The 144179-nt window shown below is 31.2% G+C and overlaps 12 protein-coding genes across 30 annotated transcripts; 6 read left to right on the top strand and 6 right to left on the bottom strand.

Annotated features, from left to right (window-relative positions):
• The first annotated feature begins 3893 nt into the window (after window positions 1–3893).
• LOC107928564 (vacuole membrane protein KMS1) lies at window positions 3894–9061 on the top strand. The gene is made up of 8 exons (XM_016859822.2): window positions 3894–4356; window positions 5749–5960; window positions 6150–6228; window positions 6786–7085; window positions 7590–7747; window positions 7944–8060; window positions 8330–8509; window positions 8611–9061. Exons 1-8 carry the CDS (start codon window positions 4302–4304, stop codon window positions 8773–8775), a joined length of 1266 nt encoding a protein of 421 aa, XP_016715311.1. The 5' UTR covers window positions 3894–4301; the 3' UTR covers window positions 8776–9061.
• A 9433-nt stretch (window positions 9062–18494) lies between these two features.
• On the bottom strand, window positions 18495–25384 carry LOC121203125 (protein TIME FOR COFFEE). 15 transcript variants are annotated; one of them, XM_041077235.1, is made up of 12 exons: window positions 25014–25384; window positions 24417–24914; window positions 24200–24294; window positions 23698–24013; window positions 23130–23598; window positions 22981–23041; window positions 22797–22889; window positions 22442–22715; window positions 22268–22334; window positions 22077–22146; window positions 21614–21985; window positions 18495–21485 (listed from the first exon to the last, which is right to left on the bottom strand). In XM_041077235.1, exons 1-12 carry the CDS (start codon window positions 25117–25119, stop codon window positions 19125–19127), a joined length of 4782 nt encoding a protein of 1593 aa, XP_040933169.1. In that variant the 5' UTR covers window positions 25120–25384; the 3' UTR covers window positions 18495–19124. The 15 variants fall into 15 exon arrangements, with proteins under 15 accessions (XP_040933169.1, XP_040933171.1, XP_040933160.1 ...); XM_041077237.1 differs by having other exon boundaries at window positions 22077–22143; XM_041077226.1 differs by having other exon boundaries at window positions 23698–24010; window positions 24110–24294; window positions 24411–24914; window positions 25014–25377.
• A 15811-nt stretch (window positions 25385–41195) lies between these two features.
• LOC107928434 (probable membrane-associated kinase regulator 1) lies at window positions 41196–42949 on the bottom strand. Its single transcript, XM_016859672.2, has one exon. The coding sequence runs from the start codon at window positions 42679–42681 to the stop codon at window positions 41659–41661; it is 1023 nt and encodes a 340-aa protein (XP_016715161.2). The 5' UTR covers window positions 42682–42949; the 3' UTR covers window positions 41196–41658.
• A 4899-nt stretch (window positions 42950–47848) lies between these two features.
• LOC107928466 (mavicyanin) lies at window positions 47849–49836 on the bottom strand. The gene is made up of 2 exons (XM_016859708.2): window positions 49523–49836; window positions 47849–48371 (listed from the first exon to the last, which is right to left on the bottom strand). Exons 1-2 carry the CDS (start codon window positions 49704–49706, stop codon window positions 47986–47988), a joined length of 570 nt encoding a protein of 189 aa, XP_016715197.1. The 5' UTR covers window positions 49707–49836; the 3' UTR covers window positions 47849–47985.
• Window positions 49837–50737: 901 nt separating this feature from the next.
• Window positions 50738–55216, bottom strand: LOC107928606 (sugar transport protein 13). Its single transcript, XM_016859862.2, has 5 exons — window positions 54964–55216; window positions 54003–54325; window positions 52254–52378; window positions 51679–51970; window positions 50738–51576 (listed from the first exon to the last, which is right to left on the bottom strand). The coding sequence occupies exons 1-5, from the start codon at window positions 55097–55099 to the stop codon at window positions 50866–50868; spliced, it is 1587 nt and encodes a 528-aa protein (XP_016715351.1). The 5' UTR covers window positions 55100–55216; the 3' UTR covers window positions 50738–50865.
• A 19515-nt stretch (window positions 55217–74731) lies between these two features.
• On the top strand, window positions 74732–75867 carry LOC121206335 (histone-lysine N-methyltransferase SETD1A). Its single transcript, XM_041077223.1, has one exon. The coding sequence runs from the start codon at window positions 74901–74903 to the stop codon at window positions 75651–75653; it is 753 nt and encodes a 250-aa protein (XP_040933157.1). The 5' UTR covers window positions 74732–74900; the 3' UTR covers window positions 75654–75867.
• A 624-nt stretch (window positions 75868–76491) lies between these two features.
• On the bottom strand, window positions 76492–81704 carry LOC107928545 (leucine-rich repeat receptor-like serine/threonine-protein kinase At2g14510). 2 transcript variants are annotated; one of them, XM_016859798.2, is made up of 9 exons: window positions 81327–81704; window positions 80699–81251; window positions 79946–80409; window positions 79590–79725; window positions 79434–79505; window positions 79285–79353; window positions 79096–79167; window positions 76953–77024; window positions 76492–76843 (listed from the first exon to the last, which is right to left on the bottom strand). In XM_016859798.2, exons 1-9 carry the CDS (start codon window positions 81418–81420, stop codon window positions 76804–76806), a joined length of 1572 nt encoding a protein of 523 aa, XP_016715287.2. In that variant the 5' UTR covers window positions 81421–81704; the 3' UTR covers window positions 76492–76803. The 2 variants fall into 2 exon arrangements, 1 of the variants encoding a protein (XP_016715287.2); XR_001692629.2 differs by having other exon boundaries at window positions 76782–76843; window positions 79116–79167.
• Window positions 81705–85244: 3540 nt separating this feature from the next.
• On the top strand, window positions 85245–91873 carry LOC121206334 (ARM REPEAT PROTEIN INTERACTING WITH ABF2). Of its 3 annotated transcripts, XM_041077220.1 has the most exons (19): window positions 85245–85665; window positions 85816–85973; window positions 86509–86681; window positions 86766–86886; window positions 86969–87043; window positions 87339–87433; window positions 87573–87648; window positions 87925–88032; window positions 88596–88724; window positions 88825–88893; window positions 89062–89121; window positions 89262–89385; window positions 89517–89656; window positions 90135–90198; window positions 90309–90388; window positions 90792–90856; window positions 90940–91057; window positions 91150–91274; window positions 91521–91873. In XM_041077220.1, the coding sequence occupies exons 1-19, from the start codon at window positions 85425–85427 to the stop codon at window positions 91612–91614; spliced, it is 2115 nt and encodes a 704-aa protein (XP_040933154.1). In that variant the 5' UTR covers window positions 85245–85424; the 3' UTR covers window positions 91615–91873. The 3 variants fall into 3 exon arrangements, with proteins under 3 accessions (XP_040933154.1, XP_040933156.1, XP_040933155.1); XM_041077222.1 differs by lacking the exon at window positions 91150–91274; XM_041077221.1 differs by lacking the exon at window positions 88825–88893 and having other exon boundaries at window positions 85268–85665.
• Window positions 91874–94068: 2195 nt separating this feature from the next.
• Window positions 94069–95283, top strand: LOC107928433 (2-hydroxyisoflavanone dehydratase). Its single transcript, XM_016859671.2, has one exon. The coding sequence runs from the start codon at window positions 94221–94223 to the stop codon at window positions 95190–95192; it is 972 nt and encodes a 323-aa protein (XP_016715160.1). The 5' UTR covers window positions 94069–94220; the 3' UTR covers window positions 95193–95283.
• A 1586-nt stretch (window positions 95284–96869) lies between these two features.
• Window positions 96870–100375, bottom strand: LOC107928586 (kynurenine--oxoglutarate transaminase). Its single transcript, XM_016859839.2, has 9 exons — window positions 100145–100375; window positions 99922–100052; window positions 99750–99835; window positions 99575–99669; window positions 98840–98936; window positions 98631–98745; window positions 98353–98507; window positions 98119–98244; window positions 96870–97334 (listed from the first exon to the last, which is right to left on the bottom strand). Exons 1-9 carry the CDS (start codon window positions 100324–100326, stop codon window positions 97131–97133), a joined length of 1191 nt encoding a protein of 396 aa, XP_016715328.1. The 5' UTR covers window positions 100327–100375; the 3' UTR covers window positions 96870–97130.
• A 22465-nt stretch (window positions 100376–122840) lies between these two features.
• Window positions 122841–124049, top strand: LOC107928464 (protein FANTASTIC FOUR 3). The gene has a single exon (XM_041077219.1). It carries the CDS (start codon window positions 122982–122984, stop codon window positions 123702–123704), a length of 723 nt encoding a protein of 240 aa, XP_040933153.1. The 5' UTR covers window positions 122841–122981; the 3' UTR covers window positions 123705–124049.
• A 7281-nt stretch (window positions 124050–131330) lies between these two features.
• Window positions 131331–135444, top strand: LOC107928448 (glucose-1-phosphate adenylyltransferase large subunit 1, chloroplastic). Of its 2 annotated transcripts, none has more exons than XM_016859688.2 (14): window positions 131331–131850; window positions 131924–132037; window positions 132105–132278; window positions 132363–132455; window positions 132559–132642; window positions 133636–133691; window positions 133764–133857; window positions 133939–134051; window positions 134124–134196; window positions 134264–134344; window positions 134431–134622; window positions 134692–134798; window positions 134883–134943; window positions 135201–135444. In XM_016859688.2, exons 1-14 carry the CDS (start codon window positions 131626–131628, stop codon window positions 135300–135302), a joined length of 1569 nt encoding a protein of 522 aa, XP_016715177.1. In that variant the 5' UTR covers window positions 131331–131625; the 3' UTR covers window positions 135303–135444. The 2 variants fall into 2 exon arrangements, with proteins under 2 accessions (XP_016715177.1, XP_016715179.1); XM_016859690.2 differs by having other exon boundaries at window positions 131833–131850; window positions 131907–132037.
• The last annotated feature ends 8735 nt before the right edge of the window (window positions 135445–144179 follow it).

Below are 144179 nucleotides of genomic sequence, written 5' to 3'. Positions count from 1 at the left end.
CCTCTTCTTTTACACAAAAACTGGATATTTTCCTCGTGTACTATTACTAACCATCAAATGAGTACATATCACCGAGTATGATGGTAATATACATCATATTTTTTAAAGGAAGGATTTAAATTTAAATTTTAAAGATAATATTACTAAGAAAAATAGTCATAAATCTCAAAAGGATATTCATAGATCATAAAATAAATGTAAAAAATAGGCTTAATATATAATTTGTTATATGAGTTTGACACTTTTTTCTAATGTGATACTTGTGTTATCTTTTATTTAATGTGATATTTGTATTTGATAAAAAGTTATACGTCTTGGTACTTAAATATAACAATATTAATTTTTTGTGTTTAATTCAGGTTTTAGAGTTGATTTAATGAAAATTCTTAATTACTTAAGAATATTAGTAATTAACTTTTATTAAATTAATCTTAAAACCCAAATTAAATCATATCTATTAGATTATATTTAACAAATTAAACAAAAAATTAAATAAATTTACAATTAACACTAAATTTATTCTATTAACAAAAATCATAAAAAAATTAAACCTAATAATATTAACAATTAACTATCGTTACATTTAGGTACAAAAAAATAAAACTTTTTGTCAAATACAAGTACTGAATTAGATACAAAAACAAAAAGTACCGTATTAAAAAAATTATCAAACCTGAATACCCAATAATATATTAAACCTAACGTATACCTTAATTATATAAAAAGTTTAGTAAAATTTATACCTTAATACAATGACACAAACTTGTAGGCTTTGTACGTGAAAAGGGATTTTACGACCTGAGAAGGAAAATATGCTTAAAAGTTTCTCTCAAACTTTTTAAGTATTTTTTTTTAAATTTATCGTATGTTCTTTTTTATAAAATAGTTAAAATTATTCGTATATTTTTAAATATTTAAATAAGAGAATAACGCGTTTTAACACATTCAAACTCACAGTCGTCTTACACTAATAATAACATTTATACCAATTAAAATAAAACTCAATTTATAAAAATACATATAATTAATATGACAATACTCAAATCTAAACATTAAAAAAATTTAAAACAAAAAAGCAAAAAAGAAACATTCTTTATTATTCCTTGCTTAATAAATTTTCCATCATAAATATTTATATATAAAAATTAAAAAATTCAGAAAAAAAATGGTTTTGTTGTGTTTCATCATGGCCACTTTCTCAACCCCACATTAGGAAATTATAAAATATAATATTAAAATATTATATCATATATTATATTTAATATTATATTGTCTCATTGTCAATCAAACATCACTTTCTAAATAATTGAAAAACAAAGCAAAGCAACAAGGTGTGGATGCCTTATCTAATCGCCTTTATAACATGGGCTACACATGTGACGTACACCAAAATCTGATTAGATTAGTTAAAAAATAATTGGTTTATATAATTATTGCTTATAAAGTAATATTCAACAGGATTATTAAATTAATATAAAAATAGGATTATTAAATTAAAAGGAAAACAATAATGATGAAGAAAGTAGCAAATGTCACATTTGATTGGTTTGGTGGTTTGATTATCGTTCAAGGGAAGGGAACCATTAAAGTTCAACAAATAAAGCATTTGCCTAATTTGGATTTGGTTCAATAAAAAATAAAAAAATATTAATATTATTCATTCTATTCAAATTAAAACATCAAATTTTGACTTTTCTTTTAATCAGATCATCATTTTATTTATTTAAAACATATGTTTCAATAATAATTTATTTAAAAGAAAAATATACCACAAGAATTAAATATTATTTTGTCTTTAATTGTTTTAATAAGTTCTTTTTTAAATCTTATTATTATAAATATAGATAATAATAATAATCTGTTTGACGTTTCAATTTTATAAAAAAATAATTTTAGTCTTTTTTTTCCTCTTTTAACATTTAAACTTGTATTGTTTATCAAATCACCTCAAAATGGATGAAAAAGTTAAACAAGGGCATACATTTGGACTGTCATATGAATGTCACGTTAACAATTAATTAATTTAAAAATATTTTTATACTTTTTAAATAATTTTTAATTTTTTAAAAATTTTTAAATTTTTAAAAATTAAATATTTACTAACACGGCATTCATGTGTATGGGACGTTAGTGAAATTAACAAACTTCAATTTTTCTATTCATTTTGAGTGATTTTACAAACAACACAAATTTAAAGGGTAAAAAAGATAACAAATTAAATGGATGACTAAAATATTTTTTTGGTAAAGTTAAAGAATTTAAATAAACCATTATGGTTAAATATAATACCCTCGAAAGTATAATACAAATAGAAATATATGCCCAATCAATTATAATGTAAAATCAAATTGACAAAGCACAATGAATAAAAAATAAAAAATAATCTACCGAAACAGGAGAAACAAATAAAACCCATAAATGACATAGGCACGTGATGTGACTAAAACCCAAAAATTACACTTCTAAATGATAAGATTTAAATATGGTATTCAAAATTAATAAATATTTGATGTAATAATAAGATACATTATATTTTTAAAGAAAAATACATATTTAGACTTTAAAAATAATATTATTGAAATAAATAACCGTAAACAATAAACTCTAATTATAAACAATAAAATAAACATAATACCGAAATAAACCAGAAAGCTTCTCATTTTATATAAAAAACGATAAATTATAGAATATTGAATATTAATTGCTTGTCATTATATTTATAGACATGAGGATATTAACTACCATTAATTGTTACCTTACAAATGCCAACCACAACACATTATTCCAAGTTGCCTTTGCCCCAAAACATGGGGCAATTTGATTTTTCAAAACATTTTATTTCATTAATCATATTAAATTTACATTCAACTTAAATTAAATCTCTAAATAAAAAACAAAAATGTCCAAACATTATTTTTTTCTGTCCAAAAAATTCAATTTTGAAATTTTATTTGAAAGATATTAAGCAAATTTCCTCTCAATTATATTTTACAATCAGTTTTTAATTCAATAAAAAAAAAGAAAACATTTATTTCACTTATTATTATTATTATTTTGCGTACATATTGGTTTTGGATAATAATAAAAAACACGTAATTCATGCTGACTGCTACATTGTTTTAAATTCCAAAACATTATTCTATAAAAAAACAATAAATTATTTAATCTTTTAGGCATTTGGATCAAAAGGCACAGATTTCATGCTGACAGCCACATTGTCTCTTTCTCTTTTTTTAAATTTGTTTTTTAAGGAAACCACATTGTGTCTCTTAATTTGTAATATTTTAATTATTCTTTTTAAAAAAAATTATTTTTAGACCAAATTTTCATCGGACGGTGTTAAAGAGTTGATGAACATTGTACCCAAAGAAAATAATAAAAGAGAATAATTATAAATCGTATATTATAGATTACAAAATGGATAAATAAAGTATTATTTAATTATGCATTGAATTTGATATATTATTTAATATTAAGTATGGAAAATATTAGGTTATCTGATAAACGAAAATTTTAAATTACTAACTCTCTTTTTTCTTATCTTTTAAAACATGTCAAGTTATTTTAATTTAAAAAAAATTAAAATTTGAAGGTTAAAAATAATGTAAGAAAATAAAATAAATAAAAATATTATCTAATAAGTAGTTCCATATATTCTATCAAACTTTTGATAAATATTAATATTATATTAATCTTTTTATCAATTTAATCTTCAAATTAAGTATTAAATATTAAATATCAATTTAAATTATATCTTAAATCTAACTTTTATAAATAATCATGTTAAAAAATAAATATAATTATTTAAATATATTTTATACCAGATTTAAGCGAATATTTAACGTTGAAGTTAATTATTTTGATTAATATAATATTATTATACATTGAGGACTAAATTGAAGTGTTTTAAATTTTAGAAATTAATTTAAAAGTTAATAATTACGGTGAAGTTAACTTATAAGAAAATCAGACACAGAGGGCAGGGAAGAGAGAGAGAGGAAGGCGAGAAGAGATCTCCACGCAAAAAATTTACTTTTAATTTCTTCTTGTTCTTCTTCTCTAGATCTACTGTTTTATTTCTAAAAACTTAATTTTTCTTGTTATTATTATTAATATTATTTATTCATGATTGAGAAGTAAAAAACGCTGATTCCTTTACAAGTAATTCGATTATAGCCGTCTGATTCTTTTCCCCCAGAATCAGAAGCCATTTATCTGAGAAAAAAAGGACGGAAATTCCGTATTTATTTTAGGAATTTGAAGAAAAAGGGGAAAATTCATTGTAGTATGCGAGTTTGGTAATGGATTCAGGCAAAGGAGCAACTACTTCTCAACAAATGGGATCGTCGACCGAAGGCTAGTTTTCTTTTTTTGTAACTGTTTCCCTATTGAAAGTTTGGTATTTTGCTACTCTTTAATTTTCCTTTATTGTCATTGGGGGTTTTCCCCTCATTTTAGGAATTTGATTCAAGTTGCTTTCTTTCTAGATATCTTATCGTATATAAATTTTTTTAAGTTTTGTTTAATTAGGCTAATTATGATTTAGTTTTAAAATCAATAGCTAAGTTAACCGAGCTCCACCAAAAATGGGTTGCTTATTATTAAACTTAGCTGAATGTAGAAAAAGGTTTAAAAATAAAAATGGATTCTGAATATTTTTGGATGTGAAAGTTATACAAAGGTGCTTTTCTACATTCCGGTAAGGCTGCTTAAATTTATAGAAGAAAAAGAAAACTTTGCAGCTTGTTTACTTGGTTTTTTTTTTTACTATTAGAGTGTGACATTCAGTGGTAGATTCACTCTTTCTTCAAACTATGTTTAGTGTGGAAGTATTGGTTTATCTTATAGCAGCTGTTGGTGAAGTGTGATATTGGTTCTGGTGGTGCAAATTGTGTGCTTTTTGGGAGTTTTTACTTTATACGGACTTGGGTTTTTCCAGGAAAAAGAAGTAGGGGAAAATGAAAATAGAAGAAAATTGTGGGTTGATGATATATTGCTTGGCGATTGTGGTGCCTAGCATTAGTTCTGCTGTGTCCAAAATACGATGGAAATAAGTGTAGAGTTGTATGCATTTTCTTTTAAAGTGATTCTCTATCAATGTGTCATAATCCAGGTCGAGACTCAAGAGAAATCGTCTTGACTTATTTATGCTGCATCTTACCCTTTCCACTTTTTTACGAGATATTTTGACCTCCCACTTTGAGACTGGTTCAAAATTGTCATTCCCTCTTGCTGAAAGCAGTCATAGCTCAATTCTATATTCTTTTTTCTAGTTCGGCAGGCACACTGTCAATATAGTATGTGTGAGTGAATACGTATCAATTGGTTGGTTATTATTGTTGAAATTTTAGATTTTACAGAGAAAAAAGGGGGAATGGCTTTATTAATCAAGTCAGCATAGGGTTATGTACAGACCATGTTGTCAATATTGTATAGAGTTGAATAGCTTATTTCATAACATTGGCAAGTGGAATGGTGTGTCTTTTAATTGGCTTAGTTGCTTATATGAGCTTCTTTTCTCAGAATGCTTAAGAACTTCTATACCTAGTGGCTAGTGCTAGAATGTTTGCTGCTTTTGTCATATAATTACCATTTTATCTCTATAAATGAATTATAGGTGAATATGGAAGCTTCTTTATGTAATCATGATGAATAATATTAGTTCTATTTATTGTTCATTTAAAGAGAAAAAAGTTGAGTTGAGGATTTATGTTAACCCATAACTGATAGGCTTGTTAAATGTTGCAGATCTTCGTGAGAGACATCAACAAGAATTAGAAAACTTGACATTAACAACACAGCCCTTCAAAACATTAAGGCTATTTCTTCTGGCTATCTTTCAATATTATAAGCGATTAGCATTATATCTTTTGGCAAAGGGTGGTTGGCTTGCGCTTTCAAGCACTCTAATAGCAGCTCTTGGAATTTTGCTTGTAACAATTGAGGGTCCTCATGAAAAGGTAATATTTCATTTGTCTTTATCTTATTTTTCTGTTGAAGCAAAGCATACACCTGCAAATTTTTATGTAGTTCAGAAGGGTCTTACTTTTCTAGAATTAGTAAATGTTGCATACTATCTGCTCTAGATTGTGACCCGATCAGTGGAAATAATAATTAACTGTTGATTTCTTCATTACATTTTTCATCAGCATGTTGATGAACTTTCTCAGTATATTCGGTTTGGACTATGGTGGATCGCACTCGGTGTTGCATCTTCAATTGGGCTTGGTAAGAACACATATTTCCTGATCTTTTATGATGGTCTGGAGGAGTATGCTTGATGAATATTGCATGAGTAGAATTATTTTGCAATTTTCTCATGCCATTATACCAGTGTATGATTTATAGGCTAAAAACTGGCTGACCAAGCAGATGTCAATTAGTATTTGTGGAATCGAAACATAGGTATAACCTTTTAAAAGGATGTCTATGTAATTATTGCTGCTATTTAGATTCTAAAGTGGCTTAGGTCATCTTGATCTAGTTTCATCAAATGTAGTCCAAAAGCTAGCAGACCGAAATTAGCAGTAGCACTTTAATGATTGTTCTCAAGATTGTTAGGTATGATGTACCTATGTGGTTGAAATGCTTTACCGGTATGAAAGGTTGGAAATCAGTTTTCTAGGTTCTGCTATGCAGACTTTCATGGGACTGAAAATTTCTGGAATCTGATTGAATCATATGTGCGTTTATATTCTTTTGTTGTTTTGCTGTTCTTTGGGATACCTGAAGCAACTTGCCTTGATATGACTTGTCACTTGTCTACTTCCAATTTCTTATTCCAGGATCTGGTCTGCATACTTTTGTCCTTTATTTGGGTCCGCATATTGCCTTGTTTACCATAAAAGCAATGCAATGTGGACGAGTAGACCTGAAGAGTGCTCCATATGATACAATACAGTTGAAGAGAGGCCCTTCATGGCTGGATAAATCCTGTGAAGAGTTTGGGCCCCCATTGTTTTCATCAACACATGGTTCAAGGGTTCCTCTTAGCAGCATACTGCAGCAGGTGCAGCTGGAGGCTATCTTATGGGGTATCGGGACTGCACTAGGAGAGCTTCCTCCTTACTTCATCTCAAGGGCTGGTATGTGCACCAGCTTTTATACTTGATTTATTTTTATTACAATATTTACCAGAAGAATTGGTGAGGGCATTTATTCAAGAGGCCCCACTCTGATTTGCATCGGCATTGGTACCTGCTATAACGCTTTAGGAATTTTTATTATCTTCCATTGGTTGCATAATTTTACTAATTTTCAAGCTTTAAGTTCGTATTTTACTTTCGAGTCTCTGGAATAGGGGATTAAAACTGTTGAGTTTAACTTTTTTAGAGGATTTCTACCATTTTGCATCTGCATAATCTTATGGATTTGTTAAACTTCAAACTGTAGAAATTTAAAATGTTGTACTGTTGTTTCTTGATCAAATTGCCTCGAGTTTGCAGTTTAGTTGCCTTTTCCAACTTTTGATGCTGGTTTGGTTGGTAATTAATTTTTTGTATGAAGTTCAAAACCTTAGCTGTTCTGTGTCTGAAAATTGTTATATACTGTGAAATATGTACCTTACGTTGATCTTTTGCTTTTTGCAGCTAGTGAGTCAGGTCGCGAATTTAATGCCATGGAAGAATTGGATGGTTCCTCAAGTGAGGATCCTGGAGTCATAGCTGCACAGCTGGAAAAGATCAAACGCTGGCTGTTGTCCCACTCCCAACATTTGAACTTCTTTACCATTTTAATTCTTGCCTCGGTGAGCACTTTTCTTTTCGGTGCACATTTGTTGCTCCATGACTATGTTTTCCCTGTTCTTTTGTCTGCACGACACCTAAGGGCTAAGACACACTTTGCCTGAAAATCTTAATGTTTTTTATTCCAAAGTAAAAGTTTATTCCACTGTTGATTGATGTTGGTACGTAGACCTGCTGACAAACTGAATCGTGTTTCAGGTCCCCAATCCGTTATTTGACCTTGCTGGCATCATGTGTGGACAATTTGGCATTCCATTCTGGGAGTTCTTTCTCTCAACATTGATTGGGAAGGCAATTATTAAAACTTACATACAGGTTTGTGACGTCTTCTCTGTGTTTTAATGCGAGCAGAGCCCTAGTTGATTCAGTATTTTCCGTCTTTTAACTGAACAATTTCTTTCAAGTCCGTGAATTTTAAGCTCTTATTATGCTCAGTTTTTGGTTCTTTGTACTGGCATTTGCCAAAAATGTCTGAATTTACCACACTATCCGACGAAGACAAAATTTTGTCTACTGTCTTAACAAAGCATGATCCCAATCCGTCCAAGTATCTAATAAGTACCTATTTCATTCCTTTTCTGCAGATGGTTTTTATTATCTCTATCTGTAACAATCAACTCCTTGATTGGATAGAGAATGAGTTGATTTGGGTGCTCGGCTTCGTACCTGGATTTGATACATTCTTGCCCACACTTACAGCAAAACTTCATGCAGCCAAAGACAAGTACTTGTCCACCTCACAACCGCTGCCTTCAAATATCAAGGTACTCCACTCTCTTAAACAATAAATCTATCTTAGCCTGAGTTGTTACCAACTCAAATCTAACAAATTTTGTACATTCGTTGTGCAAAAATGATGCTGTAGGGGAAGTGGGATTTATCATTTGCTTCGATCTGGAACACTGTTGTGTGGCTTATGCTAATGAACTTCTTTGTCAAGATTGTCAATGCAACTGCTCAGAGATATTATAAAAAACAGATGGATGAGCAGGTAGATGACAACGTGTCTGCTTCAACTCATTCCGATTAAGAAGAGTCTGACTGCATTTATCTCGATAAAACAGTTGTATTAGTGAACTTCAAGGTAACCTGTCTTTCCATAAGTTATTACCCATTGGAACTACTTCAAAAGAAACCCCTGCACTAAGCTAGTCCCCTGTTAGAAAGTTGTATAGACAGAACAAAAATTAGGAACACCGACAACAGAAAGTAGAGGTTTAATTTTATTATATCCTATGTAATGCTTGGCCTGGGGTTTTAATCATTGTTTTTGGACTGTATTTCCTTCCCATTGTTAAAGCACTGTTTGATATTGATATTTGATGTTGGGAAAGTTGGAATCTGGTAATTGTTTGGCAATGCAAGAAAAATCATCTGTTCCTCTAAGTTTGCTCATCATTACCTTTCGTACAATGAAGGATTAGCTCCAATTGGGCACCTTTATACTGCTTTTTAAAGGTTAAATTATGCTAAGTAACTTGTGGATTAAGGTATTATATTTTAATTTGGTTTTTTGTATTTTCCAATCTTTAGAGTTTTTGGCACGATGAAATGGTATTCGTTAAATTAAATTTTGATTTTCCTAAAATCTAATCTAACATATTGTTATATGTAATGTCATTTTTTTTTCATATGTTAAAAAAAAATCTATTAGATTGTTGTTTGTATTAAAATTGAAATTTTAAATTTTGAAAAAGTATGAGACATAAGTATGATCCAATTGGATAAGATAAATTAAATCTATAACTTTATAAATTTATGCATAGTACAACATTAATAGAATAATGGGTAAACTACACTATTTGTCATCATGGATAAGTTTTTAACTAAAAAAGTTACAATTTGGTCATTTAACTATTCAAAAATTTTCATTTAAATTATTGTATTGTTAAAATCAATGCTATATCACTTTTTTTGTTCATATTGTTTGCACTAATTAAAAGTTTTATTTCATTTTCTCTTTTACAATTCAATTTTTTTTTATGAAACAACTTTGGACGTTACAATTTGCAAACTAAAATTCAAATAATTTTTTCTTTGATATCCAACGCTAATTGCCAAATCAACTTGGATCTAAGGTTTGTTCTACTCATCGATGGGTAATAATCCATTGTAGTGATTGTTAAATTGTCGCTTAGAGTTCTTTAGCAGAATTTAAAAAAAAAAAACTTAATAGTCTAGAGACCAAATTGTAACTTTTTTAGTTAAGTGACTAAAATGAAAACTTACCCATAATTTAGTGATTAATAGTATAGTTTACCCTAGAATAATTTAATTATATGGTCTCGATTAAATTTTAAAATTCGAAAAAATATAAAAACTAAAATTGATGAATTTAAAAATACATAAATTAAAAAAATGAATAAATTAAAACATTATTGATAAAGAAGATGGTTCTACCATCGAGTACAAATAATATATATATATATGTTTTTATTTTGGCTTTTAGTTATTAAAATGAGAGTTAGAAATTAATTTCTATGTACAAACATGTAAAAATAAGCCATTGATCAGCATCCAAATTTCTACCTTGCGGAAAAAAAACAAGGAAGATTGAACAGAATCAACGCATAAATGATTTATTTTTGTGTGTATTTCAATATCCTTCTTTTGGGTAAAGCAATTGAATTAGTGAAAATTTAAACACAAATCATTTGTGATTCGATCGACTATGTATTTCAAGATTTTATTAACTTGTTCTGTTTATTTAAATGTCCAATTTTATATCAACTCTCCATCTCCATTATTATAAACAAAACAACATATGCATGTTATATAAAATAAAGACTTTTAAACATTATTTTCATTATACTTTTATTGCATAAGCAACTTCTACATCGAATAGAAATACTCGACATTTAATAATTAAATGAGTGGTTAAAGTCCATTGAAGACTTTTAGGTAGCATCCAGAAATTCAAACTTTTTGAAATTGACAAAGATGTTGATGTCAACGGTGGTGGAGGTGGAGGTGAATCCGATGTACGCCTACTAGGTCCTGACGGTGGAATAGGCACACCTTTAGGCAGCATTTCGAATTTTATACTTTTCGAAAGCGACAAAGATGTCAATATCATTGGTGGAAAAGGTGGGTACGTACTAGGTGCAGATGGAGGAATAGGCACACCTTTAGGCAACATCCCGAATCGAAGGGTTGCACTGGTCAAATGCCCTAAACCTAAAGCAACCATAAAGATTATAGATAACCAAAACCTATGTTGCATCACCGTCATCACTCAATTCTTTATCAATTTTTTAGGGTTTTTTTTTACTTTGAAAGGATACAAATAAACCATTTATTCTTGAGGTTTATATAGGAGTTTTACAATTAATTAATTTATTGAGTAATAAATATAAATATTTTGTTTTATTACTAAATGTTTGATTTCCTTAAATTACATGTAATATATATTACATTCAATGGTGTTTAATTCTCAATAATCATCCATTTCTTGTTTCATTCTACTTATGACCAAATTTACCCTATTTTGCCTTATTTTTATTATTATATTGCTCTTTTTTTTACAATATTAATTGAATTACTTAATATAGGTAAATATTATTTCTTTGGATTTCTTTGGATTTACTACTTAGATAGCCATCCAATTATTAACAATTTTCCTTTTAGGCACAAAAAATAAAAAGTTTACAATTTAACCATTCACGTTATATAGATCACTCATTTTTGTCACTCTCGTTGACGTCACAAACGGTAGCTGTCGTAGTAATTAAAAAATCGGTATAATAACAAATTTAGCCACCAACTTTTACATATTATATCGATGTAATCATAATTTTAAAAATTTAATCCTCAAAATTTACAAATGTTCTCAATCTGTTCCTAATTCTAAAAATTCAAAGAAATATATAAAAATATATATATTTTTTCTAAAATTATGACTAAATCAATATAATATGTAAAAGTTGAGGATTAAATTTGTTATTATAAAAATTATGTGTGTATGTGTATGCGTGTGCGTGTGCGTAAAAAAAAATGAACGCTGACCATAAGCACATATATATTATGCTTTTATTGTACAAACAAGTTCTACATCAAATAGAAATACCTGACATTTAATATTTAAATGAGTAGTTAAAGTTCATTACATTTTTGTTGGTGGAGGAGGTGGATCCAATGTATGTCCACTAGGTCCTGACGGAGGACTTTTAGGCAGCATCCCGAAGTTCAAACTTTTTGAAATTGATAAAGATGTTGATATTAACAATGGAGGAGGTGGATATGATGTACTTTCACTAGGTCTTGACGGAGGAATAGGCACACCAGTAGGTAGAATCTTGAAATTTGAACTCTTTAAAAGTGATGTCAATATTAACGGTGGAGGAGGTGGATCTGATGTACTTCCACTAGGTCCTGACGGAGGAATAGGCACACCTGTAGGTAGAATCCTAAAATTTGAACTCTTCAAAAGTGATGAAGATGTCGATACTGACGGTGGAGGAGGTGGATCTAATGTACTTCCACTAGGTCCCGGCGGAGGAATAGGCACACCTGTAGGTAGAATCCTGAAATTTGAACTCTTCAAAAGTGATGAAGATGTCGATACTGACGGTGGAGGAGGTGGATCTGATGTACTTCCACTAGGTCCCGACGGAGGAATAGGCACACTTGTAGGTATAATCCTAAAATTTGAACTCTTCAAAAGTGATGAAGATGTCGATATTGACGGTGGAGGTGGCGGATCTGATGTACTTCCACTAGGTCTCGACAGAGGAATAGCCACACCTGTAGGTAGAATCTTGAAATTTAAACTCTTCACAAGTGATGAAGATGTCGTTATTGACGATGGAGGTGGCAGATCTGATGTACTTTCATTAGGTCCTGACGGAGGAATATGCACACCTGTAGGTAGAATCTTGAAATTTGAACTCTTCAAAAGTGATGAAAATTTCGATATTGACGATGGAGGTGGCGGATCTGATGTACTTCCACTAGGTCCCGACGGAGGAATAGGAACACCTATAGGTAGAATCTTGAAATTTGAACTTTTCAAAAGTGATGAAGATGTCAATATTGACGATGGAGGAGGTGGATCTGATGTGCTTCTACTAGGTCCTGACGGAGGAATAGGCACACCTGTAGGTAGAATCCTAGAATTTGAACTCTTTGAAAGTAATGAAGATATCGATGTCATTAGTGAAACAGTTGAATGTGTACTAGATCCAAATGAAGGAATAAGCACGCCTTTAGGCAGCATCCCAAATCGAAGGGTTGAATCTGCTGAATGTGCTACACCTAATGCAACCATAAACATTATGGATAACCAAAAGCTATGCTCCATCACCATCATCACTTAATTCTTTAACAATTTTTTAGGGTTTTATTTTACTTTTGAGGGGGTGCAAGTAAACCATTTCTTCTTTGAAGTTTATATAGGAGTTTTACAATTATTGAAATTATTGATTAATGAATATCAATATTTTATTTTATAATTAAATGTTTAATTCCCTTAAATGTAATATATTACATTGAATGGTGTTTAATTCTCAATAATCATCCATTTCTTGTTTGTTTCCATTTATGACAAAATTTACCTTATTTGCCTATTGTTTTCATTTATTGTCTTGCTCTTTTTGCACTATATTAATTGAGAACTTTAAAATTACTTAATATAGGTAAAGATTAAAACTTTTAATTGGTAAAACTATAATTATTAACTATAATTATAATTAAGTTTTAAAATTACTTAATATGGGTAGAGTTTTTCATGGGTCGAGTTCAGACCAAGTCCCAAAAATTTAGGACCAAGCTTGACTTGGCCCAAAAAAACGAGCTTAACTTTTTTCCCAAGCTCGACTCAGATTATACATGCTAAACCTAAGCCTAACTTGACCTAACTCGTATTAATTTTTTTAAAAATTATTTTATTATATAAAACAAATTTAAAAAATATAATATATTAAATTCACTACAAAAATTGAAACAAATGTTTCCCAACAAATTTAAAAAAGACATGAAATTATAAATTATTTTTCTTTAATATTAGTTATTTATACACCTTGTTGAGTAATCTATACATATAATCATTTAACTATTAAAATTTATCAGCTTTCAAAATAAAAAAGTTTATAATTTAGACACTCACATTATATCGTTCGTTTATTTTGACCACTTAAGTTAAAAATTCTAACAAAACTCTGACAAGACTTTTTTTTAACACGTGTCCTCTCGGTTGACCCAGCAGCATCTTCACCACTCTGCTTATCCATTGGTCATCTCAAGAACCTTAAAAAACTTTATCTTTATGGAAACAAGATGAGAGAGTCAAGCCCGTTCTTGATATTTTTGGACCTTAGACGAAACAAAAATTGGTTCCATTTTAAAAAAGTTATAAAATGTAATACAATAAAAATTAAAAATTTTGGGGGCCTAGGAGATGAAACATTTATGATGAAAAATCTAAAAAAAAAATTTCCGACATTAAAAGCTGAAAAAAATAGTTTTTTTGGGCCCTTCCAGCCTTGGGCCCTCGGCAGCTGTACTCTGAAACAACCCCAAGGCCGGGCCTAGAGAGGGTCAGTGCCGGAAAGCATTGGCGAGCTTTTAAAACTTGAAGAACTTCAGTTGCATGAGAAAAGATTATCTGGGTTTCTTCCTCCTACCCTTGGTTGTCTTAAAATGTCAATGCTTTACTTTTTCATTCAAATAGATTCACTGGTAGTATTCCTGCTTCACCTCATGCATTTACCTTCGTGCCAATTCCCTCATTGGTCATATTAACTTGACAAACCTTACGCATTTACCTTCATGCCAATTCTTTCAAAGAATCTTTTGTGTGGGGAAATTCCAGCTTCAATAAACAATCTAACATTCATTTTAGTCATGTATTTGGATGCTAATCATCAAGAGGGAGAGATACCTTTTTCGATCAAATTTTGGTCACATGCCTATACTTGGATTTTTAAGGCTGCAAAACAACCAACTAGGTGGGGAGATACCACCCAATATGGAATATCTGGTCTCCCTCTAAAGGACTTGAAAACAACAAGCTTGAAGGAGCAATTCCTTCTAGTTTAGGTAATCTAGAAGCTTTGACAGAGTTGTATCTCGAAAACAACAAGTCACTTGAAAATACCGGAATTGGATAACTGAGCAGAGCGGGGAAGCAGCGGTTGAGTCGATTGGGAGGAGACAACTTAGGACGGGGCTAGGTCAGCGACTGCTGGGATGGTTCGGAACCCAAACCGAGAAAATAACAAGATGGTTTATTTTGGTTAATAATTATTATTGTGTAGATTATATTTTAATCCGCTTAAGTAGTATGCAAAGGTAAATTGTATAGTATGATATTTAATGATTGATTCTCGTGTCAAAAAAAATGTTATGTCATATTTTTATTAAAGTTTTTAATGGAAACGGTCAAAATGAATGTGAATATTTAAATTATAATTTTTTTATTTTAAATATCTAAAATAATTTTTTTTATAATTGAATAAATATATATAATTTGCCGTATATTTTCGCACATTGATTTTAGTTCTATTAAGAACTTTTGTTTTGTCCTTTGACTATGAAATAACTTTCCCCATCTGTCTCAAAAATAAATTTAATTTTACAAAATTAAATTAAATAAATATTATAAAATTTTCTGTAAAGCTAAAAGAATTATAAAGAAATACATAAAATTAAAAAAAAACATGTTATAAATCATTATAAAATTTAAAATTTAAAATACATAAAAAAAAATAGTTATAGCAGTAAAAAGGAGGTTGCTTTCTTAAAGATACGGAGGCAAGCAAGACAATTTTTACATAAAGAATCGACTCTGAAAATTCTAATTGAAAAATCAATCCGAAACCCAATTTTTTTAATAAAATAATTGTCCCAATAGCTCAAGGCAATTCAAAACTATCGGTTTCAAAGATTTGTGCCACCCCTAAATCAACATATTATCTAGCCATCATCGATATAGGGACAAAACAATATTCTTTTACTTAAATATTATAAAATTTTAAATAATATGCCTTAAAATTATTTACCAATATAATATGAAATGAACAGTTTTTTTTAAAGTAAATTTAACATTAAATTATCTCTACCGATAGTGGTTTGAGAATATTAAACCTGACGATTTGGGTTCTTGGCAGGTTAGATATCAATCTGATAAAGATAAAAAATCTCTATCACCTTGGAATCCAATTTCGCAATCAATAATGACCATTTGGATATTAAAATATAAAAATTCAAAGTACTATTCAAAACATATTATTTTTGAGAAAATATTTGTTACATTATCTGTGTAGTCTTTAAACTCTACAAGAATGATCAGGAGTTTGACAAATATTCTATAAGGATATAATAAATTATCAATATAATTATTTCTAAAAAATGACATATGTCACGGTTAATATTTGGTACACTAGCTGTATCTTTTTTATTTCACAAACAATTCTAAAAAATTGTCATATGTCTTCCTGTTTTAAATATTTTATTATATTTTTATAAGACACTTGTCAACATTCTAATCATATTTATAGAGTCTAAAAGTATACTAAATATTTTACCCTTATTTTAATAAAATATTATTATTTTCGTAATATTTTAGTAAAAAAAGCCGACCAAAAAAAAAACTTGATTTAATTTCAAATTCTGATTTATAATTGACCAAAAATAAATTAAAATAAAACCGGATGTTTTAGCTATTCTACAACAGACACGTGTCACGAATGTGAAAGAGGCTTTGATTAAAAATAATAATTTGGGGGGCACTCGTTTACTTGTTTCTTTTTTTCGCCCAATCACTCTTTTCCGTTTAATGATTCCTTTTTGTAGGACCCTTTTCCAAAAACAACAAATATTTTCTTCCTCTAGTTTTGAGTTCATCCTGCATATTAATATTATTTATTTTTATTTTAATAGGTTTATTTTTGTCCCCGGTATGTGTACTTTTCATTTTTTTTAATTTAGTATCTCTACTTTTGATTTTAAAAAATTAACTATTATACTTGTTTGATTTAAAAAATAAAATCAAATTAGTAACATTGGTAATTAATTTATGTTAAATTTGAATACTTATTATCAATTAAAATAAAAAATTTAATGAAAATTTAAGAAAAATCCATTAATGATGTTAAGACAAATAAATGGGCTATCCTAAAAAATAAAAATAGAGGGATTAAATTTTAAAAATTCAAAGAGTATAAAAAAATAGAGGGATTAAACCATTTTAATATGTTAATTATAATTTGATATATATATATATGATGTTTTTATATATTTTTAAACATTTTAATATGGTTTGTTTTATCAATTACATTATTTGAATCAAATCATCTAAGTGTCTGATAAAAGTTTTTACCACTTCTTGAAATAAACGTCAATTGTTAACCATTTTAATATAAAAAAATATTTGGTATGCTGTGAGTGAAATTTTTAAACCCTACAAATAGGGTCAAAAGATTGACAAGTGTTGTTTTATTAGAGTATAGTAAAATTTTTAAACAAAAAAGAGACATGACTATTTTTTAAAACTATTTATCAAATAAAAAATACACTGTCAGTGTATCAAATATTAAGATTTTTAACATATCAATTATTTATATATTTAAATTATATTATGTTTTATATTATAATTTAATTTTTTTCACTACATGTATTATATTAATATTAATTTAAATAAAAGAATTAATTTAATAAAATTCCTATAATAAAGCGACCTGTGAATACATTCACCTAGTTGCAACTGTCCACATAAATATAGTGAAATGATGGATTAAGTTAATGTTATATTAAGAAGCCATTTGATTTATTTGTTCTTTTTGGGAAGTGGCCCCATTCCCACATCATGAAATACCTTGATCACATGTTATATAATTTATTTTATTACATTTGTGATACTAATAATTTTGAATATTAGAAAGTTTAAGATGTTATGTTTAAGTCCAGCAGTATGTAATGATTAATTATAACCATATATTTAACAGCTTTTAAAAAGTAATATTTTTTTTATTGAAACACAATATCATTTAATAAAGATAATAAAAATGGGAAATTAAAAATTGAAATAAAGCCTTTCAGCAGCAGAGGTATTGGAGACAACAAGACCCCATACGGAAGTTAAATGCAAATTAAAAACAGTTGAAATGGTAAAATTAGATTTATATAGAATTATAACTTGGTTAAAAATGGGTTGACAAGTAAAGGAGAAAAAGGAAAGGAATGTGAACACGTGTGAAGAAGAGCATCATGAAAAGTCATCCTTACAGGTAAGGAAGTAGCTACTTGTCTTCTGCTTTGAAGGGAGGCGGAGGGCAATTTTGGGAACATAAAATACCACGTCAATTTTGTAATTATCAAATGATGATTATAGTTAAGTGTGCATTAAGGTGACGTGGAAGTAGTGGAGAGAATGTTGAATATTATAAATCCGGAAATATTTATTAAAATAATTAAGTAAAGAGGTGGGCATCACAAGGCAAACTCAAAACAATCTGATTTTGTTTGTCAATGAAAAAAGAGAAATGGGAATGGGCCCCACACTTCAAAAATAATACAAAGTCGATTTGCTTTTGATGGTGGTAAGTGGCAGGCTTAAGTTTAGCCACCTCATCCCATCCTCCCACAACAAATATCATCCTATCCATAGCTCCTTTTCACCAAATCATCATCTCTCTTTGCTTTCAATTTTATCAATTAAGAGGACAGTAAAAGATCAAACCAAAAGGGATGGAATCAAAGCCAAGGCCTAAGTGGCATGTTTTACATAATAATCAAAAAGGAGACAAAAATATGTGATCTTTAATATGTGTCACACATATACACCATTCAGTTTAGCATCATTATGTTCCAAAGATTTGTTTACTGATTTCTTTTCTGGAAATTTCAAACAATAAAAGAAAGAAAGAAAAAAGAACCCCTACAATATAGCCCCAAAAGATGGAAAAGTTGTCTGCTTTTCCTCATCCCCCCTACCATCTTTTTTTTCTTTGCCCTACAAAATATTTTGGCAACCTTTCCTTTCTTTTTCTTTTTTTTTTTAATCCTCCATCATCTGCCTCATCAAACCAATCAAATTTAATTACAAAATGCATATCAGGGATCAACCATGTCAAAGATTATAAACAAAAGTCTACATGTTTGGTGGATACACATGAGTAAGCACATTCCACAAAGAAAATCTTTCCCCCATCACTTTGCAAAATTGTGGGTTGAGTGAGTTCTAAGCCACATTATATATATATAGCTTCATTCATATCCTCCTGTTTTGGCTGCTGCTGTCCTTTCTGGGCAAGAAACCAGTTTATCTTTCATGATTTGGTCCCCCCCGCCCCCCGATATCATTGATTCGGTTTTCATTCCGTACCTTCTTCTTCTTGTTCACTATACGGGGGAAGCAATATTGAAGCAAAAAAGGGGAGAATTTTACTCACCAGCAGGTTGTTTCTGTTCTGCTGGTTTTACCTGAACAGCCGAAGGGACAGCATGAACACATGGGAAGCCTGGTACCAGCTGATGTGACTTTCCAGTGGATTGTGGAGAAGCAAATTGTGCAGGATTGATAAGTCCCTGGGATGCCAACCCACCTTTCATGTTGCTTGCCACAGCAGCTGCTACAGCTTTTGCAGGGTCGGTGGTGCCGCTGTTGGCAAGAGTAACCGGAGAACACAACGATAACATCGAAGTTGATGAAGTTGTTGATGAACCCAGAGGTAGAGTCTGCTGTTGTCTTTGAACATAATATGCACTTGCTGTTGTTGCAGGTGTTGTCGAACTTGGTGAATGTTGAGCTTGAGCCTGCATGTAAGCATTTGGGAAGAACAGCTGCCCTTGATGAAGTGAATGCTTTTGATGTTGCTGATGCTGTAGTGCCACTTGAGGCTTGGCTCCCATATTTGAAGATGAACTTATGTGAGGGTTTCCCAGGACAGATGGCACATTACTCCCACCAATAGGAGATGACTTCTGACTAGGCACAGTCGGTGAGTTCTTAGCTTGTTGGGATGATAAACCAGATGCTTGGCCACCTTTGTTGCTGGTGGAAGAGGAACCTGTTGTCCTTGGGCTACCACCAGCACTCCTGGAGAGCGAAGTTGTGGGAGAGCCAACCATCATTGGAGAAGGGGAAGGAGTGCTACTAAGAGGCTGTTGACCTTGTGGTGATTTAGGATTAGCAGCAAAAGAAATCTGTGTGGGGCTTTGCTGTGGCCGACCTTGTTGCTGGGAAATATTCTTGAGGGATGAAGTTGATGGTAGAGATTGAGAAGGAACTTGAGAGCTAGTTGTCCTCACAGAATTCTTCCATTGAGGAGACTGAGCAGGACTGCTGCTGCTTTGTATTAGATTTTGAGGATATGCAGACAGCACATTCGAAAACTTGGCAGCTATAGATGAAGAGTGAAAGTGATCAGGGTAAGCACTTCCATTACTTGTTGCTGGTGTCTTACTCCGAGGAGCAGAAGCAGTCCCGAATTGGAGCTGCTGCTGTTGATTCCGCTGAAGTTGCTGCTGCGCATTAGCAACATTAACACTAACGATTGAAGCGGGCATAACAGGCCCTGAAGTTCGAGCAGGAGCAGAGCCAAGCGTACAGATAGAACTATCGATGACATCTTTGCCTGCAAGAGTGGAATCACTTGAATCAGGCATATTTGGCCTGGAGAAGGCAATGGACTGCCCAGCGGTGCCTGAACTTTTTCCTGCCTTCTTTTCTTCTTGCACATTGGATGCATCATGAGTTCCACGCTTCCCTTCTTCATAAGCATGATAATTATCCTTCTTCTGTTGAGCAGCCATAATATGCTGATAGCCTTGCCTTGTACTTCCTGGATGGCTCTGAAGAATTGCATGATTCGGTGCTAGGGAAGAAATACCAAGGCCAGGAGCAGTAGTACCATTAGCAGATGAAAATGACATTGCAAAAGCTTGAGATGCAAGAGGCTCGACTCCAGCCTTTGAGCCTAGCTGTTGTGACTGCTGCTGTGTCTGTTGCTTCTTTTCCCCATAATTACCACCAGAATTCATTGAAGCAGCGGTCATCAAAGCAAAGTTTGAAGGCTGTACAGGCATAGCAAAATTCTGACCATAGATATTCATATTTGAACGAGATACTCTGCTATCAGTAGCAGTTGATGGGCCATCTTTGCCATCTGATTCACCATCAAGTTGCCTAGGTTGATGAGAATCATTCTGACTCGGCTGTTGCTGCTGTTGCCATAGTTGTAAGGGATGAGGTGAATCCTTTTTAGAGGCATGAAACACTTGAGAGTTTCCACTGCCACTACTGACATCACCTCCATGTGACCTCTGCTGCTGGTTCTGCAAATTCTTCTGGGAGGAGGATGAACCACTGGACATGCTAGTGTTCTGATGACCTTGTTGGCTTTGTTGAAACTGTGTGGGTGGCTGTTGCTGCTGCTGTTGTTGAAGCTGTGAAGGGTGAAGCATTTGAGAGGAAGAATAGAAAGATCCATGAATAAAAGGCATAGGTTGAGCATGATTCCCACGATAAGCAGGTGGCGCCCCAACATGTGCAGGAATTGGAAATGGATAGGGATTATTCTGCAGAATTGCCAAGTATTGAGTTTCATTGCCTGTGATATTTGGGTAGTTGAAGCTAAATGCCGGGGCTGCAGTTGCACCAGCTGGGGTGGCACTTAGTAAGGCAGAGTTAGATGTACTCGATGCAGCTGTGCTACAAGCAGCAGGAGGAGATTTCACATACCCAGGTCGGACAGATGCTGCAGCAGCCTGCTGGTTCAATGGGAAAATAAAAGCAGGGCCTTGCTGAAATTGAATAACCAACAAGAAAATTTTCAAAAGGACAGTTGAGATATAATTGTGCAATTATAACGACACTGCATACAAATCAGACAAGAAAAAAGAGGCCTTTTTTTTTCTGGCCAAAAGCCTACCATGATATTATTGGGTGCTCCTGGGGGTAGAGCTTGCTGGAGCATTATTTGCTTTCTCTGTGCGGCATCCACCATGTTGTTAGCAGCCGTAGAACTTTTATCTTTGCACACATGACCAGGAAAAATTGCAAGACCCTGCCCCTTCTCTTGCACAGAATTCACCCCTCTCCCAGGAATGTTTCCATGCAATTCTGAAGGCGGTACAACATTTAGATTACAAGCCTTTGGGCCATACAGTGAAGCTGAACCAGGTGCTGCCGGCCAGAAAGCATTCATCTTCATCATTTGCTGGTGCTTGTGAATATTCCGTGCAATGTAGCAATGGGTTGCACATCTCTTTGGCCTCGGTTGAGAAAAAAGCAAATGTGGAGGCTGAAAAAGTCCAAAATTTCAAGATAAATTAGTAAAATAAATAAAAATAAGAAATCAAGAGCTACGAACATAAAAAAACACAGCGACATGCCTGGATAGCAGCTGAAGACACAGCGCTCCCCTCCATGGATACAACACCTTGTAGAGGAGCCATGTATCTGCTAAGGAAAAAAAGAAAAAAAATTCATGCCCCATCCTCTCCATTATAACATCTAAACCACTTATTTGGATCTATAAATGCCAGAATGGTAGAAAACCAATATCAAATCAACCCAGCTATACCCCATTGGAGGAAGTCCACCAGGCCAGCTAGCAATTGACATCGGCAAAGGTAAAGAACCAGAATGTGCTGGAAAAAAAAAAACCTCTAGATTAGCAACAAAAGGAGAGGGAAATTTTCCCAGAGAGAAAAAGAAGGGAAAATTTCTTCTTTAAAAAAAATAAAGTCAATTTTACCAGTTTTCTCTACACTAGGATGTTGATGATGTAGCTTTTGAACATGGTGGTTGAGCTTGTTCCCACTAACACTACCTGAACCACTATCTCTGTCAGATTTCTCCAAATCAAGCTGGAGATCAAGATTCCTTTCTTTATTTACAACAGGCTTCTGCGAATCAGCTTCTTCAGCACTAGGTTGGGCCTTCTTATTGTTATCCTCAACTTCCACATTCACATCTCCCTTCCCAATTTTCATTCTTTTGTCATCTTCATTCACCAAAGACTTCATCTCCTGCACATGCAAACAAGCGAAAAACCTTCAATTTTTTATGCAACACCATACCAAAAGATAGGTGAAAGCTAGGTGACTCACCAATTCCACATCTGCGGCCACTGGCTTAGGATCTGAAGCCCCAACATCAGTCTCACCTTCCCTTTCTGGAGATGATCTAGATGGAGGAGGTGCCTAAACACCAAAAAAAAAAAAAGGAAATGCATAGTCAATAATTGAAGGGGGAGAAAACGCTTGGATCTTTTAATAAAAACAGGATCCACACCATCAGATCTATCTGGAACTTCTCTTCCCGCTGACTCTCATTCTCACAAACTGTTGAATTCCTGAAACACGAAATTTCCAAATAAGAAATTTTCCGAACCTTCAAAAAGAAAAAAAAAGAAGAAATGGGTAAAAGGGGATAATGCTCACGCTTTTGTCACTGTCGATTTCTCACGCTCGTCATCCAATGGCAGACCAGCGGAAGAAGGATTATCAGCAGGAGATGATAAAGATTCCTTCTTTGGCGATTGAGACTCTTCTTTATTACCGATACCGATATCTCTACTCTCAGATTCTTCAGTCGAAGGCTTAGAATCCAGTGCCAAATTATTCTTCTCTTCTTTCACTGGTTCCGCTTGAACCAACTCTGATGAAACTGGTCCAGCTTTTGAAGAACTCATCAAATCGCAAGCACCGCTATCATTTTCAGCCACGGGTCCTGAATTTTTCTCCAAATTGGGAGAAGTTGCTTCAACTTTAGCTGGTTGATCAATTTCAACCTTAGTTGTAGTAGATGAAATGGAACTATGTCTAGGAGGGAAAATAGGAGGTGGAGGTGTCGTTGTAGTCGTATTCTCATCCTCATACTTCACCGGTCTTGGTCTTTTCCTCTTTGGAGCTGCAAAATGAATATACACCCAAATCAATATCAGTTAGTCAATTGCTCAAAAAGGCAAAAAAAGGCTTGCGTTTCCTTCTAAAGCTGAAGGTTACGAACCAATTGCAGACATAGGAGTAGCAGAGGAGCTAGAATATGAAGGCAAAATAGAGGATGATTGAGGAAGAGTTGATGGGGAGATGGAGATCGGCGAAGAGACGACTGATTTAGAGTCATTATTGGGTTTATTAACTTCTCTTGAATCAAATTTGGCCGAATCGTTCCCGATTATTTCTTGCTTAGATGGGACTTGTGGCTGTCTCATCATACCATATAAAACCTCAGCAATCTCGATCTCAATCTCCTCCTGAGCTGAAGACGAAGATTTCGACGACGACTTCGGTGGCCTTTGCTTTGTTCCGTTAGCATTAGGCTTCTACATCAGAAACAAAACCTTTGTCACTGAATTGAACATAAGCGAAACCCCAGAAAACAAAAGAATTAAGAGGAAGATTTTAATGAGAAAACTGACCATCTTCTTCCTCATAGAAGCACTGGAAGAAGATGGAGAGGCCGGAGCAGGAGATGGTGACGTCAACGCCCCGGTTACACCTGTCCTTACCGGCGAAGTTGAAGCTTGACGGTGAATTTGTTCACCGCCTAAAACACCAACGCCGCCGCCGCCGCTTGATGCCCATTCATGAGACCTTTTAGTAGCTACAAAAGAGAAGATTAAAAAGGGGAGAAAATACAAGAAATCAGTAATTGAAAAGAACAAAAATACAGAACAAAAAATGAGAAAAAAAAACCAGAATTTCGTTAATCTCTTCCACCTCTACCTGACCGAGCTTTTCTAGGCACCGATACACCAATCATTTCATCGGCCGGTTTCCATGTAGACGTACTCGTTGTCATACTGGCAGTCATCCCCGCCGATGGTGTTGTTCTAATAACTTTCACCGGCGGTGGAAAACTCTTTCGATGTTGATGCTGCTGATGTTGCTGCAGCTGGTGGTGATGATGGTTATGGTGATGATGATTAGACATCGACAAAGACCCAGCGATGATGTTCGGCGAAACCGTCCGAACAGAGCCAACACCGCCGGTTCCGCCGCTGTCTTCGTCGTCGTCATCTTCATCATCGTTTACGCTTTCTTCAGAAGTACCATCACCTCCATCTCCTCTATTACTCATCAATCTATCGCCTCTTCTTCTCTTACTGGTTCTACTCAACCGATCTCTTTCCCTTTCTCTATATCTTTCTCGTTCCCTATCTCTGTCCTTCTTTCGATCCCTTAAACGCGCCGTTTCATGCGTCTCCACCGGTCCGTCTTCCTCTGCAATCCAAAAAAAAAAAAACAAAATCAGGAAATCACTAAAACGACATCGTTAGAGAAGAAGAATAAATGAAAAGCCAGATCTGATTTCAAAATAACCTGGGGAGTCTCTGAGAGAGCTAGTCCTATGACGCCGCCGTGAAAGGCCATTGGTCGTGGCGGCGGACGCCATACTGACTCTCCTCGCTTCTCTGGTTCTATCCATCTCTGTAAAATTAACTCGTCTTGCTGATAATAAATTAAATAAACCACTAATTATTAAAGAAACAAGACTGATTGCATGACACTCGTCAGTCAGACGGCAAAATATACCATAATTCACCGGAAAGAAGCTCCGGCGATTATCTCCGGTGAGAAAACCGATTCACTATAGTTATCAAAGATCTTAGCTTTCTCTTATTTCTCCCCTCTCTCTCTCTCTCTCTCTCTCTTTCCACCTTTTTTTTAATGTTCTAATCTCATCATCATCTTTTCGCTATATTTTATTACTCAACGAAACCCACTACTAACCCTAATGGACGGCCACGATCCCTGACTGCAATCATGCTCGAATCCAAACTGTTCATCCTCTCTCGATCCGACGGTTATTATTGACTTAAACCGAGATGGCAAGATCTGAACTGTTGGATTAGTGGTCACTACAAAGTCGTCACCTTTTTCTCTCATTATACTGCCACGTGTCGGTTTTCTTCCTTTCTCGAGCTCCCCGAGTTTCTTGTCACTCACTACCGATTTAGTAACGATAAATAACAAAAAGGATGAATTTAATTCAAAGTCCTTGGATTATGGGTTTTTTTATGGATTAACCATTTTTATTATAATTGATCATTTTTATCTCTGGTTTTTGAAATATATGTTTTTAGTTCTCCAATTAACTTTATCTAGCCATACAAAAATATTAAAATAAATCAGGTCAAATTATTTAACAAACCATATTTCAAGAAAATGATTGACTAAATTCATCAAAAACTCATGTACAGGGATTTTTAAAAATATTTGACCAACAACACGTTTAAAAAATATCACACTAGTATTAAAATTTTATGGAGTATTGAATAAGAATCACGAGTTTTTGGAAAAAAATTTACCACTCAAAACTTCTCTTATCTCATCATTTATTTTTAAAATAATATTTATAGAAAATATAGTTATATTTATGGTTATTATTAATTATTATGAATTTTGTCAACCATATTTTTACTCAAATTCTACGTAAATCTCATTATACTGAGCTTGCCACGGGCTCTCTTCAATTTGTAAATGGGTTACCTAAAATATTTGAATAATAAATTCTCTCGTAATTTTGGATATTCATTCTAAAAATATTCCCTCTTAATTTTTAGTATGTCATCAGAATTTCTGATATATTTTTAAAATAAAATTTTAACTTGAATATTAATTTTTTTGTATAAAATAAATATTTTTTGCATACTAATAAATTTTGTTTGTTATTTATAGTAATAATATTTAAATTTTAACAATAAATAAATAAAGCAAATTTTATAAAACGAAATAGTATTTGGTAGTTCCTTGTAATGTTTTGTACTCACTTTATTTTTTTTTCAGTCTTTCATGTTTCTATTACTCCAAAAATTATGAAAGAATACCAAAAATATATGACAATTACAGAAAAAATATATATTTGAAAGTACCAAAAATTTACGACAGAATATCAAAAAAATAAATGAGGACTACCAATATTGGTTTGTCTTATTAAATTTGTTTCATTTATTTCTTTACCTCCCGTAATTCCATTAAATTTTATTAATATTTAAAATTAATATTTTTTACTCCAAAACTATATCTCGTACCAAATCATTATTTTGAAACCATAAAAAATTTTTGAAGGTATACTAAAAATTATGAAGAAATACTAAATATTTTAAGGAAATAAAAAATTTTATGATATATATTACAAAATAAATATAAGAAAGTACCCAAAAAAAACAGAAGGAACCACCAAAAACTACGATGAAATATAAAAAAAAAATTGAGAAACCACCAAAAATCATGAGGAATTAAAAAAAAAAGGAAATATCAAAAATTATAAAGGGACAATAAGAAAGTATCAAAAAATTATGAGAGGATATCAAATAGCACTAGGGAATACCAAAAACTGTTAGGGTTACCACTTTTTAGCTTGTCTCAGTTTTTTTTTCATTTATTTAATTTTTCGTATTCTTTTAAATTTATGGTGAAATATTAATATTAATTTTTAGCATTAGAAAATTATAATTTAATAGATGCATTTTTTTATGTTACAAAATTTTATTGAAATTACTTAATGTTTAAAAATATTTTTTTTACTTTACAAAGCATTTTTTTTGAAATTATATAAAAAATTATGGTAGAATACTGGGTATTATGATAATGTACCAACAAATATGATGAAGTAGCAAAAATTATGAGAAAGTATCGAAACTTCGATGTATAGAAAATAATGAAGGAATATCAAAAATCATGAAAGAATACCATAAAACTTAAGGAAGTATCAAAAAATATATATATATATACCAAAAATTATGAGGGAATAGCAAAAAAATAAGAGGAAGTGCCAAAAAAAATTATGAAAGAATATCGTAAAACTTGAGGAAATACCAAAATTTATGAGGATTTATTAAAACATATGAGTAAGTACTAAAAATATGAGAAAACACCAAAAATTATGAGAGAAAATAAAAAATTGCGAGGGATACTAATTTTTATAGCTAGTCCATTACATATGAATTAAAAACTGAAATAATGTGTAAAAATCAAATAATTACGACATCAATAGATTATTAATAAGTTTGGGTGTAATAATACGGCACATTACATTTTAAAGAAGAAACGCAAATTTAAATATTAAAAATAATATTATTAAGAGAGATAGCTACAAACCCTATATATATATATAAATTATAAAACAGTTATGAATACTATGAATTACAACAATGCAAACTAAAACTCACACGAGGTGAGAGTAAAATACACATACACATAATTGCAAATGGTGGGTTTTAGATTTCAGATACATAAAAATAAATTATTTTAAAATAAATTAATATATTTATAGTTTTTTTCAATATATTTATAGTGTTTTATTTTTTTTTTCTGGCCTTAACCATTGTTTTCTTATATGATTCATAATGTCTTGGGACAAAATTTAAAATTATTTATGAATTTTGATTCAATTGTAATTTGATATATAAATTTTAATTTTGGTATAATTATACAAATAAAATTTTAATTGTGGTTCAAATATATACATAATACTTTAATTTTAATTCAAGTATACATCTTTAAAGAAATAAATACATCAAATTATTTTTATATTTGATAAATATAATTATTTGTATATGCAATATATAAACATAAAATGATGCTATGACAATAATTATGTTAATGATTTGTGAGAATTAAGTCAAATAAAAATTTCTTATATAAAATTGCACAAAATCAAAATCCATGTATCAAATTGCACACAACACTAAACTAACTAAACAACCCAATATATGTATTATTATTTAAACTCCTAACCAAGTTGGTGTCATGAGTCAATCGGGGACTAAGTTGGTTAAGAAAATCTAAGAATGTCCTTCCCTAATTAAAAATAAGTAATATTATTTTAGGGTATCTTAGTCTTTTCACTTTAAAAAAACTAATAAAAATATTCATATGTTAGGATTTAAACCAATGCCGATTGCATAAATAAAACTTTTAAATTACCACTTAACTAGAACTTTATTTTGATTTTTTTATACATTTTTATTTTATTACGTGCACTTTATTATCTTCATTAGTCGTATATCTATACTTAGTAGTATTTAAACTCCCGTTAGAGTTGGTAATTAATATTGTAAATATTTCATGTGCTATTATGATTAATTAGTTTCAAAATTTAAACAATATATTTTATTATTTATTATATATTATTTTTAAACATATATGTTTTTTAAATCCGTAATTTCCACACGCATATAAGTGTAATAAATTTTATAATAGTTATAATATTTTTTTATATAATACCTAAATGATGAATAATTATTTATCCTTAAAGCTATATCATTAAAATTTTCCACTAATTTAATTATTAAAATAAAACCATCCATATCTATTTTCTCTCCGAAAACTGCTATAATCTTTAAAAATGTTTGATTAATATCAATTCAGTTTTTTTTTCTTATTTATTCTTCACACATAAAGAGTTTGATTAATATCATTTCAGTTTTAAAACATTTATTTAGAAATCAAATTATAATTAAAATAAATTAAATATATTCATTTAATAAAAATATATTTTATTAAACTATCCATAACTTCCTCATCAACTATTAAATATGGAAATAATACACTTCAACGCACTTAATTGATATCAATCAAATTAAATTTTAATTAACGAACTAATATACTTTTAGCACTTCATGTATATAACATAAAAAACATAAAATTAATCTAACAAAATTTTTAATTAAAAAATCATACGTAAAATTTAAGTTAAATCGCAATATTATAAAATGTATTTTTTTTAAAATTTAAATATAGAGTCCATGAAAGCTAAAATTTTATAAAATAAATAAATAATGAGTGGGTAAAAGGGCTGACCACGTTGTGAACTATCTTTACTTTTCTTGCTGGACTCATCATCATATATTAATTTAATGAATAGGATAATCACAACAAAAGCTAAGTTTTATTTTTTAATTTCATTTTAATCTTTTAATATCAATATTTGCAAACACCAAACAACTATGAACCATTATAGAATTAAAAAATGGTAAAATATTAAATAAAAGACAAAAACTGCTTAATTTAGATTGTATTGCCATTTTAAAATGCCACGTAGGATATTATTTAATATTATCTCGTAACAATCAGTAATATGCGGTCCATTTCTTTATTATTTTTATGCGATCCATTATTTAATGATTGGACTGAAGAATAAATATTTTAATTTTTTTATATTTAAAATATTTTTAAAAAATAAATCATTCTTCGTCATCATGAACTTTATTATAAAATCTTTATACTATCTATTAAAAAATCAATATTTTTTTAAAAATTATTTATTTTAAATATTTCAAAAAAATTGACGGTGACAATCTTTAAAATAAAGAAACAAAAAATTGGATGATGAGGAAAAGTCCACAATGTGGGACAAAGCATATAGTATCATACAGTCACTTTTACGCATTTTTTATTTTTATTTTTATTTTTATTTCTTTTCACTTGGAGCATTTGTATAACTAAATACTCGTTATTAATTCATTATTGTAATGGTTTTATTAAAAATATTAGAAAAACATTTATTTTTTATATTTCCTTTATTGGAATTTGGATTGTTTGACCTAATCCTTACAATGAATAAATCATTTTTTAATAAAAAATTAATTACATAATTTAATATTTTGTGCTAGTGGTGGCACACGACAAGTAGCTCATGTTTTTGTTACCTAAAATAGGGCTTTACTAAAATAATAGAAACATAATTAAATTCACATAAGATCCAAACTTCTGCTAGGTGACTCAATTGTGTGTTTTTTTTTTTCCCTTCAAAGGAGTTTGATAAATAACACATACGTGTGAACTTGCCACGTGGATGGGATTCACACGTGTGATGTTAGGTCACAGTGCATGGCAATGATATTTCGAGTGTAATGAATCTAGTCATAAACTAAACTAAAGTGCCTACAAAAGTAGATTTTATAATGTAACATGAACATATATAATAAGCCCTAAAGATATCTGAGATTATGGTTTGGTTTTATTTAGATTTATTTTCGTTTAGATATGATGTGATCCTATTATTAGTTTGGTAATGTATTTGTAATTGTTCTCGATTTTAATTAATTGTAACTATAATTATCATAAGTGGATTAGATCGATTAGTAGATAAAAATTAGTAGTTTAACTTATTTATTTTTAATCGTAAATAAAAAAATCGATTAAATTGGATAAAATCTTGTTTAAACAAATTTAAATATTTGATTTTGGGTTATAATTTATAAAATGAGCTAATTTCATTCGAAATCACCAAACTATGATTTTCATTGTAATTCAGTCCCCAATTTTGAAAATATTCTAATTATACCCTAAACTATTAATGTTGTATCGATTAAAACATTCTATTATTAATCTATTGATTTAATCGTTAAATGTTATGTCAAATCTTATACGATATAATTTAAAATGAAAATTTTAAACAAAAAGTAAAACATTACCGTATCCAAGGGTGAAGCCAAAAAAAAAAAATAGGAGGACTGAAATTAAATTGTAATATTTACGCTATTAAAAATGTAATCTCACCATTTTAATAGCCTATATCTTTATAAATTTTAAAGGTTTAAATTAAATTTTTATCACTTTAAGGGGTCAAAGTGTAATTTTACCTGTATTAATTTAAAATTAAAAAAAATTAAAAGGCCTAAATGAAAAAAAAATTATTTTAGAGGGATCGAGGCCCCTGCTAGCCCCTTACCTACACCCCTGACTGTATAACTTTTAAAAAATAAAACTAAAAATGAATATAAAGATTAAAGGAACAAATTATTGTAAAAATTTTGAAAACTTCAAAATCAATATTTTTTACGATATTCATTTTAAGCTATGCCACATAAAATATGACGGCTCATTTAGTAGCTAAATTAATAATTTTGATAACGTGATGAACTTATTGAATATTTTGAAATTTGGAAACCAATTCAAAATAAAAATTATAATTTGGGGTTGTAGGATGTGATTAACTCTTTAAAAAAACGAACCTTAATGTTTCTCTTATTATTTTATTTATATTTATTATTTTTTTATCTTTTAAATATTTTTTTTATAATTATTTCGAAAATGGATAATGGGATGGATTTAATTACTAATGTAATTCTTATATCTTTATGGAAATGAAAAGTTTTTTAACTATTGATCCATCTTTAATCCTCATTCTTTAATTAAGATTAATCCATCTAAGGATATCAATTGCTGACATGGATTTTTTTTTCTTTTTACATTTTTAAAATTTACAAATTCAGATAATATTTCCATCCATATATATATATATTATAATTTTAATCTATAATAAAATTATAGCATAGGCAGTGAAATTAGTAATAAGAAAAAGTGGTTACAATAATAAAGATGTGACAATATTATATTAATATATTTTTTTTAAAATTGGAATTTAATAATGTACAAAATAAATAAAAAATAATTTTATACTTTCCCTACGTGTCATTCAAAGCTGCCCACCTCAACATTGATGTATGAGACATTTCCATGTGAGCATAAAATGCAACCCTCTTATATTATATGATGTCTTATTTTTAGTTTAAATGTATAATTTATCAAATTGACATTATATTATTTTCCTAAAGGAATATAAATATGGTAATCGATATGTGCACGTAATTATAATGTTTTGTAATATTGTATTATTAAAATTGAAAATTTTCAATTTCGATATCGAGTAAATTGGTTCCTTTAAAAAATGAAACAATTTAATTTGTATCAAATTCGAAAGTGGACAATAAACACTACATTAATATTTTCTGTCAATTGTATATAATTTTTGCGATCAATGTTTATATATTATGCGTGTAAATATTACGGGCTAAATTTGTTATTGTAATACTAAAAAATATGTACAATTAACGAAAAATATTAAAGTTGTGATTTTATAAAGAGAGATCAATATGGTGAATATCGAAATTGAAAAGGACCATAGAGATATTTCTACCGAAAATTTTATTTAACAAATTAAAAATACTTTTGGGCTTTGAATTAGATATTTGCATCATTGTTAGTTTTGGGCTTCAGATTAATAAAATATTGGATTGAGACTCAGAACCCAAATTTTGCAGAAATATTCTGAAAAGAAGAAGAAGAAGAAATTCCATGATATTGACATAAGAATTTTCAACCACTGAAAACCACAAAACGTTAACGTCAATTCTTTTATTGGTCATATTGACAAGAACCCTAACCTTAATTAAAATTTATTAATCAACGAAACAAAATTTAAAAATTGAAATTAGGATTAGGATTAGGTCTTAAGGGTATTGAGAAGAATTATTATATTCATAGAAAGCACCAAGGGTTTAAAAAGTGACAAAAAAATATAATAAAATAATAAACACTTGCGACCCCACTCAAACAAAACATCAAACACCATGGACTTGAAAGAAAGAAGGGGGAAATCTCTGAAAATTAAATTAAGAAAAAAAAAGGAAGCTTGGTGGACCCGTTAAACAGTACACCAAATAATTCAATACAAATTCTCAAATCAATGAACCCTCCTTCCTCACCAAGAAAAGCATTTTGGACACACCCTTGCTTCAAAATTTGACCACTGGGCCGGGCCGGGTTTAGATTAGGATTTTAATATATCAATATCAAGTTAATGAGATTTTGGTTTATTCGAGTCTTATTGGACAATGTCATGTGTGGATTTTAGTTCGAATTAGATAATATTGTACAATTTCTTTTCAGCTCTTAATTTGTCTGTGTTGTAATGATTTGATTTTACTTATTCGAATATTTTTATTTTGGAAGTTATTATTTTCATAACTTCAAAATAATATATATTTACATGATAATAATTTTGTTTATATAAAATTTCTACTTATTTTTAACGCTCGTCATGTTTAATTTATTTTTATTGTGTTTTGTAGATACTATCGTAACCATTCAATTTAGAGAATCATTTACGTGTCCGTGTTATACTATGTTGAAGTTTATTTTGTATTTTGCACAAATTGTAACATTGATTCAATTTTAAAAAAAAAATTACATATTCATTTGAGGTTTTTCTTTTTTCATGTATTTAAAATTTTATCAACTTTTAGGTATTAATAATTATTATATATAAATTTTGACACATTTATATATTGTACTTCTTTCATGTTATATCTTATTTTCAAGTATTACATGTTTTTTTTATGGCTTTTAAGGACCTTTTTGGATGGATGTTCATCTCCAGTGCGATACGTTTAACTTTTTTTTTTGTCACAAGTTACAATATTGTTACAATATTTATTCTCATCGTCACTGTTGTTTTTACAATAACCCCAAATAATTTTTTTTCAACTTTATAAAGAGGGATTAGAATATTGTCACATTTATTTTATTAATTAACTAAACAAAAAATTAATAAAAAAGAAGTATATGAAGAATTGATGAGTTTGGGATTATTGCATAAATTTAAAAAAGTTTTATAACTAACAAAACTGAAAAAATCAAAAAGAAATTAAATTCGTATATAATTGATTCGTTGTGATTAATAAAAAAATATTAATTAAACCGTTTTAGTTTTGATTATGTTGATCGTTAAAATTATTTGACGAATTAATTGGTTGTATACGTGACAATTTCTAATTTAATCTTATATTTTTTAAAAAAATATTAAAATTATAAAAAAAATAATATTATATAAACTTATAAAACTTATAAAAAAAATTATAAAAGCTTACGAAGATTATAAAACTTATAAAAAGTTGTCATTAATTATAAAAAAAATAAAAATATTTGAAATAAAAAAATCAACATAAGTTCTAATAAATTATAAAAATATATAAAAAATCATTTATTTGTTCGTCGTTTTGGAATTAAACCCATAAAATCAAAATGAACCTATGGTATTAGACCAACCATTGGATAATGGGAATAGTCGTCAGAATATTTCATGCTAACATATTCTAATATTTGCAACCGTTGGATAATTAAATTTTGGTTTTATATAGAATCTAACTATACTGAAAAATAGTTTATATCATATGGTACTTAGCAAATAATTCTTAACTTTTCAAGGTCCAAACTATTATATTGTACTTAAAAAATTGGAGATAAAAATTTTAAAAATAAAATAATATTTTATCAATAAAAATGAGAGAATCCCACAAGTATCGTTTTATTTATGAAAGATTGAGAACATTTTGTTTAACATGATGATGACATTAACAATCTAACGACTATTCTTATTATCTAACGGTTGCTCTGATGTCATGTGTTCATTATGATTTTAGGGGCTTAAAGGACTTTTTTTTAATTTCTAATTTTTATATAATTTATTATATTTTTCATTTTTTTATATATGTTTAAATTTTTATAAAATTTTAAATATGTTTTATTAATATATAAATTTTTATATTTTTTATGAGTTTTTAATACATTTAAATAATTTTTATAAGCTTATATAATGTTAATATTTTATGTAAAAAATATTATTTTGATGTCTAAATCGATTTATACCGACTTATATTGGTCATGCATCAATATGTCAATATTCATATTAATTTCATACAAAATTTTGTTGGTATAAACCCTACAAGTCAATTGAGATTTGCTTGTAACTTATTATAGTTTTCTTATAATAACAATGAGATATTTTTTTTATTCATAACTGAAATGTTAGCTATATGTCATTTAGCACATGTAAAGATAAAACTCATGTAATAAACAAGGCATTGCAAGAGAATTGCAACGATAACAATTACGAGATCATATGTATTAAAATTATGATTCTTAAATTATTCTTGGTCATCATATTGTCAAGAAAGAGCATTGATGATGCTCAAAGGTCGGCACATATTAAGCTTCTACGCATTAAATGCATGCAATTGATCTCAAGGTGAAGTAGGATAATTGAACATAATACATGGGTACTTGTTATAAGAACATGTACACTAAATATAACTTGCTATGAGAGTTTCATTTGGTATTTCACTGAAGTGTATATAGATATACTCTTATGTATTAATAGTACAAGTGATCTTTAGATTCGTGTCACTAACTCTCTTTGCATGTTAAATGCCATATACTTTGATTTATCACAGAATCGATCTGCATTAATGGATACTTAAAATAGGATGTTTTGAGAAACACATGATAAGTATAAAAATGATGGAGTTGTTTAAAAAGAATTCACCCCAAATGATACGATGAGACATGCCTTACTTGCTTTTGACTAGCATTGAGCAGTTCTTGGTCAAGACAATTAGTTTGATTTTATACAAGGAGTTGAAAGAGTTACATAAATAAATAAAGGCAAACATCGTGCGATATCCTTTAGCTTATCCGAAATATACATAAGTACTCTACGTTGAAAGGCTATGACAAATTCCAACATAAATTCCAATCTGTGTTCTATACTTTGATCGAATTTTCAGTATGGGAATTTGTGTTCTACCATCCCAACATAAATTCCAATCTTATCATAAGATATCTTCCAATCAAAATAAACATGCAGACAGAAAGCATCATTAGAAGCAATGGCACAATTCAATATGCTAATGAAACTATAGTTGAAGAACTAACAGCACCATTATAACATTTTTAATTGTTTTTTTTAAGAGTTTTAAACATATTTTCATAGCTTTTATAATAATTTTAGAAAGAAATATCACAATAAACGAAACTTGCATCCTACATAATCAAAGGCCAACAAGGTCATACAAGGACATAAATGTAGGAAAGCAATTGAGGATTTCAATCTTATACAAGATAAAGCCTCAAAAAGCTAGTAAACCTATCAGTCTAAGATAGACAAAAACAAATCTCTCAATAGATAAGTATTAGGAGTGACATCAATACAATAAATCAAATCTATCACGAACACAATTTCTAGATTATCAAAAAATAAACGCCTAATTTGGTGAATCTGTAACACCCCCTAACCCCAAACAGTCGTCGGAACGAAATTATGAGGCATTACCGGACATATCAGACAATTTACGAATAATTTACAATTAATATAACTTTCATAGTATAAAATAATAATTAAGTCCCTATATTGGACTCTCGAAGCTCAAAACACGTATTAAAAGTAGAACGAGACTTGTTCCAGTATTTCGGAAAATTTTTTGTATTTATTTATTTATTTATTTTTGTAAAAATTTCGGCAGTATTTCTGGTTATTTTTACCTAAAACCCCCTGCAAATTCAAACCAAAACAACCAACACTAATGTTTCACATTCATATAACTAATATTTATATCATTAACAAAATTTTAACTTAATAACTATCATAGCATCATTCAAAATTGATTAAAAACTTCATTCATTTAACAACTTAATGTTCATGTATCAAAATATCATATACTTTCCTTACCATTTCATTTAACCATCTAAATCTTATAATTCATCCTTCACTATACCCAAAGTAATATACATATTCAAGTGACTAAACAACACCTATGTACATGCCACCTTTACCCAAAAGAAAAATATACATCACCAAATTTGTGTTGGAGTCGGGATTGTTATGGATGCTGAGCCGGGACACTTGACTTTTACTAACCTGCGCACGGAAACAACCGTACACTGAGTATGGATATACTCAGTTGTATTACCATAATTCAAATTATATCAACAATAATAAAACATAAATATTAAATACATAACAATTAATTTCTTATATACTAATTTATACTTTATTATTATTATTATTTTCTATCATCATTTCATAATAACAATTCAATTTAATTATTCATAAATCAATATACTTTTCACAAACTTGAATTTAAATCACTTATGAACATTTAGTTCATACTTTTCTACTTCTATCACAATTCCAATTCATAATTCAATTTCTTTTTCTCATTTTAATACCTCAAATTCACATTTCAATTTTTCACCCTATTAACATAACTCGGACTTTGGCGGATACACAGATCCAACCAAACACACCAAATGGCACCCAGTGCCTCATCGGATAGTTCGAAGCAATAGTTGACACCCAGTCTCTCATCGGCCTAGCCGAAGTAAAGTTGGTACCCAGTACCTCATCGAATCTATCCGAAGAAATATAGTGACACCTAGTGTCTCATCGACTCGAGGTCGAAGTATCCCTGAACACTTCCAATCCTATGGCATGCCAACTATATCCGACTCAGCCCGACTAGTTAATAGGGTATTCAATTCACTTTCATATTCACTTTCAATTCACAATTCAAATCACCATTCATTTTTCAATCAATACACTTTTCAAATAATCACATATTCCATAATTCACTTATTCAATTCAATTTGATTCAATTTGCATCACTTTCATTTTCACTCAATATTCATATCAATTTCACATACTTACCTCAAGTCTTACTTACCATACATAACAATTAAAAATTCAGCAATCAATAATAATTAAAATTCGAATTATAGTAATACACACCGTAATTCTCCCGTTTTAGTCCTCGATGACTTTCTCCTTTCCTTTCGATGCTGATGCTTCAGGTTCTTTGTTGGCTACAAAAATAATAGTAATTTACATTATTATTTACAGCATTAATTATAATAAATAATTAAATTTCTAAACAATTCCTACCTTATTCCCAATTTAATCCTAACTAAACTTAATTACTTTCTTAATCCAATTCACTCTCTTTTTCTATTCAAATTTTGTTTAAACTTATATTTAACTATAAAATTTCCAGCATATTTCCCTAATTTCGAAAATTCTTCAATTTAGTCCCTACAACATAAAAATTATAGCCTAGTTTACAATTTAATCCCTTAATCAATTCTAACTTAGAATTCATTCAATTAAATCCCTAATTCCATAATTTTTTTTCAACATAAACCCTACTTGGAAACATATAAACTCTTGAATTATCAACTTAATTTCATCAAAACTTGTTTTAAGGCTTCTAAAATATCAAAATTAAGAGAAAAGGACTTAATTAAGCTTACCAATTAAACTTGAAGCTTTAAAATCCTAATTTCCCTTTTTTATTTTCTTCCCCTGTTTTCGTTTTGTTCTCTGCTTCGTTTCTGTTTCTTTTGTTTTGTTTCTTTGTTTCTTTAATTCTTTTATGCTTTATTATTTTATTAACATAATATAATATTAATATCATATATTAAAACATCTTTTACTTTAATATTAAGTAAATTAATAATTATATAACAAGTGTACATATTTATATTATTACAAATGTCATTATCTAATTTGCTTATCAAATAAAAATCTCATGATTTAATTAATACAATTAATAATTATAAAATATCTTTATACTTAAATTATAAGTAATTAAATATTTAAATTACAAATGTACCAATACAATTCTTACACATATATATTTTATTACCATATAATTGTCTTCTATTTAATTTATTTATAATATATTATCAATTAAATAATCATAATAATTTAATATAAAACCATTATAATAATCATTATAATATATAAAACCTAAAAAAAATATTTGATTTTATTTCACCAATATGCCGCCTCATTTGTAGTCAATGGCTTAATTTCCATTTTAATCCTTTTTATTTTCTATTCTTTATAATTAAACTTTTACTCTTTATTCAATTTAATCTTTTTTATTACTTACTCTAAATTAAGCTAAATTCACCTAATTAAATCCTAATTAGACACACCACTATGCTCATAAATATTTTTAATAATTATTTTCGAACTTATTTCACTAAGACGGAGGCCCTATAACTCACTTTTCCGATACCCATGAATTTTGAATCATTACAGAATCACTACAAAATTGTTGTTGCAATAACAAAGTCTCTAAACATATCAAAATTTAGTATAAATTTCCCAAGCAAACTCACCTAAAAGCAACAATCAAAGATTAAAAAACAAGGAGAGATGATAAGGCAAATCTAACTCCAACATCAGAAATCTTTAGATGTTGTGGGACCAAACAGCAAAACCCTACTAATCCAAATCCAAATCCAAATCCAGCAATACCACAATGGAAATGGGACCCTTTGGGCCATTTTTGCTACCAAAGAGTACTAAACGTGTACTGCAAATTGTGACCACAAGTTCTTAATTGCTGCCTTTTCTATCAGGTGGTAAAGATACCCTATATCTGGTCCCACTCAAAACATTGGTGGACCCCCACTTTTTTTTTTTTTTGGAAACAGAGTTATTTATAATCAAAGAAGATCTGTGGATCAGAGGGTCATGATTTGGTACTTTGCACTTTGTTTGTTCTAGTTATTGGGACACGACAATAGAAACGAACCATGCATTGAACGTCAAAAAAACAACTCTACCTTGTTTCATTATGTATGTGGATTTTATTTACTTTGAAATTTGTAGTTTAATGGACTTATTTTGAAAATGAAATATCATCAAATTCTTGGAATAATAATATCCATGAGGCAATGCAACAACACTCCAAAAACTAAATGTTTTTCTTTATTAAAACAGCATATTCTTTTAGGGTTAGAATCATAAGGACTGAAATTGCCTATGCTTAACTTTAAAAAGATATTTAGCAAGGATTTGGACTTTCGTTCACACCAATGTGGGAATTTTTTTACTTCAATAACATACCTCACATATCCCACGTCTTCAAGGTCCTACATACGCCACTTGTATAGTGATTCAAGGTCTCATAAAGTTTAAAAATTGTTTCAGGAGAACAAAAATAAATTATAAATTTTTAGAGAGTTAAAATACAAATTTACCATTATGTTATATTGTAATTTTTAAAATTCTGAAGAGATTACAAGATGATTTTACTGTTTTGGGTGAGCCAAGGCTGCCCTTACTTACTTCTAAATGCATTTTCAATTACTTATCAACATTTAAAGATTTTTAATATCAACTAATTGAGTTTTAGCTCGATTGATATGAGTACTGTTGTCAATGCAAAAAGACATATTCAAATATGCTCAAATACATTATCTTTCATTTATAAGTTAGGGCATTATATTTTTCTAAATATCTTCACATCAACAATTAAATAATTTAAAAAAAAACATAAAATAGTCATTGGAAAAATCTAAAAAAAAATAATAGGATTAGAGATTGGGAAAAAAATCTTTTCACCGACCAAAACAATAAATGATACAACTCATAACATGAAATGCCTCAAAATGTGGTTCATTAATAATGATACAGTTGGTACTTACTAGGGGGCAAGCTGTTGAAGTCAAGCATTTCAACCTATAAATTAGTACATTAATTTGACTTATTTAATTTTTAAAATTCACATACTTCATTGCCACTCTATTTCACATGGGTGTGCCTTAAACTTGTTATCACATGCCCCCTCATTCAACGAAACTGTCAACAATTAAATTTTATTTCTTTTAACTTAAAAAATTTACGAGGATTGAATTAAATAATTAATTAATTTATATATAATTCATTAAATAATATATATTTGAATTAATAGCAGTCCACATCAAGTATTACAATTTACAAAGCAAATCACATTAATATTTGAAATATATCCAGAACAAAAAAGATTCAAAAGTTTTTAAGTACAAGTAATACGAATCAATTATAATCAACAAGCATTACAACGAGAATCAAACTAATATCTGGAATATAACTCGAACCAAAGAGAATCCAAAAGTTTACAACTACTACATATCAGAATCAATTAGAGTTAGAATTAAGCATTCCAAAATACAATCTAAACTAATATTCCGAATAACATTAGAGCCAGTCTAGAACAATTCTAGACAATACCCATAGTGAAATACAAACCAAAATAAATATTGAGATGACCCACGCATTTATATAAGATGAAAATTAAACTTAGATGATCAAATTCTTAAAATCTCGACTTTTATCGACCTTCGTAATTTATTAAATCTAAAAATATCAAAATTTTTCGACTTAACCTTACTATTAAACTAAACCTAAGATATAATTCGCTTAATTTATAGCATTTTAGATGGTGAAGATGATGAAAAAAAGAAAATACTAATGAAAATGGAAAAAGAAAAGTACTGATGTCACTTTATTTTTACCTTACGAGATGCAGTAAATATGGGAAAGTTTATGGAAAGAGATTCTTTTTTTCAGTTAAATTTCGTTACTTATTACAGTAGTTTTGTTTTGAGCCAATGAATTTTTGCAATGAGCAATGGCACCTTGAATAGCACTTTGGAGTTCTTCCATTGACGACCGATCCGGGTAGTGCATCATGCCGCCAACGCTACCGACCCGACCCGTATTGATGCTCGGAAACCCATTTCGAGAAAGCACCCCAGAGTGGCTCGGCGATGACCTCATGGATGATGGGCAGCTCGAAATGCAGCTTCTCCTTCTTGGGTACCTCAAGTTTCCCGAGAAAGAGTGAGAAAATCCACCGCCATTGTTGTTTTCTTTGACAGATCTCTCTGGTTTGATCGAGAATGAAGCTGGAAATGATGTTGTTGTTGACAAAGTTGAAACCGATTCAACTCCTCCCATTTTTTCATCTTGCTTAAGTGATAGTTTCTCGTATAATGGCTTCACTTTCTTCAAATATTTGCTTATTACTCGTTTCGCCGTCGTGCTTATTTTTTTAACCGACGAAGGAGTTGCCGCCATGTTTACCTGGTCAAGCTTCTTGTTGTTTTCCTTGTTGAACACCGAAGAGAATCTAGACAAGGAGAAATACTTGTTCTTCTTGATTTGTTGTTGTTGGTTCCCTGTATTGTGAAGTACCCTTTTGAGACCGTCGTCATCGGAGACGGAGCTAGGCCTGGAGGAACCGCAATCGGCGGAGAGCAAAACTAGGTCACTGGAAAAAGAAGAATGGGAGTCATTGGAACTGCTGGCGGTGGAGTCACGAGAGGCAGTGGCTGCGGAAGAGGAGGAAGTGCTGGAGGAAGCTAAGAGGAGGGTACGGACCATGGAGAGACGAGGAGAAAGGTGGAGAGGTAAGAGCTGGCCTTTGTAGAAGAGGTCGTCGGCTGGACATAGGGAGGAAGAGGTGGCGGCGCGTGGGGAAAGGGAGATGGTGAACTCAAAGTCGGAAGAGGAAGATGAAGAGAAAGAGTGGGAAGGAGATGAGGGTAGTGTTTGAGATCTTGAACCTATTTTCTCTCTTTTCTTCCCCATAACCAAGATCTTTCAAAAGCTTATCTTAGCCTAGCTTAGCTACATATATATGTATATGTATATGTACATATATCAATCAATCATTAGTAATATTGGGTTAAGGTCAAGGGATATCCTAAATGAAAGAGAGATGATAGAACTGAGATGGGGTTTTACTTATATTATGAATGATGAGTTGAGGAGATTGGAAGAAGGAAAAGAAAGAGATGCATCATTTTCCTTCTTTGCTTTGTGTTTGACTTCACGCCACTTGCTCCGACATTAGTTTTTACGCGCCTTGTTTTAGTAGATAAAAGGTATAATAATAAATTTAGCCCCTAATATTTATATCACTTGTCAATTTAGTTCTAATTTCTTTTATCAAACTTTCATCATTAACCTTTTAACTATTATCATCATAATCCACATGGCTTCATTTTACATTTATTTTTTTAATTACACAAACAGTTATATTTATTAATATGAAATTAATAAATTATTTTTTATTAAATTAAAATGTATGTAATTCTATCGCGTTAAATTTTATATATTGCTTTAAACATTAGATTAAAATTCAGCTGTGGTTTTGTGATTTATCTCATCCACTAAAAGAACCAGATATTAAGTGTTAAATAATTTTGTCAATTTATATTATATTCATGTATTTTTTATAAGTATAATTGTTTTAAATTATCTTATAATTTTATTATTTATATAAAATCTAGTATATTATTTATAGGCATAATTGGTAATATTATTATTGTGACAACTAAAAAAATGTAGGTTCAAGCACTTTGAACACATTTTTTCTTCCTATTTAAGGGTGTAGAAGTAAGCTTTATATAAAAAAAATATATTTATCCATATTATATTATATTTTAAATCATAATTTTTTGTCAAATAAAGTTTAGATTAAAATATGTCATAAGTTCATAGTTTTAATAAATTTAGAATTTAGTCATTTTACTTTTTAGATTTCTCAATTTAAATCCAATTGTTAACACAATTAATTTTTTTGTCAAATTTATTGGTGTGACATTTTGATCTAAAAAAATATTAGTAACTATTTAACTTGGGTCTAAATTCTTAGAAATAAAAATATAAGGACTAAATTTTAAATTTGTAAAGAATATAAGAATTTATAACCTAAAATTTAATATGGGTGAGATATTTGAGGAGTGGAAAGGGTTGTTTTGGTTAGGGGGGAAGTGGTGTGAGATGGATAGGGTGATGGGATCTTTAAATCAAGGATCACATGGTCATGTCAATAATTTCGGGGTTTAGGTATCAAAGACAATTTAAAACTCTTTTTAATGTTACATAAATATCATTTGTGATTACTTATTATATTTTAACTTCACTTTTTTTGTTCTTTTGTAAGTACTTTGTTTAAGTGGTGGGAAAGCATATTGTATTCTAAAAAAAATAAGGGTAGTTTTTTTTACCACTTTTTTTTTTGGTTTTTACCTCTTAATTCATAACCCAAAATATATTTATAAAAAAAGTTAATTTCTTTTAATTTTGTCAATGTGATATACACGTAGATTGATATAGATATTACGTTAGTAATTAATTAAAATTTTTAAATATAAAAAATATAAAAATTGTGACATATACATGGGTGTTACATTAATAAAGTTAACATATATTATTTTAAGGTGATTTGATAAATAATATAAATTTAAAAGTTAAAAAAATAAAGAATTAAATAAAAGACTAAAATAAATATTTTTATTAAAAATGACTGCCACAAACCTCATTAAAACCCACCATAAAAATTCTTTGGGTTTTTTAAAAATATATGTATATTTAAAAATTAAATTAGTAAAATTTTATTATTAATTGGATTGAGATAAAAGTAATATAGTAAATGCACGTTGATGTTAAAACAGTAATTAACATTGATTTCGTTTTTCTGTGGCAATGTGAGCATAGTGTGGGAGGGGAACAGTCATGTGCTGTGTGCTTGTAAGCAGATAGGTGTCACGTGCCCTAGACGTGAAATATCGGGATCTGCTTGAACTTCAGAGTTTTGATTAAATGTAGTCCATTATTTTTCAAGCCTAATCATTTGCATGTATATGATTTGGGTAAAAGTATGATTGAAGTTTTTTTTTTAATATTATATTATTTTTGGAGTAAATTGATTATCAATATTTTATTGTTGATGTAGCACGATTTTATTTTATATGTTATGTTAATAAATAATAAAAAAATATTTTTAAATATCATAAAAATATAAAAATAAAAAGAGATTATATTTTTCTCAATTTTTCAAAAAAATTATAAAAACTAAATAAACTAGAAAAGAATTTTAATTTTTTTAGAAATTTTAAAAATTTAAAATTTCCAATATAGATTAAAATGTTTTTGAAATTGTTGTATCTGCTGTTTAGGGAGATACCAACTAAAAAAATACATACAATAGAAATTTATGTTCAAACTTGATTCGTATAAGGAAACCATTATCTATGCAAACTCAAATCCATTCGAATTTCTATTTAAAAAAAATTAACATTTTCTAATATAGTTCATTTGATGTGCTTTCATTTCGCAAGTTTAAAGTTCAAACTTCTTGTGATACTAACTATTATCAATCTATTGACCAACTAGTTTGCCAAGTCCTGAACCACATTTTGTATGGGTTTGCACATGCATAGTACTCACACATCCGTAATATAGGTGAACCCAATATAAGGACGTGTTATATGTAATATGAGTTCGCCTACACATGGTGCGAATCTACTTTGAGTATATATGTATTATCTTTAAGGTAGGGTATGTGTCATCATACATAGAGACTTACTTAACATGTCACATTTATGAACAATAATCGTATCATATAAATACACAGGATTAATCCATCTAAAAAGATACACAAAATACCACTCAACAAACATATTATTAAAAGTTTTTGTCCTCTAGATTACATGTTAGTCTATATGTCCTTCAATTCAATTTTGGCAGCAGAGTACCAAGCATGTAAAGCTGGCAGAGTGTTAAGGCATACCATATTTTTTATCAAATACATTTGTACCTTTTTTTTGATGAATCATGAAAATTGTTATCAGCTATTTATTGAAATCAAAATTAATCTAAATTTCCTCAAATAAGAGAATAAATTTTCAACTTGTGACTACTTTAATGGAATTAAGTGATAGTAGATGATTACAATTTAACAAATTATATTAACTCTTACATATGTGTGGTTTGTTTGATTAAATGTATGAATCGAGAGTACATATAGTAAATAAATTAAATTGGGTCAATTGATTTACATTTAAGCTTTTAAGAAGGAAAGTTTTAGACGAAGAGTTTTGTTACCTAGTGAATTAGGAAACTTATATCACAACTTGTACTCATTGAGAATAGTGGATTAACTCTCTCGAAAAAGGTCTTGCAACAAGATTGAGTAAAAAAATTGACCTGAAGCGAATTATTTGGACAATTTATAGAATGAAAGTTCAAAAACCACAATTACCCGAAATCGAATCGAATTATGTTTTTTATTTAATATATAATTAATTTTAAATTTGTATGATATAAGAATAAAAATTTTATATCTAAAACAGCGAAAATAATTTAAAAGATCTTGAAATTTTAATGTTTTTTAAAAGTATTTATGAAAATGACCTTAAAATTTTGTCAAATAATATTCAAAAGTCACAAAATAAAATTTATTTTATTAAAATAAATCTAAAAAATCAAAACAAAAAATTAATATAAAAAAATTAAAACTAAACTAAATTAACGATTTAAAAAATCTAAAAAAAATTAAATCGGATCAAACTGATATCACACTTATTTTGTAAACATACAAATTTTTTAAACTACGCTAACAAACATAAATTTAGAATAATATTTGATAGACAATGATGAACTGACTTCCATATTTAATTATTACTTGGACAAATGCTACAATTTCTTAAATTTCAAGGCAGGTACGCAAGCTCAATAGTCGACTAACATGGCCCTATATTATACCCTAAATTTAATTGTTTAAATGGAGTTAATCATAAGAAAAATATAAATTGTACAAACTTTATTCATCATATTATTAAAAAGATAGTGAGTTAGAAAGAAATCTACTGGAGGTCGAAATTTTTATTATTAAAAAGATAGTGAGTTAGAAAGAAATCTATTGGAGGTCGAAATTTTTATTTTATAATGTTTTATAATTTTTGAATCTTTTATATTATTTGTTTACGTGATATATTACAAAATAATACCATGTTAGTATTGAAAGAACAAGAATTAATTTATTCTAAATAAAGGAGTATGTGTTAAATTGAATAAATATGTAAATGATGAGGACTAAAATTATTATATAAAACTCTAAAATTAGCATTTAATGACGTAATTTTAATAGAAAAATTATTTTGCAACTTAATCTAACATTTGAGGATTAGTTACTCGTTATTTAATAAAGGGACCGGAATGCAATTTGAAGAATAGTATAAAAATTGATATGATGCTATTTTATGAAAACTAAATTCATAAATGATAATTAAGATGGGCAGTAAAAGCTTTTAAAATGAAAACTGATAAGTTAATTTATAAATAGATTATTTAGAAGGATTTAATATGATTTAAGGGTTAAAAATATTTCGGATAAATATTAAAATTATACATTAATTTTGATATAATTTATAATGTTATACACAAATTTTAATTTAGTACATTTGTATATATCAAACTTTAAATTTAGGTTAATTTTCACATTTCATTAATCCCGTTATCAATGTGGCACAGTTTTTTATTAAGTCATTTGTATACAATTTGCAATGTATACACGTGAGTTCAAAAAATTATATTTTGACCCCTAAAATAAAAAAATGTTTAATCCCTTAAAAATGATGAAATAATCACTTGATTATTACAGCCTCACTTGATTTAAGATCTATATAATTTAATTTTTCATTACAAAAAATAAATCTCATACCATTACTGCTAGAGCTGGAAATAAATATATATCCTTTAAGAAGTAATTTCTTTTGGTGAATTATAAGAGAAGAGTAAAACTTTAAGAAGAACGTAATTAGCACGACTCAAACTTAGATCACACCTGGAGTGATGAACACCCTGACCATTACACCGGCACATAATTCTCCTTCAACTAGTAACATACATATTCATATTCATGATTAATAGGAATCATTGAGAAAAAAAATGATAAAAGCCAAATGCCTTAATAAAGGAGCTGCTCAGCAATATAACAAATATTATTCCATGAGAAATACATGTCTCTCTCTGCAGTGTAACAAATGACATTATAGAAGTATATCAACCATTCCACATATAACAAAAATCAATCTAAAATTTTGTTCAATAAAAACCTGATACAAAAACTGCAAAACCAGCCATTGCTAAACAAAGCTTAGTGATTAGACTCCCCTTGGAAGCTCTCAAGGAGATACCGCTGCTTGGCGAAGGTGCAGGACTACCGGCAGATGGAACTGAAGCGGCTGTTGATCCCTCGGGAGCTGTAGTCGGAGCTGTATCGGATGTGCGAAGCACGTTGATGTCGACTTTCTGACCAGCTTGACAATGTCCAGGAGCACCACAGATGAAATAGTGGTGACCTTTAGTGGTAATGTTGATGGTGTCATTGCCAGAAGTGTAGGTAGCCAAAGGGGCCGAGGCATTGCAGGCTTTGTACATAGGATGGGTTACTCGCATCACGTTGTGAAACTGAGCATTGTACTCAAAACCTATATGCATGCGCATTAACATATTGCTATATCATTCAATCAACATATATATCAAGAAGAACTGATTGAAAAATGGATAAATTGTTGCCAAATTCTTTTATACAGAATTGCACCAGAATTATAAAAATAATAATTAAACAGGGTATATTTTTAAAATGGGTTAATATAACTTGCAATATCTGAACTTCACAATTAGGTTCATTTTTGTATCTATACTCTTTTTTCACTTTTATACTTAAACTTTGCAACTAGGTCTAATTTGGCCTTTAAATTTGGTAAAAATAAAAGTTTGATGATGTGGTACTCTGAGATTATGCTACATTATCAAATTTTGATGGAATCTAAATTTAATGACCTAAATGGACCTAATTACCAATTCAGATACCAATGTGGACCTAATTACCAAGTTTAGGGATTAAAAGTTATATTAACCCTTTTTTGATATAATTAAAATATCTATATCTGTTTTAACAGTTCATGATGCCCCTTTGAAGACTCATGACTACCCTGCTAACAATATATCTAAAACCTGAATTCTCTCTTTTGGTGCAATGCGGTAAAAATAACATAGAGGTCTTTGTATTAGAAGTCAAATTACATTTTTTCCCTTCTACTTAAAAAATAGAAAAATTAATCATTGTACATTAAATCAAAGAACAAATTGGTCTTTTTTTTTGTAAAAATTTCATCCATTTATAATGTTAAAAACTATTATTGATGATAGAATATTCAGAAAGTGACACATTGCCACGTGTAATCATGCTGACACATGGGAGTTAGTTTTTAACAATAAAAATGGATGTAATTTTTACAAAAAAACTAATTTACTCATTGATCATGGATGGATTATTTTATCATTTTTTGAGTAAAAAGAGATACAATAAAAATTAACTTTTAATTAAGAAGCATCCATATTGTATTTTTACAGTGCAATGCCTTCCCGTACCAAAAATCCCAAACATTTGAACCAGCTTTAATAAACAGAAAATAAAATAGGTGAGAGCTGCTTTTAAAAGAACAAAGCTAGTGTAAGTAATAAACCCAGTAAATGGAATAAGCCAAAGATGAAAAATGGGGGCAAAAATAAGCTAAATATTCAAAGATCATCTATAACATCAAGGAGAGACTAAGAACTTAAAAGGGAAACTTACGAATAATGTCACCAACTTGGAAGGTTTTAGTAGCAGACCATTGTTTGTAGTCAAGGTTGCCAATGGAGGTCCAACCAGCACTGTCTCCAACCTTGTAAACAGCTGCATGGGAGAACTGCAACAAGGCAACAACAGCCGTCACCGCCAAAACAATCTCAGCCGCACCTCTCTTTGAAAAACCCATGGTTAAACTGGCAATTCAACCCTGAGAAAGGATAAGAGGGATCAATAAGTGTTTTGTTTTTGGCTGGATTTGTGAGGATGGGAATGGATGCTTTCTCTCATGGTGTGTATATATATATATCTTTTGGACCAACTTTAGTTTGGTCGTGGAGGCATCTTAAATTTTATGTTTTTTTTATAGAAAGGTCCCGACTTTCAGGTATTTATGATAATAGTCACCTCTTTTATGCCAAATTGACAAGACTCATCATCTCATCTCTGTTATTAGATTCAGAGATTAATAATGTTAACAGATTCATGAAAATTCACATCACTTTAACGCAACATCAAATATTATTATACATTAAAAAAGAAAAAAAGGATCGAATTTATGTCAAATTAAAATAGAGGAATTAAATCTCTGATTTCAACACAATAAAGGGATTAAAACCGAAATTAGACCCTTTCTTTTGTTGGCATATCATCATTGATGTTCCCTTCTCCCTCAACTGTTTTAACCTCTAGAGGACACAATGCTTGAAACGCTTGAAAGGAAAGAATGTTGGGAGAGGGTGTTGTTGCTATTGCTGTTGGGTGAGTTGTAGAAATATATATATATAGATTTGCAGATACAAGAATTAAACTAATCAATGTTGTTCACATTCAGACAAAGAGTGTTAGATTGTAATGATGTCCCTCATTTGCACTAATCTTTATATTCGTTAGTGGTAGGTGCTATGATAACATAGTGTTCCCAAATTCAAGTATACAATTTCATTTCTCTTTCTGTCTTGTCCCTTTGCATAAAAAAGAAATGGATTCTACTCTCTTATACTGTAGATTTATATATGGCATACATTAGGAATGTTTTAAGTCTTTGAAAGTGTAAAGACCCTTTAGCAATTTGACATTATAGATTTTCTCCCTTTGCTTCAAAATCAACCTTCAATTAAAATGTAATCACAAATTTCTTAATTATGATAAACATTATCGATAAAAAGAATTAGAATCGTAATTATTTCAGAAAGATTGATTTTTAATCGTAATTTTTTCAGAAAGATTGATTTTTTTTTCCTTATAGCAACCATTATACATCAAAGATCCAAAACGACAATAATTACTCAAGCATTTCGATGGTTCATATATGAAATAAATATGTATTTTCTATAGTAACGAGATGTTTACAACTGGGAAGTTGGATCAAAACCATTAGCATGCCCATTTTTCTTTGCAATGTCACCATTGGTAACATCTGCTACCTCATCATCATCCATGAATCTCTTCCAAAACCAGTGTTGCTTCCACACTCTCTCCGTCATCTCTTCAATCGGGATGTTTTTTGTTTCAGGGATAAGGAACAATGTAAAGATGGACATAATCACGACCCAACCGGAGAAGAACAAGAAGATTCCGTACTTGAAATGACAGAGCATTGAGAGGAAAGCCTGAGCTATGACAAAGGTGAAGAGCAGGTTGACACAGACCGTTACACTCTGCCCGGCCGATCGGGTCTCGAGGGGGAATGTTTCACTAGGGATGAGCCACCCAAGAGGTCCCCAAGACCATGCAAAGGCTGACACAAAAGTGCATATCATAACAACTACTAGGATTGCAAAACCTTTGTGGAGATCGTCAGAGTGATCTTTAACCTTGAATGCTAGTATAATTGCTATGATTACTTGAGAAATAAACATTTGGACACCGGCTTCGAGTAACAACACACGACGGCCTACTTTGTCGACCGAGTAAATGGATACGACGGTAGATAACACATTGACAGCGCCGGTTATAACAGCAGAGTAAAGTGCAGCATCATTGCCAAATCCCAATGTGTCAAACAAGACCGGCGCATAAAACATGATAGCATTGATACCTGTACATTGTTGGAAAATCTGTTCCAAGTAACCAACACCATAAAAATACAGACATATCAGTAAGAGTTTTACGACCCGACAAGAAAAATAAGCAACACGAAGCCAAAATTAAGCACTAACCTGCAAGGCAACTGCGATGACAAGTTGGGGTCGGTTCCTACGTTTAAGGAGATTCCTGAAAGGATGTTTCACTTCTTTAGCTATACGACTTGCCTCGACAAGTTCCAGGAATTCAGGCTCAATCTTATCGGTGCCCCGAATCTTTCGGAGAACGGCCTTTCCTTCATCGAGACGACCTCGCTCGATGAGACTGTTAGGACTGTCGACCACCAAGAGAGCCCCCACAGTTAGGAGAAGTGCTGGAATGCCGGCTAATCCTAATGATAGTCTCCAACCCCATCCCCCTGTGATTCTGTCGTTCCAAAGCAAAGCAATGAATGATTGTGATCAGCAGAAAAAGGAAAAAATGAACACATTATTATTAATATTTTCCAAAACGTGGAAATTGGTTAATGATTAAGAGCAATGGGGTCTCCTTCAAAAATGGTGTTAATTATTTCATTCATATATCACAGTTTCAAGGCAATTGACGCAACATATTTGCTCGAATGGCAAAAAAAAAAAAAAATCCCCCAATGATGAAACATTAAATACATAAAATTAAAAGAGTAAATGAGAAGAAAGACGAGGCATACTTAGCAGTCCCGTAGTTGACAAGACTGGCAAAAAGAATTCCAATAGTGACATTAAGTTGGAATAATATGTTTAACCCTCCACGTATTCTTGTAGGTGCAATCTCTGAGAGAAACAGTGGCACAGCCTGTATTTAATAAAAATAAGAACAAAAGTAATTTAATTAAAACAAATATGAGGCCTAATACAAAATTATTTGAAGGTCGGAAGTATTTATGAGTAATCAACATAATAAAAAATTAATCATTGATTATATCGGATTATAAAAATCTTTTTCAAATTTAATATATGAATAGATGTATTTAAATATCATAGGTAGGTAGGGTTAAAAATTATAACCTAATCTAGATATATTAAAATGATATTTTTATTTTACACTGACACAAATTAAAAGTTACTTAAAAGAATATAATTGGGAACCTTATGGACCTCTACTGTTCCCATCAGCTACAAGATAGTTCTAGTTGAATTTTTGAAGTCCCAAGTAAATACAAAAAACTCAAAAAAATAAACAAATCAAAATTGTACACCATATGACAAGTGAAGATGATGACTAGAAAAACCCAAAAAAGTTCAAACAAGCATCACGTAATTCATAAAAGACTTTTCAAAAGGATTTTTTTTAAAAGGGATAAAAAAAAGATTCTAAGAACAAGAAGAAAAAATGTGAATAAACTTGCTTTTGAAGACTTTATTTAAATATTAATATTTTTTAAAGGATAAATCCAAAGATAAAGATCTTTTTCATATGATGCTTTCTTAAATTAAACCAATAGAGAGCAAAAGAGTCCACACAACTCACAATCACATGTGTTATTTTCAAACCTCAGAATATATTAATATTAAATGTTAAAAAGTTAAAAGTAAACAAAACATTTTGGATTGTGACAAATAATTTTACATTTTTTTCAAACCTACTTAGTTAAATTAATTACATCAATCTAACAAAAGTTGGAATTTAGCACTAAACTTTATGGGACAATATTGAGTGACATATGATGGTCCATTCTTGACTATAGTGGGCACGTGTTGAAGAGTGATTGCTGGGGATGTAAGAATTCTTGGAAAACGTAAAGGATTTTGACTATTAAACCAGATAAATAAACTAAGTTGATCAATAAGGATAAAAATTCAAATGGTGTTATTATCATCCACAACTGAAAATAGTAGCTTAGAAAGGGAACTACACGACTGATTACAACTGCTTTGAAAAGGGAAATTAATGTAATCTAATGATGTCTTCAAGGCTTATCTCAGCTGGGGACAACCTCCAAGCTACAAATTTTACTACTTTCTGTAATTAAGTTCTTATAATGCATATATATATTTATGTGCACAAAATTATGCTTTCATTTGTACTTAAGGGATTATTTAGGTATATTTATGTTACGAGTTCCTGTACTCTGGGACGATCGAAATTTAGTCCACATATTTAATTCAAACAATTAAATTTCACTGTTAATTGACAAGTAGATGGACTAAATTTCTAGAATTAAAAGTAGAGACTAAAATTTCAAAAGTTAAAAAGGTATGTGAACTACGGGCGTAATTAAACTGTGTATTTATGTATTAAGTTAAATATCAGGGATTCGTTTGAATAGAAGTTAAAAGTTAGAGACTCATATAGTACGAATAAAAACGTGAAGGTACTTTATAAAAAAATATTAAAACTTATGTTGGATTATATGATACACACTGATACTAAATAAATTGTATTAAATATAAATTTGTGCGATGCTTATTGAAAGTACCTGATTAGCGAAACCGACACCACAACCGAGCAATATCCTGCCAAAAATAAGCATGGCTAGGTCTTGGGCAGCGGCGTTAAGAACAACACCGGCAATGAAAAAGAAACCGGCGATCAACATGGTGAGGCGGCGACCGAGCCTCCTAGTGGTGTAGGATGCGAAGAAAGTGGCAGTTAAACCAGCCAAATAAAGCGATGAAGTGAACAATTGAAGGCCTTGATTGTCATATTTGCAATAATTTCCATCGATTCCAGGGTTTCTGGTTTTCCGGTAAACAACCGGAAAGAATTTTTTCAAGAAGTCGGGCATGGACGTAACACCACCTACATAAAAAAAAATTAATCAATTCATTTTTTTAAGACAGTGACTTGTTTTAATATTTTATTATTTGGTTTATTACTTCAAGAAATTAACTAATAATCAGGATTTAAATATTTAAAACCTTGTGATAAGGTAAATTATCAGTTATTTTACTTTGTAGAGCTTAAAAACTATTAAAAAAAAAGAAAGAAGAAAATAACACATAGATAGACAAAAAGGTAATTTCATCAAAAATGAACATATTGGAGCCGAACGACAACAGGGCTCCACTAACAACCGTTAACCGACTCTTTCGTCAACGATATATGATGGCAGAGAAATTATGAACTTCCCAAGCTGCTCTTTTCAGTTGAAAAATTGATCCAGAGTCGGTGTTTGGCGGGAGAGAAAAAAACTATTTTCTTTTCCAGGATTAAAAAAAAAAAGCTCTTAAAACCCTCCCAAAAAATATTTATTTATTTAAACGTGTTAAATTATATATCCATTTAAAAAAAAAAGAGTAACGAAGAGAAACATTAAAATAAGCCAAAAAAGATATTTTATTTACAAAAGGAAAGAGGTTGAAACTTGGAATCCCTCTTCATTATTATTACTAAATGAATCGTGTAAATTTCCATGCAAGCACGAAAAAATGAATTACCAGAAACGCCGACGTCGTAACCGAACATGAGGCCTCCGGTGGCTGCCATTATACAGGAAATGATGACTATAGGAGTGATCTTTGCTTCGAATTCCACCCCCGCCGGTGTAACCGAAGAGAATCCACCTGCCGGCATGATTTCTATCTGAATATCAACTAAAACACAAATCTATATATCTCTAATTTTTATTTTATTTTCTAAAAGTGAAGAAGAGAGTTTTCTTTTTTTTTGAAATGAAAAGAATCTGCAATGAAAGGAAGAAGCTTAGGGGGGAGTTTATATAGAAGTAGAGAGTAATAGTTAGACTCACCTGCAAATTGGATGACGTAGTGGGTCACCACCATCAGGATCTTTCCACGTGTCTACGGACTTTTCTAAGTTTTTTTTAAACAAACTATTTGCTGGTTTTCTGATTTTCATTTGACGGCTCGTTAGTCAACCACGGCATTTTAGCTAACGTTAATGGTTTTAATTTGGTCAAATGTTATAAAAGGTCCCTATATTATGCTTTTTTTGGTGAATTTAATCTATCTTCTATTAATTTGTTCCTTTCTAGTTTCTCTCTTTTTTCAAAATATATATATCTTTATTTCCATATTGGATTTTTTTGTACAATTAGACAAATTTAAGGTGCAACTTTCCAAAATTGATGGAGAAAAATTAGCGTCGTGATTGAACACTGCACATTTCTATAATCAAATAATAATAGAGGGACTAAATTTAACAAAAACACATAGTATAGGAACCCTTTATTGAGTGGAAAATTATAATTTATTTGCGATCACATTGTAGAACTTAGAAAAAGAGTGATGATTGAAGGATTTATAAAGCAAAATTGAGTTATTTGTTGTTATTGATAATATTAAATTTGATTTTGTAAGTGTGAAAATGAAGAAGAATTTGGCGTGTTGGGTCAACCTGTTTAAATCATGCATGAGAAAATTGGAAACTGATAAGATCAAATCAAAGACAAGGTTGTTGACTCAGCTAAGGGGTTAAAAACAAAGGGAAGTGGAGGAAAATAAGGAGTTTAATGGCCCATGTTTACGTTTTATCCACTGAATTGGGAAAACGCATTTCGCCATTAAGACCACATAATTACTCTGTTTAGTTTCAAAGAAAACTATCATTAATTCATGGATTAATATTTTATCCCAAAAAAAAGGACGTGAAAATACATATAAATTGGATAATGTATTTAACTAAAGGAAACAGCTTGAATTTTGGAAATAATTCCCCATAGGAAGGTTTAATTCATAATCTGGTGCTTGATTTTGACATTATTTTTTTAATGTGGTATATGTATTTTTTTTTAATTTGATATTTGTATTTGATAAAAATTATATATTTTAGTTTCTAAAGGTAACGATGTTAACTTTTTAGTATTTGATTCGGGTTTTAAAGTTGATTTAATAATAATTCATAATTAGCTAATGATATTAGCAATTAACTTTTTATCAAATCAACCCTAAAACCCAAATTAAATTATATCTATCAGATTATATTTGATAAATTAAATACAAAAATAAATAAATTTACAATTAATACTAAACTTAATCTATTAATAAAATCATGAAAAATTCAAGCATGATAATATTAGAAATTAACTTTCAACAAATTTACCCTAAAACACAAATTAAGAACTAAAAAGCTAACATTGTTACCTTTGGGTACCAAATCGGACCAAAAAATAACACAAGTGTCACATTAGGAATAAAAAAGGATTGTTAGGCATTTATGATCAGCGACTCGAAAACCAGATAAGGTCTGGTTTGCCTACCTACGACCTAGATGGAGCCCACCAGACAGATACATGCAAGCCTTACCGTATGAAGCTCGCAAAGGGTATTCACAAGGGAAGCTCGCGAACCCAACTTGCACAGGTCAAGAGGAGTTCGCAAGAGGAGCTCACAAGTCTTGGCTTGCAGGTTCCCAATGAGTGTGCAGCAAGTAGCCCAAAACAGCACACATGTCCATCATGCATAGAGTATGTTAAGAGCGTCAATTCTATGAACAGTAGCTATGTATATAAATATTCGATTGTCCCCTCTAATAGGACATAACAGAAAATTACTCAACAAGTATTAACCTCAAATACTTAAATGATATATTAAATCTTCTTATAAATTGTAAAATAAACATGAATGATACATTCATCGAACCAAAAGCCACTAATTAAAATTATTATCTATAATTCTATATGTATAATCTCAAACAATTATATTAAATCATGGGACTTTAAAAATATAATATATTAGACAAACTTATTTGGTACATCAATATTGATATAGTTGTAACAACATTAGCATTTATATATTTTATTTTGTTGACAAAAATATTCAACAAATAAAACTAAGGTATATTGTGTGAAATGTCACTTTTGACTTTAATCAAAGGAAAAAAACCTAATAATTCATTTTTTTATGATTTCATAAAATATTTTTAAACTTTATTTTACAAATATAGTCTTAATTTACCTTTTTTTTCAAAATATTATATTTTTATAAAATAAAATTTTAGTAATCCTATGAAATAAATTTAATTGGAAAATAGTTTTAAATAAAATTATTTTATATAAAAAAGTTTCAAACAAAACTTGGAAAATATCAAATAACTATCCATAATTTAGTAAGAGTAATATGAGAAAATTTAAAGTTAGAATTATTTAAAAAAAACATTTCATATTTAAAAAAATAAGAAACAATATATATTTGTTGAAAATAATACTAAAAGAAACGGAGAGAAATTGTAATTCTAAATTTTTAGCAAAAATATTATTGAAAAATAATAATTAAAAGGAATAACTCTGGTACTAAAATATCAATAGAGTGATTGTTAATATTAAGCTTTTCTTTTTCTTTTTTTTTATATTATTTATGTCTTTAATTACATTGGTGTCACAAATCAATTAAATGAAAATATTTATTTAAAAGTCTTATATTTAATAAAAAATAAATATTAATATTATAATATATTCATATTATATTATTTTTATATGGAATATTTATATTTATTATCAATGTATATTATTAATATTAATATTATGTATATTTATTATTAATATGCAATGTAATTTATTATCAATTTTTATGTATAACTAAAATCTCAAAGAAAGTCCAATATGGAATAAGCAAAAATGAAATTTTAGTTTCATTTTTTCCAGATTATTTTAAATTTAAATTTAATCATATTCGTGATATATTATTTATGATTTGTACTTAAATCCGGGATTTTACTTACAAATTCCATAAAAGAAAAAAAAATACTGAAAAAGGTATTTGAATGGAAAAGATGCAAAAAGTTGGGATGAAGAAGAATGTTTTAGGGTTCTTGTTATTCTTCATTTACCTAACACTTTTTTAATTTGGTCCAAGGTGTACAATTAGTTGCAAATTTTGCAACCACAAGGAACAAAGCTATACCAAAATTACAATACTAATAAATATAATTTATATAGTTAAGGTAGAGATTAATTTTCAGAACTGCCCAAATAGTCAATTATAATAAAAAAAAATCTACATTTAAAAAAAAGGGTTAAAAGTAATTTGACAAGAATAGCATTATAGTATCAACAAAATATCAATTTCATACCTTATGGTGTTTTTTTTTTCTTTTGTAGTTTAAGAAAAATACAAAATCAATTATTCCCCTAATATGTTAATAACATTTGATCACTATCAGCGTTGATTTTTATTTAAAAATCAAGATTGGTAGACCGCGGACGATGGAGTGGAAAATTGGAACACAAACAAAAAAAACAAGGGCCTGTCTGAAAAGTCTGAAAACTCAAAGTGGAAAACAGTATATGAAGAAGAAAGGCCTTGCTATGTGGTGGTCCATTCTTCGTTGCAATTTGCAAAAAATTACGAGTTAAAACTACGAGCAAGCAAACCAGGACTCCCATCTTTTTGTGTGGTGGGAGGAAAATTGTTTTGGTTTTTTATTTTGGGTTAATACATTATTTGGTACCTAAGTTTGACTTTAATGTTTAATTTGGTAGTTAGACCAAACGGCATAATATGATTCAATTGATATTTGACATGTACGATGTAGTAAAAATACAAAAGTACTTAATTGGGTAAAAAAAGATTAAGTTACTGAATTAAACATTAAAGCCAAATTTAAATACCAATTAGAGACAAAACAAAATAAATAATTAATATGGAATGTTATTATTTTTGTTTTGGCCTGGGAAACAAATTAATAATTGTTCAAGTGTACAATCTTTAACGCCGCAAGAAAAAGAAGAAAATAAAAACAAGGCTTCACAAAGTTGAATCGTGATGTAGTTGACATCATATATGGTAATAAAATTTTGGATTGAAATCTCCAATTTTCTCATAATTTTAATTGGATTGATATAGACATTCACATAATTTTTGTGGCAGGTACTGTTAGTCAACTCTATATAGATGTTTAGCAAAAAAGAAATTAAGAAATTGTTACTTTTAAATTTAAATTTGAACATGTAATTTTTTGTTGATTTATTATATATAACTTGTTGATTTTTATCTCAACGATTTAAAGTAATTTTTTAAATGTGTGATAATCAAATTCTAAAAAATAAAAACCGAAGAATTAAATTCTCGATTTTTAATAAAAAAATGAACTTCACTACAGTTTATATATCGTGCAACTTCACAATCATTGGAGCATAAATTGAGGAAGGAAACCTCAAATGTGGTTGAAATGCAGCCAAGCAAAGAAAAGTTAATGTTTCGCATGAACCACAAAAGTTGGAACAGATCTTACACTCCAAAAATTCAGTCTTATATATGATCATGATTCAGGAATGCTGATCAAGAAACAACCAAAATAAACTTTGACTCAAAACACCATTTCTTTCTTTTCCTCTAAATCATCATGTACTAGGAGAAACCCCCAAAAATACTAGAGTATATTGATTGTCCTAAAGATAGTGGTACTTGTGGCAAAAAAAAAAAACTTTTACAGGGTATTGTAGATTGTATATAGTTCTTATAAATTAAGATAGCATGCTGAAAATAAATCTCTAAAATTACGCATCAATCAAATCACATGATATTATATAGAAAATATAAAGATATTAACTATTAAACCACTCAAAAGCATATCTTGTAAATAAATAAATAAATATAATCACAATTAACTCCTTCCAGTTTCCTTACTTGATAAAGAGTACTCTTCCATTTTTACCATAAAATTATTTGAGATTATGGAATTAATGAAAAGATGTCAATTAAGTATCTACATCTCAATTACTAAAATAAAGTTATAAGGACACCGACTTATAGTAGTTTATGTGCATCTTAAAGATACCTTCATAAGTAGCTAACATTTTTATATTTATAATAATTTTTATGCTAGTCGATTGATTTTTAATTCGATTGGTATGAGCATTACCCTCTTATTTATAGATTTGAAGGAGCTATAAATAGTTTTAGACATTGTATAAAATGAGCAGAATCAAAAATTATAATTAGCTTCTAATAATAATAATAATTCTTATGCTATTGCAATAGTTGATAATGTGATAGTTTCAATTATGGATGAAAACGTGCTCAACTACTAATAAAATTTAAATCTTTTTAAGTTTCACAAAATATAATAATTATATTTTTAGATTATTTAAAACACTAATCATTCAATTTAAATTATTTCAGCACAAAATTTTTAGCTTTGACTTTTAAAATCATTTAACTTTATTTTGTTAACTCGAATTATAAAAAAAATAAATTTTAATTTCATTAATATGTTTGTTAAGAAATAAATTTGAAAATAAAAAATAATTTCTAATTTAATTAAAAGAGAAAAAGAGAACAAGATTTTTACCATAATACTTTTTTTTTAAAATTAATATAATCAGATAAAGTTAACAGAAAAAAAAAAGGGGGATAAATATAAGTAAAGTCTATAAAGCTTATAATGCTTTTGTAAACGTGCAACACGTGAGAAGCTTTAATTATTAAAAAGTAAACAAATTTTTAAGCATTAATACTCTACAAACCTTAAAAAAATATTACCAGTAAAAAGAATTGCAAATTGCCAAATAGATTAATTAGCTACGAATTTATTTGAAATATTTTTTGTCCTTAATTTATTAATCGACATGTGATCCATCACCCAAATATTTGTTCACAAATTTTCTTTAGAATGGATGGAAATGTGAAAGTGACATAATTTTTCGTGGTTAAATTAAATAAAATTATATTTATATTCGGTTAATTAACCGTTTTTTTTAATAAAAAAAATAGAGGAATTTTTTGTGGTCATTTCCATTTTTAACACCTTGGATTGACTAGAAATTGCTTCTTCAAATTTACTTTGAAAAATAATATTAAAAATCAAAGAAGGGATAGAGAGGGCCGGGCACCAAATTTGACCATTTTCTTTCAAGGGTTGTTTCTAAAACAAGGATAGTTGTGTCTCAAGGAATTTTGCTTGGCTATAATGTTGACTGTCTAACTGTTACAACAACTGTTCACAATTCAATTTATTTTAATATTTAGTAAATCCGCTTCACAAAAAATAAAATAATTAACTATAATTAATCACAATATTAATATTTTGGAGTACATATGTTTATTGGTACAATAATAAATTTAGCTTTTAAAGTTTACAAGTTCTGTTAATTTAATTGCAATATTTATAAATTCTATTACTTTGGTCCTAATTTATATATGAATACTGAGAACTGAATTTATTATTATACTAACTAAATTTATACAATTAATGAAAAATATTAATACTATGATTCATTGTCTAAAGTTATATTTATTATTTTAGAGATAAGATAAGAAGTAGGAGGATAATTTCCTTTTGACGCCAAAAGATAAGTAATTCACGAGAAAGTAAAGGTTAAAAATATTGGATTAGGATTGGGGGAAGTGAATCCCAGTGCTAAAAAGCATGCATGCATTAATTATACATTGTATGCGTTTGGTTAGCCTCGTAATTGTTGGTAATATGTAGTAATCTTAATTTGGTGGGTATTGGAAAATCGCCCATTTTCTAAAGGATAGGTACCACACCAACTCCTGACTCAAAATTAAAAGGGCCTTTATTGAAAAATAAAAATCAAAATGCCCCTTTTTGTTTCGTCAACGGCGGCCATTGGCTTCATTCGTGTTTAGATTCATATAATAATCTAAGATTATGAATGCATTACTATAGATTCAACGTTTTAATTAAGATAGGATATAGCCGAAAATCCTGGGTTTAGTGCTAAAAGCACTATATTGTATTCGATCTCAAATAATCTAATTTTCCATCTTCAATTATAAAAAAAATAAAACCAAATCAAAAGTTTGAGGGTCAAATAAATTTTTTTAACAAATTTCGAGGAAGAAATGAAAATTTTCAAAGAACTCTTGACCTTCATTGCCCCCTAATAATGTCCCTAACAAATAAGAGAAGTGACATCAGTCGAGCATTGATTAGCTGATAGATTTGAGTAGCGAACAGATATCTCAAGAATCAACTATAAATATCAAAGATTGACATCACTTCTAGGAGCGGCGACGTTCACTTTAAAATGTATAAAATTATAAATTAATAATAGTAAAATTTACTTTAACCCTTAAAATGATAAAATTTTAATTTAGTCTTTTAAAAATTATAAAGTCATTAACTATTAAAATGATGAAATTACATTTTAACTCTTATCAAAATTTATAACTTAATCTCAATTTCTCCCTACATTTTTCTGACTCCACGCCTATTTCAAGTATATATGAGATCTCAAATGATACATATATTCTCCAATATCAACTTTAACCTCATTAACACCTTATTAAAATATTAACTTAAACATAAAAATTTATACCTCATTTAAGTAATGTTGTTTGAATCAAATTAAATTAACTAGTTAAATCAACTAATTTAGAAATTTATTGATAGATCATTTCAAAAAGTTATTTTGAACGGATTAAACTAGAAATCAATACGAACCGATTAAATCAGAATTTTAAAGAAATTTAAAATTTTAATAATTTTTTAATCGAATTAATTAGACCGAATGAACCAAAAAATTACTATTAATTCGATTTAAAAAGTATTACTTTTAGGCATAATTTTGAATATGTTCTTAAATGACCCATCTTTCGACTTATCAATGTATGTTTTTTCCCCTACAAAGCATGTTGAACCATAAAAATAAATTTAAAAAAAAAGTATGAAAATTTTGTTTTTCTGTTTTTAATTTATTTTCTGGAAGGCTTCGAAGCTATCGTAATTGTGGGGATATGATAATCACAAATCCCAATTGCAAAAGTAGAGAATCTTCTATACGATAAAATTGGATAAATAAAAGCTTTAATATCAAGAAATGTGTTTTTGTTCAACTTATCTGACTCAGAAAATCACAACCACTTACCTCCACCATCCCTTTTTAATGGCCTTTTTCAGTAATTGGGATATATTATAATGATTGAAAATGCTTTATATAATATATATTTAACATGTTCAGATTATATCTGATTTTTTACGCAATATTTAAAAATTTAATTTATAAATAGAAAAATAATGTGTTTCAATATATTCGAACTCACATCTTATTGTATTGATAATGATATTTATACCAATCCAACTAAGACTTAATCGATTTTAATATATATTTAGCTTTACCTTTTATAATTTTTTTAATCAATTTAGTGAAAAAAATATACATGATATTTGGAAATGGTTGCTACCAATACTTTTGGGAGAAAATTATAGTGCACGGTTGTACAAAGAAATTAATCATAAAATATTCTACATGGCATTTCTTTAATTTTCTAATTAGATTATTTAATTTCCCTTAATTACATACTTATTACCACCCTAAGTGTTTTCATGAGGAAATAAATATTAAAAAAAAAGTTAAAATTTACCTAAGTTTATGTATATATATATTTATAATTTTTTTTTATTTTTTACTTTTCAGGGAGAATTTTTTATTTAAATATATTAAATGAATGAATTAAATAGAAGAATTTTTTTATTAGAAATTGGACATAAATTTTTAAAATTAAAAAAATAATTGAACTAAATTTTTTAAAATAAAAATAGGACTAAATTTTAAATGTACAAATAATACAATAACCAGGAACATATTTTAACATGAGCAAAATGAATATAAAAAAAGTAATATAATTAACTTTTTAAATTTAGAAAATATATGTTAAGACTAAAATGCTCTTTGTTCTTGAAATTAATATAAAGTCTATTCGAATAAATGCTCAAATTAGTGTCATATTTTTTAAAGTTTGTTCATATAAGAGTTAAATATTTCAAAATGATCATATAAGAGTCTAATTTTTACAAAAGTACTCAAATAAAAGCTTTTTATACACTTCAGCCTAATTTATACACTTCCGCCTAATTTGTAATAAAATTAAGTGCGAATAAACACATAACAATAAAACCATATATTACTTAAAAACAAAAAAAAAATAAAAGATAATTTGAAACTTAATATACGACATTTGAGAAACATTTATTTTGCTCTTATTTGATCATTTTGAAAAGTTTTGTCTTAACTTTTATAAGGCCGAGGCTGTTATATTATCTTTTTAAAAGGTTTAACCCTTTGACTAATTGTTGAAGATTGGGCCTAATTTACGGATTTAGTTTATTTTATTAAATTAATTCTAATATGTAATGGTTTTGGAAAGTAAATAATTTTTATTCATTTAAAATAGATACATTCCCATTGGAGGTTGAACCCATAGTACTAAGGGATCAAGGGAGAAGTGCTTAGCGAAAGTAGTATTGGTGTTGTGGTGGGCTGAGCCCAGAGGAGAGAAGGGTTAACGGAGCTCTAAGGAACTCATTAAAATGATGGATCTGGGGGAAGAAATTAAGACAAGGACAGTGGGTTTGTTTACCAGGTCCATCGTAGAAGAGACATTCAGCTACCCAATAACAGAAAGGGAGGGCAAGGGAAAGTTAAGTTTTAGAGTTCACATTTTGTTTTTCTTTAGTTTTAATTGAGGAAACGATTGTTTTTATCACCCGCAGAGGGTTTAGGGGCCTGGTATCAAGTTTTAGGAAATGCAAAACCGAGGCACCGTCCACGGTATGCAATGATTGAATTACAAGTAGTAGTGTTAGGGGACTTAGGCTTAGTTTGGATGGGCGGTGTGTTTATTTCCGGTGAGGTTAAAAACAATGGTGGCGGTGAGATTAGTTACTGAAGCGGTGAGATTGGATATTATAGCGGTAAGATTAGAAACAATGGTGGAGTGTCTGTTTAGATTTAAACGCAGCTGTAGCGGTGATGTGAAAATATAAAATGTCTAATAAGGACATTAAATTAGAAATGATATATAATAGATTTTTTTAAAAATTATTTTACTTTTACAAAATTATTGAAAATAGGTAAATTTATAAATTCATTTAATAAATATGTTTATTAAAATGTTTATTTTTAATTAATTAATATTAATTTTATAATGGTAATATATATATAACTACTATTTAAAAAAAATCAGCAATACAAACATATATTAAATAAAAAGTTAAAATTGTAAAAAATTATGTTGATTGGGGTTACTTTTTTTCATTGGAGCTGAAATCTCCAGCTAATTTTCAGCCTTCCAGTATGGTTGAAATGCATTCTCACTAGACTTTCATGTTGAACCAAATAGCAGTGCAGTGAAGTTGGTAGCAGCAACTGCACCTCATTGACAATAACTGCTGAACCAAAGGCAACCTTAGTGATTTTTTAGGATTATGTATTTTTCACTTAATTTTCCCTATTTTAATATAGTGGCGGAATTAATTTTTTTAAAAAAATAGATACATTCTACCTATCTTCTAAAATACTGCAACTCAAGATTCAATAATTGTAATTTTTTTAGAAAAGATAATATATATATATTTTAAATGAAGCTCAACTTATCCGCATTAATCCTAAGGTTAAACAACTTGGGCTCAAGCTATGACTTGTTGTTTAATGATAGTATACCAAAAAAGTAATAACAATACTAAATAACAAGCAAAAGCCCATTAATGAAAATTCACTTGGACCAAAAAAGCCCATTATAAAATTTTTAACACCAAGCCCATATATCCATACTTATTCTCCAACTCATACATAGGGGAATGATGCGTTTCAGCACACTCAAATTCACGTTCTCCTGTATTAATAATAATGTCTATACAAATGGAGCTAAAACTTAATCGACCTAGATAACATTATTTTAGAATTTCATATGAAAATATAAAATATTATCTTACTTAAATCATTAATTTTTTTTTCTTAACTCATTTTAAATATTATCAAATTGTTAGAATTTGTTTGTTTTAGTTTTAAATATTTTTAGATCAGTTCAGTTTGATTTAATTATCAATTTTAAATTCTGTACTTTTAGAAATTATTTTAATCGATAAAGTTTTATTTAAAAAAAAATATGTGTAAAATTCAAGTTGTTTGAAGTAATAAAAAATCAAATTGGGTATTGTAATGTTTTGTTGTTAATTTTTTTTGGAAAAAAGGGTGTATGATTATGGTGCGAAATATTTTATGGTTTCTATAAAATTGCCTACAAAAAGTGCAACTCCCCTATGCCTTGCCACAATTCAAATGCGTAGAATTTAGGTAGCTATAGCTTTCGAATTCTTTTCTTTTCTAAAAAGGGAGAGACAAAATTAGGTCAAGACATGCACTAAATTTGTATGAAAGCAAATAATTTTGTCTGAGCCTTGTGATGGTATTGCAGTAATTATTTATAGTGTAGCTTCAGTCAAAGTTGGGTTTTCTACATTTTACATCAACTATTGATTCTCTGAATTTATTATATGGCAAAGTAAGAAATATTTTATATTTTAATATTGTTCAAAACCGTCGAAAAAATCAAATCATATATCGCTTTATCTATTATCATCTTTGAATGAGATATTCAATTCTTAAGCAAAAAATTCAAGTTCGAACCCCGAAGATGATATTGTTAAGAGGGGTAGTCAGGAACCTCTAAAAAATTAGTTTTTGAAGAGCAAATTGGAACAAGTTTTTAACTTGTAGAAACGGGTGAAATTATTAATAGAAAGGATCAGTTTACTCTTTAATCTGATGTACATTAAGTAATTTGTCATTTTTTTAATAAAAAGAGCAAAACGCAATCTAACTTTTAATATAAGAGGTTATCGTTTGCAAATTTTTATACTCAACCTTGACTTAATAATTAAGGTTAGGGTAAATAATATATATTGAGATAATAGAAATATATGAAAAGCTCGATAAGGTTTGCAAGTCATTCGATTCAAATATTGTTAAGTTTAAATTCAGCTTGATTGATAGCTTTGAAATTTTTTTGAGTCAAACTCATATAACTTACAAGCACCAATATCTCATTTACACTCTAAATGCAATAATTATATAGTATAGTTTGAGTATTGAAGAGGCAATGATGGAATTGGGGTGTACCAGTTGAAGTTGGCTTTAGCTACTCAGCCACTTGATCGGCCTGCTTTGCGTAGTGCCCCATGCCCTTAGCTTTCTTCTTATCCTTTTCAGTAGTGGGTCAAATACTATTTCCTCAACAGCAACAATTTTAGCTTCACTTGCAAACTTGTCAGCCGAATCCCACAAAGTTATGATTCACATCAACACCATCAATTTTAACTAGTGATGGAAAACCTTTTGCCTCTGCTCACCTGTTTGTTTTTATAAGGTTAATTGCACCAAAGTCCCTATACTATTAGCTATTAGCTTGAGCGTTGGACCCAACTCAAACATAACATGGATCATAATTTTAAAGATTGTGTATTTTTATATTGGAAACTTGAATTTCAACGTGTTAATAAAATAAAAAAGAACCCTCCTAAATTTTAATTTCACTGATTTTCTAATTTATCATATTGAAACTGTTAATACTTTTAGTACATGCGAATATGTTCAAAATTTGATCTACATGTTTTAAATATGCTCATTCTCAGATTCAAATTGCCACTTAATGCCCAAATTGAAGATTAGACAAATGAAAGGACTTAACTGATACAATGTTACTACTTTAAGAACTCTTTTAAAACATTTTAAAATTTATGATCAATTTGTTGATGATTAACATAGCTTTCATTTAGGGGGATAAATTGTTATATCTATACCTTAATTCCCTTTACTATAACAATTCATCACCACTAAAACCTAGCCACAATAGCCTCGCCACAACTTCTTAACATTGCCCGGACAACGGAACTCATATAATTAGTAAAAGATAAATTGAGAAAAGCTTCTCTAAACATCTATCAATCCATCATATATGATAAACATTTTGTTCGGTCTAACAAGTTGACTCCAATAATACCCTAATTTGACACATACCACCCTACTACTGCATCTAATGAGAAGGGCAACTCAATGGTTGGGACTCATGTCCAACCCTTATCCCCATGTAAATAACCGAAACAGCAAGTAACCTGACTCTATAGGAAACCCCATCCCAATAAACTCTCCAATATAGCAACTTTATACACAATACATAATGTGAATCGTCCTCATCCTAACAACTCTTTGCACTCTTACAATATGGACTGTCATTACAAGTCACTCGTATTTTTTTGTGTTGTAACATGCATCAAATTTAAATTATTTATATAATAAGTATATACATGTTTTATAACATAATTCACTTGTTTTACATATCAAATTTGAGTTGGTATTTGATAGAATCAACCTAATAAAAAACCTAAATAATAGGATAATCAATATTTTAAAAATTTAATTTTTTAAAAAGAAATTAATGATATTTGGTCAAAGTTAGTTAAACAAGTTGATTGGAGTCAAAACTCATTGTGTGGGGTGGTCCAATTTGCTTTCTGTCTGCCTCTATCAATCAACACAATGAGACTTGTATAATTTAATAATGGCATTGGCATTGGTTTTAGCATATGTTGATACTGTAACAGCTAAGCTTTGCGATGAAACTGAGCTACTATGGTTTAATCATTAAATTTTATAAAAGAAAATTACAATAATTAGTGGTCCCCCATTCCTTGCAGAGTTTTCTTTTTTAGTCACATTGGCATTCATGCTTTAGGCCTTGGATTGTACTCCGGATCAATTGAATTTCCACAAAAAGTCACCCAAAAAAAAGTTTTATGATGGGGTCCCTATCCCTATTATCACCCATAAGCCAGCCTAACCCTAACTCTCTTATCAAATGGGCCTTTGAAGATAGCTACTAAATTCTTGTCTTATGACCTTTTCCTCTTTGTCCCTAACACCAATTATTAACCTGTCATACTTACAAACACTATTCAGTTGAAATACTACATGAATTAATCCATTGAATCAGTAAAAGAAAGTTGTGTTCAAATATTTAACCCAGATTAATTTTTTAGATTCAATCCTCATCTTTATTCTTTATCCTTTATTACGAAAATATATATATATAAAATAAGGCATCGAATCCGAATTTTATAAATGGAAAAAATAATGTTGAGAGAACTTCTATTTGTTTAGAGGTTTTACGTAACTTAGTTCTTATATGATATCAGAAATTTTAACCAAAATAATTATATGAATTATTAACATTTCAAAATTTATATAATCTGTTATTTTTGATACAATATTTATAACTACCCATAATTCTTCCCCAACCAGGATAATGCGCTTCAACACACTTGAACTCATGTCCTTCTACATTGGTAACAATATCAATACCAATCGAACTAAAATTTAATCAAAACATTAATATAAAAATGTAAATACAATGGAAATATCTTGAGTTTTGCCTGTGGATGTTGAATTTTTTATAGTTGGATTGGCGATTTCATGGTTCATCTATTTATTTAAATAAATTTTTATTTATGTTTGTATTAAATTTAAGATTATTCAATTTTTAGATGACATATATCACCTAATATATTAATTGAATAGTTCATTCTTGAGATGTTTCACAAATTTTAGAGATGGGTTTAAATATTTACACTAAATCAAAAGCATAAACAAATTACCCAACTATCAAAAATTTCCTAGTTCCATCATATTAAAAGAGAAAATGAAAGAAAAGAGAAGAGAGAGACTTGGTCAAATTTTGGCTTCAGTCCCTATACTTGATTGAAGTCTAAGATATAATCTTTATAGTTAAAAAGCTAAAAATTAAGTCCTTTTACTTTTTCAATTTAAAAATATAAGTTTGATTCCTAATACCATCAGTATTTTCCATCAAAGTTTCTCGTCAATATATTAATGCAATCATATCAACTTCAAAAGTAATCATTATCTAGTAGGAAGCAAGATTTGACAAAAAATACAAACATTGCCTACAATTGGATCTAGTAGTAAGCAATACGGTTATTTTCTCTATAGACATGTCTTAGAATCCAATGATCTTTATGTACCAAAATCTTATGGATCCGTCTAATCAAAGCAGAATTTGAAACTGTCAATAAACTATTTTGAATAGCTTTAATCAACTGCAAATTGTCAGAATGAATCACTATTTTACTATAACTATGCCGTTGAAGAAGGATCAAACTATCGAAGAAACCCCATAATTCAGCAATAATATAAACTTATTGAGTTTAATTGTATGGAGGAGGGTAAAAATGAAAACATAAAAAAGGGATTGAATTAATCAAGCACAAAAGATGAAGGACTAAGAAAAGGTAGAACAAGAATCAAATAATTAAATCTTAACTTAGATTGTAAATCACATGTTAAGTATAAGTTGTTTGTTTCAAGGTGTGGTAAAGCTTTAAACATTATTGTCTCCCTCTTATTCTATCATAGAAAAAAGAGCACAGAATGTGATTAATAATCAATTAAAAGATTAAGCATTATGATGGTAATTATTAGCTGTCAGGATTTAATTAAGAGATGTGCAAATCTTGGAACAAGCTTTTCCAGCAGCTGGACATGATCATTATATACCAATGGTGAATTATTCTCAATGACGAAAATACCCTTTCATTGATGAAAAATTAACTAGATATGCCCATGTGAGTCAAGGTATTTCAAGGGGTATTTTGGTCAGTGAATGAATCATATATATATATATAATTGATTCAGATTTCACATGGCTAATATTTACTTTCATGTGATCACATGCTTAAGCCTCTCTTTACTTGTTATAATATGTAAGCTCTTAAGATGAGTCAAAGGAAACTAAGCTTTTTTTTTTCCTTTTTAAAATTTCCCTTCATTTATCCAAATAAATTAATCAAAACTCTCACTCTCACTATTGTTTAAAAGATAAGCATATAATAATCTATTTTAAAATTTTTCATGTTTGCTGCTAAAAAGTATTGTAAAAATATGTTTATCAACAACTTGTTTGATAATGTAATTGTTCTGAGTTAAAAGGAAATTAACTTTTTCCACAAATTTTTAAAGTACCGTCTATTTAGAACTGTCAAATTCTTTAACAAATCGATGTTGTTAAGGAATTTATTGGCTCCGAACAGATGAAATTTCAATAATTTCTTTGAAAGAATCGATCTTCAATCAGAGTTGTAAAAAATTGTTGTGAGAAGAAAGTTGAATTATGGGTGCTAAGCTTCAAATTTTAAATCTATTAAATGTCAATTAAAAATAAGGCCATATAAATCAATTAAGCTATGTAATTAAATCCAAACTTTTGGCTTATTAGTTATACATGTTCATCCCATAACCCACATTACAAATTTGAGTCTTTGGGTGTGAAGTTATAAAGAAAAAGTTAAGTAATTGTATATATATATTTATTTATTCATTTTTATCATAATTACATTTAAAGTATTTTATATGTATATAAAGTTTTATATATTAATAGTTAGCATTATATAGATTTCGACCCATTGTGAATACTTATTTTTTTCTTTTTCTTGCCATATATAATATGATAATATTGAAGCTAAATAATGGTTTTTTTTTTAATCTATATACCTATGCATTTTAGAAATATGACCTTCCTTTAAATATGGTTAAATTTTAGTCATTCTAATATGCTTAAATTTGAAATATTTTTATATTTTAATTTTTATCATAATTTAGCCTTAATGTTTTTATAATATTATTAATTAGTCTAAATATTTTATTATTATTTTATAATTAGGATAGAGGTGAGGTTGCTAGAAATTGAACCCAAGCTCTCGTGCCACAACACAAATGCTCTTGTCACTAGGCTAAGAGGTTGTTGGCCACTAATTAATATCAATAACTTTTTCGATTAAATCATTATGTGGCTATATTTAGTTTAAATCATTTTGTAGGTTTGTATCGCTTTTTTGGCATTATAAGATAATGGTTTAATTTCAATTTTGCCCTTTAGATTATGTTAAAACTTAATATTTAATCTATATACTTTAATTGTTGACATAATTGGTCTCTTTACTTTTATAATGTCATTAGTTAGTCTAAATAGTTAATATAGTTAACTATTTCAATCAAAATGTTAATACCAATTTTTCTTAAGAACATTATTAGTAAGTTTCTTTTTTGTCACTCAACTATGAAAAGTTACAAAATGGTCACCCAACTATTTGACTTTTTTTTTTCTTTTTTTGACCACTAGTTGTTAAAGGCTAACGAAAAGATAACATGACAACTTTTAAAATTGACATGATAGTTCTCAATACTCACATATTACCTAATTTAGTCATCCGGTGTGAATATTATAAAACTGGTAAAGAGTGAACCAACGAAGACTGAGTCATCTCAGCCATTAGCTTCTCATCTAATGAGGAAGAGTTGAAGTACTAAGAGAAAAGAATGAGAAAACAAGGAAATTATGATATTGAGTTTTTGGGTGTTTCTAGTTTTGATATTTTTATCAAATTTAGCTGATAATTTTGTCTTTTAAGCTTTTGAAGTGAAACGGTCACAAAGAAAGCAAAACTACAAAAAGAACTAAATTACACAATGTGCAAATGTCTATTGTTAAATTTTTCTGAATCAAAACTAAATTGACACAATGTATAAATTATTTGAGGGTTAAAGTTACTATTATGTCAATTTTAAAATTTATAACGTCATTTTTCCGTCAGCCATTTAATGTCTAGTGACCCAATAGTTGGGCGGCCACCAATGTAGTTTACCCAACATTATTTTATCACGATGGTTGCAAATAGGTTTTGTTAAGAAACAATTCTAATTAGTATTTTCAATATTATTTTTATTATTACATCAAATTTAAAAATTTAATTTGGATCTGAATTTTTAAATAAATAAAAAAAGTAAAGAACTATATTTCTAATAATAAGAGTAGTGAAGTACATATTTTAACCTTCAAAATTTATTCTATAATTTGACACAAACAAGTAATCATGTCAACATAAAATGTGGATTGAAAACCAAACCATACTAGTTTGTAATTAACATGTTAAATTCCAAAATATAAAATTTCAGTTTTATTCTTTTGGTGGTAAATAGAAAATCACTTGACATAAAATATGCTTAAATTGTTGATACACAATATCAACAGAAGTGAAAAAGAAGGAGAAAAGTGTTCCGGTAAAGAAGTAGATTAAAGGTCCCGAATGAAAAGTCATCCCTTTAAAGTGGGTCTTTAGAAATATATATAAAAATAATTTTTGAATTAGATTCCGGCTCGGATTATAATAATTATTATTCAATTTTTTACAATTCATATTCATAAAAGAAAAAAAAGTTACCAGCCGACCCTTTCCAGGAAAACCATATTGAGTGTGTTTAAAGATAAAATTAACAACTTTATAAAAACAAGCAATACATTAATTAATTTGGTTTCTCAATAAATCTCAACTTCATCAATGCTATTAATACCTTATAAAATTTCCGCTATCAAAAGCATTTAAAAAGAAGGAAACGTTAATTAATATAAAACTCCAATAATCATATTTTTCTCAAATACATAGAAATCAACATTTTAACAATAATTTACTAATTTAAAAAATCTGCAAAAATTTAATTGTATCTGACTTAACACATTCTTAAATATTTATTCATCACTTGTTTCGGAGTTTACACGAGAAGCGAGAAAACTTCATAATCTAATTTAATTACTAATTCTTTTTTATTAATGTTATCAAATTTGTTCATTATATTTTGTTTTGAGATCAAACGCAAAAGTTAGAAAAAAAGTTTTAGGGTTAGGAATTAAATTAAATATTTTTATAATAGTAAAAATATAATTTTACTATTTTAATAATTTAGATATTTATAAATTTTAAAAAATTAAATCAAATTGTTATTATATTAAGAGGTTATTAATTTAAAATTTTATAAATTATAATAAAAAAAAAAGAAAAAGAAAAAAAGAGGAGAAATGATGGCTTATAAATTGCATGCAAAATGAAAGCAGAACTCAAAAGGAAAAACCTTTTTGTCCTTTACCAAAATATAAGAGTGTCCGTCCCATGTGATGTTTTCAATATAATTAAACACCACATTAGTAGCTCACTTGTTTCGACCTCCCTACATCACTTTAAATATCTCTGTATTCTATATTTACTTGTGTTAAATTTCTCAAAATTTTAATTTAACCTTTAAACTTCAAAACATTTCAATTAAATCGTATGGTTTCAATTATATCGTTTTCTCTATACATGTTTAACATTTGATGATTAGATTGATAAAAAAGATCTAATTAGAATGAAACTCTAGTTATAAAATGGAAATACTCATGAAATCCTTTTGTTATAAGGACTGGATCAAAATAATCAAAATTAATTTAATTTTATACTCTTAAAAATAATTTAATAATCCAAATTGAAACAAAGTTAAACTTTACTATTTAAAAGCTGACATGAAATTAATTTTGTTCATTTATAAATATTCAAAAAGTTTTGCAGTTTAGGGGCTAATTTAAAATTTAGCATATAGTTTGGGGATATGTGTTGCAATTAACCCTTGCTCCCTTGCAATTAACACTTAAGAAACCATCTGCTTCCCCTTGCTCCCTTTATAAATCACAAATCCCATGCATCTCTACTCAGACACATAACCCAACTTTTTCTTTTTTAAAGTACTGTATATAAACATTTTCTCCTCCTATTGGACCCTGAAACCTAAAGAATGGCCATGGAAGCTGTTCAAGCAAGCTCAAGAAATAGCATGGAGACAAATTCACGCCCTAGGATTTCATTCTCAGCTGATTTTCTTGATGAAACCAACTTCATATCCATCAACCCACATTCTCAAACCGGTGACGCAGACAAGGACAAAGACAAAACGGCAGCAGCAAGGGTTGCTGTTGCAGATTTTGAGTTCCTTTCAAGCAATGTGAGCAGCCATGCCATGCTGACAGCCGATGAGCTTTTCTTTGAAGGGAAATTGCTCCCTTTTTGGCAAATGCATCATTCCGAGAAGCTCAAACAAATCAACCTAAGAAAAGAAAGCGGCGGTGATGGCGAGGGTGATGATGATGACGATGAGCGTGAAGTGGTGGAAAACAAGGAGGAGAGTAGTAGGGTGAGTTGGTTTGTTGATGATGACCCGTCACCGAGACCACCGAAATGTACGGTGTTGTGGAAAGAGTTGCTGAGGTTGAAGAAACAACGGGCGACGTCATCGTTGTCACCGTCGTCGTCTTCGTCTTCGTCATCGTCGTCGTCGAGCTCATTGGCCGATGTAGCCGAAGAAGGGAAACAAGGATCAGGGAATAGAGATAATAAGCATGTGAAGAGGATAAAGAAAGGGTTGGAAAGAACAAGATCAGCAAGTATTAGGATCAGGCCAATGATTAATGTGCCTATTTGCACACAAGTCAAAAGCAGTGCATTGCCTCCTCTGTTTCCACTCAAGAAAGGAAGAATATTAGAAAGGTGAAGGAAACAAAACAACCGAATCCAATCGAGTGGTATCTGAAATTTTTAGGCTCTTTCAACATGTTACATTTGTTTTTAATTTTTCAATTTTTGTTGGTTTTTTATTTATTTATGTTTTTTAGATAAAATCTTGAAATATGTTGGATGGAAGATTCAGATGTATTACAATGTAAATGTTGACTATCAACAAAAAAAAAAAAAAACTCTCTAGTTTAGTCTCTCTTTTTTAAAATTTTATTTTATTTTTGAATTCAAGTTCATCATGGTGTCATGTATTATTATGAATGAAGCAGAGAATCCAAACACATGCACATGCAAAGATGCAGAGTTATATGAATTTATAGGGACCCAGTCTGTAAGATGAGCCAAAGAAAAGGCTGATGACTGGGTCTTTAACAGCAATGAATTATTTTTTGGGAAAGAAGAAGATGTGGGAAAAGTGAAATGGTTCTGATTCTTCAGAAATTAAAAATTTGGTGTATTTTAGTGAGGCATATAGCACCCATGTAAATTAATCCTTTCACAATTTCAATTTCTTTATTTATTTAAATTTGAATTTGTTGTGATGCTGTTTCCAATGGGGGTTCCCAAGTACGAATTTATAAAAGCAAATGAACCTTCGCTATCGATGCTTCTGACAGGTAAATAACATCTAACATTGTAAAACAACTACACAGGCAGGCAGCTGTACTCTTCTTACCGGTAAATGGTGTTGAACTTCGAGGCAGTAATTTTTAGAGATAACAATGGATAGATATTCAATTTGTTCTTTTTCTTGTAATAATATAGATTCAAATAATACTACAAAAGAAAAATAATGCACATATGATACAAATTCATGAATCAATTAAAATTTATATTGTAAAGAATATAATGAAGTATACGGCTATGATTTACAGATATGATTTCGTATTTGAGTAAATAAAGAACAGACTAGCTGAACATGGACAACTATTTCTAGTATAATTAAGACTGAGGATGCTCCAACATGCAGAATAGGAGACGACTTTGCAATCAAACAGACAACAATGGTGGAACTTCCACCAAAATTTCAGACCAAGATGATACTTTTTGATACAGAATTCAGTGAAATCGAGTATTTTGATCATTGCAATCGTGTGATGTTACCTCTGAACGCATGTACAATCTACTTAAGAAGGTGATGGGGATAAAAACTGATTTCCAGAAGTCCTGAAACAAATTAAAATGTAGATTAATCTTGCAGTTTTATAGTTCAGAAGAGTTAAAGCTTGAAGTTTATAAGCTAAGAATGACATGACTAGTGTAAATTTATACTTACCTCAAGTCCAGTCCTGGTTTTCCTACAAGACTATCCGGTATTTGCCCAGTCAGATTATTGTTTTGTAAGAATCTAGAAGACAAAAAAAAAAAAAAAGATTAAGTAAAACAACCTAGATGGAAAGGAATGCTTGTAGGAAACAATATGTGTGTGTAGACATAGATGGCATTTGTCATGATATCTACAAAATTGTATACCTATAGTAAAGCTTTCATATGTTATTACAATGGTAGGTGGATGTAATTAGAAAGCTACTGGAGAACAGAGACATGTTTCAGCTTTTTATTTTGCATGGTTATGTTGCAAATTGAACTCAAATCAGCAAACATCAAATAAGTTTTACGGTTTGCCACAACTAAGAACAAAACCCTTAACTACCTATGTTAAGCAAGGAAGTGAAGGACCACAAACCATATGAAACGATAGCTCTTCCTGCCAATATATAGGACACACTAATTGCCAGTCCTACAGAACTCATGTTTTAGCTAAAAGGAGTTAGGTAAACTAAGAAGGGTGAATTGGTTAATTAGAAGTTTCGAGCTATTTTAAACCAAATGAGTTTCTCCATAAAACTAAAGGGATAGGCAATTCTAAATGAAATTAAAGATCAAACTCAAGATTTACCAACATTTAGTCCTTTTCCAAAGACACCTATGATCTCCACCTTGGCTCTGTCACCAAGAAGTTCAGTCCACTAGTTTTTCAATATTACTTCCTTTTCAAGGTTAAGATATAACCTTCAGAAATTCAACTCAAATACTTGGTTTTACCCAAATCTTAAAAGTGCACTCTAGAGGTTCAGTCCCCTTATATTTACAAACTCAAGATGATATGCATAGATTTTTACCTCACAGAGGTTGGTTTGTGTAAATATTTGGTACAAAGAGATAATATAATAAATTACGGTAAAGTAAAAGAGATGAAGAATTTAAAGCTTTAAGACTGGTTGAAGAATTGAATCTATGACTCCTGCAATTGAAATCTCTTCAAGTGAACAGGGTTGGGAAGGCCCTGTTTATGTTGAAGACTCAACTGTTGGTTTTGCTCCAAATTCAACCCTTGGATTGCTGTCAAGTGATGAAGGAACAATCCCTTCCTTTAAGGTATCAAGTTTTTTTGCTTTCCAGCCAAAAGGTGATTCTATTTGTATAAAGATCGATCCTTCTTAACCGAATATCAATCTTTTTGCTTCTCAAGCAAAAAGAAATATTCTGTTAAATTGATCCCTTATGCTTGTCAAGCCAATTTTAAAATTCAAAATATCTGAGAATCCATCGATTCAATCTCGTTGGGCTTGACAACCAAAGGGACCATTCTGCGTGAAAAAGGATTATCATTTCCACCACGGATTCAATCCTTTTCCTCAAATATAAAATTCTAAACAATTTTATCTTTGAAAAATATTGACTTTTAACTTAGAAAACATTTGAAAAAAGATTAGTTCTTTGAGAACTTTGTGTTTTGAGAAATGAATCAAGTTCAATATATTAAAATATTTTCAGGTGTTCTTCAAAGCAAATAGCACAAATCATATACCTTAAAATAACACTTACAAACTTTTCAATATACTCAATCAAGCTATTTAGCTGAATGTTTTGTCATTTCAAAATAAGGGTCAATCCAAGGGTAACATTATGCAATTTATGCCTCCATTAACAAGGATATTTTTCAGGTCATGTTATTCTCCATTAATATAGGAAAGAAACCATGGTGCAAAAGACCAGGTACATGGGTCCAACAATAATAAGCTCAAGGGTCAGAATCAAGAAAGGATGACAAGACACAATGTTTTAAGTCTAGCACATTCATCTCCCACCATTTTATGATGCAATCTAAAAGAATTACTTGGGGCAATATAGTACGAATCTGATTGACAGATCAAGTGTCAAACATAAAATAACAAAATATCTTTGATCCAAATTTTTCATGCAACTTGAATCTAACAAATTAGCCAATATCCTCAAGAGGAATTTAATTGTTTTAATACTGATTTACCCTAAATATAAACAGAGTTGAATCAGTTTAGTATCTAACCTGATTAAAGATTATAATGCATTAGTCACACTAAAGTGGTTGTTATTATTTAAAACTTTATCAGAAACAAATTCATTAAAACAAACTGTATTGTGTAAGAATGATTTACAGTTCACGCAAGCTTCTCACTTCTCCAAGTGATGAGGGAATATCTCCATTGAACTGATTATCTTCCAAATGCCTTTAACAAAAAAAGGTAGCATATTAATGTAGTCAGACAATTCTAAATGAACCCTTGTACCAACTACTTAGGTAGCCAATTAAGTAAAAGAGAAAAAACATGATAAAAATAACTTACAACACTTCTAGTAGCCTTAAAGAACTGAGATTAGGTATTGTTCCTGATAAACTGTTATTACCGAGCCAACTGTTGAGGGAAAGGGAAATTCAATTAGAATGTTATTACCTCTGAAATTCATCACTTGAAATATAGTTTTAATATCATACATGCCAGTCAGTGCAGTTAAATTAGCAATGCTTGAAGACAATGATCCTGAAAGACCCATACTAGTCAAGTTCCTGAAAACAAACAAAAAGCAAGTTGTCTGAGCAAGAGTAGACGACGCATAGACAACAAAAATAAAAAGCATCTTAACTACTCACAAAGTAACCACACGAATTCGTTCACCCTCAGAACATGTAATTCCAGTCCATGTGTAATAAAGGGGCAGGCAAGGATCACCATTCCAATCAAGTGGAGGGTTCCGCAAACTGCTTTTCATTGCGTTTAAAGTTATAACTGCAACAAGAAATTGGGATCCTTTTCAAACAAACAGTATGAGAAGTGAAGAATCCAAACAGTAGTAGCCACTTGTTAACCCAAAAGTTCATTCTTGACATAAAGAGTGCAGTATAACCAGTAACAGACAATCACCACTAAATCAGTTCGAGCATTTACCAAGGAAAAAATTTTCAATTTGATTTCACACAACAGAAGTTGAAATCAGTAGCAACCATACCATCCCTTGTATGAGTTCTTCCTCCTAGGCGAAGAATATCAAAAATCTCCCCGGCATTGATTAAAGGACTAGCATTCGAATTGGCAGCGGAACTCAAAGTAATCTTTGTTTGACCTTCAAGTGGCCATCTGGTTGCAAAGACCGCAGCTCCTGCTGAAGTCACTTCCAAATTGCTAATATACCTTACTTCATTTATGTGTATGCGAAGCACTCTTGAGCTTGAAAGCATTGAATCACGATTATCCGCAAAATACAAAGCAATGTAGTAAGTTGAGTTCGGAAGTGACAAAGGCGGCCATCTCAACTCCAGGGGTTCCAACTGATCTGTTGAAAGTGCGCTTTCAAATATTTTTGAAGGGGGTATATTCCAGAACCCAGAAACAGATGGAGTGTTATTGCTTGCTATAACAGAAACATTTTCTGCATATGGCTCCCAATATCGATCAAAGAGATCATCAGGGTAACTGGTCAGAGCACAAAACATTTATATTCAGCAATATCAAAGAAAGCGTGCTAGGAAAATGAAACTCCAACTTCAGACTTAACAAGTTTTCAAAGTGACAACAACGATATTGACAGATATTTATTTAATTTTTCCTAGCATATCCTTTTGCTATTTAGTGTGCAAAAACGACGAAATAAAAGGAGCATGCAACAAGTTTGTTTGTTTTTTTTTTTTTTTGCTTAATTAGCATTTTCTTTTTAAAATATCCAATAAATGGCAAAACAAAGAAGCTAAAAACTTGGAATTACCTAATAAGGGATCGATTATGTCCAAAACTGTGCCTCACAACTAAACTCAAAGCATAAGAATCAAAATTTGTAGTATTATAAAGCGAATCCCCCAAAAGAAGCATCTCCAAACTTGAAATAAACGGGTCGGACTCCGTATACGTATTCGAAGCAATACAAACGCTCATGGTAGTCCCTTTAGCTTCAAACACAGCTTCGTAGAACGACGTCGAGCCCTTCCGATAGTCTTCCGTCGTATTTACCACTCTCCAAAACGTGCCGTCCACTATCTGATCGAAAACGGGAGGCGAAGTAAAATTCACGCCGTTGACTCCCCCGTAGTAGTAAGCCGTCCTGATGAGGTATCTCGCACCTTTGAAAACGCGCGCCGTGTAGCAGAACTTACGGCGAAGATTGTTTTGAAGAGGAAACGATCGGACGGTGGAGAAAGTGGGAAAGAGACGGGGAACCGTTAGGTTCTTTGATGAACCGGTGGAGATGAAATCCTCGTCGGGAAGCCATTCTCGGTCGTCGTTGACGGTTTTGGAAGTGGCGCCACAATCAATCAAATATCCTACAAAGACAATTCAAATAAAAAATCGTTAGAAATGGAAATAATTGAAAAGGGAGGGGGAGAGGATATGAATACCTTTGGGTGGTTGTTGGGAGAGAGAAATGGAGAGAAAGGAGAGGAAAAGGAAGGAAAGCGAGAGTAGAAAGGAAGGAGTAGACATGGCGGACATGAAAAGAGGGAGGGAAAAATTAAAGGAATCGGAGGTTAAGGTTTGATTAGTTATGGGTTATCCGAGTGAAGAGTGAGTCTTAAACAGACTCAGACCGGCTGTTGAACGAGTCAAGTGTAGGTCAAGGGTGAGTCGTGCAAGAAAACGGAATAGGGCATAGTTGGAGTTAGAGAAGATGAAATCAAAATTCAGTGGAATGGTAACATAAATGATCTCTTGTAAGTGAAGATTTGGGTTTCATGGATTCGATGCTGTTTTGATTTTGTATTTGATCGTATTCAATGACTATAAATATTTAAAGGTTAAAAAAATACATTTTTAACGTGGGAAGAAAAAACACTAACCCTGGTCATGGGCGGCTTTTCATTTGATTGGCTGTTTAGTGTCCGGTGGTTACGTGCCAGTTAAAACTTATCAACTAAAACTCGGATTATATTCTAGGTTAGCTTTAAAAAATTACCACGTTTTTTGTAATATTTATTTTTTAAATATTATATTATATCTTACGTAAAATATTTGTTTTTAAATTATAAGAAAATATTTGGTAATACTGTTAGTGAATTTTACAAGATTAAGGGTGATAATCGTCGTTTAAAGGTACAATATAATATTAAAAAATAAATATTTAAAAAAATAATAAACCTGTTCATGGGTCGGGCTATTTGGCTCAAAAGTCCATTCGAAAACTGAAAAGGTCTAGATAAAAATATAAGCTTAAAAAATAGGTTTGGACAAAAAGATAAAAATCGTTTAGAAAATAGGTCAGGCCTTGGGTAAGGTTTTTTGGCCCAAGCCTGACTTGGTCCGAATATGCAAAAAAAAGCTAATGTTTTTTTTACTTTTTTCTTGCTATTTTTTTTACTATTATGTTGTTACTATTTTGTTATTATTGGTTAGATATGGTATAACTCCTATTTTATTGTTAATTTTGTTACTACTTAGAGGTATTTGTTTGTTAAGTTGTACTTATTTTAGTATTATTTAAATATATATATTTATTTTATTTTCAATTTGTTGTAAAACATTTATTTTAATGTTTTTAGTATTTTTATATATTATATTTTTTAAAAAATTAATATAAAAATTTAATACCAGCGGCCAGGACTCAAGTTTTAACATTTTTATCTCGGTCAGACTTGAGCAAAATTTTAGACTCATTTTTTAGGCCAAGACTGGGCCTGGCAAATGGACCTAAAATTTTAGTTGGGCATAACTCGGCTCATGGACACCTCTAAAAAGAAGAGACACGTGACAATTTTTTAAGGGTATTTGTGAAATGAAAAAAATTTATATCGTCAGTATACCAAATACTAACCCTTAATTTTTTAGTAAATTTACATTTCTCCTTTAAAAAGTGAGTACATAAATGTACTCAATAACTTAAATGAAAACTTTCAAATAATTGGTTTCAAGTTGTATGAAACATTTAAAGAAAAATAGTAAGAGATGATCGCTTTATAAAATTATAGAATAGTTGGCGATGAAATTCAATCAATAGTTTTAAAAAAATCTTAATTATATTTTTATTTTATAAATTATTTTAATTTTTATTAAATTTTGTAAGAATTTATAAATTTATTTTGTTATTTTTAATATATATGAATATTTTCTAATTATTTAAATTACCACATAACACATTTTTAATTAACTCATATTTCAACCAAATTTTTTTAATAGTGGTCAACAAAATATAACTTCAAATATCAGTCCGGGCCCAAAAAGTTTGTCATACCGAAGTAAAGTAATGTCAATTAATTAGCGTGCGGCGGAGTGGAGCCCGACATTGTTGAGGTGCCCATGGTTTCCACCTACAGACCAAACATCTTCACTCCTTTCCTTATCTCGTCTCTTTTTCGCGCCTTCACCGTCACACAAATTAAGTCATCACTTTATTAGACGTTACTCGGGCAGTAAGCAAACAAAAAAATAGCATTAGTATGGTCAAATCCAGCTATTAGTCCCTACACTCCGTAATACTTTAATTTAATCAATTTTATTTGTTTTATTTTTTAGTTTCTGAAAATTTTCAGTTCTAGCTAAAGCGATAACAGTTAAGTTTATTTTGTTAAAATTTGTTATTAGTGTTGTAATATATAAAGTTGTAGATTCAGTATATATTTTCTAATGGATCATTCTTAGTCTATTTATTTTTCAAATTTCAAATTTTCAATTTTTGACACAAGTAATAACTGTTAAATTCATTAACTAGTTTTTCTGTCAGTAATTTATGAAAATAACAAGTTGACACAATGTTACACATAGATGAATATCTATAAATATATATCGAATCAATTTTTTAAAAAATAACTTAATGAATTTAACAAAAATATTATGACCAATATTAAAATTTTAAAATTAGTAAAATATTAATATTAAAATTATCAAATAAGATTAAATAAATATTTTACACATAATACAATAACCAATAATAGAAATCAAAGACAACCGTGTGGTTGGTTGGCTTCAAACCGGAACATGTCCGGTTGGAAAAATAACAGAATAGATCGTGCATGATTCGATTTATACAAACATTTTCTAAATTCAAAAATAGTATTTGATGGTTTTATTTTTTTAAATCAAATATTTATTTAATAGTTTGATATTTAAAAAAAAAACATAATAGATTGGGCATTATCTGATTTGTGTTCTCCTTTGAGAATAAAGTGTGACTTACCATTACTTAACACTTTTGATTAATTTTTTATGATAATGAGATTGCCTAGAATATTAAAAAAGTCCCTGAAAATTAATTTAAAAATCAATTGAGTCCCATGTTGAAATGTGTAATTAATAGAGCTCTTAATCGAAAGTTAACAATCAATTAAGTCCCTTGAATATGGTTTTTTGTTGAAGCCCTTGATGGATCGTTAAGTGTCAATGACGTAGAGGTTGACATGGCATCAAATAAGAAAAAATTGATGATGTCGTGGTTGATTTAGAAAAATATTGATGTAAAGGGTTTAATTGTTTTTTTTTTACTTATTTTGGGATTGCTTAAATAATTTTTTTAAGGTGTGTGATCTAATGTGAAAAATTAATAACAACTGACATCGAGAAGATGCTGATGTGGAGGGCTTAAATGATTTTTCGAGCTTAATTTAATGACGTGGTGATTAACATGACACTTGACATGTAAAATGCTAATGTTAAGGCCTCATAAAAAAAGTAATTAAGTCCTCCATGTCACTTGTAATGTCAATACTTAACAATTTGTCGAAGACTTCAATGAAAAACATATTCGAAGAGCTTAATTGATTATTAACTTTCAATTAACATCTCAATTAATTACATAATTTAATAAAGAGCTCCATTGATTTTTGAATTATTTTTCAATGACTTTTTTAGTACTTAAGCGAATAAGATTTAGACCTTGAAAACAAGATATATTTGTTTTTCTTTGTTTCATGAAAATAAAGTTAAAGTTAAAGTTTACATGATGTCAAATTTAGCTTCAATGTTTAACAATATTGTAGTCCAAGTATCCTTCATCCTATTGGCATAATATTAATTGTCCCACATGTTATGTAACTAATAATTTAAAAATTATAAAATATTTAAAAACTTAAAATAATTAGAGTTTAAAATAATTTAAAAAGTCATACAAATTTAAAAATAAATAGTACAAAAGACATATAAACTATCATGTTTAAAAGGTTGAGGTGAAATTTAATAAAAAGAATAATAAAAATTAAATTAGTAAAAATATACACATTAAAAATTAAATTAGACATTATACCATAAAAGGTTAACATAAAAACAGAGGCCCTGGTAAGGCCGGTTTAAATCGGCCATTAATCTTTCATTTTCATTTTAGAGAAAAAAGAAAAAGGGAAAAGAAAAAGAAAAGAAAAGGGAAGAAAAAGAATGAAAAAGCTTCCTGTTTTACTAAATATCCAAAATACCCCTGATATAGTCTCTTTGTGTGTGTCAAATCACGCTTCTCATTTCCGATAACACCTTTCTCTCTCTCTTTCTCTCGCAAGTCCATTCTTTAATCCTTCTTGATGGAGCTACAGCGTTCGGAGGACCAGGGCCTCCCTGAACGGAAGGGGCAAAAACGGAAACTGGAAGAAGAAATTCAAGAGGACCGTGAAATCTCTCTCCCTACCGGCGCCGCTCGCCGTGCCCTCTTGGCCGAAGTTACCGCTCAGGTTACCGTACTCGAATCCGCCTTCACTTGGCGCGAATCTGATCGCTCTGCTGCCAAGCGTGCCACTCACGTGCTCGCTGAGCTTGCCAAGAACGGTAAATTTTTTAAATCTTCAAGTTCCGAATTCCGATCTCGTTCTTTTTTCTATCTCTTGGCTTTTTATTTGGGTTGGATTTTTACTGTTTTTGAATTTCAGGATTAACGCTAATGATCTTACTTTTGTGTTTCTTTTTTTTTTTCGGCAGAGGAGGTTGTTAATGTGATCGTTGAAGGTGGTGCTGTTCCGGCTCTAGTGAAACATCTGCAAGCGCCGCCATGCGAGGACCGCGACAGAAGCCCGAAGCCTTTCGAGCACGAGGTTGAAAAAGGAAGTGCTTTTGCATTGGGGCTGCTTGCCGTAAAGGTGATTTTACTGAATATTTCTCTTTTATATATAAAAAAATACTTGTTACCATTATTTTATATACTTCTGTTTCGTAGTTACTGTAATTTATGTTTTGAATTATTTATTGGAAGTTTACTTGCTTCGAGATATGCATGGTTTTTTTCTTTTTTTAATTTTCCTTTCAGTAGCATTAGAAAATATCTGAGGTTCTTTATAAAATTTTTTCTCTATTGAAACTGTGTTAGATGATAGCACAAGTTAAACTTTGAGAAAGTTTGAGTTGGGCTAATATATAGGCTGTTATAGGAAAAAAGGGTGGGGGGGAATGAATGATCTGTCATATAATGGTTTCTATTCATATTATCACTGAGAAGAAAATTCTACGGAGAATTAGGTTGTTGGTTTCATTGCTGAACAACTAATTCTTGTCTATGTATAGAGTCGGGTATATTTCTTGGCTTGCATGATTTATGTTCCTGCTATTAATGGTAATATGTTCACTCTGTTTGATCAATGAATCTGCTAAGTTGTTCATTGCCTTTGTTGATAACAGCCAGAACATCAGCAACTTATAGTCGATTCTGGGGCTTTGTCGCATCTTGTGAATTTGTTGCGGCGATACAAGGATAGTTCTATTTCTCGCGCTGTGATCAGTGTCATTAGAAGAGCAGCTGATGCTCTCACCAACCTTGCTCATGAGAATAGCAGCATTAAAACGCGTGTCAGGTTTGCTAAATTGTGCAGTTTTAACTAAGTTATTTTTTGTAGCTCCTTGTTTGTTCTAGTAATTATCTTTGATTGGTTTGACAGAATGGAAGGTGGGATTCCACCTCTTGTCGAGTTGCTTGAATTTACTGATACTAAGGTGCAAAGAGCAGCTGCTGGTGCATTACGAACCCTAGCATTCAAAAATGATGAAAACAAGAATCAGGTAACAGATCTGCCTTTGGAAGTTGGATTGGATAAAGTCGTCTTCAATGCTGGTTAATGGAGTGAATACTATGGTTTTGCAGATTGTTGAATGCAATGCTCTACCTACTCTCATCTTAATGCTAAGATCAGAGGATGCTGCTATACACTATGAAGCGGTAGGATTCTTATTGTTTATGTTACTTGGACTAAGGAGAGAGGTGGCGGACATGGGTATATGTCCGTCACTAGTATGCTAACTTTTTTTTTTCAAGATTTCCATGTATTTGGAGATTCCTTGAAGGATTTTATCCTCACACCCATGTCTGCATATGTGTCAAACATGGGTACTTTAAGAAAATTCAAGAGTAGGAGCAACATATTTTAGCATAAGATGACCTTTAGGAAAATTCTATTGGGTTTGGCATCATTATACCAGCTGTTGCATCAAAAAGTTTCTCAAATGGCTTGTAGGTTGGTGTGATTGGCAATCTGGTGCATTCGTCACCAAACATAAAAAGAGAAGTTCTTGCTGCGGGGGCTCTGCAACCTGTCATTGGTTTGCTTAAGTATGTTTAATTTGGTTTCTTCTTTCTTTCACTTGTTTTACTTTTAACCTGGTTATTTGATACTTTGGGGCTGCTCTTTTGATCTGCAATTTATCCTGGTTTCTCATTTTTTATTAACTAACCTTTTATTGGAAAACAGCTCCTGCTGCTCGGAGAGCCAAAGGGAGGCAGCTTTATTGCTTGGACAATTTGCTGCAACTGATTCTGATTGCAAGGTGAAGACTGTACTTTCTCTTCATACTTAGCTACTGTTAAGATGCCTCTTCCTGGCTCTATTTGTCAATTAGGGGATGCATGATGAATAAATGATTATTGGCTCTGGATTTACTGTCCTAATATTTGAATGAATTTAGCTTTATATGTGAGTGCCTCTGTCCTTGTGATGATTAGGACAAGCACTGGTCTTTGTGCTGTACATATAATTTCATTCCCTTCACCTTAATTGTTCATCATTTCTCCTTTTTTGACCTAAGCTGCTTTGGATTTTGCAGGTTCATATTGTACAAAGAGGTGCTGTCCGACCCTTGATTGAAATGCTTCACTCTCCTGATGTACAGCTGAAAGAGATGTCGACCTTTGCTTTGGGGAGGTTGGCACAGGTTATTATTCTTATTTTCTCTGCTGTAAAATTTCAAGCTATTATTAGTGCTGTAAAAGATGCTTAACGGCTTTTGTCTGCTAATCTTGTTGATGCTTTCTGAGATAATAATGTGATTTCTTATCTCTACTCAAAATATTTGCATTTTAAATAAAATTAGTTTATGAGTTCCTGCCAGTTTCTAACACAAAATTTGTTGTATAATCTGTAAATCTAACTGCTTGTTCTCTTGGTTTTGCAATTGTTGTACATTGTGTAATTATCATGGCTTTGTGGGAATGTAGCCTATATGCATCCCTTGTTTTCCACTCTTTTAAGTATCCTGCCTCTGACAAGTTTCAGCATGCATGTTTGCATATAAATTTTTTCTGCATGATATCTTAAGAAAACCTTGCTCCTCTGCATTGCACATAAGGGGCTCATTTTATTTGTGTTTCTCTTTGGTTTTTCTTGTTTGTGAGGTCTCTGTTTACTGTTGCTTCTGAGAAACTTTACTAAATTTCCTTTCTTCGTAAGCTGGAACTAGTAGATATCTCTGTCACTAAAATATAGTTTTGATTGCAGGATACACACAACCAAGCTGGTATTGCGCATAGTGGTGGTTTGGTCCCTTTGTTGAAGCTTCTAGATTCGAAGAATGGATCTTTGCAACACAATGCTGCATTTGCTCTTTATGGTCTTGCAGATAATGAGGTATGGTAGTGTGTGATAGTTATCAACCTTAAAAAACTGCTTGGACTTAATTTTTGGGGTTGTGGTACACTGTGTTAATTAATATTCTTCTCTCCCATAGGATAATGTATCCGATTTTATTAGGGTGGGGGGTGTCCAACGGCTGCAAGATGGAGAGTTTATTGTTCAAGTATGTCAATCCTTTTAGATGTTACCTTTTGCTCTCTTAGTTTCCATGCTATTAGTTTCTTAGTTGCTGCTGCATAATATCCATAAGAAAACAAAGCTTCTCTAACTCTTTGCTATGTTTTTATTTTTCCTTAACCGATTTAATATCATTGGTGATGGTACTTTTCAGGCAACAAAAGACTGTGTAGCCAAGACATTGAAAAGACTAGAGGAGAAGATTCATGGGCGAGTAAGCATTTTCGTTGCTTTAACTACCCTTTTCCTTTATTTATTTGGACTAAAGAAATGTCTTGCTTTTCAACGCCCTTTCTGTTTTAGGCCTTGTTAAATTTGTCTTTATAAACTCAGATTTTGGTTTATCTTTTGTAGGTTTTGAACCATTTGCTTTATCTGATGCGCATAGCGGAGAAGCCAGTCCAAAGACGAGTGGCTTTGGCTCTAGCTTATCTTTGTTCCCCTGATGACCAGAGAACCATATTCATTGATAATAATGGTCATATTCTTTTCCCTTTCCTCAGTTACTCATATTCTTTATTATGTGCAATTATAAGTAGCATACTCTATTAATGGAGCATAAAATGTTTTGTTGCTCTGAGAGGCTGATTGTGCTGTGTTTTCTTGCAGGACTTGAACTGCTTCTTGGGCTTCTTGGTTCTACTAGCACTAAACAGCAACTTGATGGTGCTGTAGCTCTGTACAAGTTGTCCAACAAAGCTATGACGCTTTCTCCTATGGATGCAGCTCCCCCTTCTCCAACACCACAGGTTAGTTTGTAAAGTTATTTCGTCTATGTCATGCATTTCCATTGCCTGAATTTATGTCATTCGAAGAAAATGGTGTTTTGTATGGCCATATCCTGTTTCATAATTATTGCAAGGCTAGATCTATGATGGATTGCATTTAATATCATAACCTAAGGTTCATGGGTGGTATAGGACTAACCTTATGAACTTTCTATGTGGATGTACAATGATGAAGTGGTTTTTTGTGGTGCATCTTATTGGATTATGGGTTTTAATTTGAAGACCTTGAGTTACAAACTGAAATGGAAATTAGGAGAACATGGAATTTAAGAGCTTACCCATAGAAATTCTTATTCTTGCTTTTTCCAAATGCCGTTGTATAAGTGATTCAAATTGTAAGGGTAGATCAACAACATTCTTGTAATTGGTATGAGGAGAATAGTTCCTGCTTATGAAAGTTCTATGCAATTTCCTGTTATAACATGCAATTCTCATGCAGGTCTATTTGGGGGAGCAATATGTGAACAACGCTACATTGTCTGATGTTACCTTCCTAGTTGAAGGTTATACGATCTGCTTACCTATGGATCTGATGCTTGCTACGGGGAAATAGTCGGTGACATGTCAAAAATGGTCATTTGTTGTAACTAAGATAATTTATTTTATCTTGCAGGTAGACGGTTCTATGCTCACAGAATCTGTCTGCTTGCTTCTTCAGATGCATTTCGTGCTATGTTTGATGGCGGTTACCGGGTGAGTTCCCTTTTGCATCCTTTTAATGTTCAAGTTGCTTGTTTCTCCTCTTCTCAAGAGGGTTGAAGGCTACCTTCATTTGTGGCTTTGGGGTGAGAACTTTTATTCTAGTACCTTTAACAACTAGGAGACTCCATGTAGTATTGCTTTATCTTGCAGCTGATATGAGATACAGTCCTTTATTTCTGATGATTCTGGGTGTCCTCCAAAATCGTCTTTTTTTTTTTTTGAACTTGGGCTTTTTCAGTTGTAATTAGTGGCATTCTATTTTTCTTTTTTAAGAAATATGAGATTGCTCGTACTCTTATTATCACATTAGCTTTAAACTTTTAGCACTTAATACAGGACAGAAATTATGTTGTCAAGCTACATGATGTTCTTTTTTTAATTCCTCGTGTTGCAGGAAAAAGATGCAAGGGATATTGAAATTCCTAACATCAAATGGGAGGTTTTTGAGTTGATGATGAGGTAGGACAATTCTTTCTTTGGTCCAGATGCATATACATTGGATGTACATCGATTTTATTTACTCGATTTTTTTCTTTGTACAGATTTATATATACTGGATCAGTAGATGTTACTTTGGATATTGCACAAGATCTGCTCAGAGCAGCTGATCAATATCTTTTGGAGGGACTTAAGCGACTTTGCGAATATACCATTGCACAGGTGAGCTGAAAAGGTTGTGTTTAGATATTTCAAATCCTTTTTTGGCCTTTAAATTGCGAATTGGAATCTGATTATTTATGTTTACATTGAAGGATATATCGCTTGAAAATGTTTCAAGCATGTATGAGCTGTCTGAAGCTTTTCATGCAATATCCTTGAGGCACACTTGCATTTTATTTATCTTGGAGCATTTTGATAAATTGAGTGCAAGACCCGGGTATGTACTTAAATCAACTTGCCATGTCCCTGCCCTTCATTAGTAATTGAATTGTATGTCAAAAGATCACATAGTATTGAGCATTGCGTTTTTATTGTTTTGTCTACTCCTTATTTCGTCAGTTGATGGAAATTTCAGAAGGCCCTTGTTTGTGGCATTTTTTTTTTTGCTTCATGAATATTTGCTGTAGGAGTAAAACGCTTATGCAACTGCTGAAAATTCCAACACGTGCTGAATAAATTGCAGGCACTTGCATCTAATCCAGCGAATAGTTCCCGAGATTCGCAATTACTTTGCTAAAGCACTTACAAAACCTAACCCACATAAACTGCGGCTATAGAAGGCTGGGTCATTTTAACTCCTGATCTCTTGCTAGGTTTGTTGTACAGAAAGTAGTCAGATCCGATCTCTTCGATGTTGTGGAGCCGATTGAAGGTTCTAATTGGTTATTTGTAGCATGGTTCATAATCATTTGCCTGTAGAGCAAAAAGCATTAGTTTCTTCTTTGATTCATTGTTCTTAGATGTTTGGAGAATATCATGTAATGTGTTGGTTGTTAGATATAAATGTATCGAAAGTACTTTCGGAGTCGGCCCTCATTGAAAATGCTTTTGTCAGGTTTGAGCAGTTGCACGGTTCTTTTTATGCCAGAAATTCGAATGCATGCATGATTTTAATGTGTAAAAGCTGAGATCTGAGAATGATTGAACAAGGTTAGTTGAATGAGAACTACCAGGCTTGTACAATGTCAATGTAAACAGACTTTGAACCAAAACTCATACGCCACAGAAAGTTCATGGTAAGAGTTTGGAAATCGGATACCTACATTTTAATTGTGGTGAGTTTCAAATTTGGATAGGCAATCCTGTTTTTATTGTGCTAAGGCTTTATTGACACTTTTTATATTTATTTTTTCAGATTATATTATTAGGTCGTGTGGTGGCTTCACGGATTTTTTACTAAAATAGGACAAAAAAAAATAAAAAAAATGTCAAAATAATACAAAGCAAAAACTATGTACTAAAAAGGTACATTTGGGGTGGTGCCACTTATAGTATAGACGTGGCCATTTTACGTCAAATCAAAAATTATTATTGTTGCCTGTCAAATTGCGGCACAGGATTGAAATGTAATAATATAAAATATTCAGGGATTTGTTATGAAATTGTTCCATTTAGGGAAAGGGTGTAGCCTGACTGTGTGCGGCACCAAACTTTAAATATGGCTAATTGCCTTGTTAGCCTTTCTTATTTATTATTTTTTTATTCCCATTCAACTCACTATATTGTTATTAAACAAGCTCTTAACCTATTTTTATAGTTAAATAAGCCATTAACTTATGGTTTTGACTTATAAAAGTCATTCATTTTAATATTAAAGTAAATATATTTTACCCAAAGTAAAGCTATTTAAAAAAATATAAACTAATTCATATTTTATGTTGATGTGAATAGTTTATTAAATAAAAAATAAAATTTTAAAATTTCTTGAGAGTGCTTATATACATGATATTCTTAACTACTCTTTCAAAAATTTTGATTACTTTTTTAGATTTTATGTTCATGTTAAAGTGCATATAATTTTCATTGCATCAACAAAAAATTAAAATAAAACTATAAGTTAAGGGCTTATTTAACTATAAAAATAGGTTAAGGGCTTGTTAAAAACAATATAGTGAGTTGAAGGAGAATAAAAAGAAAATAATAAATAAGGAGGGCTAACAAGGAAATTAGCCATATTTAAAGTTTGGTTCCTTTTTTTTCACCAGCCATTTTAAATGGAACAATTTAATAACAAGTCCCTGAATACTTTATATTATTACATTTCAGTCCTATGCCGCAATTTGACAGGCAACAACAGTAATTTTTTATTTGACATGGGGTGGTCATGCCTCTGCCATAGGTGGCACCACCCCAAATGTACCATTTTGGTACATAATTTTTTCTTTGTAGTATTTTGACATTTTTTTATTTTTTGTCCTATTTTAGTAAAAAAACCCTGGCTTTACTAGTTGTTTAAATAAAATATAAAAAAATAATTTTATTTAATTGAAGTATTCAAAATAAGATCAATAAAATCATTATGAATTTTAATTATTTATTGTGAGAATTTTTTTACATTTTAAATTTAAAAATATAAGTCAAATAATCAACATTGTCAAATTTTTATTAAATTTAAGTTTATTATAAGTTAATTTTTTATTACCCGATTATTAAATGAGTGATTTTTTTATTTAAATGTAATATATAAATTTAACAATATTAATAATTGAATTAACAATTCAACCGAAGAAAATAAAAAGACTTAAATTATATATAACTAATATAAAAAAAAAAAAATCGAGCCATCTTGTTAGTGTGCGTTATTATTGGTGATTCTTGGCAATGGCAATAAATCATTACTTTCTTTTTTCATAACAAAGATCTTCATAAGTTAGAAAAAAAGCGTATTAAGAAGTACGGTGAGATTCCGTTTATAGAGAAGCCTATAATTTGAAGTTAATCTAAAACGTTTTAAGTGAAAATTACAAAAAATAAAAATAAAAAAATAAATTATATATATAAAAATAATTTTTGTTTATTTTTTTTATTCTACAAACAAACACATTGTGGTTTTAAGAGAATAAAAAACTAAAATGATAATGTGACTTAAATAATTTTTTTTAAATAATTCAGTAATTTAAATAAATTATTTTAAATAATTAAATGATTAAATTATAATTTTTTAATTAAATGATTAAAACACAAATTTACCTATTATTTCAATAGTGAAATTCGGCTGCAAAATCATTGTTGGCTTCACTAGTCTTTATAAATCGTGTCATAGGGTGGGGTTTTAGCACTCAAATCCACCGAGCAAAACCTTAAGCAAAAAGAATTGCTGTTTTCTCTTTTCATTTCACAACTTCCTTTCCTATAAACACTTCAAATTTTCACCAGTTTTAATATGGATTCCAATGTCAAAGAACTAGCCACCGAGGTTCTCCCTTATATCCGAGTTTACAAAGATGGCTCAGTTGACCGATTAGTTGATTCACCCATTGTCCCACCTTCTAATGAAGACCCTGAAACTGGGGTCTCATCTAAAGACATCGTTGTTTCAAAAAGCCCACCGATTTCAGCTAGAATTTACTTACCTAAACACGTCGAACAATCCCCAAAAGTTCCTCTGTTAGTCTATTTTCATGGCGGAGGCTTTTGCTTTGAATCAGCTTTCTCTTTTGTTGAAACCAAGTACATGAACAGGTTGGCTAAACAAGCCAACGCTGTTGTTATTTCGATCGAGTATAGCCTAGCCCCTGAACACCCTCTCCCTATTGGTTATGAAGATTGTTGGACTGGCCTTCAATGGGTCGCTTCCCATTCTATTGATGGTGGTTTAAAAGATGAACCTTGGTTATCAACTTGTGTTGATTTTGATCGACTTTATGTCGGTGGTGACAGCGCAGGGGCCAACCTTGCTCACAATATACTATTGAGAGCTGGTGCAGAGGGTCTAAATGGTGTTAAAATCAAAGGAGCTTTTTTAACACATCCTTATTTTTGGGGTTCAAAGCCAATTGGGTCGGAGATTAAGAACAATGAAGAACGGGAGAAGCTAGCAACATACATGATTTGGCACTTGGTGTACCCTGAAGCACCTGGTGGCATTGATAACCCAATGTTGAACCCAGTTGTTGAAGGGGGTCCGAGCTTGGCTGGACTAGGATGTTCAAGGCTGCTTATTACTGTTGCAGAAAAGGATTTTGTGAGAGACAGAGGGGTTTCATATTATCATGCAGTGAAGAAAAGTGGGTGGAAAGGTGAATTAATGGAGTTAGTGGAGATCGAAGGAGAAGATCATGCGTTTCATATTTTGGCTCATGAGTCTGAAACTTCTATGAAACTGATTCAAAAACTGGCTTCTTTCATTGTCTAATGTTGGGAAAAAATCAATTTGAGCATGTAAGCATTAGAGTTAAATATTTCTATGTAATTTTAAGGGAATCTGATGCATCATTATCTCAGAATTACTGGATTGTGTTAACAGAAATAATTATCCATAATTCCAATAAATATTCATAATTCCTCCAACCTTAATTTAAAATAGAAGAATAATATACTTTAAATCACACCAACACATATTCTCCTACATTAACAACAGTTTCAATACCAGTTAAATTAAGAATCAATTCACGTATATCTAATAATAAAGAATATATGTTCAAAAAGAGTCTAATTAGAATTATATTGAATGATATTTTTATTATTTTTATGATAAATTTGTTATAATATAATTTAAAGTAATGGTGTGTATGCAAATCCACCTATTCTATATTCATAGTATTATTTAAATTTTTAATTATATTAATATCATGAGGAGTTAATGAGACACTACCTTAATTAAAAAATTATTAAATTTTTTTTTATTTTTATAAATAAGTTATATCATCATGAGTATATTTTTATCTTTCTAAGATGATTTTATATGAAATTAATAAAATTCAATACATAATAAAATTAATTTGAACATAAGATGTCCGTACTTTTAGGCACTTAATTTTAACATTTTAATAAAAAAATTATTTATTTTTTACGTAAACTTTTAATCAATATATTTTTTTTGCATAATTTATTTCACCCGTTTTGTGAATGTGATATAATCTTATATGATTAATTATTTGATTTATTTCAGATAGAAATTTATATATCTAAGTAATAATAAATTTTTTTTAAGAAAACTAATTAAAAACTTGAACGCATAGTAATATTTAAACTAGATTTTTTTTTTACAGTAATGGTATATAAGCAGATTAAAATGATGGAGGGAAAATAGTATGGCCCACTAGCCGTCCATCTTTATCATTATTAATTAAGTTTGAATAATTTTGTTTCCTTATATTAAAATTTTATATTAAAAAAAACGTGTTCTGCCTACGTTAAAGGTGTGTTTAGAATTACATCTTGAATAATATTTGGACCCATTCAATTATTGATTTTTTTTCTTGGGTCAGATTATTTTATTATGGCTGATTTATGTGAATAAACAAAATTAATTGAGAAATTATGTTGTTTTTTTTTAATTTATTGATATACACTGTTTTTAAAGAGAAAAAAAAATCAACATCAATAAAAACGCATCACATGAGACATATTTTTAGGAAAAAATAAAAACACGTCATACAAAACTTGTTTAATTTCATTCTGATTTTAATTTGATTAATTCTTAAATTCTTAAATAATATTGGGACCTATTAATTTGTATTCTTGGGTCAGATTATTTTATTATACTGATGATGAAGCCACTACTTTTTCTTTTTCATTTTTAATACCATTGTCGTATTATTTGATAATACAAAAGGGGTGTTGGGTTAGGTTTAGGTCTGACTCCATATATTTAAATTAAATAAATTTTAGGAGTTAGTGTATTTAAATATTGTTATCGGGTGTATTAACTTAGCTTTTGCAGGGTAAGAAGTTATCAAAATCAAAACTAATAAAATTAACTAAATCATACCATATTATATACACACAACGGCATTAAATAATTAAAAATCATTAAAAAACATAAATTAAATACAAATAAATTAAATTTAAAACGAAGACTAAATCAAAGTAATAATAATAAAAACTACGAATAAAGGATCAAATTGAAGTAAATTTTAAACATAAGGGAGCTAAAACAAAATATTTAAAAAATAAAAAAATCTTATTATCCCAACATGAAAGGCAGATATTCCTTTTTCAAAGAAAAAAAGAAAAGGCCAGGGAAAGTGAATTGTAAACTGTAACGATGTGACTTGTCCCTCACTTTCCAAGTGCAGTGGTCCACTATTATCAGGCTTGGGACGAATGTGAAAAAACAGCGTTATTGTCTCTAGTAAAGTATCTTGGGACAAGCTTTAGCATTAATAAGCTCACCAAACTTCTGTGCTGCAGCATTGAGTGTGGCTCCACTTTTGCAGAATGCAACCCTAATATATCTCTTTTGATAGTTGCAACTTTCATTTCCATGGAAAAATCCACGTCCTGGCACAACCACTACGCCTGCTTGTTTTATCAATTCCTCCACATATTCCACCTACAAATAATGGAATTAAGCACCATGTTTTCTCAATATAAGTTAAATGGTTAGTTCTATTAAGAAAAGTCTTACCTCGATTAGTGTTGTTGCTATTATGTGGATTAGCATGCACGTAATATCATTTATTTTAGAGTTTAGGGTTATAAGTAGTTTAAGAATTATATAAGTATGTCAATCTAGTTCTTAAGTTGGGCATTAAAAGCCAGTTTGGATCTAGCATGGGATATATTTGAAACACATGGATCAATTGAAAACATGTGTGTAAGAATAGTTTGGATTTGATGTATTAAGAAAAACCAACAATGTTAATAGTATTTAAGGTACTATTTCTTTCTCTTTTATTTTTAAGATGTTAGATTCAATAGATACATGTGTTTATAATTTGGCAAATGAACCAAATTGACGAAAGAAAAAAAGCTTAGGTATCAAATTAGGAAAACAAAATTGTCAAGTTTAGATATCAAATTGGATAAAAAAAAAGAGTTTAGATACCAATTTGAAAGAAAGTGTCGAGTTCATGTACCAAATTGAATAAAAAAAAGCTTAAATATCAAATTAGGAAAAAAAGCTTAGGTACCAAATTAGGAAAAAAGTGTTAAGTTGAGGTACCAAATTGAAAAAAAAAAAACAAAACAAAAGCTTAAGCACTAAATTAGGAAATAATATCAAGTTCAAGTAAGATGTTATATTAAGCTCTTCAAATAGGACACTAATACTTAAATCACTCAGAACCTTTTAAAATCGATATAAAATCCAAGCTAATGCATTTAGATATACTTACATCAGAGAGCAAGCAATCCTTTGGAAGCTCTGCAAACAGAAATAAGGAACCCTGGGGCTTAAACTGAATCCGAAAACCGATTGAACCGAGCAACTTCATACAGAAATCTCTTTTTAACTCGTATTCCTGCTAATCACATAGTGAACAATGAATCAAAGCAACGTTTAAATTGCATTCAACAAATAAGGAATCCATAATTTTGTTGGAAAAAAAAACCATTCTGCCTGAACCTACTCCTCTCAGCGTTTCGAAGTATTCAATGGGGCTTCTCAAAGCAGTTAAGGCAGCTTCTTGGAAAGGTGCTGGAGCTGAATCAGTAATTCGGATATGAATGTTTTGGATTGCAGAAGCAGCAGAAGCTGGAGCAATAGCCCATCCAATTCTCCATCCTGAATAAACATAACTGTGAAAACTCGAAATCCAAAATAACAACTAAATAGTAGGCAATACAAACATGCACTTAGCACTTTAGGAGTTGAATTAAATGCTATGGCTAGCTTTTGTGTTTGGACCTGTAACACTAAAAGTTTTAGACAAGGATGATGTTATAATTGTCCGCTCCTGCATTCCTGGTAGTTTGGCAATGGTTTGATGCTTTTGGTTGTCATATGTTATGTATTCATATACCTGCAGAAAAACAATCAAGGACGAAAATGTAAATATAAACTCGTTACCATTGATTTCATTAATGCTTCACAAGTATAAACAAGTGTATACGTACTTCATCTGTTATAGCCACGCAATCCCATCGGCGACAACCTTCAGCAATAATTTCAAGCTCGTCTCTGGAGAAAACTTTGCCAGTTGGGTTGTGTGGACTGTGCCCTTCATATCAGAACACTTTTAGAACATATTAAGCAGCATTTGTTTCAAGTTACTAGTAAATAAATTTCCCAATCATATGCAAATCAAGTCAAGTCATGCCTACCCTCTGATGTGTTCATTTCCTCTTAGAGAAGGCAACAAAAAAATTTAGTAAGAACTGATAATTGCACTAGACAATCCAAACTATGGGGCAAATTCTAAACTTCAAAACGTTTCAATTAAAACCTCAAACTTAATTATTGTTCCAATTAGGTCCTTTCGTCAATTTGAACATTGAACTTTAATGTGTTGAAAAATGGAATCGTGTAACAGTTAGATTGACGCAAGGACTTAATTGGTGTTTGAAACATTTGAAGTTTATGATCAATTTAGAACTCATACTTCTGCCATTTATGTTCAATACTACTTCACCTGGATTCTAACCTCAAAAACCTCAGCAGAAAGCGAGTTTGGACATCTATAGGATCATACAGTAACATTAAGATTAAGATCACCAGCACAAAAACATAAATGCAAGTCTGACAACAACTTCATAGCATCATATTTTGTCTTTAAAAGCCTGAAAAACTGACCTCTAATAAAGGTTTCAAGAGTGAATTTTAACGGTAAAACGAATAAACAAAGATCTGACCTGTTTAATACTATAGCCTTTGTTCTACTAGTGAAAGACCTCATCAATTTTTCAGGGTCCAAGGTCCATTGAGGCGGTTCAAGCGCCACATATACCTGCAAATGGCTTTTACACATAATATACAGCTAATGTTCTTAAAATTTCTGCTCTCATTAGGTGAAAATAAAATGCTTACAGGAATTCCTCCTGCCAGGGTTATACATCCTTCATAAGTTTCATAACAAGGATCAAACAACAACACTTCATCTCCTTGGTTTATAACTATCCATATAAACCCATAACTTACAATTATAGACAAAATAAACATAAAAAAGAAAAAAAAATCATTAATTGCAAAGAAAACCTACTGGAGAAAATTGCGGCAGCAAATGCTTCAGATTGTCCACAGCATATAGCTATATCAGTCAAAGGGTTAACGTTTAAACCATGCGTTTTTTTCATTTTAAGAGCCAATTGATCGCAAATTCCTTGCACACGCCTTCAAATTACCAAAAGTCGTTAAAAGTTAGTACCCTTTTTTTTTCTTTTGAAAAATGAAAACCTGAGGATGAAAAAAGAAGAAACTAAAACCTATACTGGTTGAAATCGTTATTAATGGCTGAAACAGCAGCTTCTTTGATACAAGGAGGAGCAGGGAAATCAGGGAAGCCCTCAGCAAGGTTAATGGCGTTGCATTTCTGAGCAAGCTGTGAGAGCTCTTGTATTGAAGAAGGAGTAAAATTCTTAGCCACGGAGGATAGCTTCCCTTCCATGGCGCTTTCTTGGCTGTTTTGCCAATGCTTCCGCCTTATCTTCTGAGTTCGAATATACTTTTATTGGTTAAATATTAGGGTAAATTCCAATCAAGATCACTCTAAAATTGGATTTGTCCTATTTTAGTCACTTTAATTTTTTTCTCAATTTAATCACCCTAATTAGTATAATTATTCGAACTAATCTCATTAGTCCACTTAACAGAAATTAAATGACGACACATGAAATGTTTTTATTTTTGACTAAACCTAGGGACCTTTATGTAATTAATCTAAAACTTTTTTTTTCTTTCTTTTCTCGTTGTACCTCAGAAATGGATTAATTACAGAGAGAAAGAACAGAGAAAAAGAAAAAAAAAATTCCCCGGGTATGGATAATTATCCCTTCTGGGTAGGTTGCTCTGCGGCCGATAGTATCATCTTTTTACTCTGAGGAGGTGTCTCTTTAGTAACCAATTCCATGTTAAATTTCTTATGAACGAGCGATGAAAGTGAAGCAGTTGCAGCATCCAAAAAAAAAAAAAAGAACAGTAGGAGACTTCTTGTGCTGTATATTATTGGCATTTTATAAGAAGATGAAGCTTTGAAGCAACAAACTTTCTCTTATTCTCTTAAGCTTGTGCTGGAATTTCCTGAATTCTTCCAAATACTTTCAACCAAAAGAACACTGCAAAACTCAACGACACTTTGTATTTAAGAATTGAAGGTAAATTATCCCCCAATTCCCGCTCCCCCCCTTTTTTAATTATAAACCAATATTGTGTTTTTCCTGATTCATCAATTTCCTTCCATAGTTTATGGCTCAAGTTTCTCTCTATATATATTCAAATGCTCTATCCATTTCTTGCATAAATTTAGCTCGTACTGGGAAAAGAAAAATAGATAGTGTTATATAGTTTATGGTTTTTTCATTGATGAAATAATTTATTGCAAATCCTTGATTGAAACGATCAATCAATTTGGCAACAAGCTCTAGCTTGAAAGTTTCGTTCTCTGCTTCTTCTTCTTCTTTAATCGTAAGTAAGCGGTAGACGCAGAGGAAGAGAGAAAAAAAAAGTGTTTTGGATTAATTGGATAGAGGTCCCTAATCTTTAACCAAAACTTAAAAAATATCACATATCGTCATTCAATTAGTTAATATGTCATGTCAGCAGTCCATTTGTGGATTAACCGAATGTTTAATGTCAATAACTACTTCGAATAATTATCTTAATTAAATTAACTAAATTGAGAAACAAAATTTTAATTAAATTAACTAAATTGAGAAACAAAATTTTAAGTGATAAAAATAGGATAAATTTTATTTTAAAGTGACTTTTGAGCCATCTGATAGGGAAATCGATCAACAAATCCTGCTCGAGGTCCTAAAACCGCTGAAGATGTAAGGCGTTACATGTTGTGTCATCTTGAGGATCAAGAAACTATAATTATATACTATGCCGGGTATGAATGAGCTTTGCCCCTTTTTCTTTTTCCGTCTCCGAAGTGAGTGAAGTCAAGTTTGTATCTGCAAAGCAATACAGAAAAATCTATGTCTTTTAGAAAGACGATAGCGACTCCCTCTGCACTCGAACAACCCAGAAAAAGTCATCTCACTTCGAACGACCATGGAAGCAGGCAACTCATTTAGTATAGTGCCTAAGACCCTCTACTTGAACTTGCTAAATTCACGTATTGTCGCGGAAAAGAAAGTGTAATTTACCTAAATATTATTATTTTTATATATAATATATAAATGTAAATTATTAATGTTTTATATATAATATAATACAAGTAGTTTGACCATGGAGAAAGGTGTGCAAGAATAAAGGACACGCACAATAACAGAACATTCAGGCACAGACTACTGAAGTAAGTCAAGAAGAATTGATGTTCGCAGCCTAAAGCAAAGCACAGTTCGCAGAATCCTACGAACCCCCTGCGTTTGCAAGAGACCTTAATGACTGCTTCAGGACTCCAGTCATGACATGCTCCAGGCATAAGGGGAAAACAAAGTAAGTTGCTAGCCACTAGTCTGTTGAGTCTCGCTTGATTAAAATTTATAAATTGCTTGTCTACTTAGCCTCCTTGATCATATTTTTAAAGATTCCTGGATTACTTAGGAATCTATTTGGATTAAGATGCATAAGATCATTTAGATGATTTGATACTTTAAACATTCGCTTAATGTTTGCTTTTACCGCTAATAACTAATTTATTGTATTTTTCATGTCCAGGGAGGATGCCCTGTGCCTTGCTAATAAGATGAAGAAAATCACAGTAGCAGATACGTTAGAGAATATGGAAGTGTGTATCTCGCCATTTTCAGTTCACAATGGTGATATTTGCAGTATCTATAAACTCAAGATTAGGCTTGTCAAACCTGGTCGGTATTTCAAGAAGAGTGATATATCAGTAGAAGACTGTGAACACATTATTAAGATTCTGATTTTGAGGGAGTAGGACGATGACATACAGAAACATATACTTTTGGTCTTTAGAATTAGTGGCATAAAAGATTTTATGCCAGATTCTCAACCGACTGATTCAAATGATATAGATGAAAATGCGAAGGCAGAACTTGTGAGACTGAGCATGATGGTGGTGATGATACTGGTGATGAGGAAAGAGGTGAGGATCTTGGTCTAGATGTACAAAAACAGAAACAGCAGACTACATATGAGATGGACTATGAAGATGACTCAGGAGGGAAACAATTGGAAAGTGAAATTGACATGTCCAAGGATGAGAAGGTAGTTACTGAAAACAATATGATTAGATCAGATGATATGTGTGAGAGTTCTCGTAGTAGTCCAAACCTAAAGAATATATCTATGCCTATGTCAAGGGAGAAAAACACCAGATAATGACATGGTAAACGAACCTCACGTTTTATTGGCTCAGGTACTTCCCCTTCGTTCTCTAGTAATTCATCATAGCATTGTGCCATTCGTGTGCATTCTTTTTAAGACTAGTGTTCCCTTTCTTCATGAAATAAATTGAAAATAGAGTTGACAGGACGGACATTTTCTTATTATACGCTGCAATAATTGAATAACATTGAAGCTTTTGCTTTTTAACCTTTGGTGGTAGTTTCCTGCTTTTTATTATAATTTTATTTTCTGAGAAGTCGTATGTTTTGTTGATCAATGCAACATTTGGTCTTTATTGTCATAAAATTGTGCAGATTGCAGAAAACGCCGTATTAGTCATATAGTTTTAAATTAATTTCTTGTTAGTCAGTTAGTAGTTATTTTTCTGTTACTTTCTGTTATTTTCTTTCCTTGCTTGTATATAACAATACGTTAGCATCCAATAAACTTGAGAAGTTTTCTTTTATTATTCTACATGGTATCAGACGTTATTTTTGCTTTCTCCATAATCTGCATTCTTGATTCCCTTTTCTTCCAATGGCATTTCATGATACTATGCTGCCTTCTAGTCCATACTATCTTCATCCAAATGAAAAACCAGCTTTGGTTCTTGTTTCTCCCGTCCTATCAAGCTCGAATTATCATTCTTGGTCTCGAGCTATGACAATGGCACTTTTATCCAAGAACAAGCTCCAGTTTGTTAATGGCACCATCACAGTTCCGCTTCGAACAGACCCTCTTTACTCAGCTTGGGAACGATGTAATACTATGGTGCTTTCTTGGTTGCACCATTCCATCTCACCTTCGATCATGAACAGTGTTCTTTGGCTTGATTTTGCTTCTGATGTTTGGCGCGATCTCCGGGAATGTTTTTCTCAGGGAGATGTTTTCCGCATTTCTGATCTTCAAGAAGAAATCAATTCATTCAAACAAGAAGATCGCTCAGTCACTGATTATTTTACTGAGTTAAAGATCCTCTGGGATGAATTGATGAATTTTAGACCAATTCCAGTTTGTTCTTGTCCCACATCTTGCTCTTGTGGTGTTTTTGCTACTCTTCAAAAGTATCATGATAATGATTATGTGATTCGATTCCTTAAAGGTCTCCATGATCGTTTTGCTGCTGTTCGTTCTCAAATCATGCTCATTGATCCGTTGCCTACGATCAACAAAGCGTTTTCTTTGGTTATTCAACAAGAACGTCACCTACTTGCTGCTGGCTCTTCCCAACTGTTTGTCAGTAACACATTGCGCCAACATCCTTCTTCAAGGAAATCTCAGCCGAAATCGGCTTCTGACTCACGGCAGTGCACCTTTTGTGGCAAATCCAGGCATACTGTTGATACATGCTATGAGAAGCATGGTTATCCACCTGGTTACAAGTCTCGTGGTCGGACTTCTCGTGCACACGCAGTACTTACTGATGGTGAGGCACCATCTTTGGACGCTTCACAGTCTGTTGCTATTTTGCCACCTGATTCTCCTGTTACTTTGACACAAGATCAGTTACAGCAGCTCCTTACATTGCTTCCATCTTCTACCTCCCCTACTCATGTTACTAATACCGCCTCTTCTTTACCTTTACAGCCTTCTGTATCTTCAGGTAACCTCTTTTCTTTTCAACCCCACCATTGGATCATTGATACTGGTGCAACTGATCACATTACACACTCTTTATCTTTTTTTGCCTCTTTTCATTCCATTAAACCAGTATATATTAATCTTCCAAATGGGACCAAAGTTTGTGCTCGAATTTTTGGTACAGTCATTTTTAGTAATAGCCTATACATTACTAATGTTCTTTATGTTCCCCAATTTACTTTCAATCTTTTATCTGTAACCAAACTCACTGCTACACTACCTTGCTCTTTTACTTTTCACAAAACTTATTGCTCTTTACAGGCCCTTCCATCTTTGACGATGATTGGTACAGCTAAAGTTCTACATGGTCTCTATATTTGGACTCACCAGCTCAAACTCTCTCTATTACCACACCAATTGCCTTATCAGCTACCAACACGTCATGTTCCCTTTGGCATCCTCGTCTCGGTCATCTTTCTGACTCCAGATTGAAGCTACTTTCTCCTTACATACCTTCCTGTAAAGCTTGTCATTTAGCAAAACAAAAGAAAATATCCTTTCCTGTAAGCACTTCTGTATCCAATGAAAAATTTGCCCTTGTTCATATGGATATTTGGGGCCCAACCGATATTGTTTCTATTACTGGTCATCGTTACTTTCTTACTATTGTTGATGATTTCAGTCGCTTTACTTGGATTATCTTATTAAGAACAAAATCTGAAGTTCATACCCATATTCAGAATTTTTTTACCCTTGTTGAAACTCAATTTTCATCCAAAATTAAAGTCATTCGAACTGATAATGGCAGTGAGTTTGCCATTCCAGCTTTTTATGCTTCCAAAGGCGTTATTCATCAAACCTCTTGTGTTGAAACCCCGCAACAAAACGGTCTTGTTGAACGTAAGCACCAACATATTCTCAATGTCTCACGAGCTCTATTATTTCATGCTGGTTTACCTAAGCATTTTGGGGGACATGCTGTTCTTCATTCAGTTTTTCTTATCAACCGTACCCCAACACCTCTTTTAGCTAACCTCACTCCTTTTGACCATTTATACCAAACTAAACCATCTTTTCAGCACCTACGGGTTTTTGGCTGTCTTTGTTTTGCAATCACCCTTACTGCTCATCGCCACAAATTTGATCCTCGAGCTCGTGAGTGTGTTTTTCTTGGATTCCCACCACATGTCAAAGGTTACATTCTTTTTTATCTGTCAACTCATGTCATTTTTGTCTCAAGAAACGTTCATTTTCATGAGTATGTTTTTCCTTTTTCCTCTCAACCATCTTCTTCCTCCTCCATCCCACAATTAACCTTTGACCCCTCCATTACTTATGATTTGCCACTTCAACCACAGGTTTCACCTCCCGTACCCTCGCAACCCTCTAGGCCACCTCGCCTTAGGAAACCACGATCATATTTAGACCAATATCACTGTTTTTTAAGCAATGCTGCTACCAATCATTGTCAATACTCTACACCCTTTACCCTTGCTCTTAATGCCTCTTCTATACCAACTACATATTTACAAGCTAGTAAAATTCCTCATTGGCAAAAAGCAATGCAAGCTGAAATTTCTGCGCTTGAACAAAATAACACTTGGATCATTACGGATTTACCTCCAGGCAAGACTGCCATTGGCTGTAAATGGGTCTATCGAGTGAAATATCGAGCTGATGGTTCTATTGAGCGTTACAAGGCTCGCTTGGTTGCCAAGGGATTTATACAAACCGAGGGAGTCGATTATTTTGATACTTTTTCCCCTGTCGCCAAGCTTACTACTGTTCGTTTACTGCTTGCTATTGCTGCTTCCAAGAACTGGTTTTTGCACCAGCTTGATGTCAATAATGCGTTTTTGCATGGAGATTTGATTGAAGAAGTTTATATGGTTTTGCCCCCTGGTTTTGCTTCCTCTACTCCACATAAGGTCTGTAAATTGCAAAAGTCGTTATATGGCCTAAAGTAAGCAAGTCGCCAATGGTTTGCTAAACTCACAACAGCTCTCACTTCTATTGGTTGTCTTCAATCTACTTCAGATTTCTCATTGTTTGTTAAAAAGGATGACACTTCTTTCACTGCCTTATTGGTTTATGTTGATGATGTTATTCTAGCTGGTAATTCTTTGGAAGAAATCACACGGGTAAAAGCCTTCTTGCATTCTGCCTTTAGCATCAAAGACTTGGGGGATCTCAAGTATTTTCTTGGCCTTGAAGTTGCTCGTAGTTCTGCTGGTATTCATCTTTGCCAGCAAAAATATGCTCTCGATCTATTGGCTGGTTTTGGTTTCTCAGATTGCAGGCCTGTTCCAACTCCTATGGTTACTAAAATCCCTCGCAATGCTTCTGACGAATTGCTTCCTGATAACACTATTTTCAGAAAACTTATTGGACGCCTATTGTATTTGGTTTCTACTAGACCTGATCTTGCTTTTGCTGTTCAACAGTTAAGTCAATTCTTGGACCGACCTACAGTCACTCACCTTCAAGCTGCCCATCGCATTCTTCGCTACCTGAAAGGATGCATTGACTTTGGTATTTTCTTTTCTGCTTTTTCTTCGCCTACACTGAAGGCATTTAGTGACTCTGATTGGGCTGGTTGTCCTCTCACACGTCGTTCTGTGACTGGTTACTGCCTATTTTATGGAGATTCCCTTGTTAGTTGGAAAGCCAAGAAGCAAAGCACCGTGTCTCGCTCTTCCACAGAAGTAGAATATAGGGCTCTTGCATCTACTGTTTGTGAAATTCAGTGGCTTCGATTTCTTCTGTCTGATTTGCATCTGTCCATTTCTGGGCCTACTGCTTTGTTTTGCGACAACAATTCTGCTCTCCAAATTGCTGCAAACCCTACGTTTCATGAACGTACTAAACATATTGAGATCGACTGTCATCTTGTTCGTGAAAAAGTGTTGTCCGGTGTTGTCAAATTACTTCCTTGCTCTTCCAAAGACCAGCTTGCTGACATCTTCACCAAAGCTCTGGCTGCTGTTCCCTTCCAGCTTCTTTTGTCCAAGCTGGGACTGATTCCCATTCACTCTCCAGCTTGAGGGGGGCTATTAGTCATATAGTTTTAAATTAATTTCTTGTTAGTCAGTTAGTAGTTATTTTTCTGTTACTTTCTGTTACTTTCTTTCCTTGCTTGTATATAACAATACGTTAGCATCCAATAAACTTGAGAAGTTTTCTTTTATTATTCTACACGCCGCAAAGAAGGTTTATGTCCAGAGCTTTGGAAAGATTGATTGATGTCGAGTGACGGACTGCAGTGAGAATCAGGTGTTTTACCATGGCGAAGATCCAAAGAAAAGGAAGACTCAATCTGACAAGGAAAAAATACCAGCTCTGCACACTGCTGGAGTGGGTTAAGGTGCGTTTCGGGAGAGGGAAGATCAACTTGATGTTAGATATTTATATTCCAATGGAATTCATGCAATGCTTAATGGGTATGGAGTGGAAGCAGCCAGAGAAACCATAATTAGGGAGATCAGTCACGTTTTCACATCTTACGGCATAGCTGTGGCTATCCGGCACCTAACACCTACTGCTGATTTTATGACCCATACCTGAAGGTATCGACCTATGAGCAGGCTTGGTGCTATAGCAGATTCAATATCACCATTCAGCAAGGTGTCTTTTGAGACAGCCTATAAATTCATTGTTGAGGCAGCAAAACATGGGCAGCTGGACAACTTGGAAACACCATCGTCTAGAATCTGCCTTGGATTGCCAGTGAAAATGGGCACCGGATCTTTTGACTTGATGCACCAACTGGAGAGTTGAGTTGATGTATGTATATATATTAGTATTCTTGTTGTAGTTATGGTAATACTAATGTTTGTTTATCACAGTTTAGTGATACAAAATTGAAAATTGACTTAAAACCTAAATTAATTTTAAGTCTTTGTAGGTATTTACATCATTTAATAATTTATATAATATATCTTTTTGAAAAATCATTTCCACCATTAAAATTTTATATACATTGCTTCTTCTTCTTCTTTTTAAATTGCTCTTATATTGAATAAAAGATTTTCTTTTCCTTTCAATTTTCATCCTCTTAAGTGAGTGAGAATGAGGTTTTAATAATTACAAAAATTGAGTGTTTTGTAGATTATTTACTGAGAATGGGTTATTTGAATAATAAATTTTAGTATAGCTATATTGTCACGACACCACATCAAAAGTACAGCCATCATTCATTGATCATCAATTATTTCGATTAATTAAAAAACATTTTTTAACTAGTGTTGTCATTCTAATTGGCAACACCAAAATTTTTCACCCTATAATTTGTATTATCATAGAATACTAAAAAAAATTTTAAAAATTATATATTTTTGTATTGAAAATATTGGTGTTGCTTAATACATTTTTTTTTTAAATTTGGCATGTGTGTATAGGGATGTATGCCGTAACTGACAAGTCATATCAACAACAAGGATGCTATCTAACAAGGTGGCATCCAATCCATCACGGCTCTCACCTGTCTCTTTTACAAGCTTTTACCGTTTGCAACGTGGGTAGCAGGGGACATTGTTTTTACTATACATGATGTTTTTATATTTGTTTATTTGTGTAGCTAGATTATGATTTAGTGGGTTTAGTTTTTATTTTATTTGTTGTAACTTATATTTTATTTGCATTAAAATAATTAAATTATTGGTTTTTGAAAAATATGTTTTATGCTTGGAAGCGTTATATTATTTTAATATGATATATTTCTCCAATTCTGTTTATGTTTATGTATCGAAATGATTTATTGATTAGAACAGCCGATCATACTATCATGATGATCAAAGTGCTAGTAAAAAAATAATTGTTATTTGTCAGTGCAAGAGGGCGTGGGTTTGAGCATGCTAAAACGCATTTATTCTCCTATTTTAGGGTTGGGATGGGTTATGTATAGTCTAAGCATTGCATAAAACTTAGAAACTTTCAAATACTTTCACAATAAAATTAAATTTAAAAAAATAATAAGGCTTTTTTTTTAAATTTGAGTTTTATAATTAATTTTTTGTGTAACTCATTTTCCCAGTTCCATTGCTATATTAATCATAAAAGTAATATGAAATAAATTAAAATTTGTAATAATCAATGAAAATACGAAAGAAATTAAATTAATATATCATTTTTTTAAAAATTTATTGGTTAGAAAAATAGAATGATGGAAAATTGCTTCATGCAAGTCAAATTGGTTGAGCTTTTGGCAAAATAGTTATTGATTTAAATCTATAACATTAAATAAATAAATAAACATTTTTCATCGATTTGAGTTTTATATCTTGTATATATAAATTGTATAATAAATATAAATATTATATAATGAAAAAGGTTTGATTTATAATAAGTCTCAACCATTTTTATAAGACCTATTTTTTAGAAAAATCAAAGTGAAATTAAGAAATATTTATTCTTTTAACTCATATTGTTATGCACTATGAACTAGTGTCACGGACTTAGATTTTTCCCAAGCAATCCGTGCGGCCTCAAGCGTTCCTTCGCTCAAAAACGCCTAAGTCAGCCTATCTCGCAACAATTGAGGATTCAATGGAACTCCTCTCAAGAACGCACGAAGAACAGCAGAAGAACGAAGTAAGAACGATCTCAAAAGATGAACAAAAGCCACAAAAAAATAAGAACACTTGAGAGAAAAGTTTGAGTGAATGCTCTCAAAATTCTATTAATCACTGAATGAATACAAAAAAGGGGGAGAGGCCTCTATTTATAGTTGAGCCTTCCCAACATCAATGGTACAGATCGAAATACATCAATGGCTAAGATCTAAAGCTATCAAGATATCAAATCTCTAATATTACAGAATCGTATCTTTTAAAGATTACATTAAAGTCTAGGATCGCATACCTTTGAAGATCCCCTTCCATATTAGCCAAGCATATCTTTGAAGATTACTTTCCATATTTGCCAAGCTCCGGAGATGGGCTTTCAATCTCTTCAAGTACTGGACCAATCTGATTGGGCCAAATGACCTCCCTCAAAAGCGATAAATTGCACAAGTCCGTCATGGTTGCAAGTTTCCCTTCGCAACCCATGACATTCTCCCCCACTTGTTCTAGCGACGCCCTCGTCGCGTCCCCCTTATGGAAATGGGCTATCTTCTCTTGGAATTGCCACAATACCTCGGTAGGTTTCCAACTTGCTTCGCTATCAGGTAATCCTTTCCATCTTACCAAGTATTCATGTCGTGGCCGATGATACCTTCGTCTCACCACACGATCTGTCTCAATGTTTTCAACTTCTCGGTCATAAGAGACTTTTACCCCCATTGGTGCTCGTTCCGACTTGTCTCGATTTGGATCCTCTTGATCCCGATGGTATGGCTTGAGCATACTTACATGGAACACTGGATGGAGCTTCAGCTTTGCTGGCAACTCAAGTTTGTAGGCCACCTTGCCTACCCTCTTCAAAACTTTAAACGGCCCCTCATACCTTCGCACAAGCCCCTTGTGCAAACCCGTATATCGTAACATCAAGTGTAGTTTGGCAAGGACTGAGTCCCCCACTTGAAACTGCACATCCCTTCGATTCCGATCGGCCCACTTCTTGTTGCGCTTACTTCCTTTGTGTAAACAAGCCCTAACCAATTCATTCTTTTCTTGCCAATCCTTCGCAAATCGATACGCAGCAGAATTTGGGCCTGTATAATTGGTCGCAACAGTGTTGGGTGTGAGTGGCTGTTGGCCCGTCACTATCTTGAACGGACTTTGGTTAGTTGCCCCACTTCGCTGCAAGTTGTATGAAAATTGGGCAACATCCAACAACTTGGGCCAATCCCTTTGCGTGGCACTTACATAGTGTCAGAGATAAGTCTCTAACAATGCATTCACTCGTTCAGTTTGCCCATCAGTTTGTGGATGCATGCTTGTGGAGAAGTTCAATTTCGAGCCCATTGACTTGAACAGCTCCGTCTAGAACCGGCCCATAAATCTCCCATCTCGATCACTGATAATAGACAATGGCACTCCCCAATATTTTACCACGTGTCTAAGAAATAAGCGAGCTGCCTCCTCAGCATGGCACTCCTTGGTAGCAGGAATAAACGTCGCATACTTTGAAAACCTGTCTACCACAACAAGAATACTTGCAAATCCGTCAGACTTAGGCAAACCCACAATAAAGTCCATGGATACACTCTCCTATGACCTTTCCGGAATGGGCAAGGGTTGTAGCAAGCCGGCGGGACTCTTTAACTCAACATTGTCTTGTTGGCATACTAGACAAGTTTTCACATAGGTCTCCACATCTTCACCCATGTGAGGCCAATAGTATCGATCCTCCAAAAGGGCCAAGGTACGGTGCATTCCCGGATGGCCCGCCCATCGTGAATCATGGCATTCTTTCATTACTTCCTTGAGCAATTTCCCATAATGAGGCACATAGAGGCGGTGCCCATGGGTGTATAGTAATTCCCCATCAAGCCAAAATCTCATCGTTTTCCCCTCATTGGCCAGCTCAACCAAGCTTTTGGCTGTGGGGTCATGGGATAACCCTTCTCGAATGCGTTCCAATAGGGACCCGTCAGGTTGACTGATGGCCGCGAATTTCATCTTTCGGCTAAATACATCAGCCGCCATGTTGGCACTTCCTGGCTAGTATTCCATTGTGAAATCCAACTTCGCTAGAAAAACCTGCCAACGAGCCTGTTTGGGAGACAACTTTTTCTGGGTTAGAAAATAACTGTTGGCAACATTATCGATAAGGACCACGAACCTGGAACCCAGTAAGTAATGCATCCATGTGTGCAAGCAATGCACCACAACGGTCATTTCCTTCTCTTGGACCGTATATCTCCGCTCTATCTCATTAAGCTTTAGATTCTCGAAAGCAATGGGATGGCCCTCTTGCATCAGTACTCCCCCAATAGCATAATCTGACGCGTCTGTGCGTACTTCATAAGGCTTCGAGTAATCCGGTAATGCAAGTACAGGTTCATTTGTCATTACTTGCTTCAATTGATTGAAGGCCCTCTCACACTGTGGGTTCCAATCCCATATCTTACCCTTTTTCAACATGTCCGTCAAGGGTGCGGTAATTCTAGAATAGCCTTCGATAAAGCGTCTATAGTAGTTTGCCAACCCAAGGAAAGATCTCAACTCTGTCACCTTGGTTGGAGCCTTCCATTCGGCAATGGTCCGAACCTTGCTTTCATCCATCCAGATCTTGCCACCTCCCACAATGTGGCCTAGAAATGGCACCTCTCGTTGAGCAAAGGTGCATTTCTCCTCTTTGATGAACAACTCATTTTCCCTCAAAGTTTGGAACACCTCCCTCAAATGTTCCACATGTTCATCGAGTGATTTACTGTACACCACAATATCGTCAAAGTAAACAACCACGAAACGATCAAAGAAAGGTTGAAGTACCTTATTCATCAAGGTGCAGAATGTAGCTGGGGCATTCGTGAGTCCGAATGGCATCACCAAAAACTCATACGAGCCATGCCGCGTCACACAAGCTGTCTTTGGCTCATCTCCTTCGGCTATCCGAACTTGATGGTACCCTGATCTCAAGTCCAACTTGGTAAACCATCTCGCACTACCAAGCTGATCGAACAAGTCTGCAATGAGGGGAATAGGGTACCTATTCTTCACGGTGATCTTGTTTAGGGCCCGATAATCAATACACATCCGTAATGACCCATCATGTTTCTTTTGAAATAGCACCGGTGCACCATACAGAGATTTAGATGGCCTAATGAATCCCGCATCTAAAAGCTCCTTTAACTGTTTTTGTAATTCCTCCAATTCCAGTGGGGACATACGATATGGCGCCCTAGCTGGCGGCACCATGTTGGACACCAATTCGATCCTATGATCCACCTCCCTCTTAGGTGGCAAATTCTTTGGCAACTTTGCAAGCATCACATCTCGAAAGGATTGTAATACTTGGCCCACTTCCTTAGGGATCTCACCCACGGTCTTACCGGTTTCCTCAATCTTCAAAGTGGCTAAGTAGGAGACTTCATCTCTACGTACTCCCTTAGCAAATTGGATTGCGGATAATATTTTCTCTTCGAGGCTCCCCTTTCTTGTCAATCTCACCATACATTGATGGTTAGAATCCGAAATCACCATGAAATTACTGGAAGGACAAATCGTAGCATTAACCTGATCAAAAAATCTCAATCCAACTACAAAATCATAGTCATCAAGTGGTATTACCTTGATGGATGCCGTACCGGTCCAATCGCCAAATTGGAGTTTTACACCTTTTGCGACCCCTTTGATTGGAACACTTTCTGAATTCACCGTCTTAATTCTACCCGGATCATTTTCAATCTTGAGACCAAGTTTATGCGTAGCCTCTTCGGACATAAATAAATCAGACGCACCTGTGTCGACAAGTGCACTCAACTTTTTGCCAGCTACCATGATGTTCGTAAACATCAGCCCATGACTCATCTTGTCTTCAACACCCCCTAGTATTGAACCAAGATTGTTATCCTCCACATCGGACTCTGCTTTCACTTCCACAGCGGAGAGCGCCGCCTTCTTTGGACAATCCTTAATCATGTGTGGTCCATCACAATGAAAGCACCTTATAGGCCCACTCTTCCTTTTGTCCCAAGGCTTCTTACCGTTGTCATTTCTATGGGGCCTTTCTTTGTCTCCCCCACATTTCCCTTTGGCTGGGACTTGGGCATGAAAGACTCAGGCTTGTCTTTCTTCCCACCAAATTCAGCCAACGATTCTGCTACAGACATGGCCTTGGTAAGTTCTTGGACTCCTCGACGTTGCAACTCATGCTTCACCCATGGTTTCAACCCATCCATAAAGGAAAAGAATGCATCTTTCTCACCCATATCAGAAATTTGAAGCATGAGTTCGCTAAACTCCTGCACATACTCCCTCACAGTGCCTTGTTGCGAAAGTCGACGCAATTTTGCCCGAGCTTCATCCTCGGCATACTCAGGGTAAAACTGCGCTTTGAACTCGTATTGGAACTCTTTCCAAGTTCTAATTTCTGTCCCACCACGTCTCACATCGGTGGACCTACGACGCCACCACAATAAGGCAATGTCAGTAAGATACATAGCAGCAGTAATTACCTTAGTGGCATCATCAACAATGCCCTTGGCACGAAAGTATTGCTCGACTCCCCACAGGAAATTGTCCACTTCTCTTGCGGACTTTGTTCCCTTAAACTCCTTTGGCTTGGGAACATCCACGCTGGGCTTGGGTGTGACAGCAGCCAACCCTCCATTGCCCAAAGCAGCCTTGTAGATTGTGAGTTCACCCTTGAGCTTCGCAATCTCCTCTTTCAAGGCCGTCAACATAGCCTCCATGGCATCAGTCTTACCAACCATCATAGTCTCGATGGCATCATCCCTACTCGTCATCTTCTCAATGTTATCCAACACATACTCTTTGAGTTGCTCTTGTATAAACTGCAACCCATCATTGACTTTATCATCGATATCATCAACCCTCTCCTTGACATCCCCCACGAATTCTTCAAGAGTGACGACTCGATCTTCCAAAGCCACAGTATGTCCCTCAAACGGCTAGCTTTCCTAGCCCTCCCACGAGTCTCCATTCCATCAACATTCTCAGCAGCTTCTTTCGACATCGTTCAACAGTGTCTTCGAACGCTAGCTCGGATACAACTATCATGGACTTAGATTTTTCCCAAGCAATCCGTACGGCCTCGAGCGTTCCTTCGCTCAAAAACGCCTAAGTCAGCCTACCTCGCAACAATTGAGGATTCAATGGAACTCCTCTCAAGAACGCACGAAGAACAGCAGAAGAACGAAGTAAGAACGATCTCAAAAGATGAACAAAAGCCACAGAAAAATAAGAACACTTGAGAGAAAAGTTTGAGTGAATGCTCTCAAAATTCTATTAATCACTGAATGAATACAAAAAATGGGGAGAGGCCTCTATTTATAGTTGAGTCTTCCCAACATCAATGGTACAGATCGAAATACATCAATGGCTAAGATCTAAAGCTATCAAGATATCAAATCTCTAAGATTACAGAATCGTATCTTTTAAAGATTACATTAAAGTCTAGGATCGCATATCTTTGAAGATCCCCTTCCATATTTGCCAAGCATATCTTTGAAGATTACTTTCCATATTTGCCAAGCTCCGGAGATGGGCTTTCAATCTCTCCAAGTACTGGACCAATCTGATTGGGCCAAATGACCTCCCTCAAAAGCGATAAATCGCACAAGTCCGTCATGGTTGCAAGTTTCCCTTCGCAACCCATGACACTAGTGCCAATTAATAAATCTAATATTTAATTATGTACTAAATAAATTTGTAAAATAAGAGATTGAATAGTGCTGAATATTAATTTTTAGGTTTAATGCACACTTTAGTCTCGAAACATATTGCTTTTTTCACTTTGGTCTTTAAAGTATTTTTTAGCTTACTTTAGAGTGAGTTTGGATGGGCGGTGCGTTTACCTGCGGTTAGTGTAAAAACAGCGGTGGCGGTGAGATTAGATACTGTAGCGATACTGTAGTGTGAGACAAAAAGTAAGCTAAACGCACCGCACTGCCGCCCCAAACCCACCCTTAGTCTCTAAGGTTATCAGACAATCTCAATTTAGTCCATAATATTATGGAACGTTCCTAATTCAATCCTTTAGATGTAAAAAAATAGTTGGGATATTCAAGCAATCATAAATTGCCACATGGCATATGTTGATGTCACAATGACATCATCATCCAAAAATCTAAAATTCTTTAAAAAATATAAAAAATTATTAGAAATTTATAATTATGACTATAAATATATATAATTGTTTGAAATTTTTAAAATATGTTAGAATTTCTTGTAAAAAATAATAAAAACTATAAAATTTATTAGGAATTGTAAAGGATTGTAAAAAATTAAAAATTTTAAAAACTAGTAAAAATCATTGTATCATGGAATAAAGTATACATTCACTAATCGAATCTAAAATATTAAAAATTTAATGTTAAATTTGTTTTAAAATACATCAATTTTTATTATTTTATCCGTGTTATTGGCAACATGTTTATCTTATTTGACTCGAATCTCTGTGAGGTAAGTTTCATTCATCCATCATTATGCACATACTTTTTTTTACCAAAATTCTTTAGAATGGTCAAACATTTAAGAATAGTTCGAAATATAAGTCTACAATCAAGTTTGCTCATAGTAATAGATAGTTAACCTAAGCTTGTTTAGTTTGGCCATATTAATTTTTTATTTTTAAAATATAATTATTTTTATTTAATATTTAATAATTATATATCTTTTATTATCATAGTACATTAAAAATTTAAAAATATCATCCTTTGACATAACATACTTTTTAATATTTAATTATGGTATGGTATATTCAATTTTTATATCATAATAAACAAATTAAAAAGTAAAAATCATATTATAAACTTGAAAATTTATAAATTTAAATTTTAATATTTAAGTCGGATCATATTTTAAATAGAATTAAATTCTTTTTTCAAAACCTCATTTTTCAATTTAATAATCAAACTTTTTCAAATTTCAATATTTAAAAAAATATTTATTTTAAATTTCATGGATCAAGCTGCCATATGGGACAAACATTTCACCCAACCTGAAAGGCTAGCTAGATCCATAGGAGCTAGTCTAGGAATTATGCTTTTTTGGGTTGATTTGATCTAACTGGAATCTAAATTAAAAAGTTATTTTAGTTAAATTTAATTATAAAAACATATAAATATTAGTATATGAAGAATAAAAATGGATAGTCGGATCAAATTTAAACTTAAATGTTTTTTTTTTTTAAATCAGTTTATGATCGGATTCATGTCAAGCATATTTAACTAGCTCTCTCCTAATTCTAAAGTAGCTTTCTTGATTTACAGCTTTGATCAAACTGACTTTTCCTTAGAAGGAAGAAAAGAGAGAGAGAAATATTGGTCCAAGCTTAGAGGAAATCGGTGGCAGGGACTGGATTTGGGTTCTTTGAACTTAACCAATCTGGATTAGGGTCTTTGAACTTAACCAATATGTCTTGTTGAAAAATGGTTTTACTGCTGTTTACAAATTCGTAAGCTTTCTAAGTTTGAGTGTAGAACATTATTCCTTTTCTCGATCACCTTTATCACATGCTACTTCTGTTTCCACTCGCTATTACTGTAACCCGTTAAGAATAATATGAAACCTACTTGCAGGCCAAAAGGCAGGAGCATGAAGGTGATACATTATCTGCTTTAATAATAAAATAAAACAATACATTAATAATCACCCATGTAGGTTTTAGATTCAAATCTATTTAGAGACCCAACTTAACTCGATTATAAATTTAACATGAATACCGAATATTGAGAGTATGGTATAAAAATTACTAATAACCATAACTAACCAACAACTCAATTGATAACGACGAAAATACCCTTACTTAACAAAGTAAATTATATTATTTAAAGACTTTTTTTTTATCGTATCATGTCTCCTATATAAGATAAAAATATAATTAAATACAATTTAAATGAAAAATTCTATACTTTTCAACATTTATATTTCACTATTCAACCAAAACTTGCATTAAATATTACATCAATTTAGTTACATAATTCTCTTTTGTCTCTATACATTACTTGTTTAATAGAGCCTAAAGTTTTTTGTCACTGTCTGAAAAGCTAGCCTTGGACTGCGATGTTTATGTTCATACTTGTGAAAAGTTGTTTCACTGGCACAATGCATTAATTTATTTGCAGAGTTAGTGATCAATTGACCATTAGTTCTATAACATGTTTGCATGGATTAATTACGTTGTCTCTGCCTGTGATGGTTTTTCTTTTACTTTTATTATAATAATAAACATATATAATAATATAAAAATGGGTAGCAATTGGTGGCACTAGGGTTGTCAAAAAGTTAGGAAGGTGCTTTGTATGTGCTTACTTCAGCTGTGAATTGGATTCTCGTCTTTCATTAAAAGTCTTCACTATTATAATATTAAGGTTATGGCATTTAGGCTCCACTTAATGCCAAGGAGACATGACGTACTCTTTGCTTAATGGTCTACATTACTTAATTAAAATAAAATCAAACAAACATAATTAAAATAATACAAAATTTCAACTTTTACATTCTTATATTTGATATATGAAGTTGTCAATAATTTATAACAAAATAAATTCGAATCATTAATTTATCTCAAATAAACTTTTAACATTAATGGATGTAAACGATAAAGAATTAATTAGAGTAGAGTAAAAGTTTAGTTGCTTAATTATTAAAATGGCATCATAAATCATGGCTTTTTAGTATTTTAATGTACAAAATTATATATGGGTGCTGATGCAAATTTCATTCCCTCTATCTGTCATTAAGAACACAAAATTAAGTAATGCGAGAAATCAGATAGATTCTGGTGTAAATATGATGCTCTTTTCTTTTAGTTGGCACACATAATTATTGTTTAACTCAATAATAATAAATAAACTTTATTTGTACTATGAGAATTGAGAGGGCTGAAAAGACTGCTCATTTAGAGCTACCAAAGGTTACAATAAGGCTCCTTTGCTTCAGTTTAATGCTGCTTTTAGGGAGTTAGGACCACATCAATTATATTATAAATACTAAGGGAAAGTTTACCTTTGATCACCTTTCTAATTTCTTTATTTATTTTAACTATTTTTATTTTTGGTTCTGAAATATGTTAGGTTACTTGGGAATTAATCTTTTGAGGACAAACTTTACAAGTGTCTATAGAGATAGGGGCTATTAATATGCTGATCTACTTGACCAAATGGGGTAAATATCTTTGCATTGTATCCACTCTTTGCTTAATAAAGATACATTAATTTTGTTTAAATGGGTACATGTATATAAATTCCTTTTTGCCCTTGAATTGGATTCCATATTCATCATCAATCAAAAGTAGTTGTATATAGTTTTCTAAAAATTTTGACCCGATGAATAATCCCATTATCAAATGTCCATTGTCCTTTAATATTCCTTTCTCTAATGGATCCTCGGTTGAGTGGATATGTTCCAGACCCTTTTTGTGCATTAAACAATTAAAAGAAACTCAAAATGTAATAGTTACCTCACTAGCCGCTTGTTGCTTTGGTTATTAAATTGTAATTCATAAAAGAAATTATACTGTGTTTTAAAAAAATTATAGTAATGTATATCTATATTTAACGAACTCTCCTTACATCTTACTAATTTTGTTAATTAAAATCGTGAATTAAAATCATCTTGCGAGCTAAGGACATTTGTGAGCTTTAGGTCCCACAAAGCTCAAGACCTCACAAACTCACATCGTGGGACTATATCCCTGACGTGGAACAACGTCACATATACCTATTAACTTAGCACGACAGTTCATATCTACGAGGATAATACAATAATAAATCAAGTGATACGAGACATATCAAGAAGAACTAGAATTACCCCTTTTAAGTCCCACATACATTAGTACAAGACACATCTCTCGTAGCCACTTTTCTTCTCTCGAACTCCAATCCTCTCGACGGATCCCATTCCAATCATCTTCAACCATCTACAGCTCTGTGCCCATAAGATAAACCATCGTGAAACCCATCACTCAAACATATATTGTGATATAAGTCAAATCTGATAGGAAAACCTCTTCTATAGTCTATATATTTAGTCTTTAATTAATAGGTATCTTCATAAAGATGGAAAATGATGGAACCAACACTGCCTCCTTGACAATCGCCATAATATTTGTTTGAAATTCATATCAAAAAAAGAAAAGAACAGAAACATGTCAGATTTCATAACAAATCTTTTTCTTTTTGTTTCAAACAAAAGCATTCCACCACACATTTTCTCTATTAATAATCTAACCACAAAGTATGCCAGAATTTCTTGTCCTTGACAATGGGGTAAATTTTACTTTAAAAAAAAAAGGATAGAGATTAAAATGTAAACATTATTTTTACTTTTCTTAATAATATTTTCCCTGCAATTCCAGCAAATGGTTTGCTATTTTTTTTCCATTTAGTACAAAATAAGTGATATTCTTCATGCATGTGTAATCACAAAAAAGGCAACATGTGAAAGTGGCATTACATTATATACAGTAGAGATGTACTATAGTGTGATGTTCATGATCGGAGCGCCAGCTAGTTACCTTTTCTGCTCTAAAAATGGTGGTGATATATATATATTGGTAGGAACCAAGTCAGCTTTACTATACTAGGAAAACCCACAACCGCAAAACCCACAAATAGCATGAACCAACCTCCTTTGCCATTTGTTTAAACATTTATAGGGTAGGTCATTTGTTGTCCACCCACATGCTGGCCTTTGCCTCCTCTTCATTATTTTTTGATGGATGATTCCTTTTATTAATTTCCCTTCTTTTTATAGAGAGGGATTCTATATTTAGAGCAGTCATAGGTAAGCGCCTAGCCGACAAAAACTAAAGGGGTGTGTGTTAGTGGAGTATAAGTCATAAATGGCCGAACATGATTGGTATAACTTTGTTTTCTGTCCCTATACTTTTTTGCACGTTTGAAATTTAGTATCTCATTTGGTCCTTAAGCTCTCTTTTACTTAATAATTGAAGTTTTGATTGATACCATCCTCAAATCACTTCAGTTAAATTAGATTATGTGGCATTTAAAATAATGTGAAAACCATGAATTTTCATTTTATTTCTCTTACTAAAGAAATTTATAACTTCAAATTCAGAATTAAAAAAAGACTTTAAAACTCTAAATTCAACATATTTATGTACTTATTCGGTCTTCCATCCATGTAATATTGATTGTTTGATTTTTTTATATTTTAAAAATATCACATATTCCATTTAAAGAGAAAAAATAGCTAAATTAATGTGATAAGATAAATAACATAATTGAATCGATAAAATTTTCGAATTAATTGAAAATCACATGCCCACCAGGAGCAAAGAATGATGTTAACCCAAACCAAACTAAACCAACCTCAATCGAAGTTTCAATTTAAGCATGCAAATTACACCATGGAAAAACAACTGTATATACTTTGAAACCTTATTCTCCATTAAAAAGTTACTATACTGTGAAACAATGTGGAGTAACATGACAACATTTGAATAACTTGTCTTGTGGGTCTCACAATGATTTCTCCATTTTTTGATTCCATGGTGGGGTCGGAGGCTGTCGGTCCAAGCACCTTTCAAGTATCCATATTCTTCTTTCTTTTTTTTTCTCCAACCCTAAACTTCGATGGTTTGACAAACTTGCCCTTCATTCTGTAGGTCTCCTTGGGGGGTAGTATTTTTGCAGTTTTGGTCAAATTCTGGCTAGAATCGATGTCCATTTCGGTAACTTTAGTTGCTGGAAAAAAAATTCAAAGGCTGTGGGCTGATAGTACATATTATCATTCCTCTTTTTGAATGCAATCCAACAAAGGTTTTGACTCATGAGAACATATGAATCATACATGAAGAACAGTGGGATTCACTGTGATTTCGGGTTTCGATAAAGATTTGTATTTAATATGTTATCAGTGGACAAATTTATACATTAATAATAAACTATGGCTCAAACATTAAAATTATTAGCAATAAATATAGATAATTAAATATTTAGAATAATATTTGATGTGGTGTATAAAATACATCATCAATATAATAATAACATAGCACATCACTAAATTAAATAAAAATATGTAAGATTTATAAATAAATATTAATATAAAATATAATTAAATATTAAGAATTTTGAGTTTAGGATTTTAACTTTTTATTTTTGTTAAATATAAATCAAATCAAGAAAGTAATCATATAAATTGGTGAATCTCACGTACCCCTTTTTGTAGGCTCTTTTTGGAAAGGGAAGAAGAAAAAGGAAAATAAAGAAGGTGGTAAATTTTGGAGCAATGTACCCATACTTTAAATTTCTACCCAGAATAGATTTTGTGAAGAAACTCGTTGCAGACATTCAAATTCCCACTCATTTAATAAAAATAATAATACACAAATATAAATTCTTCCTTTTTTGGCCATTTTTTTAAAGGAAAAAAAAATGTTTCTTTGTTTCCTTTTGCTGTGTGTGGCAGATTTAAACAACTATAGAAAAAAAATTGTAGAAAAATTCAAGTGGTGTTAAAAACAGTCCCCCCCCACCCCCCTTTTCCCCACTTCTCTGTATATGCTGGAACTTTTGGAGTACTACAAATTCACATCCCATTCCCACCCCTTTTGCTTATCTCTCCATCAAAAAACAAACACACACTCTCTAAAACCGTACAACGTTATACTAAATTTTCTATCGTTATGGCGACGATTGTTTGTCACCAAGGTTCACAGTCATGTCTCGAGTCGCAGTTGGTTGAGCCGAGAGCATTGAGGCTAACGTTATCTTCGGCGAGACCACGCGAATTGATCAGTAAGTCGTGTTCGGTTAACCCTGAACCGGGCGGTTGGAGTTTACTCCAGGCTCTGTTCAATAGTCCTCAATCTTCAAAACGGGAACAAGGGAATGAAAACACTTATGTTCATCCTTTAGTGAAACGTTCTTTGTCTAGTTTAAGTGAGAAGAGCTTGGAACTGTGTACTGAGAATTTGGGTAGTGAAACGGGGAGCGACGATGTGTTGGAAGACGACGTGTTCGCATTGTCTTCACATAGTTCGCAAGGTGGGAATCCTCCGACATGGAAATCGGGTCAATCATTGGGGGGCACTAAGAAAGCAATTGCTGGAGATTTCCCACCACCACTGACAACGATAAGCGGATCGGAATCGCTTCGCGTTAGGTCCCACCGTGAAAACGGAAGGTTGGTGATTCAAGCTGTCAAGGCCCCATCGAACAACCCCATCTTTCAAGCTGAGCGAAGCAATGGCCGCCTTCGACTTCACCTTTTGAAATATTCCACTTCCAGCATTGACCATGAAGAAGAAGAAACAGCCGACGTGGAAAATGATAATAACACCAACAACAACGAAAACGACGACGAAGAAGAACAAGAAGAAGAGTATGAAATGATGACAACTACATAGCTGAAGAAGAGGAACCAGAGAAAGAAGAAGATGGGGAAACGGCGACTCTTCAAAGGAGCTGGGATGGCAGAGGGAGGTACTACTGTAAAGAAGGTGAAAATGAAAAACAGGGGATTGTTAAAATGGGTGGCTACAACAATATCCATAGTTTTATTCTGGATTTTCCTGTATAATAATCAATATTCCCCCCCCTTTTGTCTTTGTTTGTGGTTTTTTTTTTGATTGAATTCCTCTGTTTCATCTTTTAAGGAATAATGTTTTTGTGGTAGGTAGGTAGTTATTATCGTTATTCGAGTCCTTTCTCTTTCTCTCTCTCTCACTGGCATATAAAAACACAAAAAACTTTCATTACTGCCTTTTCTCTTGTCTTCAACGGTTAGGTACTTTGTCACTTACCTTTGAACAAGGTTTTTGGAACTGGTAAGGAAATGAAATCAAAAGGACCAAAATGAACAAATACTTCAACACAACCTTTGCTGGTTTTTACTTTTAACTTAAATAAGAAGGTGAAAGATAAAAGACATTACCACTTCAGGGTAAATATCAACATCACATCCTAAAAAGTAAATAAATACATTAATTTACATAAAATAAAATTAATTATTGTAACAATAAGATTAAATATAGTAACAAAAATTCTTAAAAAATAATATTTTATGTGGATGCTTTAAAATTTAAAGATAAAAAAGGATGTTCAAGAAAGATAAAAAAATAAAAAAAATCAATTGAGATTTGACAACACATAATTTCAATTTTATTTTAAACACGCATGGGATTATTGACACTTGACATTAATGTCATGTTATTTTGTCAAAACCAAATTTGAAAAGAAAAAGAGAAGGGAAAGATACAGAGGGACTTGTTTTGAAGCAGATTGATTTACAAAGGTGATTTTTTTGCACATTTTTAAATATTGGCAATTATCTAAGTATTTTCTTATTAATTTAATATTATTTTTATGTAATTATATAATAAAAGAGTTTGAATGGTATGGAACATCCATGAACGACTTGACAGCAGTTATGCCAGATGTAGAAAGAATCAATCAATTTGCCTGACAAATTTCCTACCAACATAGTTGCACAAAAGAATGACTAAGTTAATTGTCACATGCTTAAATATCTTTATATCTGAGGATAAATATCTGGCTTTATCGCATTAATTTATTTAAAAGTTGAGAAATTTTTATTAAAGATGCAATATTATTGTGAGATTATCTCCACTGATGATCGTAAATAGCTTAAACAAATTTAATTAAATTGAATCTCTATTTGGACTCCAATATTTATATCGGTTCAAGAGCTTAAATTTGTAATAAATAAACAAAGAAGAAAAGTTGCCACATGAATGAGATTTTGTAAGCAAGATTTGCTCCAGCATTCTGTCCATACTCTCCTCAACTAACAAACGTCGAAAACGCGTATCTTGTCTTTAAATTTTTATTTCTAAAAGCCTTTAACGGGCTTCATGATAATTTTTTAAAAATTAAGACACGAATTAATTTTTTTAAAAAAATTTGAAGATTTTGATAAAAAAAATTCAAAATTTTAAGGTCTCAACTCTCGTTACAATTTACCCCTGATTATAATTGTTGCAACATTTATTTTATATTTTAATTAATATAAAAAATAAAAAACATATATTATAAATTGTTCTTATCTTTGGATTGCATTTCGCGTAGCCCAAAATTTACCATTTGTTTCATTATTGGCCACTGGTTTTACTATTTGAATTGAAAATTGTAATTATTTTTATAATAAAAATAAATTAAATAATATAAAAATATTTAAATCGAATTTGAATCAAATTAGAGAACATAAAAAGTGGGTTACCTATATCTGAATTCAACCTACCGGGCGAGGTGAGTATGTACAGGTCTAGTTATGAGATTCCATCGTAAAGACACAAAAAAGATTTTTTTAAAAAAAAAGAAGGCAAAAACCAAACCAAAAGGAACAAAAACACTGTTCCCAGGAAGATTCGCATCCGTACGGTACCCCCGACAAAAGCTACGTAAGCATATATATATATATTTTTAATTATTATTTATCAGTTTATATTGTTATTTTTAATTTTTAAAAATTAAAAGATATGGGCCACAACTAGCAAAAAAGACCCATCCCTACTGGCTACCGCTCAAGTTCAAATCTCCTCACTTGAAAGTGGTCAGAGTTCCCTCAACTTGGGGACGCCTTGGCCATTAATTAAATAACCAAATTTAAATTTAAATAAAAATAATAAAAATAGTTTTATTAATTGAACTAATCTAATTTCTATAGGTAATGAGATAGGCCTTTCTATTTTCTTGCAGAGTTTGCAGTTGAAAGTAGCAAACATTAATGTGAAAAGTTGAAATCAAATTGATGAACTTTCCGTAGTTGTAAAGATTTTTTAATCCCTCAACTTTAGAGAACAAATTTTATTTTTATTTTTTTCTTTTTTCTTTTTAAATTTTTTTTATAAATTATCTCAAAATATTTGAAAAAATTAACTTTTTTTAATTTTATTATATGTGAATGACACATCAATATTTAATTAATTTTTTAAATTTTAAAAAATTATAAAAATCATTTTTAAAAAAGTTAAAATTCATTAAAATTATTAAGAAATATGAAAATTATATAAAATATTTTTTAAAATTTTAAAAAATAATTAAATGTTGATATTTTATCTACATGACAATGCACATGCATCAACAAAATTAAAAAACATTAATTTCTCCTTCCATTTTGAGATGGTTTGACAAAAATTATAAATTCAAAAACTAAAATAAACGAAAAGTTAAATAAATAACTAAAACACATTTTTTTCTTAAAGTTGGAGAGGCGAAAATATAATTATGCCTTTTCCATATTATAATTTTTTTTATATAGATTAAAGTTAATTTTTATCTAAGAAAAAAGAAAAAAATCGAAAATTTGCATATATCCCTCTTTACTTTTTCAACATTACATTATGGGACACTAAACTAAGTTCCAAATAGTTGTTATAAGATGAAAAGTGATCCATAAAAAGAGATAACAACTCCATCAAACGGATTTTCTTCTCTTTTTTTTTTCTTTTTAAAAATGGAAATTTTTCTTATTTCCTTTTTCACCAAGTAATTGAATTTTTTTTTTTTGCACAATGCAATCCTACAAATCAATCTTGATCTCATCCATAACAAACAGCATTAACTAATAAAGACATGTCACTTGTCAAATATTAGGTAAATTCAACAATCATAGAATAATTACATAAAAATTTGAATTATTTCTTTTTGCATTTATAATTTGAGCAATCTTAATTGTTAAGGAGTTCACTTCCATTTGGGCATATCCACACACAAAAGGAAGTTGGCACTATCTTTCCCACATTGAAAAGCCAATTCAATTGTCATTCAACACTTTAGGGTTTATATATAAGGGAAAAAAATGAATATGTGGGTTGGGGGAGTTTGTCTCACCCCTTTATCAATAAATGTGTTTTTTTATTTCCTTTTTATGCATGTGCTTTCTGCAAATTGACAATTCAATCGGTGTATTTTTTGTTTTTTATTTTATGGGAATCGATTTCTCTTATGTATTTGTGAATGTTATTGTACATTTTTTTCTTTATTTTATTAATTTATTTTTTAAATTTTGTATTTGTCTACGTAATTCTGGAGCGAAATAAAAAATTGTATTTAGCGACAATTGAGATAAAATGTAACATTTTGAGGGTCATAGTTAAAAGTTTCGTGTTAAAAAAGTTTAAACTAAATTATTAATCTTTAGAGGGTAAGTTCAAAAAAAAAAAAAAGAAAAAAAAGCTTAAATTGATTTTTTAATTTTGAGAGGGCTTAAAAGAAAATTTCCTTTTTTGACCAAAGGGCAATTGCGTTAATAGGAAATCATATGGTAAACGTGTCATGAAGACTATTATATTAAGAGTTCGATTTTATTTTATTCATTTTACTAAAAAATAGATAAATTAATTATTGTATATTAAATTAAATAGCAAACTGGTCCTTTTAAATATATATATATTTCTATGGTTATGGTTATTACATGTTAGAATTAGATATATGTGGTACACCATGTGTAACTATAACTATTTTGTTAATCACGTTAGTTTTTAACGGTAAAATTAAATAAAAATTTTAACAAGAAATATTAATTTATTTTTTAATCTAATATACAATAATAAATTTACTCATTTTTTATATTACAAAAATAAAATACAATTTTACTCTTAATCCAAAAAAACTATCACCATACATTTTCCAAAAAGATGCATCTTAAAACGCAAATGATGAAGAAAGAAAGGTTAAAATGTGGGTCAACACGGTTGTGGCGTCACCAACAAAAGTATCCACCAAGGTGATGGGCAAAGCTAACCCATCATACTCCACTAGACGCCATCACCACTAAAATATATCACATCCATACTCATTTAATAATTAGATGAAGCCTTGCTCTCAAAGTGATAATTAAAATTGACTCACTCTTTCCTCTCACATATGGATAATATCATAGCCGCCGTACTAATGAATAAATCACGCATTCTTCATTTATATTAATATTTTTTTCTTAAAAAGAGAGAAAAAAGCAAGAAAAAGATTGTTACTATCGTAATTATTTGGTAGATCTATTTTAAGTATGAAAATTTATCTACTAATCCATAGAATTTGAACAAAAAAACATTAGATTTAAATTGATTAAATTTTAATTTAATTGATATTATTATTATAATAAAAAAATTATGTAAGTTTAAAAACGTTTAAACTAATTTTTATTCAGATTTAAAAGTTTAAAAGATTTATAAATAAAATAGATATTATATGACTTTGAAACAGTTCAATGCATTACCATGCGGTGGAGGCTATAACCCAACCTAGTTATTCAATTAAATTCAAGTCCAATTTTGTTGGCCGAAAAGAAAATTCTAAGTCCAATTTCTTTCTTATCCTAATTAAATTTATTTGTTGTTTCAAACTTATATTTTGTTTTTGGAAAAATACACATTTATATTTGTACACTTTTATTCTAAAAACCTCATTCAATTAGATTCAAGCCTAGTTTTTTTCTTATTTATTTTTTGTAACTTATATTTCTTTTGACAAAAAAAAAATTTGTTGATTGTTATTCTAAAAAATTGAAACAAAAATGTAACTCTTATCTTTTAAGTTTGTAATTTCGAGAGAAAAATAGTGATTTATGTGCAAATATTTTGTGGATTTTGATTTCTGACAGAAGTAAATTAGTAAATAAGAATAAACCCATGAACTTGCTCAAAATTATATGTTAATAAACCCATGAACAGTTTCACATGACTGTAAAATTCCTGTATTTTAAGTTGTGTCAACATACTCACAATTATTTGGTAATAATCCATTAACACTTTTAGATCATATCAAATGGTAAAAAAAATACAAATAAAGGTTAATTAAATTGACATTTTAGTATTTAAGAATGGGATAATTATAAAATTTGTGAGTACCTTTCTTAATAATTTTATTTAACAAAAAATATTAATATAATATTTACTTAATTTGTGAATAATTGATGTGACAATTCCAACTAATTATAAACAAATCATTTGTCGGGAAACTGTGCATGCATGCATGCATGTATGTATACAAATATTTATGTGCGTGCTAAAAAATGACGTGAATCTCACTCACTTTTTAGACATGAAAAACATTTTTGTGGTGACAAAATAATTAGTTCACATTTATTTGGATAAATAGCATGTTTAAGCAATTGAAAAATAATTAATTCACATTTATTTGGATAAATAGCATGTTTAAGCAATTGAACCTTTTTGGTTCATCGATCTTTGCAAAAATATGTCATTTATGGTATTCGTTTAGAACTATTAAAGAGTTGAGGCTACTCATTTGACTCCATAAATTCAACTTGAGTTAAATTTAATATATATTTTTAAAAAGGCTTGAGTTATATTTATCGGAACTAAAATATAATTTTATAATTGTACTCACATATATTTTTATAATTTTAAAAAAAATTAAATAAAAAATATTATCATTTTTAAAGAACTAAATTATAATTTTATTATTTATTTACTTAAAATTTTATAAATTTTTCAGAACTAAAGGATTAACTTATTTTTATTACGAATATGAATATGAATATAAGATTTTGTCGAGGTCAAATAGAGGTATATTTCTGACAAAAAGAAGAAGAAAAGAGATATGTTGAATTAATTTTTCCATATTGATATTAGAGTTTTTAACTACATAAATAGAATTAAAAATTCATCACATATCTTATTTATTTTTAATTTTTTTAATTTCTTACACATGTCTAAAATAATTTTGTTTCTGAAATGAAAAACGTGATATGAAATATTGCAAATATATTGTTTGGGTAAAAGTATTACGAATGTTATTGTATTAGGAGTCGGTTGTATTTTGTTTCTTTTACTCAACAAACGAGTAAATTAATATTTATACATTAAATCAAAAAATAAACTATTCCGTCCATTAAAAACTCCATTCATTTCTATTGTTAAAAATTAGCCCAGTACATCTGTATTGAAATATGCCAAGTGTAATTGTCTAATTATTCTGTCAACCACGCCATTTTTTTAGTAGTAGAAGTGGATGAAATTTTTAATAAAAACGATCATTTTATTCTTTAATCTAATGTATATGGACTACTCTACTTATTTTTAAGTTAAAAAATAAAATATAATAAATATTTTAATACACAAATTTTCATAATACTTTTACCCATTTTCTTATTGTTTGCCCATCCTCTCCACCAGCTTGTTACACTTCTACAATTGGGCCGAGTTCTCCACCAAGGTTTGCTGATGAGTACTAAAGCTTCCCTCGATTATTATTTAATATAAATTTAATAATTATTTTCTAATATGTTTACATAATTTATGAGTTAGTTATCAATAAAAAATAGATAAATTAAATTAAATTTGAGCTATTAGAATAAATTATGCAAATCGTGGAGTTAATTTGGACATGAAAGATTAAAAATAATTGAAACACATCACATTTTGAAAAAATAAATAAATACACTACACAAACACAAATAAAACCTATGTAACATAAATTATCAACGTGTAAAAAATTATATAAATTTTGTAGTACACTACACAAAGAGAATCATGCAAACACAATACAAACATATATAATAGTAAATTGAATTACTACAAAAAATTATACTAAATATATTATAACGTAAGACTTAACACAATTTCAACATAAATACAAATCATTCTTTATATTGAATCAGGAAGGCTAATTATATAAAACATGATACAATATAACACTATCTATATACAAACCTATCAAAATCTAAAGAACAAATATTTTGATAATACAAGACAATCTACAAAAAGAATATATTATAAATGTGAAATATTATATATATATTCATAATTCTTCCTATACAAATATGATGCCAGATAGCATAAACACATTAAAGAAAACCTTAGTCAAATGGCAAGGCAGGGTAAACTCAAAATCTGAAATTTGTAGAACCAAACTAAGCTACACGATCCATTGGGTTTTCTCAATTGAAACCCAGCTTACAATTTGGGCCATTAACACAACGCCATAGTTACCATTAAAAGAGAAAAGGGAAACAAAAATCATGAGGCAGGCAATGGTAGAATATTCTTTGATTCGTACCTAAAGTATTAAAATATAAAACTACTAAAATTTTGATGGACTTTCTGGTCAATAGATATCTAATCTAGAGGGGCTACAATCCATACAAACAAACATCAGAAATTGGTGGATGCAATTCTTTATAGATAACGTGGCCCATTCTTTCAAATATTACGCACTCCATGAAAGCAACTCTCTTCCCTCTCCCTCCCCACCCCCTCCATAGTCCTAAACATATACTATCACTATTATATTCTTCACTAATTTCATTCCCAATTTTCTACTTGATTTTCTTTTTCCATTACAAAAATGACGGTGTCAGCCGATGGCCGCTTATCACTCTCAGCCACCGGCCAGCTAGGTACCACCTTGGCATTGGCTAGGAGGAGATGTAGTAGGCTTGCCAAGTTTTCGAATGGAGAGTTGATGGGGAAGAAGGTTAACATGACCCCAAAATGTCAAAGACTTTGTAATAAGAATGTGAAGTCAAATATTTGCATGTCACTTACTACTAACATAGCTGGGGAGTCTAAGGTAAGATGAATTTAACATTAATTTCTTTGCTTTCATTTTAATCTACCATTAATTAGTGAGGGTTATAATGCAGCTAAGGGATCTAGAGATGGAGAAAAGGGACCCAAGGACAGTTGTGGCTATTATTCTAGGAGGAGGAGCCGGTACTCGCCTTTTCCCGCTCACTAAGCGACGTGCAAAGCCGGCGGTAAATTTTGATTACCTTCCTAATCATATATGTGTATACGTGTCTGATACAAAATTTGTTTTTGCAGGTTCCAATTGGAGGTGCATACAGGTTGATTGATGTTCCAATGAGCAACTGTATTAACAGTGGGATCAACAAAGTGTACATTCTCACCCAGTTTAACTCGGCTTCGCTTAACCGGCATATCTCTCGTGCTTACAACTTCGGCAATGGGATTAACTTCGGAGATGGATACGTCGAGGTCAGAGAATTTTAGTTTCACTTTGATTTCTTGCTTTGCAGGCAACTGGTTCTGATAATTTAAGATTATGTTGGGTTATGGTAGATATTGGCAGCCACACAAACTCCAGGAGAGGCCGGTAAGAGATGGTTCCAAGGGACTGCAGACGCAGTTCGACAATTTCACTGGCTGTTCGAGGTAGACAGACAGACAGACAGAGAGAGTCATTCGTGGTCATCTTGCTCAATGTGAGAAACAGAACACAAGTCTTTGATAGTTTCATTGTTCTGTTATCTTGTAGGATGCAAGAAGTAAGGAAATCGAAGACGTGCTGATTTTATCGGGGGACCACTTATATCGAATGGACTATATGGATTTTGTTCAGGTAACAACGCACCATAATATCTACACAGTTGCAATTGTGTTATATACTTAAATTAGTTTTCTTACTTGTACATTATGTGTATTAATTTAATTTAAGTATATTTATTTACTAAATATGTATATTTACTAAATATGTGAATATATTAAAAAATCAAAAGATAAATAATAATTGTATAAGTTAAAAACGCATAATTTTTTTAAATATATTGAGTTATATATTAATTTTATTAAAAAAATTTCAATATTTTTTAAAATAAATTAATTATTTTTTTTCAAATATTCAAAATTAAAATTGAAAAAATCATTATTTTTAAACTATTTATTTTTTTAATATTTAAATTTATTTCATGTTTAAAATTATGCATTACATTTTTAAAATTAAAAATATATATTATCAATTTTTAAAAAATGTATTACTTTATTTTTTAATGTTCCTTATTATTTAATCCTGTGTAATTTTTTTTTCTTTTTTAATATTATCATAAATTTATGGACGGCGCTGAAAAATTTTATATAATTTTAATACCGCTTAATAATTAAAAATTTTATTTATAATATTTATTGCCATAAGTTATAATTTTCATTTAAATTATGAGGCTACATTAGTTAAATACATAATATGTTGATGTGTTAAATAAAGACACTATTTACTTTTCATCGGTTTAAACATACCACCGATAGATTCAGCTGCAAATGTGGAACCTAAAAACGTACAACATATTTGGAACCTAAGAGGTACTCTCAATACTACATGGCACCGAGTTCAAGTTCGCGTGGGGCAATCAAATATGTAAATGGAACAGTTAAATAACTTGATTAGCATGCTGAAATATGTGGTTTACTTGTTTCTCACCTGCTTTAACAATGTTGTTTTTGAGGATTGTTATGTAATCTTGGAAGCTTCAGCTATGTGGTTGCTCTTCATATATATATATTCATGACATTAATTTTCAGAATATGATGAGATGCTTAGATTCGTCCTTGTTGTTTGCAGAACCATAGGCAGAGCGGTGCAGACATTACCATTTCTAGCCTTCCAATAGATGATAGGTAACACCATCAATTTTAATTTCTCAAAGTTGTTGTAACCTTTCAGATATTTCATAACTAGAATTATCACAGGCGTGCCTCGGACTTCGGTCTAATGAAGATAGACAATAAGGGAAGGATTCTTTCGTTCAGCGAAAAGCCCAAGGGAGCAGAATTGAAAGCAATGGTAGTCACCTATGTCAACTTATCATGCACCTTGCCTTCCAATTGGCTATTAGCTTTGCTAATATCAGTATATATCCTTTAGGCAGTAGATACCACAGTTCTAGGACTTTCAAAAGAAGAGGCCGAAAAGAAACCATATATTGCCTCTATGGGAGTATATGTTTTCAAGAAGGAGATCCTTTTAAACCTTTTGAGGTACGATAGAGCTCTCCAAGTTATCGATTAGGCACGCTACTTTTCTGTGTTGAATGGTTTGCTTTAATTCAGATGGCGTTTTCCAACTGCAAATGACTTTGGATCAGAAATAATCCCTGCCTCAGCTAAAGAGTTCTTCATTAAGGTACTTAAAAATCACCAACGATTTTAGTTTAACATATTCAGTGTCTAATGTTGAAATTTTTTAACAGGCTTATCTCTTCAATGATTATTGGGAGGATATAGGTACTATCAGGTCTTTCTTTGAAGCAAACCTTGCCCTCACTGAGCATGTATGTGCCACAAAAAAACTTGGTTCTTGGTTGTGAAAAGAAAAAACATTTTGTATCGTCTTTAACATGTTTTTTCACCATGGTAGCCACCAAGGTTTAGTTTCTATGATGCAGCAAAGCCAATATTTACATCAAGGAGAAACCTACCCCCATCAAAAATCGACAATTGCAAAGTTGTTGATTCAATCATATCCCATGGGAGTTTCTTAAATAATTGCTTTATAGAACACAGCGTTGTTGGTATTAGATCCCGAATCAACGCTGGCGTTCACCTAAAGGTTGGTTCTTCCATCACATAATCTTGTGAAAGCATATTGCGATTTCCTAATGGTGTTATATAAATGCAGGATACAGTGATGCTTGGGGCAGATTTTTATGAAACCGATGCAGAGAGAGCAGGTCTTTTATCCGAGGAAGGGGTTCCCGTTGGAATAGGAGAAAACACTAAAATCAAGTAATTTTAAAATTAAAAACCTTATAAGTCTTCCATTGTAGCCTGTCATAATACTAATATCATCTTTATCTACGTTTCATGCAGGGATTGTATCATTGATAAAAATGCCAGAATAGGGAAGAATGTAGTCATTGCCAACTCCGAGGTTTGATTCTTCAGCCACACACACGGGTTAATTGCATCATATGTCCTCAAATTATGGGTCAAGTTTTCAATTGAATCCATAAACTACACTATCATTCCTATCATGCTTTAGTTTAGGGGTTCAATTGGAATGATTTGAGTTCAAGGATGGAATTTAAAGTTTGGTCGATAATCTAGAGAAGTAGGGTATAATTAATCCATATATAACTATATAATTGGTTTTGCTTTTTGTTTAATCCACTTAAATAATATCGACAGGGTGTACAAGAGGCTGATAGATCATCAGAAGGGTTCTACATACGATCAGGAATCAGTGTGATATTAAAAAACTCGATAATTAAAGATGGATTTGTTATATAAATGAAATGATTCATCATCCATTTTTGTTAATTAGAATTGGATCAATCTAGAAATAAATTTAAAAGTATGAAATGTATGTATGTTGGTTGAAAAGTTTTCGTATTAATGCGGCCCATCCTTCCAGAAGAGATTTACAATTTCAGTTTAATTTGTCATATTACTCATTGGGCCTCTAATTCAAGGCCTCATCTCATTTATTCCATGTTTTAATAGTAACCTTATTGTTTAGTTCAAAAATTCTACTCTGTTAAATTTCGATTTAATCCTAGTTCTTTGAATGCCAGCAATAGTAAGCCCTTTATAGGCCTCTCAGGTGGAGCATACAAGTGAAATTGATGGCAAATAAAAATATTTAATAGTAGCATTGAATTTATGAAATAAAATAAAGAATGAGTTGAAATATGGCAAAAACATATATTCTTATAATGAAAAAGAAATATTTCCATTCACAAACCTGTATATGCTAATAACCAATCTATTTTGCCGATTGAGTTTTAACTCAATTATATGAATATTGTCGCCAATGAAGGAAGATGTGGGTTCGAATGTACTGAAATGTATTATCCTTCTATTTATGGATTGAGAATAAGCTATAATTAATTCTAGACTTTATATTAAAAAGAACAAATATGATCAAAACCTATAATAAAATTATTAAAAAAACTAACCTACTCTATTTCTACTTTGAGAATTTCAATTATTCATTGCAAATCTCTCTCTATATTTAATTGATAACAAATCAAAATATTTAAATATCAGCATTAAATTTATGAAATAGAATAAAAACATGTCAAAATATAATTAAATAGATAGGTAAAAAGCTCTCTTCTCTCCCTTTCAATTTTAATATTGATTAAACTGATTTTTTTATAAAAAATAATAATAATAAATTTAACACTCAAAATTTATCTATTTTATCTATTTATATATATTTGAAGCTAAAATTTTTATATACTCTTTTTAAAAAAAAATTATATTGAATGTAATAGCCTGAATTTTTAGTGGTGTCGGAATGGTGATTCGAGATCACTAAATCTGACAAACGAGTAGAAAATATTATAAATTTAGTAAGTATAAGTTAAATGTGAAGTTAGGAAAATTTTTGAAATAGTGAATAGTGTACTAGTAATAAATATTAAAATAATTAAAATAAAAAAAACGAGGTATCGAGACCTCGAAGATTTTCAACCGAGCCATAAATATTTTTATAAATATTTATAGAGTGTCATTGAGTTGGTATTAAAGTTTCGTTAGAAAATTTTAACGTTTGGATAGTTAATTAACTAAAAAAACTAAATTGGGAATAGTGTAAAATTTGTTAAATTGTGATTAAATAGCTTAAGTGACTAAAGTGGAGGGATTTAAAAGGCAATTAGGCCCAAATTATATGGGCTGGACGGTTGGGTAAAAAAAATCAGCAGAATGTAAGGAGAAACAGGGGCAAAATTGGAAACTTAACAAATTAAACATTTAAAACAAAGACAAAAGTGAAAATTCTAGAGATCTCTTCACAATTTATCAGCAAAAACGCCATAGGAGGTCTGGAATAAGCTGGTTTTTCATATTTTTGAATCATGTAAGTTTAATTCTTGATTATTTCTTCTAATTTTTGTGATTTTGATACTTTTACAATTAGGTCCAACTAATTATTTCATTAGTTTTTGATTCCATGGCTGATTTTGAAAGTTAACATTGATTAGTGTTGGATTTTTATGATGAATAAACATGAAATTGAAGCTTTAATTTTGTTATATGATGATTTTATTAAGTAATTTTGATAGAAATTGATTTTAAGGACCTAATTGTGAAAAAGTTGGGAATTAAGGTTTGGTGTTGCGGTTTTGAGTATGAAAGGCTATGTAGTAGTCTAAAATAGTTGGAAAAAGGTGTTAATTGAGAAAAATTAGATCAATTGAGGGGTTAATTGAGTAGGGATCAAATTGTAAAAACTGTAAAGTTTGGGGTAAAAGTGTAACTTCGAAAATTAAAGGGCATAAATTGTGAAATGAATTAGAATTGAATTAAATGCTGATGAATGAATAAATTTGCATTTTAGATCGAGAACCTGAAACAAGTCGAGGAAAAGAAAAAGTAGCCGATTAGTCCCTGAACTTTTACAAATTCTGCAAATCGATCCAGGTAAGTTCATATGGCTGAAATTTAATGATTAAATGTTAATTTCATGAATTATACAATGTATGATGAAATGTATTTATTGTTGAAATGAGAATAAAATAAAAATGTGAAAATCGAATAAATGATCAAATTAAGTGGAACACCGGATTTGAGTACTTCTGATCAAGAAACAAAGTGATAAGTGGCTACACTTATCTGATCAAGAAACAAAGTGATAAGTGGTTACACTTATCTGATCAAGAAACAAAGTGATAAGTGGTTACACTTATCTGATCAAGAGACAAAGTGATAAGTGGCTACACTTATCTGATCAAGTGATAAAGTGATAAGTGGTAGCTTCAGCTACACTTATCTGATCAAGTGGCAAAGTGATAAGTGGTAGCCTAGCTACACTTATCTGATCAAGGACAAGTGATAAGAGGTCATATGTCAAAGTGAAAGTGAAGTACTCAATTTTCCGTAACCGTTCCTTAATTTTGATCAAGGATGGTAAGTGACAAATGGGCCCAAAGGAATTATGGTAAAAGAATAAGTAGTAGTGAGTTTATACCAAGGAACTCACCAAAGATTGTGGTTGACAGGTAAATTTAGTAATGGTGTATATTGTATAAGTGTACAAGTGTTTGGTAAGATTTATGTTTTATGCCTATGAACTTACTAAGCTTTTCTATAAGCTTACATGTGTGTGTTTATTGTTTTTGTAGATTAACGTATTTATACATTCGGAGGATCGGATCTACATCAAGAATCACACTATCCAGATATACTCCGGTAGTTTATGTTAAGCAACTTTTTGGATTTATATGGCATGTATAGGGAATTGAAGTAAAAGTAAATTTGAATGTTATGGTTGCGTTAGATATCGAAATATATGCATGTTTTTAGTTTGAAATGGTTGATTGGTTGAACTTAATTAGTATTTAAATGAAGTAGATGAAATACTGGAATTGGTTGTGATTTGAAATTTGCAGGGAAGGTTAGACAATTATAAAGGGGTTATATTGAATTTTTTTAAAAAATTGCAATGGAGCAGTTCTTGGACAGCAGCATTGATGTAACTTTTAAAAATCACCAAAAATAGTGGAAATAGAATTAGAAGTTGAGTGAGATATGAAATTAAAGCTGAAAGAGTCTACTTTCATATAAAAGAAGTTGAGTAAGCAAAAGAATTATATACTTTTAGATATTTGAATTTTAGTAAAACAGGGCAAGAATGTTTTGAAGTCCCCTGTTCTGACTTTAGAAATTCATTAAAAATTGTACAGAAGGAATTATGAGTTATAATTTATATGTATAGATTCCTTAATGAGTATATTTTCAGTAGAAATAAGTTTAATCACCATATGAAGCCTTTAATAAGATATAATTAAATTTTAGTGATGAGTGGTCAGGATAGTCGATTAGTGAAACAGGGGAGACTTCAACTAATAAACTGTACTAATTGGCTAAAGCAAAATTCTGAAAAATTTATGGTGAATAGATATATGAGTCTAGTTTCAGGGAAAATTTACGGATATAAATTTCGAGTTTTGTAGCTTTAATTATAATTATTTTAGTGACTGCTGTACAGGTGGACAGCTTTATTATGAATGATGAAATTAAATTTGAAAGTAAATTTTTATGCCCCGAACTTTTAAGTTAAGTCAAGTAACGCCTCATGCTCGACTCCGGCAACGGTATTGGGTAAGGGGTGTTACATTTTATTGGTATCAGAGCCTGGTTTAGCCGGTCCTCGGAATATGTGTGAAGTGTAAAGTGTTTAGAAATACATGCCATATAAATCTGTGATAGTGTGATGTGTATGATCCGATCTAATCTTTGTTATTTTTATAGATACTCTCCGATTATAAAGATGTCAAATTTACCTGAACGTACTGATCAAGAAGAAGTTAACAGTAGAGCACAGAATTCTGAACAAAGAGCAAGCAGTGATGTTCCGATTTCCCAAATGCGAGAGCATGAATTAAAGAATATGATTTATGCGATTATGAATCAGTGGTATACTGAAATGAGGCAAGAAAGAAATCAGGCTGAACCACCTCCTCCCCTACTGCTCCATCGATGGTACCCCCGGTTGCTCCTCCACCTTCTACAACGACTGAATCTAGTAAGCGTTCTCTATTGGAAAGGCTTAGAAAACTTGGAGCCGAAGAATTTCGGGGAAGGACTGATGATGATCCCGTCAAAGCTGAATATTGGTTACAGAGTTTGATAAGAATTTTTAAAGAAATGGCTTGCTCACCAGATGACTATTTGAGATGTGCTGTGTCTCTGTTGAAAGAAGAAGCTTATAGTTGGTGGGAGACGATCGAGGCTGTGGTTCCGGCAGAGAAAATTTCTTGGGAATTTTTCCAAAATGAATTTAAGAAGAAATATGTGGGCAGACGATATTTGGATAAAAGAAAAGGGAATTCCTCGACCTACGACAGGGAAATAAATCAGTAGTTGAATATGAAAGAGAATTTGTCTACCTCAGCAAATATGCCCGAGACATTGTATCTACTGAAGAAGAAATGTGTATCCGGTTTGAAGAAGGGTTAAATGATGAAATTAGAATGATGATTGGGGGTAATGAAATACGAGAGTTCGTTGTTCTGTCAGACCGTGCTCAAAAGCTTGAAGAAGTATACAATAGAAAAATGCAGCGGGATCGAAAAGTAAAGAGCCATTCAAAAGAGGTGCTTCTAAGTCATTTTCAGATTTTCCAGTGAAGAAATCTAGAGAAGAAATTAATCGAACTACATCAGTGTCGGGGAGATCGGGCAGAGATAGACCAAGACAATCTGATTTCAGGGTATTCGATAGACCTGTAGCAAGTGTGAGCAGTGTTCAGAATGCTTCACGACCTAAGTGTCAATATTGTGGAAGATATCATTTCGGAGAATGCAGGACTAAGATGGGGGCTTGTTATAAATGTGGGGCTACTGATCATCTTATTCGAGATTGTCCTCGGCTGCAAAAAGATGAAGTGGAACAGAAAGAGATACAGAGAACCATTCCTCAAAGAAGTAGACGTTCGGGCCAGAGCAGTGCTACAGGGACTACCCGTTCGGGTACGAGGGAATCAGTTGGTCGATCAGAGAATAGAGCACCAGCACGTACCTACGCCATTCGAGCAAGGGAAGAAGCTACGGCTCCTGATGTAATTGCTGGTACTTTCTATCTTTATGATGTTATTGTTTATGCATTGATAGACCCTGGATCTACTCATTCATATATTTGCACTATGTTAGCATCTGAAAAGAATTTATTTGTTGAGTCCACTGAATTTGATATACAAGTTACAAATCCATTAGGTCATAGTGTGATGGTTAATTTGATATGTCGTAATTGTCCACTGAAAGTGAAAGGCTATGAATTCCCCGCTGATTTGATGTTGTTACCCTTTCGGGAATTTGACATTATTCTGGGGACGGACTGGTTAATGAGACATGATGCGGTGGTGAATTGTCGTGATAAGCAAATCAGTTTGAAATGTCAAACAGGAGATGTAATCTCAGTTGGGTCAGAAAACATGGGCGATACAGTCAGAATTATTTCAGCTCTCTCTGCTCAGAGATTATTACGCAAAGGCAATGAAGCATTCTTGGCCTATATCCTTGATACTCGGGGTTTTGATTTAAAGCTCGAACAAGTGCCAGTGGTGAATGAATTTCCTGATGTGTTCCCTGAAGAGTTACCCGGTCTACCACCTGATAGAGAAGTTGAATTTGTAATTGATGTGATCCCCGGAACAACTCCTATCTCAGTGACACCGTACAGAATGGCTCCAGCTGAGTTAAAAGAGTTGAAGGCGCAGTTGCAGGAGTTATTAGATAAAGGGTTCATTAGACCGAGTATGTCGCCTTGGGGAGCACCTGTCTTGTTTGTGAAAAGAAGGACGGTTCTTTAAGACTGTGTATAGATTACAGGCAGTTGAATAAGGTAACGGTAAAGAATAATATCCTTTGCCTCGTATTGATGATCTGTTTGATCAGTTGAAAGGTGCTGCAGTATTTTCCAAGATAGACCTTCGATCTGGGTATTATCAGTTGAAAGTTAAAGAGTGTGATGTGCCAAAAACTGCCTTCCGAACTCGATATGGTCATTATGAATTTTTGGTGATGCCATTTGGTTTAACCAATGCTCCTGCTGCTTTTATGGATTTGATGAATAGAATTTTTCAGTCATATTTGGATAGATTTGTGGTTGTGTTCATTGACGATATATTGATTTATTCAAAGACAGAGTCCGAACATGCACAACATCTAAGGATTGTATTACAGACTTTGCGGGAGAAACAGTTATATGCGAAATTCAGCAAATGTGAATTTTGGCTTCAGGAAGTTGCGTTTTTGGGTCATATTGTATCAGCTGATGGAATAAGAGTGGATCCAAGTAAGATAGCGGCAGTGGTAAATTGGAAAGTTCCAAAGAATGTTACTGAAGTACGGAGCTTTCTAGGATTGGCAGGTTATTATCGCCGATTTGTCAAAGATTTCTCAATGATTACCTTACCGTTGACTCGATTACTACAAAGAATGTTGAATTTATATGGTCAGACGAATGTCAGCAAAGTTTCGATCAGTTGAAAAGATGTTGACAGAGGCTCCAGTGTTGACTCAACCAGAATCGGGCGTACCGTTTGTAGTATATAGTGATGCGTCTCTGAGTGGTTTGGGTTGTGTACTTATGCAGTCAGGAAAAGTGGTGGCATATGCTTCCCGACAACTGAAACCGCACGAGAAGATTATCCTACACATGATTTGGAATTGGCAGCGATCGTGTTTGCTTTGAAATATGGAGACACTACTTATATGGTGAGAAATGTTATGTGTATACTGATCATAAAAGCTTGAAGTATTTAATGACTCAGAAAGAGTTAAATTTGAGACAGAGACGATGGTTAGAGTTGCTGAAAGATTATGATCTTGTTATTGACTATCACCCAGGGAAAGCAAATGTCGTAGCAGATGCACTTAGTCGGAAATCATCATTATTTGCATTACGGGCATTGAGTGCTCATTTATCTATTAATGAGGATGGTTCTGTACTAGCGGAATTAAAAGCTAAACCTGTGTTCTTTCAACGGATTCGGGAATTACAAGATGAAGACCCAAAATTGATGCTAAACGACAGATGGTTCAAAATGAGTTAAGCTCAGAATACTCCATTGATGAAAATGGTATGTTATATTATCGTAATAGAATATGTGTTCCAAATAATTTAGACTTGAAAAATGATATTTTATCAGAGGCTCATAGTAGTATGTGTTCTATTCACCCGGGGAGTACAAAATGTATTGTGATTTGAAGAAAATGTATTGGTGGCCTGGAATGAAACGAGAAATCTGTGAATATGTAGCAAGATGTTTGATTTGTCAACAGGTGAAAGCTGAGCATCAAGTGCCGACAGGGTTGTTACAGCCCATTATGATTCCAGAGTGGAAATGGGAACATGTCACGATGGATTTTGTATCTGGATTACCAGTAACTCCGAAGAAGAAAGATTCGATATGGGTGATTGTTGATCGGTTAACTAAGTCGGCACATTTTATTCCAGTCAGAACAGATTATCAGCTTGAAAAGTTAGCGGAGTTATATATGTCTGAAATAGTGAGGTTACATGGGGTACCGATATCTATTATTTCGGATCGAGATCCGAGATTTACCTCGAGATTTTGGAGTAAATTACAGGAGGCTCTGGGCACCAAATTAAATTTCAGCACAGCTTTTCATCCCCAGACAGATGGGCAGTCAGAGCGAGTGATTCAGATTTTAGAAGATATGTTAAGGTGTTGTATACTTGAGTTCGGCGGCAGCTGGGAAAGGTATTTACCTTTAGCCGAATTTGCTTATAATAATAGTTATCAAACTAGTATTAAAATGGCACCGTTTGAAGCTCTGTATGGAAGAAAGTGTAGAACTCCATTATATTGGTCTGAATTAAGTGAATCGAAACTGGTGGGAGTGGACTTGATTCGGGAAACTGAAGAAAAGTTCGTATTATTCGAGATTGTTTAAAAGCTGCCTCCGATCGGCAAAAATCATATGCAAATTTGAAGAGAAGGGATATAGAGTTTAGTGTGGGTGATCGTGTATTTTGAAGTGTCACCGTGGAAGAAGTTTTGCGGTTCGGCAGAAAGGGAAAACTCAGCCCACGATTTATCGGGCCGTATGAAATCATTGAAAGAATCGGTCCGGTAGCTTATAGATTGGCTTTGCCCCCGGAACTTGAAATATTCACAATGTGTTTCATGTGTCTATGTTGAGACGGTACAGATCAGATCCATCACATGTATTCCTCATACGGAAATAGAGCTCCAACCTGACATGACTTATTCAGAGGAACCGGTGAAATTTTAGCTCGGGAGGTTAAAGAGTTGAGGAATAAACGTGTACCACTAGTTAAGGTGTTATGGAATCGACATGGATCTGAGGAGGCAACCTGGGAAACGGAGGAATTGATGAGATTTCAGTATCCGAATTTATTTCCAGGTACGAAATTTCGGGGACGAAATTTCCTAAAAGGGGGGAGAGTTGTAATAGCCTGAATTTTTAGTGGTGTCGGAATGGTGATTCGAGATCACTAATCTGACAAACGAGTAGAAATATTATAAATTTAGTAAGTATAAGTTAAATGTGAAGTTAGGAAAATTTTTGAAATAGTGAATAGTGTACTAGTAATAATATTAAATAATTAAAATAAAAAAACGAGGTATCGAGACCTCGAAGATTTTCACCGAGCCATAAATATTTTATA

This window comes from Gossypium hirsutum, chromosome A09, assembly GCF_007990345.1.
Source record: "Gossypium hirsutum isolate 1008001.06 chromosome A09, Gossypium_hirsutum_v2.1, whole genome shotgun sequence".
In the NCBI taxonomy this organism is placed as follows: Eukaryota; Viridiplantae; Streptophyta; class Magnoliopsida; order Malvales; family Malvaceae; genus Gossypium; species Gossypium hirsutum.
Note: the sequence above shows the minus strand (reverse complement) of the source record. Positions and strands in the feature narration are given on the sequence as shown.

Bases quoted from the DNA above. Each gene is read 5' to 3' on its own strand.
- LOC107928545 (XM_016859798.2), bottom strand. From the start codon at position 81,420: ATGTCCGCCATGTCTACTCCTTCCTTTCTACTCTCGCTTTCCTTCCTT. The intron at 80,410-80,698 runs GTAATTCCAAGT...TGCTCTGACCAG, and splicing joins CATAATCGATCCCTTATTAG to TTACCCTGATGATCTCTTTG. The intron at 77,025-79,095 runs GTAAATCATTCT...TTTGTCTTCTAG, and splicing joins GTGAGAAGCTTGCGTGAACT to ATTCTTACAAAACAATAATC.
- LOC107928433 (XM_016859671.2), top strand. From the start codon at position 94,221: ATGGATTCCAATGTCAAAGAACTAGCCACCGAGGTTCTCCCTTATATC.
- LOC107928448 (XM_016859688.2), top strand. From the start codon at position 131,626: ATGACGGTGTCAGCCGATGGCCGCTTATCACTCTCAGCCACCGGCCAG. The intron at 132,456-132,558 runs GTAGACAGACAG...GTTATCTTGTAG, and splicing joins AATTTCACTGGCTGTTCGAG to GATGCAAGAAGTAAGGAAAT. The intron at 134,345-134,430 runs GTATGTGCCACA...TCACCATGGTAG, and splicing joins ACCTTGCCCTCACTGAGCAT to CCACCAAGGTTTAGTTTCTA.
- LOC121206335 (XM_041077223.1), top strand. From the start codon at position 74,901: ATGGCCATGGAAGCTGTTCAAGCAAGCTCAAGAAATAGCATGGAGACA.
- LOC107928564 (XM_016859822.2), top strand. From the start codon at position 4,302: ATGGATTCAGGCAAAGGAGCAACTACTTCTCAACAAATGGGATCGTCG. The intron at 7,086-7,589 runs GTATGTGCACCA...TGCTTTTTGCAG, and splicing joins TTACTTCATCTCAAGGGCTG to CTAGTGAGTCAGGTCGCGAA. The intron at 8,061-8,329 runs GTTTGTGACGTC...CCTTTTCTGCAG, and splicing joins TTATTAAAACTTACATACAG to ATGGTTTTTATTATCTCTAT.
- LOC107928434 (XM_016859672.2), bottom strand. From the start codon at position 42,681: ATGGGGAAGAAAAGAGAGAAAATAGGTTCAAGATCTCAAACACTACCC.
- LOC121206334 (XM_041077220.1), top strand. From the start codon at position 85,425: ATGGAGCTACAGCGTTCGGAGGACCAGGGCCTCCCTGAACGGAAGGGG. The intron at 89,122-89,261 runs GTAAGCATTTTC...TATCTTTTGTAG, and splicing joins AGGAGAAGATTCATGGGCGA to GTTTTGAACCATTTGCTTTA. The intron at 90,389-90,791 runs GTGAGTTCCCTT...CTCGTGTTGCAG, and splicing joins TGTTTGATGGCGGTTACCGG to GAAAAAGATGCAAGGGATAT.
- LOC107928586 (XM_016859839.2), bottom strand. From the start codon at position 100,326: ATGGAAGGGAAGCTATCCTCCGTGGCTAAGAATTTTACTCCTTCTTCA. The intron at 99,836-99,921 runs GTAGGTTTTCTT...TTATATGGATAG, and splicing joins TGCTGCCGCAATTTTCTCCA to TTATAAACCAAGGAGATGAA. The intron at 98,245-98,352 runs GTAGGTTCAGGC...TGTGATTAGCAG, and splicing joins ACTTCGAAACGCTGAGAGGA to GAATACGAGTTAAAAAGAGA.
- LOC121203125 (XM_041077224.1), bottom strand. From the start codon at position 25,119: ATGGATAGAACCAGAGAAGCGAGGAGAGTCAGTATGGCGTCCGCCGCC. The intron at 24,915-25,013 runs GTTATTTTGAAA...TTTGGATTGCAG, and splicing joins CTCTCTCAGAGACTCCCCAG to AGGAAGACGGACCGGTGGAG. The intron at 24,014-24,109 runs GTCAGTTTTCTC...TTTCTGATGTAG, and splicing joins CTTCTATGAGGAAGAAGATG to AAGCCTAATGCTAACGGAAC.
- LOC107928606 (XM_016859862.2), bottom strand. From the start codon at position 55,099: ATGCCGGCAGGTGGATTCTCTTCGGTTACACCGGCGGGGGTGGAATTC. The intron at 54,326-54,963 runs GTAATTCATTTT...TTTTTTATGTAG, and splicing joins TTACGACGTCGGCGTTTCTG to GTGGTGTTACGTCCATGCCC. The intron at 52,379-54,002 runs GTACTTTCAATA...TATTAAATACAG, and splicing joins GTGTCGGTTTCGCTAATCAG to GCTGTGCCACTGTTTCTCTC.
- LOC107928464 (XM_041077219.1), top strand. From the start codon at position 122,982: ATGGCGACGATTGTTTGTCACCAAGGTTCACAGTCATGTCTCGAGTCG.
- LOC107928466 (XM_016859708.2), bottom strand. From the start codon at position 49,706: ATGGGTTTTTCAAAGAGAGGTGCGGCTGAGATTGTTTTGGCGGTGACG. The intron at 48,372-49,522 runs GTAAGTTTCCCT...GCATGCATATAG, and splicing joins CCAAGTTGGTGACATTATTC to GTTTTGAGTACAATGCTCAG.